Source organism: Acanthaster planci, linkage group LG14 (assembly GCF_054643075.1).
Source record: "Acanthaster planci isolate LZ-2023a linkage group LG14, COTS_SCS, whole genome shotgun sequence".
In the NCBI taxonomy this organism is placed as follows: Eukaryota; Metazoa; Echinodermata; class Asteroidea; order Valvatida; family Acanthasteridae; genus Acanthaster; species Acanthaster planci.
The window spans coordinates 3,631,154-3,752,711 of NC_141790.1; the positions used below are offsets into that span (position 1 = coordinate 3,631,154).

At 41.7% G+C, this 121,558-nt stretch overlaps 8 protein-coding genes across 12 annotated transcripts; 3 read left to right on the forward strand and 5 right to left on the reverse strand.

The window, feature by feature from the left end:
* Nucleotides 1-6,084: 6,084 nt before the first annotated feature.
* LOC110987001 (beta-3 adrenergic receptor-like) lies at nucleotides 6,085-7,260 on the reverse strand. Its single transcript, XM_022249375.2, has one exon. It carries the CDS (start codon nucleotides 7,258-7,260, stop codon nucleotides 6,085-6,087), a length of 1,176 nt encoding a protein of 391 aa, XP_022105067.2.
* Nucleotides 7,261-14,608: 7,348 nt separating this feature from the next.
* On the forward strand, nucleotides 14,609-47,406 carry LOC110987002 (ileal sodium/bile acid cotransporter-like). 2 transcript variants are annotated; one of them, XM_087145298.1, is made up of 3 exons: nucleotides 14,609-15,109; nucleotides 34,752-37,820; nucleotides 44,308-47,406. In XM_087145298.1, the coding sequence occupies exon 3, from the start codon at nucleotides 44,328-44,330 to the stop codon at nucleotides 45,816-45,818; it is 1,491 nt and encodes a 496-aa protein (XP_087001424.1). In that variant the 5' UTR covers nucleotides 14,609-15,109; nucleotides 34,752-37,820; nucleotides 44,308-44,327; the 3' UTR covers nucleotides 45,819-47,406. The 2 variants fall into 2 exon arrangements, with proteins under 2 accessions (XP_087001424.1, XP_022105068.2); XM_022249376.2 differs by lacking the exons at nucleotides 14,609-15,109; nucleotides 34,752-37,820 and adding an exon at nucleotides 42,761-42,981.
* Nucleotides 18,564-28,552, reverse strand: LOC110986992 (transmembrane protein 256-like). Of its 2 annotated transcripts, none has more exons than XM_022249365.2 (4): nucleotides 28,419-28,552; nucleotides 26,655-26,692; nucleotides 23,139-23,219; nucleotides 18,564-20,151 (listed from the first exon to the last, which is right to left on the reverse strand). In XM_022249365.2, the coding sequence occupies exons 1-4, from the start codon at nucleotides 28,513-28,515 to the stop codon at nucleotides 20,008-20,010; spliced, it is 360 nt and encodes a 119-aa protein (XP_022105057.2). In that variant the 5' UTR covers nucleotides 28,516-28,552; the 3' UTR covers nucleotides 18,564-20,007. The 2 variants fall into 2 exon arrangements, with proteins under 2 accessions (XP_022105057.2, XP_022105058.1); XM_022249366.2 differs by having other exon boundaries at nucleotides 28,345-28,484.
* Nucleotides 47,407-50,564: 3,158 nt separating the features above from the next.
* On the reverse strand, nucleotides 50,565-96,805 carry LOC110986987 (uncharacterized). 2 transcript variants are annotated; one of them, XM_022249359.2, is made up of 12 exons: nucleotides 96,641-96,792; nucleotides 92,842-92,933; nucleotides 90,357-90,521; nucleotides 78,549-78,659; nucleotides 77,759-77,938; nucleotides 74,212-74,409; nucleotides 72,352-72,539; nucleotides 71,706-71,886; nucleotides 70,721-70,820; nucleotides 68,827-68,939; nucleotides 67,620-67,757; nucleotides 63,194-66,558 (listed from the first exon to the last, which is right to left on the reverse strand). In XM_022249359.2, exons 2-12 carry the CDS (start codon nucleotides 92,854-92,856, stop codon nucleotides 66,451-66,453), a joined length of 1,497 nt encoding a protein of 498 aa, XP_022105051.2. In that variant the 5' UTR covers nucleotides 92,857-92,933; nucleotides 96,641-96,792; the 3' UTR covers nucleotides 63,194-66,450. The 2 variants fall into 2 exon arrangements, with proteins under 2 accessions (XP_087001423.1, XP_022105051.2); XM_087145297.1 differs by lacking the exons at nucleotides 63,194-66,558; nucleotides 67,620-67,757; nucleotides 68,827-68,939 and adding an exon at nucleotides 50,565-50,746 and having other exon boundaries at nucleotides 96,641-96,805.
* On the forward strand, nucleotides 57,313-63,063 carry LOC110986984 (ileal sodium/bile acid cotransporter-like). The gene is made up of 2 exons (XM_022249353.2): nucleotides 57,313-57,546; nucleotides 61,553-63,063. Exon 2 carries the CDS (start codon nucleotides 61,573-61,575, stop codon nucleotides 63,061-63,063), a length of 1,491 nt encoding a protein of 496 aa, XP_022105045.1. The 5' UTR covers nucleotides 57,313-57,546; nucleotides 61,553-61,572.
* Nucleotides 85,746-89,981, forward strand: LOC147796760 (monocarboxylate transporter 12-B-like). The gene is made up of 3 exons (XM_087145422.1): nucleotides 85,746-85,859; nucleotides 86,371-87,213; nucleotides 89,848-89,981. Exons 1-3 carry the CDS (start codon nucleotides 85,763-85,765, stop codon nucleotides 89,979-89,981), a joined length of 1,074 nt encoding a protein of 357 aa, XP_087001548.1. The 5' UTR covers nucleotides 85,746-85,762.
* A 4,125-nt stretch (nucleotides 96,806-100,930) lies between the features above and the next one.
* LOC110986980 (uncharacterized) lies at nucleotides 100,931-106,494 on the reverse strand. 2 transcript variants are annotated; one of them, XM_022249350.2, is made up of 4 exons: nucleotides 106,248-106,494; nucleotides 105,415-105,480; nucleotides 104,899-105,018; nucleotides 100,931-104,529 (listed from the first exon to the last, which is right to left on the reverse strand). In XM_022249350.2, exons 1-4 carry the CDS (start codon nucleotides 106,272-106,274, stop codon nucleotides 102,493-102,495), a joined length of 2,250 nt encoding a protein of 749 aa, XP_022105042.2. In that variant the 5' UTR covers nucleotides 106,275-106,494; the 3' UTR covers nucleotides 100,931-102,492. The 2 variants fall into 2 exon arrangements, with proteins under 2 accessions (XP_022105042.2, XP_022105040.2); XM_022249348.2 differs by having other exon boundaries at nucleotides 105,415-105,501; nucleotides 106,248-106,493.
* Nucleotides 106,495-107,778: 1,284 nt separating this feature from the next.
* Nucleotides 107,779-113,186, reverse strand: LOC147796761 (uncharacterized). Its single transcript, XM_087146106.1, has 4 exons — nucleotides 113,025-113,186; nucleotides 112,180-112,266; nucleotides 111,725-111,844; nucleotides 107,779-111,394 (listed from the first exon to the last, which is right to left on the reverse strand). The coding sequence occupies exons 1-4, from the start codon at nucleotides 113,049-113,051 to the stop codon at nucleotides 109,346-109,348; spliced, it is 2,283 nt and encodes a 760-aa protein (XP_087002232.1). The 5' UTR covers nucleotides 113,052-113,186; the 3' UTR covers nucleotides 107,779-109,345.
* Nucleotides 113,187-121,558: the final 8,372 nt, after the last annotated feature.

Consider the following 121,558-nt stretch of genomic DNA (forward strand, 5'->3'; position numbering starts at 1 on the left):
GTATTCTTAGAACGTGTTGAAAAAGAGGTTTATACCTTTTTTAATTTGATGTAAAATCGTGTGCCTTACATGTGCGACACTTTTGAAGACAAAAACTTTTGAAGGTATAAACGCTTTGCATCAAAATTAACAACATCATCATTAGTATTAATGTTCATCAGAATTGGAATTTGAACAAAACTAGGAATACTAAGACGTCAGTGGAATTTTTTACCCATTGGAACAAACCTACAAATCCAAATATTGTTGTCCATATTTTATTTCAAAAACCCTCAAAATAATATTCGGTGTTAAAAAAAGGAGAGCCTAGCTCACATATACCGACATGACAGCACACAAGATGTCGAGACGCAAACAGTGGCGGACGACTAACGAGCGTGACGTCACTCCATCAACATGGCGTCCGAAACTCCCAACGTTTTATTACAACATGCCTTCCTACTGGTTGTACCAGGTTTGAGAAACAAACTGGTACTCCAGTTCGATGGTCTTCGTTTTAGAGGCTGATGCTTTGATGACAATAATTGAACTGCCATGTTTTAGTCGGGACCAGGAGGAAATAAGCAAAAAAAAAAGAGGTACTGATACTAAGGGGGGAAAGAGGCATCCCAAACGTGTTTGTGTGGTCCTACTCTGGCGACTCACACAGAGAATCAGCACAGTTGAACACGATTCAGATTTTTATCGGTTTTTTATCTCGTCTGTGGTTGTGCCAGTCGCGAAAAAAAGGTCCCCGTGTGTTTGTCTACCATCGGGGACTGTTGAGCGTTACTGTGTGCGTCCATTTACGTCGATATGGAAACTATACAGGCTTTACAACTTGGTTGCTTGATTTACCGTTTGTCTCAAAACTTTACTCTGTAGTGGCCTTGACTAGACTCAGTAAGGGGGAATTGTGACTGTCAATGCCGATGACCTTGTACCCTACCATAATCAGGACATGTATGGCGTAAGTTTTCGCTGTCCGTGTGCAAGTATGACAAAGGGGTAGCCTAAAATATCAGATGTGGCATATCGATCTACGGCCTAAGAATGATCTAGGGCCAAGACTGCGTTCATAAGGACTACTAACAGACATTTCACAGAGCTTCTAAGGGGTTCAAAAGGAGAAATAGGAAGAATACACTCCTCCTGGATTGTTTGACTGGAGAATCTGCCGTAATGGGATGCACAACGCGCATTATGACGTCAAACTGTACCCACGACAGACACGAAGATGGCTTTGCGCGGTTCAGCCAAAAAAAAAACAAACAAACAAAGAAAGTTGACGTATTATGTTTGTGGCTAATATGATTTTTGAAAACAGCTGGATATTGGAAAGTTGCACATCGGACTGAAGTGTCGCCTGCTCCCCTTATTGTCCTCGGTCGCATGTCATCAGAGAATTTCAGGCCTTGTAATCAACCTGTGCTGGTGAAAATTGGAGACGTAGGAAACGATAACGCTCACACAATCGGGCCGATTTTAAGTTCATGATTGGCTACAATTGACACTTTTGTTGTAAGACAACAGCACCAACGACAGCGTCAATATTGTTGGTCACCATCATAGCCCTTTTCCGATTTCTAAAGGACAGTTTTTATCAGTCTAATTCGCCGAAAAACATGTACGCCCTGAAATATCGTTCTGTTCCTACAAGGAGTCACTGTATTTGAATGAGGAATGTGGTAGCAATCGAATCACATGAGATTTTCAGACCGTTCATGTTGTAAATCCGGTCAGGGCTCAATATCCCAATGATTGTTTGGCATATTCAGTGGACTCAGTCGATTCATGTCGTCATATAAAACCAGTGTCGCGTTACATTCCTGAATTATAGTATGATTAAACAAAAAAATATATATACGGCAACTGTAAAAATAAAAACAATTCTCTATATGTAAACAAACTGTCTGTCTATTGTGGTTCTGTCATGTGGTATCTGAGTCTATTTGTCATTTCACGTCTGTTGTATATTTAAAACGTCTTTTTATTTCAATGTTTATGCATTGGTCATTGCTTGGTCCATGGAGGAAAAAGATACACGCTGTCTAATACTGCATTACTCGTCATTTTGACATCATATCGGAAAAGTGAGATAATCTTGGCAGACGAGATATACCCAGTATATGCATGAAAGTTCGATAATTTGGGACACCTCGGAAATCTTCAACATGACGCGTTTCAACAGTTTCCCTTTTCTGGGTACACATCCAATGCTTTGGAAGAATAAGATGAGTGCCTACCGTGTACAAGCCCGAGATATTTGAACTAGAGATGGTAGATATTGTCGGATATCTCTAAGGAAGATTGACAGATCTGTTGAACTTTCAGGAGACAAGCAACACTTGCGTAAACAATTTCAGGGTTACTCCAGTAACGTTTTTAACGAGGCACATGACCTGCCTATCGAGACAAATAAGAATCATTTGTTATTTTGCATGAACTTTTGAAAGACTGGTGACTCTTTGAAGCACCTTTATTTTCTCGATCGGACAATGCAACGACAGCCATACAACCATTAGCTTCCACTCTCTTCTTCGCTACAGGACTGACTGCTGACATCAAACCTCTTTGCGGCTGTGAGAGTGTTGAGATGTATCGCAAGACTGCAGACAGTATCTCCCCTCTCAATACCTCTTCATGTCAGCTTTTTTGTTGACTTGACATTAGTCACATTTGACCTGTGACCATTAAATGTGACGTTTGCCGCCAACCTCATTTACTGTTTTCACTAGTCTTGCCGAACCTATATATGAATAATTACCATTTGACACGGCCAAAATTTGAAGTTTGACGCGGGTCTAACTCCTCAATTCCTCTCATTTCCTTGAAGATATTCTTCCCTCCTGGAATTGTGTTTCAACTAACAGGATATCAAAATCCTAGATTCCGGTTATTCAGGCCTGTGTTTCTAGGATGATAACATTATTTTCTTGTCAACCGTTATCTTGGATTGACACACCTGCTTGTTTAAATGTTTAACTACTGTGGCTGCGGTAATGTTAACGTTAATGTTTGGTTGAATGCAGCCGAATGATCGGTTGGGCGCAGCCGATTGATCGGTTGGGGTGGCCGAATGATCGGTTGGGAGCAGCCGAATAATCGGTTGGGTGCAGCCGAACGACGCATGACGCCTATGGTGAAGCTGTGCATGCATAAACGTAGAATTAAGCAAATATATTTTATTGGAGCATTTGATTACAGTATAGAGTAGTCTGTGAAATGACACATGAGATTTTGTGGACTTGGAAAATGGTAGTAAAGTGAAGCGCTTACGTGCTAGTTGACCTAAGGGAACGTTTAACCCACGGAACATACGGTTATGAAGGTACTTTGTATTATCGGTAATGAAAAAATAAAGATCTCCGTAAACAAAAGGACTAATATCTAACCAACAGTGACTGACTTTGGTCAAATTTGAGTAATATTTGACTTGTATCTTAGACAAATAAATATTAGTCATTGGAATGTCTGGCTAATTCTAATTAGTCATTGGCCGGTCTGACTAATTCAAATTGGTCATTTTAGATAATAAGCTGGACTAAATTTATCAGTCAAAATGACTTATATTTGCTTACAGTGGTTATACAAATTGCATTGTTATAAACATAACGCTGTTTTTAACATTGCTGTTTCTAATATGTTTTCGATTGTACTGGTATGATTTTTCTCTTGGGGGGGTGGCTTCTGTGCTAAGTGATCAGCACGAGGCTTAAAGAGACTATTTGGGGATATGTTGGACAACCAGGCGGGTCTTCGTTGACCGCATGCGTGCCTGCGCTGAAATGCCAAGAAGCTTTCCTCGGGCTGTTTTGGATCGTATTTTGTCCTTTCGTTGTCGTGTATGTTCCCCAACACCGATGAAACGTGAAGAGAGGATTAACCATGGAACCATCGAGCACCACTGGCGCCGTTGTGCAAGGACCACAGTAGTAGGCTACAAATAAATGTACGCCACATTAAAGGTACATCCCGCCATATGTCACTTGTGAAGTTGTTTGAGGCAACCAAGGTGTTCAAAATCCAAGGAAGGGTGCTCTACATCTAACCCTATGAAGTCTCAGCTTCCAAAGGAAAATAAAAGGAAGAGTCTAGGATCAAATCAAACGTTGCAGCGCCATGCTTTTAATTGCATCAGAATTCGGCGTCCGGGGCACACTCCAATTCAGCCAACAGCTACGCTTTGCTGCGAACTGCACGGACAAAATTTGTCCATTCAGTTCGGGGGACGTGCGCTTGTGCATCGTGACAACGCTTGCTTGCTTGCTTCGTCGACTTCGAACGAATTACTAACGGCATTTCCCGAGAAATGCTTCTTCGGACATATCATCAGAAAAGGCCTTCTCTCTTTGCTTTCTTTAAAATGGCAACTTGTCTGAAAGAATTATTCCACAGCAAGCTTAGTCATCTTTCAACAAAGCGTGCCTTTTAAATAAAAACATTCGTCAGTTTCTTCAGCCAAATGTGGGACTGTTTAAGTCACCTTCCCATGATCTTTTGTGTTTCTAGGTTAATGTCTATCTGCATCCGAATCCATGTTCCGTTTAGTAGATGTGCAGGCACGAAGCACACTTTAAACGCTCCATGACCGTGCAGACTCGTGCTGACCTACATGGGCTCGCTATGATTTTGTCCAAGCGCCTTTGGCCTACGCGTTGAACCCGTAGGTCAGCGAGGCCGTTCCCCAACGATTCTAAGACGATCGGAATAAAGTCATGCCCGAGGTATAAACGTGAGGTATAAACTCCGAAACACGCTTCAAGAGCAGTTACAGAATCCCGTATGAAACATCAAAAAAGATCCTGTCCCCCTCAATGAATATGGTTTCTAAATATTCGCATACAACTGTAAACAAAGATTGGAAATTTGAGATTTGTGAGAATTTAAAAGAAACAGTCAGGTTTTGGGGCCGTTTGGATACAATACTTGTTATGTTTTACATTTCATTTAGGTTTATTGTCAATAAATTTTGGTAAGACAAATTTTGGGTTATACCAATAATTTAGCCATTTTCATTTAATGAGGTACCTATGTAAAACACTATGGGGCCGTTTTCCCCATTCTTACCCTACACTTGGGGTAAAAAGGGGGTCAGTGATATGAAATTTTAAATATGCTTATTACTATGGCAATGACTGCTGGACGTATGCTACTGATCCACAATACATTAAATACAGTTAAGGTAACACACGTTTCATTTTGAATGTCTGTAATGTACACTTTAAATATTATTGGCTATGAGGGTTTGGGGTAACGTTATATCCCAATCTCCTAAGCTTTTAATTTATTTTTATTTTTAACCAGATAAACTCTTTTCTATCAAAACCGTGTGGCACAACTGTTATCGTTATTGCAAAAATTACTATCTCAAAATGATGTTGCCGAATGAACATCATCATTGTGATTCACGCGTAGGTGCGTCGGTGTATTCCTTGGTGTCTCACAACCTTAAGCTTATTCAAGCCAGAAATGTGTTTCTATTAGTGTATTTCGCAACTAAGACAATCCAAATAGATCCAAGTAACCTGACACATCACTCGATAGATATTATCCCATCTGTTGTACGGGTTGCTATCGAAAAACCTTCCTGCTGAAAATAACCACATTGATGCGTAAAACGTATTGCGTCACCAAGTGTGACGCTACCGATTTTGTTGATAATGTCACTACCATAATGTCATAATGCCACCTTGCAGAAATACTCGCGATAATCCCTTGGTAAGTTTCCTGGAGTTTGCCAAAATAGATCGTGAGGGGTAGATTCCATTGTTTGCAGTTTTCTGTCCCTGGGTATGTTTCCAAGTATGAAACATGTTTTACCATGTTCTATGACGCATATCCAGAATGATCGTTAAAAAAATACCCAAGCAATTCACATCATATTGATAAGTATGGAGCGCAGGCCACTGTAATGATACTTATAAGCATTACTGGATTTTAAGTTATATATTTCCTTACATCTTGATCTTTGTTCTTCTATAGTCACTGTTCTTTTGTTAGGTGAAATATACATCAAAATCGAACTCTCATCCATGATATTGTTCGACTGGAGCATAGGGTTTTAAATGGCGACAACTTTCTTTTATTTGCCTGAGTGCAAGTTCATGTCCGGAATCGCCGTCTAAAGGACGATCGGATATGCCTTGAGAGGCGTCTGAATTGTTTGCCATAGAATGTCCTGATGCGGCGCTGGGTGGCAGCATACAGTATTGGGTCCAGGCAGGAATTGAAAAGTCTAAGAAGGTGGAACGTTGTGAACAGGTTGGGACTGTTGCAGGATGGACATAAGGTTACCACAAACAAGAAGTATATGCAGTAAGGCATGTAGCAGACCGCCAGCGCCGCTACCAGACAGATGACCGTGATGATGGGCCGGACGTAGCGACTCCTCAGCAGCTGGGACGGGCTGTCGGTGTCCGGGGAGTAGACAGGCGGGATTAGCCGAGTCACGCCGTTGTCTTCCCTGTGCGCGGTACAGGTAGAAGGCTCGTTGGACTCACTGAGGGACGTAGGGGAAAGAAACTCGGTTGACGGCTGCCGGGGCGTCGTCGCTTGGGCCCACCGTACCTGGGCGCTGACTGTCCGTGGACCTACACGCCGGTGACCTTTCAGTTTTCTCCTCAGCAACACTAGGAACCGCACGCTGCAGCCCGTCACGAAGCTGAAGGGTATCAGGGCGTAAACGATGTTGGAAAACTGCTGAAACTGCAGATTGGACTTACTCGGAGATGTACATGCCCGGGTGAAGTCGGTGTCGTCGACGGGAGCGACGTCCCAAAGTATGTTTTCTGTCGTGCAAAGCACCGCAGTGAGAAGCCAACACAAGGCGATAGTTAGGCGGACCCTGCGCCGCGTCTGGATAGCCAGGTACCGCGGATAGTCGCGGGAGATGAGCAGGTAGCGGTCCAGGCAAATAGCCGCAACAAGGAGAGGCCCAAGCGGCACAATCAGATCCCCCACGCTGATGACGAAGCGACAACCCAGCTCCCCAAGGGTCCAGGAGACAAAAAAGGTGCTCAGGGTTATCGAGGTGATGATGAACCCCACGCACAGGTCTGAGCAAGACAGGGCGAGTATCAGCAGGTTGCTAGGCTTGTCCCGAAGCCCACTGTCACAGATGAACGCCACAATGGTGGCCCCGTTGCCGAACACAGCCACAAAGGCGGCAAACGACAACGACACACACTGCACCACGAACACCGCCAAGCCGCCCTCGGCGTCTTCCTGGGCTCGGTTATCTGCAAGCTCGCTTGTTGAGTTCCCATACATGCCCGTCATTTCCGTGCAAGGCAGACTTCACAGTCTTGCCTAACCACCTCAGCTTTCGTCTCTGGCGCACACCGTGCATCCAACGCGCCCGACTTACAAAGCCCAGGGCAATAACGAGGATATTATCAAAGATGCAAAGGTGAACTTTAATCACTGTACGGCTGTTTCCCGCGCAGTCTACCGCCAAGCTCGTTCAGGCGCGTTAAACATTGACATCGGGTAAGCAATTCACGTACACTGTCCAAAATCGTCTGTATCTGCATGTTGATTTTTGTCTGCACTAATCGATACAGCTGGGATGCTTGTCAAAGAATTGAACAACATGTGATGTTAAATCGAAAACTAATAACTGTAAGTTGTGATTGAAACAATGACCGAAACAACACATCCGCGATAGTTGGTAAACACCCAGGTTTCACAATTAGGCTGACAATACGGCCGTTTCGCGTTGGCCAATCACAATGCGCGAAATTTGTCCGCCTTATGCGCGTCTGCAAAGGGTCGACAAATTTCGCGCGTTATGATTGGCCAACGCCTTGCAAACCCTTGGTGGCGCACTATTGTGAATCGCCCGTATTTATTAATTTGTGCTTCATCACTAGCCTAATATGTCACGGACATGATGCATAAATCCATACAAGTTCAGATGAAACACCAGCGTCGAACTCAGATTTCAGATTCCTCTAGTTGAAAGAAATAAAATGCAGGAAATCGCCACTGTACATGAAATAACGGGTGGCATTAAGCGTATGGTCCATGCACAGATCTAGGAGCTTTTGGAAGAGGTGTGCCGCGTATTTAGTTTCACCTCGCTCATACAAAATAGGTTCCCCTTCTGTCACAATTATTAACATTGGCCTCCAGGGAATGAGCCGTCTGTTTTCACTAAACTCAATAAGGAGTAAAAACAACAACAGTCGTCGGTTTCATCTCGCTGTTCTTGAAAGTTGTGACGTCGTACGTGGGAGTCGGAATACCTCGACTCTTTGTTGCTGTAGCATATACACAATTTTGGACAGCGAGACTAGAAGTCCAACAGTCAGTATGTTTGCTGACACCGACGCTGAAGATCAAATGTAATGTGGAACTTGCGACGCGATATTCGTGAAGGAAATGCAAAGAAACTCGTAAGGGGGCTATTCTGTAAAGTCGGTGCAGCAGTCAACAACGCAGTTAATGGGCATACTGTGACTTGCTTCACCGCAAAACTTCTGCTGCCGCTGACCATAGCTGCAGCTGGACTGGGATAGACGAACGCATGGATTCCACACATTGCACGAGGCAGCAGGCCATTGCCAGCCGTATCGCGTAATGGTTGGTCTTCGTATCGTGTAGGATTACTCCAAGGACCGTGCCGAGCGGTGCGACTTTAAATAGACCTTCCTTGTGATGCTGCTATGCTTGTCTTGTTCCCTGTATAGACCAATTGGCAGGAGTAAAACAACTTTAATAACATACAGCATTTTACAGCTTTTCATAGGGATCACACTATTGTCCTTCCAGTCTTAGTCAGATTGCATTGCTTTGAATGGTACATAGAAAAGCGAAATGGATGCCCCCAAGACAGAAGCCTATACCCCGCCGGAACTACTCTCAGGTATCACGTCAGAATTTTGGCCGTTTCACATGCTGCCCTCAACGGGCTTTAAGATAAATGAATTTTATAACGGTCCAGCCTGGAAAGTAAGATTCTACCAGTCGTTTTAAATATCGGTCAAGAATCTATTTTATTTTCGGCTTATATTTTAGGTTACATATAAGCCCAATATGACACAGATGTCCTCCATCGTTGAACTACGTCTTTAAGACGATCCCGATGCGTGGCACGTCATACAAATCATGATAGTAACCATCACTTATTTTTATTGATTTTAGTGGGCGATCATTTTTGCTTTTTTCTCCCTTTTTAAAAGGTGTTTCAATCTTCCTCTAGTCCCTTTTTGGGACAATAATTCCTCGATCCTTTTTAAAACATGGTACAATGCATGAACTTGGAAGTTGGCATAAACTAAAACCTGCTTCCTAGGTGCACCTTTAAGGCCACACTTTTATAATGAAGTCATCGGATGTCAAATTAAAAACAGTAAAGACAAGATTATTTAATCTTTGAAAACCAAATGAAATCATTCGTGCTTTTTGGGCAATACAGTAAATTAAGGTCATAATTTTTGTCAGGTATGCAAACTCACCTGACCCTTTCTTCCAGTCGAGGCGAAGCGCTTTATTTGGCACTGTTAATATGAATTTGCTTTCAACGGTGTTAGTCTGCCAAGCAAGATAATATTGTTCAAAATAAGGGCCAGTGACGTTTTCAAATACTCGAGCGCCCTCTAGCAGCAGATTGGAAAATTCTGTATTCCAACAGCGCATGCCAAGCGTGAAGCGCATCAGAGGTCCTTAATTAAGACGCACGTGAGAGGTTGCTAACTTGCAAGCGTGCTTTGTTCCCGAATGACTTTGCTTTTTCGAAATATCGAACTGGCTCATTAATGCATGTTAGTAAATCCCCTCTAATAGGTTGAAACTGGTACATAAATGACCTTCATGCACAAAATACATTCCTGCTTGAGGATTCAAGCTGACGATGTCAACAGACTGGACGTTAAAACGAACAGACCTTTAAGAAATCAGTCGTGAGACTCTATAGAGATAATCTTGACTTGTCAGTCACATTATAGAATAAATACAGGTTTGCAGTTTCCTTTATTCTTGGTGACAAGACGTCAATAGCGCTGCGAAGTTTAAGCTCGGATGGTCATTGGACTGAAAGTCTTGCCTTGTACACACGTACAAGAGGTCGCCAAGAATGTCTTAGGAATCGTGCATTGACGTAGTGTACCACCTACTTGCATAACTCAAAAGGCGGGTCACAAACAATAGCACTGGCGCACTGTGGGAAAATCTTGTCAACTGGCTCAGTGATTATTACCGAAGCCACCTCATGCGACATGCAAGCCCTGGCCCAAAGGATCACTAGACTAATATCAAACTTGTTAAGTAAACCACTCGAGCGACGATCACCAAATATTCGTCCTATTAGCCTTCAAAAGCACATTATTTGGTTCAAGAAATCGAAGGCCAATAGTTCCAAATCACACTCTTGCCATATCTATCCAGAAGACCTATCGACAAATAACAGTGGCCACGTACACTATGATGAGGAAACTGATCTTTTTGGAAAATCTTTCCAAGGCTAACAACGAACAACGCTAACTCCCACTCTATGTATGCTGTATAAACAAGTGAGTTGGAAAGTGCATATAGTACACACAGGGACTAGATTTAAGGGTCAACACTCCGCCTTGAACAGAAGCACCCCCTCATCGGTTGAAAAGAGGCATGGTGGTCGGGAGTGTTAATTTTGTCGATAGCGATACCCCGTAAAGCGTGCACTTATAGTCGTTTGTGAACCAGCGAAGTGCAGTTCTGACCAGCTCGGGGCTCATATATACAGCAACGTTATGCAATTTTTCATTACGTATTCCACGTATGCAAACAAACGCACAACACGGGTGATTCACAAAAGTGCGCCTCCAAGAGTTTGCAACGCGTTGGCTAATCAAAACACGTGAAATCTATCGATCTTTCCAAACGAGAATTGGGTCGACAGATTTCGCAACGCGTTGCAAACTCTCAGAGGCGCACAACTGTGAATCGCCGGTAGTCTGGTCGGAATTTTCCCAGCGAAAACGCAAGATTCCCAGGACGTCCTTCGCCAAAAACAACTTTCTACGACCTGTGATCTGGTCACATAACCAACGTTTAAGAGGAGCTCTCAACTTCAACATTCTCCTCTACAACAGTAATACTTATTCTGATTACATAAAACAACAATTGAAGGATCTACCGTTCAATTAACTATCATTTGTTCATTGCACCGTAACGCTTCCATCTAGGTTTGCTTCCCTTTAATTCTGTGTTCATCTTGCGAAAAAATCCTTTCTTCAGAAAATAGCCGTCGAACCTTCGCCCCTTTCCTCCAAACATCTGAGAGGAAAGAGAAAGAGAGAGAAAGTGGGCGAATATAATCTGATGGAGCTGTCAGAACTGATTGCGTGTTATTGAGCGTACCGGTGCTGATAAATATCGCACAAGAGAGCAGAACACACAGAGCGTGCAGATTTCCTCGAGTCGGAGTACCGTGGTTTGAAATGGAACTCCCCTCTCCGCGCTACGTGCTCGACGCTGCCGAATCAAAGACGCGTTGCCGAGTAACTCTTCTTTTTGTTATTGGACAGCCTTCTCCAGCGTAGATGAAGAGGCAAAGATGCAATCGCAATCATATGGCGAGATAGGAGAAGATACTTGTGCATGTCCTGGTTTTTTCTAGACCCTGTAATGACGTGACTTAGACATGGTCTCACTGGAGATGTTATCCTACGTACTGTCCTTTTCGGGGGGTTCGTCGGAGCACAAAGTTCTATCGGGTCGGAGATACTGATGGCGCTAGCGGTCGTTTGGAATACCAAAATACCCGAGTTGCCCAAGATCATGCTTGGCGTCCTAATCACGAAATTTAATTAATAGGAAATCCATTTTTGTTTCTATCTGGTTAAATACTAACTTCGCCATAAACAACGTTGGCAAGATGAACACGCACTTTTCTTCAGGCAGGTATAGATAGTCATGTTACCAACTTACGACAGGCGTCTAAGTGAGCTTATCCGAGCATGTTATCAAACAAAGCTGATACTGTTTTTGTATGTGACTGTGTTTACAAAATTATACAAAGCTGCGAATTTATTGGCCATTAAACTACCCACTGTTCAAATCGATTCGTGTTCAAATCATGCGTGGGGTTTGCAAGAATCTACACTGTACATACGGCATTGAAACGGCTAAATACAAAACAAAACAATACCACCTGATAAAGGGCTAACCAAGGAAAATGAATGTTCCAGTACACTGCACTCCTTTTAACTCAAGACAGAAAATGTAACCCACACCTCTGAAACCTCTAAGTGGAATACAACTTACCAGTATATCATTTCAGCGCGTAATGCAGATTCCCACTCGAGTAACTTCCTTTTCAAACTCTCAATCTCACGATAGAAACAATTTTCTCGCAGATCACCTAGTCTTGGTTTCAGTTGGAAAGCAGTTAATAATTTGACAAAATGTGTTTACATCCTTACCCCCACAATAGCAGTTTATGTACCTAACAGCATGATCCGTGGGTTTTTTTGTCTGATATTTAACCGCTGAGTACGTCATTGCTCTTTCTCACTTAATGCGCTCGCGCCCAAATTTGCAATGAGTGAAGGAAACGTGGTACACGCAATACCTTAAGTGCTACTATCGGAGTGGGGAATCTGATAGCATGGAAGACTATAGCTTACAAATCACGTACCGGACAAAATGCCGTGTATGCCGAACGAGAAAGAATGCATGCACAGTGGTCCGGGGGAACCAAAGTCACCGAATTTCAGGGACTTAGTGCAATATGGTAAAGCAACGTCTAGTGTACGGCATTAAATGTCTGTCCTGAGGAGTTCATCACGTGACCCTGTCTCAGCTTTGAGAGGAATTGCCTCCAAATTCTGGAGTGCGCATGTCTTGACGGGCCCCCTCCGTCGCTGTTTGAGAGTTTAACGCTTCGACCGACGAGTTGACGGGCATCAAATTTTGTTCCGGCCGCTTAAACAACATGGAGCATTAGTCATAAACGTGACAATAAAATAGTTTTAGGGGTGCTTAAATACTTCCAACTGACCTGTCTGACATGTTAACGGTGAAAAATGTTCACTGTATCAATTTCAATTTTACGCTAGATTTGTATTTTTAAAAAAGATTTTATTCTCCCAAGGGTAGGAAGAGGGTCACCAAACAAACTCAGTTCTCAGGTGCCTAGTGATTAACTAAAATGGATTCACAGGCAACCACTGCAGAGTTAACACCCTGAACGAGCAGAGTTAGAAACTATCAGTTTTACACAACCATGATTAAGCTCTGCTCAGGTCAGTGAATCCCAAAGCACTTTCCTCCAAACTATAGGTTTTATTATATGCACAGTTAATTTTTATTATTTCAATCCCGAGGTCTATCTAGTCTTCATACTCGAACCCTACACGCTCAGTAATAACTTACAGTTCTGCCACTTGAGTCTTGAATCCAACGCAAACAAAACGATCACAAAGTTCATTCCAGATCTATCAGAGCGATGAACGTATTTAATAAAAGTTTCTCAAACGAGCATCTTGGTGGGGAAAATACTACAATTTGCCTTTCAGAATTGCTTGATCCAGGTAGACTTACATTCACTCAGGCTTTTGTTCAGGATTAGGTAAAAGACGGTTTCACATCGTCACATTTCATTCTTCCGTGATTTTTCGTTTGTTTAGCACGTGTAATAAGATCGCCCATTATCCTTTGCGATAGCATGCTCCGTATGCAAAACTCACTACTGAGAGCGCACGTTGTCTAAGGTCAAGGTATCTAAGGTCACATGCACATCTATCCCTAAGGTCAAACGAACGATGTAAACAAAACAAAGGTTACAATTAGCATATAAAAGTACATGTATGAGATCTTGGGAACTACAGGTTTAAAATCTGGCATTTGATTTCAAAACGTGCGAAAGCCAATATCAGGGGGGTACGGCGCACGGCTTGTCTGATAATGCACTGTTATGTCAAAGAATTGGGGCCTGAAAGTCGACCCCGACTCCGTCTCCAAAAGTAACTGAGATACAAATGCATTTTGGGACGTAAGGTAATCTATTAAGACCAATTTTACGTCAAAGGCAAATTTCTATCAGCACAGACTTACAGCTCAGTGGGCAGTCGGTGTGTATTACTCTTGCAACCGCCCGAACCCTGACACAGTTTTGACGGCAGCCCTAACGGCCACATAGAGCAAAAAGGTAGTTAATAAGTTGACGCATGTTTCAAGCTGATGTCCAAAAGTATTGAAGCGAACGTTTGTGTTGAAAAGGCCTTGGTATGTTGACCAGCCATTAAAAGGAACGTAAAGCTTAATACAACATCCCATCTGAAGAACGCAAAACCTCATGGAGCTAACTGGAGACCCCAGCCTCGTGTACAGTATTAAGCTAATCCACACAGCAACGTGTCGGAGGTCTGCAGTCATATGCTTCTGCCATTCAACGTCGCTAAAGTCCGACTTATTCTTCCACCGAGTCAAATGCATTAACTAAGACCCCCCGTTCAGAGTGTTACAACTTAAATTTCTCTTCACTTAGCTGCAACTTCACAATCCTCGTACAGTGTACCATGCATTGAATTTCTGTAGCTAAAACTGATCCGATTCTCACATTTAATAAAGGGAATCAACAGGTTGCCCTTGTCATACATAAAGCAGACCAATCGACTGCGCTCAGGCATTTTTTCTTTACCGAATTAACAAATCTCAAGCAAAGGGCACGCCAGTGGCAGACTTCATCATTTTCCCTGCAGACTATTCATGGTGAGAAAAAAAAACCTCGGTCAGAAGAGAAGTCCGCTTCGAAATGAGTTTCGCTTCACGCGCTTAAATAGATGTTCCTTTTGCCAAGCAATTAACGCCCTTTTCTCCCCATGTGGGGATCGACTGTTGCGGGGGAAAGGCTCTGGCAATCAAGGAAGCGCATTGCACCCATCGATTACGCTGAGTCAACTTTTGCACAAAACGACGAAGGCAAGGCGTTTCCGAGCAAACACATTTAATGCACTCGATGAGTGGTATCAATGATCGGTCTGACGGCCAGCCAGTGCACAGGCGGGCCGTCTCGTTTTACCGGGAGCCCGGCTAAGTGTTGACGAACTTGGACGTCGTATGATCAGGGCGACCACGGAAGATGAGGTCTTTGTGGACAGGCGTGCTTATTGCAATGGCTCTGTCAGCTCCAATTAAAACCACGGTGAGTCTTATATACAAACAGCCTTACTTTGAGCACGCTTTGAGAGATAGATTGGTGTACGAAATTCAGGGTAGGTTAGTACGATGTCCCCGAACATGGATCAAGTACATTCCGAACCGTCCCTGTAACTTTGACGTTAAGGGTGCTTCATTATACTCTACGCGAAAACCAGCGTAAACGCCAACTTTTGGATGTCAGATCAAAGATTCGGGAAGAAGTTCACCTGACAGAAGCGAAGTCTGCTGCAACTGTTTAGTGAAGTCAAATTTGCTTCGCTTTCTTGTTCGCCTGAAGGATGAACCGGCCTCTTCTCTCGCTTATCCGCCTCCTAGTCCCGCAGCCAAATGCCACTTTTCACCTGAACCTTGTTTTGGAGGATATAGCAAATATTTTTTGATAGATTTCTTTTTTGTAGACCACAGACAACGAGAATCTGCCCGATGACCTTTGATAACGTTTGGGCATTTTGAGATATAATTGGAAATCCCCTTCAACTATTTTGCTCACAAATCCATATGATGCGAAACCTTCTATAACTATTGGTGGCGCTTTAAAAAAATCTATGTTACAAAATTGAAATTTTAGTAATTTTGTTATATAAAACAATTAGTTACACAAATAAATATAAAAATCTCATCAGTTCTACATGATTTCTATATTATTATTGAAAAAATGAAACAAAGTGAAGAAAATACAGGTATTTCTATATATAGGCCTATTTGCCATTTTGAAATAGAGACCAAGTTATTGAGTGTGGTACCGTCTGGAACAGTATGTGCTACCGAATATTAAGTGGGTCAGGGTACACAGACATGTAAACAATGTAACGTGCATGCTGAGAATAATTTCTTCACAGATGGTGTTTGATGCCAGTAAATCTAGTGGCCTAAATGTGACAAAAGTGACTTGATAAGTACAACATAATTATCATCAGCAGGTGTGAGGTTGTAAATTTGGGAGCTGTATTTGGAAACAGAGTTGAAGTGATACCACCTTTTCTTGCCTTCTCACGACTGACTAAAGCAAGCAGTAAGGTTAAACGTTGCAGCTTTAATACATACAATGACTTTAGTGTTGGTGTAGTGAGAGTTGTTTTCAAGGTTATTTTTGATTAAAGGACCCAGGAAATGAATTTTCTTGGAACCACTTTTTGTGTATCTCCGTACTCTTCTTCCATGTATGAAGACTGTTTGACATCTTCGTTGCGTTATGTGAACTGAACGGTGCACTTTTTCAAACATTAAAAATTGACCAAGTATTTCTTGACAAGTGAGGGCGCTTTTGCTTTGATGTAAACTTAGGAAGACATGGTTCAGGTTGCATGTTTTCATATTCAAATTGTGAACCCAAATTTGCTACCTGGGAACATTTCTGTGAAAAGGAATGTTGATGAACTTTTGCCATATACTTACACAACAATAAATTACCAAAGAAAATAAAAGATTGAGACGTTGAGATTCAGTGCCTTTTATGACATCATAGTTCTGCTTATGAATATGCAAATATAAGCATAATGCATAAGCATAAAACCAAAAAAATATCAAAATATGGGGAAAATTGCAAAACAAAAATTTAAAATCAGGTTAATTGAAACCCAAAAATGCAATTTCAAGGGTTTTAGTAAAATGAAAAAAAAAATCTATTTCCTGGTTCCTTACAGTTGTTCAGAACAGCATGCAGAACGTACGTGTATTTGTTTGACTAGTTTATAAGTGTAACTTAAGGAATATTTCGGCCTTACTTTGTACGCTTTGCTATACCTTGTACGTTGTTTTCTGAGTGGCTGGGTATCTAGGCATGTTTGGTCATCGTGTTGCTTGTTTGGACTGGTGATTGTGATAGTGGTACTTTATTTCATCGTGCAGTACAGAAAATAATGCTATGTCCTGCCTCCAGTGTTTTTCAAATTAGTCATATTATTCTATAGGGCGATGTAGAAGGGTGTCCCTTTTCCAAATGCACTCATTTAAAGAGACTGCCCAAATTTAATGCGTGCAATACCACGAGAGAATATAGTCAAACATCGAAAGCAAAAGGGTAATTCTGTAAATTATGGATCCATTTTTGTGTGTGTGTCCCCGTCACATCTGACATATGGTTTTGCAATTGTCTAATTTCCAAGAGTGATGAATTAATGCCAAGTACCTGCCGAATAAATAGTAATAGTTTAATATCGATTCCGGTGAAATTTCCATGTCAAATAACGAAGGTCAGGTGTGAAAGCGACATACAAATGTCACACTTTAGGACCCCAAACTTATACAATTACCCAAAAGCTTCCTTTCTGCCATTTCTGGGTATGACACCATATCAGATCCTGAGAGAGAGGGGACAGCTTTGAGCGAAGGTCAATGGTTGACAGCTCAAGCGGGACAGGATTTCACGATGTTCAAGTGATCAGCAGTTGTACATAGATTGCCATAAAGTCATTCTGGCATATCCAGTAAGGCAAATAGTAGTCAGACTTTCTTTACTCTTTAGCTTTTGAAGGGGCATTTCTGTGATACAGTAAACCTTGGAATGTTGAAAAACTTCGGGATAGTGAAGTAATCAGAGCAACCTTGCAAGTCGAACAGTTTTCATTTTAAATAGCAGTTTGTTGCTGCACCAATAAACCTTGCTTCTTTTACTCAGAGAAATAGTTCAATAAACATTTTACTTTTAGTGAATATTCGATACATTTAGTTTAACTTTGAAAAAATAATTGCCCTGCCCCCCCCAAAAAGGCTCCAGTAACTCCATACCTCAAGAACCTACATGTACTTTTAGTCCAATTAATGTTGTGCTCTTTACAAACTTAAGGTTAATGTCAAAACACTGTGGCACTAAAGTTAAGGGTTAAATACATTTGTCCAAATATTAAGACACTCTTACATCAAATTTGACCGATTTGTATGTAAAAGTCGTATTCCACTGATAATATTTTTTCAAGCAAGGCCACTTTATAGTCGTCATGTTTTTCTGGGAAATTTAGGCTTATTGCTACTTATTATGGGACTGAAAATGACAACATAGGGAAACTCACTTCATATTTGTGATTTAATGTTTAAATTGGTTTGACCTTGTTCAAGCACCAAAAACTGCCCAGGCACGCCTCACCTCAGTTCTACATTTTAAATTTTTTATTCTGTATCCATTTTAACATGTAAATGGGGGCCATTAGGTTTTATTGACATTTTGTTAGTCTTTTTTTTTTTGCTTTTAACCGTGCTAACATAGCATGTATTGATAAACTATCCACGAAAACAGAAATAATTAGTGTCTGAAATTGTCCAAGGTTTCATCGTAAATTCTTCAAAAGTGCGACCTCCTTGCTCAGAATATACGAAAAAGCATAATGTATCCAACGAAGCAGGGTTCACCCTTCTGGCTGCCGGACTATCCCCCACCTAAGAAACATTTCGTTCTCTTTATTTACTTTTAGTCATCCAGAAAAATCATGCTGGCGAAAACGTTTTAGTTATAAAACTAAACTCATTTTATTTCATTATATGCATTGATACAACGGCAACAGACACGTAAGATAACGACTTGGAACAACCATCAGTTCTGTAAAAACAAAGGCAGATCGACTTATTACCCTTCTGCCAGATGATTTAGACTAATATTAAGCCATACACCGAAGGGAGTTGAAAGAAAAAAATGACTCTGGCAGAATTTCGAATACTAAGTTATTCGACAGACAACACTTGGCCCTACCTGCTTGCTTCTGATAGTTGTCTCAACTCCAGAAATTCAAAATGTACAATAAACAATTCGTGTTTAGATTATACATGTACTTAAAAAAAACTGACAAATCAGATCTGGGCGGAACTTAAGAATATAATCAGAAGCTCCGCGACAAATATGCACGGAATGATCTACATGTACGTCGCTTGGTGCGAGATACATCTTACCTAGATCTACCTTTACAATTTTGCCAAACACTCTGATGTTTACGGTTTAAGAATAAATTATCATTTTTATCTCTCAATTCGGACTGTACCGTAAAAAAGACAATCTCGGGCCGACTCCATAAAACATTGCACCATACATCACAATTACCTATTCAATGAAATGAACGCTACTCTTAATGACAGGTACTCGACACTGAATTATGAAATATGAATTTCATATATTTACGACTTGTTCAAACTGAACAAGTCGGGGAAGTGTTCCAGATGTTTGTAAAATAGCTAAGTCTTTGAAATACTCCATTTGATTTTGCCCTATAAATTAACAATGATAATTCCAAAAATAGTGTGCAGAAGCTTTGTGAAACTGATTCATAGGAATAGGCATATGCCAACACTGGTCGACAGTGATGTTGGTTTCTAAAGTAAGAATCTTTATTTTGTTTAGTTTTACGCTTATCTTTGTTGCATTTTGCTATGATGTAGTTCAAACTAAACTCTCTAGTTTTTAAATTCTGACACTGTTTTGTTCTGGTTTGTCTTTTCAGGAAGTCCCGCTACGTAAGGCAAGTCAAAAGAAAATGTTCCTTACAATAATTCATCCTGATTTTTGTTCCAAAACGGATAGCTGAGGTGTTGAAATCCTAATTATTAAAGAAGGTCATTGAAGTATTTAAAACAACCCATACAAAGATTAAGAGCAGAAACCAGTGAATTGCCATAACGCAAAACGCACTGACTTGTTTTACGGGAGGATAATTGGGGACGGTTTTCCATTTTATTACGTTAACCCTGAAAGTCCTCAATTTTCAGGTTCAATTTGATTTTTTTTACATACACCCCGGGGAGTTAATAAATCAATTAATTAAATTTTAAAAAATAAATAATTACCATTGGATAGACAGAGGGGGTTACAAAACAACCCCGAGTACTGGGGTGCCCTGTGTGATTTGTTCAGTATGGGTCAGGTGCTTCGTAGAGGCGGTCCATATTCTTCCATTTGAATCACAGAACCATGGCAGCCCAGGCAACAATGAGTAGGGTCCCTCCGTATGGCGCCACTTTCACCAGAGAGGGGTCACTAGTCATTGCATAGTAATAGCATGGGCCGCAGAACATGGTCATCCCGGTGACCATCAAGGAGCCAACCTATTTTTTAAATCATGGAAAACAGGGCATCGAGTCAAATTTCTGTGTCTCATCGTGCGGATGTAGAGGTAGACGTTATGAACAAACAAGCACTTAGTCCATTAACTGTGCTTTCAGATAAAGCCACTTCCTAACAATTTATATTGGTGTTTACGACTCACGATCCTGCAGAACACTATTTGAAAAAGCAGAACCGGAAGGAAAGTGGGGAATGTTGAAATCCCTGGTCGTGGAGGTTCCACCTAAATGTGATGCTGTAAAAAGAGGCAACCTTGTCGCCTTGTGTAACTTTATATTATACAAAAATTCATTCCTAAAAACTACCTATGCATTCTGCAAAGGGCGTAAATCCATGCATTATTAATACGGGCGTTTCACAACAGTGCGCCTTCAAGAGTTTGCAACGCCCTGGCAAATCACAGTCACAATCAACAAGGCTGTTTTCCAATATTCAATTCGTCTCCGTCTCAAGATTTGTTTCCGGTTGTGGGCATGAAGCGTTTAAATTAAATTGAAGTACTGTATAATGTTTGGCTCTTTTGCATCTTACTTGATGTTTTTGGCACTGTCATACTTCCTATTGCGCTTTCAACTTCAAAGTCAGATAGTAAAAACAAACAACTGAAGCCCACGACGGAGCCTAAGTCGGGTATTGGAAAACGGCCCAGATTCTGCGCATTGTGATTGGCCAACACGTTGCAAACTCTTGGAGGCGCACTATTATGAATCCCCCACGTTGTTCCACAGATTGTTAGTTTCTACGATCCATGTAAATTCTGGTTAAATTACCAACGGAAAACACTTTTGGCCAAGTAACAATTCATAAAAAAACGTGGCCAACTTTTCCCACGTTTTCGTTGGGAAAGGTAATCGGAGTACACAATTCTGAAATGTGAAACTGCTGCAAACACGCCAAACAGGGACCTGAAATTTATCAAACCTTCTACACAACTTTACGCGCGAATCTATAATTTACCTGCAGCGCACGGGATATTACCTCAGCACTGCTCGGTATCTTATTGAATGCTGATGGGTAGTATTACATATAAAACACGTCCAGCATCACAACAAACCGCGGCGACCTTCGATAAGCCTTCCAAATAGAACAGCCTTCGTGATCTTACATTCAATCTGACCAATTAAATAACCAACTACACTTGGCGCATGAATTGGCACGCTAATACAGGCCGTTTTCATATTACCTAGGCAATTCGTGTATGGGAGGCCCAAGGTTACAGAAACGTTATCAGGTGTCAGATTTTGCCTCAATATTGTGACAACTTTTAAAGGGGGTCGTGTTTCCACCTATTATTTTGAAGAAGTTTCTATAACTTGGTATTTGATAGCTGCGTGAGATATTCTAAAAATCCGTGATTTATCCCTTTATTGTTTTACTGACGGTCTGCCATAGTTTTAACAACCACTGGTGAGCGAAAATACTACCGTGAAGTAAACAGAGAGGACCCAATGACAATGCGGAATGGTGCCATACGGAGTGAAATTTACAATAAACCATATGTCAACCGAATGACTTGCTTTGACTCTGGATCTAAGCAATTTGACTCATTATAGCATTTCCGGCATCTGTTGTAGCATGGGGTTTAACATTTTCTTCAATGTAACAAAGAAGAAAGAATTACATAGAATTCTTTGAATGTAAAAATATGTAAGTTTGAATGCCAACTGCTCATAAACCAAACACACGCCAAGTATGATATTATTTCAGCTCCGGTCAGTACGCGCGCTCCTTTGAAGTGCAACAGAGGGTGCATTCAGGTAGCTTCCAGAGGGCAACACATATGGACGTGCTGTGTTTCAAACAAGCGAGACTGTCGAGAAGGGGTTGAACCCCAGGCAACTCCTGGAAACTACTTGAACCAATCCAATGTGTCTCAGTATGCCCAGCTACTTAGAGAGTAGGAAGTCCCAAGCATTACTATATCAGGGATTTCTCTAAAATATTAGGATGTGCATGAGAATCCAGCCAATCATCCTATACATATGTACGAATCAAGCCATTCGCACTGCAGGTGGCGAATGCAAAGTTCCATATTGTACCTCCTTCAACAATGCCACGTTTATTTTTTAGAAAGGCCAGGCAAACTCTGGATGAGAATAAGTATAATTTATATTATCCAAAAACAACTCTGCCAAAATTTTGAAAAAAGAGTCAAGTCAGCAAATAAGGAGAGGCCTCAAACTTATTACAAATTAAATATTGGAACGAGAAGAAAATATACACGAGGGAAAAAACCTCAGCCGACTATTAAAACGTTTGTTTTTTTTTACAGTTATTATTTCGAAAATGCAATAAGCGCCATTTTGGTAACTTATTGAATCCCTTCTCTTCGCTTACCAAAGTCAGTTAAAAGGCCGGGTTTTATGACGTAAAACCAAACATCGACAAAGCGAAAAATTACGAGCGGACGCATCAGGAATGCTATTTGTTTTCTTTATTACTTCATAATACCGGAAAACATGTTTTCCAAGTAGATATGTCCCGGTTTATTTTTCATAGTTTCTTTTCTTCCCCCCTTTTCCCGTTTCAAGTAAAGGCTGGCCAATTGCACGGGCGAAATTGATCATGAAGCGAACTTTGTTAACAGATTAATATTAACATGTTGAAACTGCATCGCTTTCACGTCTACACGGTGTATTGATCGACACAACCGACCAATTTGGTGGGTTTTTTTCCCATCAGAGGCATTTTCAACCTGCCGAACAATGAGCGATCACTCGGCTAGGGGAAAGAAAAGAAAAGGGGCCTCGTATACACCGTTGATTAATTAAACGCGTTAATGGTTACTAAAAATCCACTCTGCCATGTATCAATAATTAATGTAAAGGACGACGGCGACCTGGCTGAGAACCGTAAACACGAGGACGATACGTAAGCCAGAGTCAGGCGCTTGGCGCTCGATTATATCATCTCCTGTCTACATTAAAAGAGAAAAGCAAGGCAAGATAGCGCTACTTTCGTAACTTACCAACATAGGCCGTCTCGTTAGTGGGACTGCAAGAAGGGCCAAAGTATGCAGGAAATGGTACTTGTTGGCCGAATCGAACACCTGTCAAAAGATACAAAAAGCCAGAAAAGGCACTGGAAATACAAGGGTGTGGTACTGCTTTCAGTTAGAACAGACAATGGCCTTAGGAAAATGTGAACTTAACAAAGGGATCTTCCAAATTACGTAATCAGTAAACCCAAAATCTGCACCCCTGTCGACCTGCACCATCTAAGAATCCTGAAACAACATGCTGCCTTCGCATCTCTGACCTATAGTAATTTTCCGATCGTTCCCAGTTAATCCCCGATAGGATCTGACGGATGATAAGCCAAAGGTCGCACGGCGAGCTTCCAGAACCCTCGTGGTGCCCCATGGGTATTTTATATTGGACCACCCTATCGCGTTCTATTATACATGTATTTGGAAGAACGATTCCTTATTAAATGAAGCCACCCCGGGAAACCATTCATGTCGGAATTTTATTTTGGGTTCAAGTGATTTTGTGGAAAGGTCACATATAGAGATGGGTAAAAAGTGACCTTTCACCTCCGGCATAATTGCGACAGGTCTCCTTATCCATTTACGTTTACTTTCACTTCAAGCGCTTATGTGAGAACTGAAACGAAAAACATTGCGTACATTTACCTATACATGTACATGTACACGCAGTATAATGTGGGTTGTAGATTCAGTCGAGCTGACCTGACGTATTCTTGACAATAGAGGTTAGACATTCACTTGTCATGTAGTTTTAGATTTTCGGAAGTGCGCGCCAATGTTTGGAACTAGATTTCCCTTTCGGGTTAAGCAATTTTTCAGATTCTGTGAATTAACACCGGTATGCTAGTAAACATTTTACAAAGGTCTGGGGGTAATTTTTTAAAGTAGTAAATGGGGGGGGCAAATTATGAAATGTTCGAACATTACTTTTACCATCCAAAAGTTCCAGGAATCGCGCCATCAGGGGTAAACTTTCAGGCTCTATGGCTGTGTGATTTTTAACGGCTTTGTCAAACGTGTCGCTTTGACGGGGGCTGCAACGCGTCCATGACTCTAAGTAGTTATTTGTTAGTTCACCCACAGAAAAGATCGATATGGATAGCAGCACAGCCACCTTTGAGGGGAAAATAACGCCTACGTTACGTTGTCAGTTCGGCTCGACAACGGCAGATAAAATCCGACACAATTGTAATTTATCACATCATGGCGCGAGCCAACAAGTGGCCTAACATACACGGAACACTGAAAGGGAAGGAAATGAAATATAAACGAAACAGTATTACACAAGTCCACAAAACTTGACTTCAGCGCATTTTCAGTAATTGGTTTTTCACAGGCCTCATGAAGAGCACAGTTTATTCTCCAATAGGATAAAGCATCAAGTGCATTTTATATACACATTACGTGAACAGGATGGCGGTTGTTGTTGACTGTGCAAGATTGGTTAGGGGGGTTATATAATTAAAATCTCCTTCTGGCGAATCTCGACTTTCAAACTGTCAGACTGAGTTGTGTGTGAAAGAGGCAATGGATGAAAGTCACAATCTCTGCGCAGAACTTGTTTGGAAAATGATGCTACATGCTCCAAACTACACTCGATGTGGGGGCTGTTTACCTTTCTGGCATCAGAAAGCAAACTGATGGCCGATGCCTGTACTGAGTGAATTCACCGATCTCAACTCATTTGTCGATTGTCGCCTCACGTTCCCCGTGATTTATCGCGCAGCCTCGGATCATAAATCCAGGCCCAGGTGAAGTATGGGCATGGTCACGTTGCCTTGGTTTCAACACGACGGGTCTTTTGTTGGACCTGACGCGGCAGTCCGGCAAGCTTTCCAACCTCTTTTCGCGTCGTCAATCATGTCAACCCTGATCCATTTTCTCCAAATGGGCTAAATGCAGCTCATTACGTCAGCGTGGCACATGTGAAACGCATAAACCATGTACGTGTACGATATGTCTGAATTCATGTTTATTTCACTCAACCTTACTGGATCCCCGCGGATGCGTGAAAAGAACAATGCTACGTCAAATTTGAGGATTGGAGACCGTAAGGGCTGTTAATCATTCCACATACATGACATACATTACAAAATACGTTGAGCTGCATAACGCAGTGAGGCACCAATTTTTCATGTTTTTAAGACTAGTAGTTTTGTATATTTACCAAACGTTGGGAATTTAGTCCTACTTTTTTAATAATCAGCTCACAAGCAGACAAGTTTCTTCTTGTGCAATTATATAAAAAATGCATATTATTTCAATAGCCGGTGGTAACAGTTAACCAAAAAAATTCACCTACGATATTCTTGAAAAAGTAGTGAAAGCTGCAGGTTACATTGTACACACATTTTCACGCTATTTGTGCTGTTTAACCTAGCCATTTACTGTTCTTTCAGATAACGTCAAGGCACTTCAACTTCCTGCTTGTGAAAAGAAGTGACAACCAGAGAGTGAATTCAGCAGAATCCTCTCCGACTGGAGAGCAATGGCTGACACACACACAAATAAACTAAAAGCTCCATACCCCTGAAACAGTAATTGGTGTTGGTGGCAAATTGAAGTTATTTGATCAGAGAGGTGTTGCTCCTTTAAAGTGAGAAACATAATCAGTCCGCGTTGTTCCTCCGTCCCCACCCCATTTCGTGTAGTTATCAGCTACAGTTGCTTTTCAGAACAGCTTTGAGCCTCGAGCTAGACCAAGAGAGGACGCTGTTTCTCAGCAAGGGAAGCTCCTTTGGGTTGCAGGCCTGTAAATAGGTCCAAAATTGCCTGCGCGGACAAAATCTTGATTTGTAAGCTGTCAACTTCTCTGCTATTAGAGCCTTTCATGGCACGTGGACTGGGTGGTTTGTTAAAAAGGTTGATGAAAGTGCAGGGGCAGGACTAACAGCTTGTATTTCTGAAAGTATTGTACCAAGATCAAGGCCCTCGAAATTTTTCTATTTTGCCATCGAGTGCAGGCATCAATTTCCAAAATGGCGATGGGCCTCATGACTGTTTTGAGGGAGGATTTTCTCTGGAGAGAAATACACGTATCTTCAAAAGTCATCGGTTAAAGCCACTGAAAATTGAAAGGAAAATGAAAGATGAGGAAGTGAGCTTTCATTTGATATGTGTCATGTGAAACTTGTATTTTTCCTTATTTTTTGAAGTGGGGCTATTTATCACTTTTGTCTATGGTAACTTGGTTACTGGTCCGGACCCTATAGGTGGAAACTGAACTTTGCTGGTTCACGAAAGACTAGGAAATGCACGCGTTACGGTCGCAACTCTACCAACAAATGAGACACTCCCGACCGATGGGGCTCTTTTCAACCAATGAGGGATTGCTTCTGCTCGAGGGGGATAGTGCTGAAAAATGTCTTCTTTTGTTAGACTCCAAAGGGGACTTTAGCGACAAGTTATTTTAAGGAAACTCTTCATGAGGCCTTTGAGCTGTTAGAGAGAGGGTATACTGTGAAGGATGAGTAAAAATAAAATCTCAGTACACACCTGTTGCTCATGTTCAAGGTCAGCCTTAGGCTTCAACACTGAAAGAAATAAGGGGAAAAAATGCACAATTGAAATTTAAAAAAAAGTGAGGCCCTAACGACATCATTATTAGGGGTCAGGAATGATAATTTCACCACAAAAGAAATATAAAAAAAAACTTTCCCTCCAGATCCTCAAAAGTAAAATGACAATGGTACACCAAATACTTAAAACAGAGAATATGGCAGGAAGTAAAAGGAGTACAAAATTTGAAACAAATAAATGAGGAAAACAATATCATGATTAATAATGGAGTCAGAAATATTTATGAAACAAGTCGATAAAAAGAACTTAATTACAAACAGGCAGGCGGCGGGGGGATAATCATCCTTACTCGCAACCTAGAAGCTAAACTGCAAAGTTGGAAAACTCCAAATTCGCTCAGTAAAGTACTGGTGCAATAACCTTCATAACACATGCTAAAAGCAGTGAGCCTCAGTAAACAATATCAGCTTCGTGAAATTTTGTCTGGAATTTAAAAACATTGGCATCCAGAAATCGGGTAGAAATTCAGCAGAGTGTTTTCTGAGTTGAACAAATTTCAGAAAACCCAACATTACAATTTAAAAACTGCAGTGATAATTTCTGATGAATCAATATTACCTACCCTCACATGCCTACCCCGCTAAAACTTACATGTTAAGTTAAAAAAAAATTGGGGGAGGGGGTACATTTTAAAAGAGTTCATTGAAAAAAATCAGAAAAACAGGCTAAATCAGACAAATTTTCACTGGAACTTATGCAGCAGGTGTGTGAACTCAAGATTTATGAATTCAAATTCATTCATTCTTTATTTTCCACATAACTGTAGGTTTTTAATGAAGATACAACAAGAGGGATGGATGTGGATGGGGTCCCTGGAAATAGTGCTTACAGTCGACTTGAAGTGGGACCCCCGATTAGGAATAATACCCATTATTACAAGAAAACATGAATTACAACATTAAACAAGACAATTAAACAACAGACTTGTAACCCTGTAAGACGGGCAAACTAAATAAAATTAAGTAGAATTTATATACCCAGTTAATACTTCAGCCTTATAGTTTTGTTTGAATGTTTGTAGATTCCATATATTTACAGTTATAGAGACGTCTATAATGAATCTCAATAGAATGTTAAAAAATTGATGATCAAATATCCCTCTTTATGAAATTTAAGTTAAGGATATTGCTCTAACAAGTCACTAGAGGTGAACAATCAGTGCGCAGCCTTGCTACGGGCCTCAGAAAGTCAGCATACATGTACATATACAAGTGTATAAAACATTAACATGATACATGCATGGGTTTTTAAGCTCCTCCTGACTGATGACAAGGACTAACGCTATTTGCTGACACTCAGGGATTTGGAGTCGAACCCCCCCCCACCCAACTCATGCAAAGAACTTTAAAATGGTACATGTACCGGGGGGGGGGACATGTCCATTGTACATCATCATGTACATGTGTGCATCAGTATCATAATCAAAACAATATTTTGATGGATTTGTAAACACCTAAATGCTGTAGAAATAAATGAGAAAATAATGTAGCCTCCTGCCTCCACCTCCTTCATCGTATATCATCTCAATAAAGGCTGAAAAGATATGGACATGATGATAAACCAGTCTGAGCATGCGACTAAGAAAAATTTGGAAAGGTTTCTTGACCTCCATTGACTTTGTATACAACCGCTGATGACGTGGAGTCAGGACGCAACATTATTTCTTTGAGACTTCTTTACCGTGTGCTCCATAGGCTCCCAAGCCTACAGCGGATGCACCTGACAATCCAGCTAACCGTACAAACAATGAACCAACTCGACCACTAGACGCCGCCATGTTTTTTGCATAGCGCCCTCAAGCGACAATTTTCCGTTGACATGCTCAGTGCATGTGAGGGGTCCAGTCCACTAATTCAAGCCCCATTGAAAACAGTGTAAAATCAGCACCGTTCAGGGCCCAATAGCATGCACGCCAACATCCCTGAGATTTCTGAAACACAAATGAAATTCTTGTCTGGTCACTTATCTTTCAATTTCTTTTCAATTTTTTGTGGGTTAACCAATTACATTTTTAATTATTCCCACAAAACAAAATCACCCCCCAAAAAGTGATTTTTCCGAAGTCTGATTGCAGCCATTTTTCAAGTGGCAACCCTCAACTTTCTCGGGCACTTAGGACCATTTTTCAACCGTAGTTTTCAGCCCTTCTGCCCTCATATGAAAGCTCAAAGACCCAGGGAGTTGATCCTGGCGACGATTTACACAATCTCACCATTTTGGGGGCCAAACAATCTCTTTTTTCAAAAGATACTGTGGGTGGGGGCACTTTTAATGCTAATGAGCTGGTCAGAAATTCTCACTTGAATTAGTGGTCTGCACCCTTTATATACACCCATTTTTCAGTTTTTCACACCAAACAACACTGAATGGTTGAGAATGCATCAAAAACCTCAATTCCAGAGAAAAAATGAAAAAAAATTGTCTAATGGCTGTATATGGAGAGAAAATGCTCAAGGTCAGCCTATAGCAAATGTGCACAAACTACTGCAGACTGCCTATATACACTAACTAGTGCAAATACAATGTGCAGTAAGCAGCTGAAAATTACACTTTTCACATGAGCAGCTTCAACTACCTGTTGCTACAAATAATGGGGAGGGTTACCCAGGCTAGACACTGCCAACTGTAGCGGCCAAGTGCACGAAAGACGTAAAACTTTGGCCATGCTTTGACATGAAAGCTCACCCTAGATATTACTCCAGTTGACAGGCTCCAGCCCAAGAGTTGAAAACCTGAGCCCAAAATAGGGCACTTCCAACACAAGAGTAGAACAAATCACCATGCGGAGTGTCTCGATAAATTTGAGTCACCTGTGCATATCCACGGCTTGGCCAGTCGGTGCCCAGGCTGTGCTTGACCATCTAAAATTGAACCGGACCCCCCCCCCCCCCCACAGTTGGCCTCTGTTAGGGTTAGCCTTCATTAGGGTTGGCATCCGCTAGGGTTACGCTCTGTTAGGGTTGAAATCCAGCTTTTCTAGGTTTCATTCAGCCCATCCTAATCAAAGAATTTCTTGAATCCGACAAACAAACAATTACAAAGTGACATGTTCCACATGTACATATATAATTCTCATGTGATTACCTGGATATTTATTGTGTCCGACAATCCAGTATTTCTGATGTCTCATAACCCATAAAACTGTTATTCATGGCTTGTTGTGGTCTCTCCACCACTGCCAGGACCAACGTAAACAAGAGGGATAAATTTTAAACCCAGCCGCCACTACTGCATGGACGCCGCCATTTTGAAATATAGGGTCCAGTCCACTAATTCAAGCCCCATTGAAAACAGTGTAAAATCAGCACCGTTCAGGGCCCAATAGCATGCACGCCAACATCCCTGAGATTTCTGAAACACAAATGAAATTCTTGTCTGGTCACTTATCTTTCAATTTCTTTTCAATTTTTTGTGGGTTAACCAATTACATTTTTAATTATTCCCACAAAACAAAATCACCCCCCAAAAAGTGATTTTTCCGAAGTCTGATTGCAGCCATTTTTCAAGTGGCAACCCTCAACTTTCTCGGGCACTTAGGACCATTTTTCAACCGTAGTTTTCAGCCCTTCTGCCCTCATATGAAAGCTCAAAGACCCAGGGAGTTGATCCTGGCGACGATTTACACAATCTCACCATTTTGGGGGCCAAACAATCTCTTTTTTCAAAAGATACTGTGGGTGGGGGCACTTTTAATGCTAATGAGCTGGTCAGAAATTCTCACTTGAATTAGTGGTCTGCACCCTGAGACCACAGAGTGTCTCGCGCTAGGTCGGATTGAATTGAAACTTTACACACACTCACTGGTGGGTGTTTCGACAGGCATGGCAAGTCTCAAAAAGATCACGCATGGAACAGCCAAGTTCTTTACCGGGGATGAAATCCGCTTCCATCCCTGGCTTTGAGGATGGTCTGAAAACCCGACTCTTTTAGGATATAAAAAATGGTTACCGGTATGTGTCTTGAGCACCTGACAAAGAAATTGTTTGTTTTTAATATTGGGGGGGCGTATCATTGTTGTCTATGACAGGTTATTTGAGTCTGCAATCATACAAAGCCAACTTGTACCTTGAACAGCGCTACCCATTTTCACATGTTATGCCTTGAAATCCTATTCACATTTCAGTCCCACTCCAAGACTGACTACGTTTCTGGACAATCTTATGGGTCAGAGGGACCAGTGCCATGTTATCAATTGCGGAAAAATATTGACCAGCTGTGAAAATCTTCAAGAAGTTCTGAAAGAGCCCAAGTTCAGGGGAGGATCCAACAATTATTTCGGGGGGCAGTCCCGTCAGATTTTTGTTTGCGACCTGCAGACACAGGCAATGAAGTACATAACTGTTAATGGTTCATTAAAAATTCTAACACAAGAATTATAAATGTTATTTTACTTTTTATTATCATCATCATTGTTTGGTTTCAGAGTAGATCCACGCCTGAAGTTTCCGAAGACGTTTTTGAAAATGTTGTTATATTCGTGATGACCGTCCAGCATATAGCCTATTTTACACAAATCGTCCTTGTCTTCTTGATTTCCCCACGTCACACAATTCTGTCAAGTTTCAAGAACTCTTCTTTACAGTTGTACAGAGAGCCTAGAATCATTGCCGGAACCAGGCAAAGAATAATAAGAAAGTGCTTATGTAAGCGTTGGTATGTGTTAAACTGTCACGATGATAACTTTATTACGCATCAGGATATCTTTTGGGGGTATTTCGTAATGATTTATCGTTGTTTTATCCTCCCTCCATCCTCGAGTCAAAGGGTCGATATCTTTACACCCATCGTAAATCCAGTCAACACACACCCTTCGATACGAGCCATACGAGCTAGGGCATCCCTTGCAGTAAATATCGGAAAACAAATATCGTTTGTTGGTGTATCCTGCCACCTGTGACGCCATAGACTTAAATAAACAGCCTTGGAAAGAACAATACTTTTCAGGCTGTTCACTTTTAGCTGAAGATGAATTACTTGCGTAACCAGGATGAGATTGAGTGGGCACCGTCGACGAACAGATTGTTTTTTCAAGGGGCCCAGAAAACATATGCCAGGAAAGATATAGGACGAAGGGGTACCCCCCCCACCTGTCCAATCCCTATACACACTGTAGACTATTGTTAACTAACACATCCCCCAGAAGTCTGTAAAGAATTCCTGAGATTCCGATCAAACGATGACCAACACAAAGGCGGGGGGGGGGTTTCCGTCCCATATCTCGCTTCAAAATGAGAAAACAAGTGAACTGCGATTTCGGGGAGGGGGGGACAGCTGGGGTACCGGCTCCATTTAGGTCACGTGCTCCCCTTCTGGTTGCTAGCTGCTCAAGAAGAATAAGTAAAACTTGTTAGTGATAAGTGAACACAATAATGGCATGCCTGGTATGTCCATAGCCACAGGGCAAGGAAGATATCTTGCCACGCACCATCTGTTTCACGACCACGAAACCCCTTGCACCCTATTATCACCGCTCCAATTTGTCGATGGTAATCTGCACCCTAAAACTTTGTGTACTGAGGTATAGTAGGAAATTGAATATTCATGCCTTTGTTGGTGGTTGGTATGATCTCATAACAACATCAAATTTAATGCTTGTGCAGTTGCTTGCATTACGCTGTGTGCCCTAAATCTATATGTGCAGTTGTCGTCCTTTATGAACTCTTTCTTCTGGAATTATTTTGGGAATAAGAAGCCCAGTTGTTTACAAGATTTTGTGTTTTGTTTGAATCGTTTTCATTAGGCCTATGACGTTTGTACAAAAGCGTATTTTAGGAGATTTCACGATCCCTCCCTGTGATGAAACAGCGCATTTTGTTCCTACTAAATTAAGCGTTCCAGTAGTAGTGAACATTTTGTTGGCAAGTCTTAGCTAAATTCGTACCAAGTCTTTGAACACTGATGTATTGGACGGAGGGGAATAAAATTACAAACTTTGTATGGATAATGAAACAGTGTATCAAAATTCAAAAGTTTATTTACGATGGCAAAAGTAGGTCTGATATCAGGAGTTTTTCTCCCTCTATTTCTTGGTCACATCGATAATTTGTATTTAATTGCCAGCCAAAAAAATACCAGTATTGCTAGGATATTACAGGTCCTGCTTGTCCGGCTAAGATGCAGGCAGTATTCGGGCATTTTTGAAATGTTTTCTATTATTCGTCAGACTCGGCGGCGACCATCATTGAACACTTTGAAGTGCCTGAGTTACAACTCCTTCCTCTATGCTTACACTCACTAGTATTAACAAACTTCAAACCAGCATTTTTATGTTCAAATACACAAACAATTTTCTCCCAAATGCCTTTTCTTTTTTCTTCACCCCTGTCTACAGTGTCCATGACTATCGCACACGGTCTCGCAACAATTTATGTTCCATACACTCGCACATCCTATTCGATTAAATATTTAACGATTTCAGGGGCCACAACTTTGGAATAAATCTCCACAATTTATGATGGGCGAGCCTAAGCCCTACATTCTTCCGTCAACCATGAAATGTTACCCTCTCTGACTTGGATGACTACATGTTTAATTGGAATCTCGATTCGATCATAGTGGAAGGAACACAAACTGCGAGTTCATACAGGCATTGTATTTATTCAGCAGCACTGACAAAACACTCCTACAATTTCAATCCACTATCGTGGATGGATGTAAAAGGGGTCCCCCTTTATACTAGTTCCCTTAGAAATATGATTTTTTTTCTTTCTTCTGTATGGCACACCCTAACGACTTTCGTTTTTGCTGTTTGAGTTTCAACTTGGTATAGCCTGCACCATTAACACCTGTGCTTACTGTAGACAGTGAGATCCCCTTCTTGAAAGTGGAGTGACCCTGGATGGGGTGGTGCCGGGTAGTGTGGTCCAGCATGCTTCATTGCTGTACCATCGACTACCTATTCCAACCACCTCGTCTGTGTTCTCTCCCTTTCAGGTAAGGAATTTCCCTCTATGTTTGATGTCATAATTGAGCAGTTTCATGAATTCCAATGATAGTTTTGATTGTGAAAAATCTCTTGTTTAAAGTTTGGATTTGTTGGGTTTTGTGAGTTGAGTTTTTGTTGTTTTATTTGTCAGTTGTTACACCTGCTCTGCTCAACAATTTTGTTTATGCTTGTATGTAACACACGGGTCACTCTCAGCCAAAATTGACCATATTCTGGTCCAGAAAGTGCATTTACTTTAAATTTCTCATTGAAATTATATGGATATTTTGCCTTGGTAGCCCCAGTTGTTGGCATCTGGCCTGAGGAACAGGAACGCGCACAGCTCCACTTTATGTCACCACATTTACAACCATGTTGGGGACTTCTCTACTAGTTTTCTTGATTGTTATTTGAGTATCATCATGGTATCATTTCAGAAAGTTTTGCTCCTCAGTTTTGTGAGTTGTACGGCTTTATGGTGAAACACTGTGTCTGACTAAGCCACATGGTCCAGTCCCTAGGTGGACTTTCAAGTCAAATTAGCTTATAGCCTTGGGGCTTGTGTGGGGTAGCTGGTAGTGTCATTGATTATGGTTATTGCTACCCGCCTTTTTGTCTGACTGAACAAGAGGCAAGTGCCAAGTTAGCCAGAATCTGGACTGTTAATATTAGGAAGTTGGAGTCCCACCAGTGTTTAGAGCCTAGAGGGTCTCATGTTTTTATCTATCAGGTTTTTGTTTGGACTCGTGAACAGATATCGAGTTGGTGCCACTTACAGGGCACAGTCCAGAAGGCTTTTTTATCATTCTGGCTTGTGGCGTAGGCTCCATCTTTAATTGGACTCGCCAGGTCTTTGCTAGACTCTAGTGACAGTTGAAATTCACTTTTTTTGTTTATAAGAACTTATACATATACTTTTGTTTTACTTTTAAATTATTTTTTTCGCTTTATGCTTTTTTAATTTTGTAGTAATGATTCTTAGTTTAATTTTTTTTATTGATGAGGATTCGTCACTTGTTGAACATGCTTCAGTGCTGTACCATCCACTTCCTATTCCAACCACCTCGTCTTTGTTCTCTCCTTTTCAGCCTGCCAGCAATTACGGGTCTCAGACCCCCACCCCATTACACGTGTCTGAAGTGGGACTGTTGGCACCTATCATGGAAGGAGACAATGTGGTTGATGATGGAGCTACACCGGCACCTGCAATTCACCACATCAGCTTCGAGCTAATTGATCTTAACGTGAACGTCTGCGCTGGGTTGAAGCAGATCGTCAATAATCCTACCGTTGAGGAATGGGTTAGAGATATGCGGTCGCTGTTAAAGACCTTGAACAGACCAATTGACCAGTAGTCCCAAGTGTTGATCACGTATTTTGGTGGGGAGACGAAATGAGAGGTGTTGGTCATGCCGGAGGAGGAGCAACGCCGGGCAGACAACATATTTGCTCGACTTCGAGACACCTATGGAGACAAGGTGCCCGCTGACACGCTCCTGCAGATGTTTCACAGCAGGAGGCAGAAGCCTCCGGAGATCCTAAGGGACTTCTCGCTGGCATTGCAGGAAATCCTAGGGAGGCTGAGACAATGGGATCGAGAAGCTGTCAACTGGTCCAATCAACTCCTGAGGGACCGATTTGTTACCGGTTTAGACAATGCCGAGGTCCAACGCTTTCTGAAGATGGAGCTCCGCATGAGACCAGACATGTCCTTCAGGGACGTCCAAGGCCCTTCATCTGGCTGCTGACAGAGGAGAAGGTGCCGGTGTGAATATTTCCAGTGTCCCCTCAGTCCCCCAGGCCCCTTCTCCAACACAGATCCTCCAGTCCACCCTTGAGAGGACCGTCCACCAACAGCGGCAGATGGCAGCCATAAGGTTAGGTTAAACCAGCTTCGTCCCAACTCCTCATTTGCCAACGTCAGGAGACCCCCGGAGACACCAACCCAGATGGGACGACCAAGGAAACCTGATCTGTTTGAGATGCTACCAGCCGGGGCACATGGCAAAGGAATGTGACACAAAGCAACGACTGGCTCTGTTAAACTAGAATGTTCCAGTGTCGAGGGCCAGATACTGGAAAATTCTAATAAGGCCGCCGGGGATTGCGTCTACATCGATGTTGTTCTGGGAGGTCAGGAGGTCACCTCTCTTCTAGACACTGGGCCCAGGTTTCTACACTACCATAAGAGGTCTTCAGGGAATACTTCCAGATTAACATTGATGAGAGTAGCCTCGCAAACACTTACATCCATTTAGTAGCCGCCAATGGCCTGCAGATCCCATACATGTACCAAGGCGTGGTAGAGCTAGATGTGCACTTGATGGACGAACTGAGACGCCAAACAGACCCATTCTTGATATGAACGTGCTGCGGAACTGTCAAGATTTGCTTTTCAAGGAGTCAGCGTCTTTCTTCTCAAGGACGGTGCAGACAGAGCCTGGGTCCCGGAGCTCCAGGCAACCATCCGATGTACCCTGCAAATTCGTACAGAGTATGGGGCCATATCAAGGCAGGGGCCCTTCAAATTAATTACTGATTTCACTTTTGCAAAGCCATCGATTTGCTTTTCAAGACACAGAGGCAGAGGGCGACACTCTGAGCAAGAGGCATATGAATCTGAGGGGGATATAATCTCAACTTATTATGGTTCAAAAGTGGCATTCCTGTACCAACCACGGAATATGCAGATCATAATGTTGCTTTACAGCCTGCACTGGAAAAGTTAACAAGGTCTACTACAAAACCAGCTATACATCCATTACAGAATGGGCGAGTTGTCCCCCTCCTCCCGACATGTTGCCATTGATTGTTTTCTACTTTGATTTTAGGAATCGAAAAGAGCCGCATTTCGAAAACGGTACTTCCACCAGAAGGGGATCCTTAAATTACGGATGAAAGTAAATGGGCGGTATTTTTTTGAAAAAATCATTTTGCCCCCCCCCCATGATCTAAAAACACCGCTGGAAACCAGGGAGCGATAAATTACCTTTTATTCAATAAACATGCGAAAAGGCATTTGTAACCAACACACTAGGCATGCTAAGGGATGATGCCGTCAATCTCTTCTCGATGACCAATAGACACCCACAATAGAGAAATGTAATAACAAGGATGAACTCTGGATAACAACTAATACGGCAAATGTAACCACCACCCACCATATGCTACCTCAGTTCATGCTAAACAGTTTAGTCACTTTATAGTCGGGGCTTCCCCTAGCCAGAATTGTTTTTTTAAATCCAGCCAGCCTCTAGCCAAGTCCCATAGGACTGTGCGTAAGTAGACCCATATGTTTATACAAGAGATCATTACACAGGCGGTGCCTTGGCCAGGCAAGGAATGTTTTTTTATCAGAGACAACTTTTCTGTCGCGTGTGGCGGCTGTCTGTGAAGTGTATTTTGATGGGGGGGTGTTGTGGCTTGGCCGCGCATGGCAAGGCCGTTGTGCCCCCCCCCCAAAAAAAAAACAGACAGCCTGGGAAAAAAGGTATTCAGACTTGTATACTCGTTTATTATAATGCAGGTATGAACGACGTGATTGTCTGCTACCACTTTTGGTAGATTAACCCATTCGCAGTGTTCAACCGGTTGGCAGATTTGTCAAGTTGCGATTTCTCAACTGAACTCATAATGATAATTGGACACAAGAGGGCGCAAAGCAAGTAACGGCGGTCTCGATTAGATGTGTATCTAAAGCAGAAACGAAGACGTCACAGAGATTCCGACTTGAGTCAAGTTTATACTGTGACCTACTTTCTGCGGGTTTTGCTAGCCGTAAAGGCTAGAGGACACCCAGTGAAGTATTTAAATGTCCTTACAAAGACATATCGGCTCTGAAACCGCAAGAAAAGTTGCGGCCCCACCAATCGAGCAGTCTGCGAGATCAGAGTTACAAAAATTAAACGCATGGCATGGTTAGTTAATTAATCGTACAACGGTTAACCCCCGGAGGTCGAAAAAATCGTGTAGCTGTAAACTAAAAAGAGTTGGACAGCTCTCTACAGCAGAATATCTGCTCTTGGAAACGCTGTGCTGAGCAGCGCATTCTTGCTTTCAACCACACAGACCACCTGAGTCACCCACCCAACCGATGCTGCTGTAGAACCTCAGACGTCAATACAGGACAGGTGTAAGGCATTTCGCTCTACAAAAAGGTAATCCACGTTTTTGTTTCTGTAACTTTAATAAATAAAATAGAACATCAGTCAAAGTTTCTCCCTCTCATTAGGGACTCCAAGTGATTCGACAAAGTGCCAGGCATTTCAACGTGATGGATTTAAGAACTTTAAGTAATTTGGGTTTTTGAGGGTAAAACTTTCAATAAAAACCATTATCCATTTTTCCAACATCATGCCGCTCCACGAGCAAGAAAGTCACTTGAACGTTAGTTGTTATTTACACGTAATTCAATTGAAAAATCGCCATAAGACTAATAGACTAATCCGATTAGACGCCATAACTGCGGTGGCACACTACTCACACGCACATTCTTTAGCTTGACGCACGCGTGCATTTGGCAAATCACGACAGCCTATCGGTCGAAAAGGCATGTAACGCGCGCGTACCACCTGTCCACGAGCGTTGTACCACCAGCTTCTAATTCTGGTGGTCGAATTACACTATAAACACACAAACGCGTATAGGCCTAGTCATCGGGACAAACAGGTATTTCGAATGGCCAAGGCAAAAAATCTGTACACAACAATCCAAAAATGTGGCTGAGCAAGTGCAGGTACGAATGGCATGAAGTTTATGGATGGGACTAATTTTTGAAAAACGATACCTCGAAAACCGAGTGTTAGACAGTGACAACTCCCTTGAATGCGCACGTTTGTTGAGGGATGAGGGTTGGTGTTTAAATTATTGATCGTTGAGCGTGTCCATCTTTCTTGCATTTTCCTGAAAGATATGTGCCGATCCTATTACCTCATGGAATACTTCCGTGTTTGATCATAAAATTTACAACCCTTCTTCTAGCAACAACACCAGCATCTCACCGAAGCTGTCCTTTAAAAGCCTGAAATGTTTTAGAAATGTTAACTTTTTAAGTTGTTGATGGAATATAGAGTATGATGTGTTATAGCTCAATTTGTAATGTAATAAATTTTGGACTCGATCTTTCCATTGAAGTAGTAGTCTGGTAGACACAGCAAAAGAAATTGCAAAATAAATACTTTAAAACCCGCTCAAAGTGGGATGACGTCGAACATGTGGAATGTCCTGATAGTTTTGTGGAAGAAGAGTTGCTGTATTTTAACCCTACCTCCTCACACTAACGTTTTATACTCCCTTTAACACAAAGGGACTGCATGCTGTAGAGTGCCACCCTTGCTTGTCGAAACTACCACACGTAGTGCAACCTTTTATTTCATTTATTTTATTTTCCACTATAAACAAAAATAAAACAAGACAAAAACTAAAACCAAAGCGATATCCCCAAATAAGCGTGGTTACAGGAAAAGTCGGGCTTTTTTTATTGTTTTGTTGATTTGGTTTGGTTTGGTTTGGTTTGGTTTGGTTTGGTTTGGTTTGGAATGGTTTGGTTTGGTTTGGTTTCCATCTTGATGACGTAGTGCACGGTAGCCGATCGTTTGCCTTAGCTTATTTATTGACGTGTTTACCGGGGGAGGGAGCACTTGGAAATCAACCAGATGTAGGCGGGTTGTAACTCGTCACGTCGGACAAGGGATGGCGGTGATGGAGTGTCGTAAAAACATTAATTGGGCCAACTGAACTTTGTGCGCAGTCACGGAAAGAATCGTTTACTACCCCTCCGTTGGTAAGTGGCAGTGGCAAAATGTTATTTACGACGTTTGTTTGGGAGTCAGGGACGCACTCCGTTGCGGCAGCGCACCTGCAAACGAAGCATGTATGGAACGCCAAATGTACAAAATATTACGTTAATCGGTGAACGTAGTTTGATCATGTCCTCAATCTGTGATGTGATGTTGTCACAAAATTATGTGATGTTGTCAATTCATTATGTGAAGTTGTCAAGTCATTATGTGATGTTGTCAAACCAATATATGAAGTTGTCAAACCACTATATGATGTTCACAATCTATTATGTGAAGTTCCCAATCCATTATGTCACGCTGTCAAAGCATGCGATGTTGTCAAACCATTACGTGATATTTTCAAGCAATTATGTGATGTTGTCAATCCACTTTGTGATGTTGTCAAATCGTTATTTGATGTTGTCAATCCATAATGTAATGTTAATTGTCAATCCATTGCGTGAAGTTCTCGATCCACTGCATGAAGTTCTCCATCCATAATGTCACCTAGTCGAGGCATTATGCAATGTTGTCAAACCATTGTGCGATGTTGTCAATCCATTATGTGAAGTTCTCAATCCGTTGTGTCACGTTGTCAAAGCATTATGCTATGTTCTTAATCCATTACGTTATGTAGTCGAGGCGTCATACTTCGCGTAGTCAGTGCATTACGTGGTGAGCTATTCCTTTACATAGCCCGTGTCGAATTATGTGATGTTGTGATCATTATGTGAAGTCGTCAGCGAATTACGTGGGTGTAATCACAGCATTATGCTGCCTCTCCGCTTGTGGAGCTATCGCTGTGTACGGGCTGTGGCACTTTTCTGTGGGTAGGCCACGGCCAAAATGAGGCCATGCAGTACACTAGACAGGATTGAGCCCATTTTAAAGAATTTGAAATCGGAATATCTTTTGTCAGTATATTTTCAGGGAAAACTTAAGTAGACATTTTGCGCCTGCATAAGCTCAATATTAATACATTGTTACTTTATGCACATGCAAAGCCTCTGGTAGGGAGCTTGTGGTATCAAATAAATCTGTGCATGTCCCGTGTTAATAGCCGCCCCTGGAGATTATTTCAAAGAGGAATTTCAAAGATCCATTATGGGGGGGGGGCTGCAGACATTAGTGATTTTTTTCACTGTAATTGTATTCAATGACCAAATCCTCTCAATATATTATTTTGCTCAGGTCAACTGTTGCATATGCAACGTACCAATTTCATTCGCATTTCTCCCATACTGTTAGTGAGTTACAGTAACAGTTTTTATTTCAAAGTCTATTAGTATGTACATGTATCAATGTCACCACTTTGTGCAATATATTATTTCTCACCTGTTTCAGTGATGACCTCAGGTAAAAGACAAGAGACCATCAAGTAGATTTAAACCCTTGTATTTACACTGGTAGCATAACCCATGTATATGGATTATGACAGGAAGGGGCGTAATCATACATTTCGCCCCTACCTCTTCAGTTGATTTGTTTTTTCTTGCCACTCAAGTATTTAGTTTCTCTTCTATGTTGAACCATTCGCAGGTATTGAGATCGAGGAATGTGACTTGGCTGGAACGATGCTAACAATCACTTTGTTGAAATTTTTGCAGTGTTTTATAAATCATAAGTTGTAACATCCTTGAAATGGCTGCTTTATAGTGAGCGATGCATGTACTAACATTTACCCCGTAATAAGGTAAACAGTATTATGATATTTAAAATTGTCATTGTTCGTTTCACATTTAGAATGCAGATGTAAAGCCAAGGAGTGCTAAATGATGAACATGACTAACACGCTTCTGCACAGCTCTAACTTTACCGGTACCTTTTTCCTAAGGATGAATCTTGCATCATCCGACATGATGATCTCTTGTCTTTAATTTGGCTGTTCCTTACCTAATTAACAATAGTTTGCAAACATGAGGTCATCACTGAAACAGGTGAGAAAAAATATATTGCTCAAAGTGTTGACATTAATACATGTACAATTTGGCTATACATGTAGTAGATTTTGAAATGAAAACTGTTACTGTAACTCGCTTAAAACACTCTGGGAGAAACACGAATAAAATTGGCACATGCATATACAACGGTTGACCTGAGAAAATTGTATACATGTAATACATTTAGAGGATCTGGTCATAAAATACAGTTATTGTGAAAAATCACTATTCAAAATCTGTCTGCAGCCCCCCCCCCGGATCTATGAAGCACCCTTCTCTCAAATAATTTCCATGGGGCGGCTATACATAAAGGACATGCAAAGATATACCACAAGCTCCCCAGAGACTTTGCATGTGCATGAAGTAATATTAATTAATATTGAGCTTATGAAGGCGCAAAATGTTTACTTACGCTTTCCCTGAAAATACTCTGACAACAGATATTCCAATTCCAAACTCTTTAAAATGGGCTCAATCCTCTAGCTTTCTCGTGTATTGCTTGGCCACGTTTTGGCCTTACCCACAGAAAAACCACCAAGGGTCGTGCGGATAGCTCCACAAGCGGAGAGGCAGCATAATGCCGTGACTACACCCACGTAATTCGCTGACAACTTAACATAAGGGCTATGTAAAGGGATAGCTCACCATGTAATGCATTGACCACGCGAAGTGTGACACTTTGACTACATGACGTAATGGATTAAGAACACCGCATAATGATTTGACAACGTGACATAATGGATTGAGAACTTCACATAATTAATTAATTGACAACATCACATAATGGTTTGACAACATTGCATAATGCCTTGACAACGTGGCATAATGGGTGGAGAACCCCACCTAATAGATTGACAACGTGACATAATGGGTGGAGAACCTCACTTAATGGATTGACAACATCACATCATGGTTTGACAACATCATACAGTGGTTTGACAACTTCACATAATGGATTGACAACATTACATAATGGTTTGACAACATCACAAAATGGTTTGAAAACTTCACATAATGGTTTGACAACATCACAAAATGGTTTGACAACTTCATATAATGGTTTGACTACATTACACTGTGGATTGACAACATAACACAGCAATAGACAATATCACATATAGATCGACAACACCACATAAAGATTTGGCAACTTTAAATAACGGTTTGTTTGACAACGTCACATAATGGTTTCACAACATCACATAATAGATCGACAACATTACATAATTGTTTGACAACTTCACATAACAGTTTGACAACATAACAAATGGTTTGGCAACTTTACATAATGGTTTGACAACTTCACAACACACTTTTCACATTTGGCGTTCCATGGGCGGTTGCCTTCCTGCGGTAGTCGGTTTGTTTGTGGGGCGATGATGTACTCTTCCTCCCCTTGGAGTATTTGTGCGGCAGATGTGAAATCCAATTGGTTTTCTGTTTACCCTTTGAGGTTTGCAAGGTTCCAGGGTCTGCCCATGAAATGCATTGTGTTCAATAGTGAAATGTGATTCAAGCAGCTTGGAAAGACTTCGAAAAAACTTGCACCGGACTACAGTTTTATAAGAGTGGATAGACCCCCCCTGTTCGTCGTCAAGGTGGGTGGTAGGCGTGATTTTGTAGAGATGTCCTCGTGTTTCCCCGTTTATCGGCTGAGTACAAAAGAGAAATAACTGTATCAGCTAATCCTCCTTTAAAATTTGAAGTTCATCTTGGTTTGGTTGAACTTGAAATGAAACATGGAAGAGCGTGCATAGTGAATGACTCTGTAAAGAGACAATATAAACCTACTGTTCCAAACCGATCAGTTTTCCACAAAGCGGTGCTACTTAGTCGACGCTCTTCCCACACAGCTCAAAAGTAAATTTATCTGTTAATTTATTATCCATTCAAACAACGCTGGCAAAGAGAAGCACCATCATAGCATCGCTAAAAATACTGTAAACTGTACATCAGCTAAGACAGCTTTACCACGACTGTCAATGTAATCACTAACACAGGGGCGCTTTCCACCACTAATTTGGCCCGGGTTAGAGTCCCGGCTTGGCCCAGGCTTAAGTGCATTTGGTTTCCAGTCCATACTCGCTCAGGCCTTGCAGCTTTTCTCTGCAAACTCCGGTTCCCTCCTAGCTGCCTTTAAACTGGACATTCTTTCCCACTCCGTAATGCGATGCTGATTAGTAAAGGTTGTGGAATAAACACATAGTTTATTGGCGCAAATAGCCTAATTAGCTGAAAGCGCCATTAACAACAAAACAACATAATCACTACCACCGAGAGGCAAGCAATCAATTTAAACTCAATACAGTATTCTGGCCACGTCTTTTTTACAGCCTTGAGAAATATTACCCTGTGGTATTGCATGTATAGACTGTCGGGCAAATCTATGCCGGAAGGGGTTTCTTTTTCTTCTCAAATTTATTGAGGCGTGCTTGGAAACGTACTCCTTGACAACACTGCCCCACCTTTGCTGGTAAAGGAAAAACGTTTCCCTATGTTTTGCGTGAACATCGAGATAATCATTTACATTCAAGCTTATGTAAATATTCACAAACAAAAATGACGTCTTCAGACTCTTCAGCTGTCATATTTGCATATTTCTCCTTTGATTAATTTTGTGTTCAGTTTTTAATTTTCATTTCAATAAATTTTTAAGGACCCGTCCTCAATTTCGAGGAAAAACCCCGTGTAACTTTCATCGGAAAATTGATAGGAGAAATTCAGAAGCGTTAAATGCAACGTCAAGGAAAAAAAAAATTTTTTTAAATACACGAAGACAGAAAGTCGACTAAAGCAAGCCAATTATAAACTTGAGAAGACAATCTTGCAGCAATTGGGATTTAGATACAACTGTGTGCCTTTTTCTCACTGGAAAAAGCATAATCGTTAATTATGTCTTTATTCTGCACCCTTTTTATATGCAGCACACAACCTTCTCCTTGAAATGGCCTTCCCCTCGAGAATCCACGTACCTGTGTTGCTTGTTTCTGTCTGGCTCGCCTTTGCTCTGGCACAGCCTTCCGTGAATTTCACCGTAAGCCATGATGGCGACACGGACTTTCTGACCGTCAAGGAGGGTCAGGTGCTTCCCTTGAATATCACCATCAGAGACGGTGTCTATTCTGGCATTATAAGCGTCGCCAGCACGGACGAAGGCACGTTCGAGGTGGTCAACGCCACGGAATACACCATTGCAAACAGCTCAGATCTACCGCTGGCCATGACCGTCCGCGTCAAGGGCAAATTTGTTGGCATCGAAAGGTTAAGACTCCGCCTAGCCCAGACGGCGGGCGCGGCGGGAGTGGCTGTCGGTGAGTACACCATCAAGGTCATCCGGGTGCCCACCATCCTGGACATCCTGTTCACTTACGTCCTCCTGGTGTGGCTGTGCCTGTCCTACGTCACCACGGGGGCAAAGATGCAGCCCAAGGTCATCTGGAGCAAGATGAAGCCGCCATGGGGGATCCTGATCGGCATGCTGGGCCAGTTCATACTGATGCCCCTCTGGGCCTTCGCCCTGACCAAGATTTTTGCCCTGGATAACGAGACGGCCCTGGGCCTGATTTTTGTCGGCACCTGCCCCGGTGGCTGGCTCAGCAACATCTTCAGCCTGCTCTTGGACTGCGACTTCGTGCTGAGTCTCACCATGACCTTCTGCTCCACCGTCATGGCCATGGGCCTCATGCCCCTCAATCTCTTCATCTATGCCACGCCTATCGTGGCAGAGAACGCCCAACTCAAGACACCCTTCGTGGAGCTGGCCATCCAGCTGATTCTCCTCATCGTCCCCATTGGGATCGGCATGGCACTTTGCTACAAATTTGAAAAGTTCAAGAAGATCTGTGAGAGTCTTCTCAAGCCGCTGGCTGGGATCCTGATCCTGCTGGCGCTGGGGCTGGGTATATCCTCCCAGCTCTACATTTTCCAGTCCCCCTGGCAGGTGTGGGTGGTCTCAGCCCTCCTGCCCATCGGCGGGGTCATCTTGGGCGGTGTCAGCGCCAAGATTGTTTGCCTGCCTAAGAAGTCCGCCATCACCGTGGCGCTGGAGACGGGAGCGCAGAACGCGCTCCTGGCCAAGACCATGTTAGATCTGTTCTATCCCCGGCCGGAGTCCGACCTGATGGGTAGAGTGCCGCTGATGGTCGGCCTCCTCGGCCTAATAGAGGGTACTGTCACCACCTTAACTTACGTTCTGATCCTGAATACATGCTGCCGGATGGACGAAGACCAAGAGGTGCTGGTGAAGGATAACAACGATAACGAGAAGACCGAGCAAGATGCCGAGAAAGCAGACAAGCAAGCGGAAAGCAAGCAGAAAGAAGGCCAGAAAGCCGAGGAGGGTGTACAGACGACCTTCCATGTCGACAGTCCGGCAGATCAAGTTCACGTTAACCTCGTTTTTGATAGCAATGAAGAGATCGAGCACAATTTGTAAGCAAGTGTCAAGAAGACATCGTTGCTGTTCTCTTAATGGAATTCGATTTCTTTCAAATCTATACACCAATGGAGGCGACACCCACCTTTCTCTTAAGATCAAACTCCACACACATAATACATGTTCACGGTTTGTAATTGTGAAGTTTGCCTTTTAATTTCAAATCTTGATCACAAGGGAAAATGCCTATTGAATATTCATTATCAGTTTTTAAAATGGTACTCCAACAAGAGCAGTGATGGGTGAGTAAAATTTATATTTACACAATACATATGAATTAAAATACTGGAGAGTCGGGTCACGCTGAACACAGTGCACTAACCGCAGAAGGAAATTATGCCCCCTCCAAATATACATATATATGCATATACATACATAAATACAAACACAAAAACACAGTTCAAATTCCATACGAAACCATTTGTGTGAAATACAACAACAGTTCAAATTCCATTTAAAATCATTTTGTTTGAACTGCATTTAAGTTTAATGTAGTTTCCTCGATTGCTGGTTTTATGGAATGGTTATAACCGATCTCGGACTGAATGAAATTGTCACTTCTACAGCTGTCTACATTGTACTGCCATTTTTCTTTTCAAACAAAACCACCCAATTCTCTTGACTAAACTTCAGATCTGTCAAAGATACTATATGTAATAAAAATGCTCGCAATATGCTGTTTTACAGTTTTTCCTTGTTTACCTAAACATCGTCAGTCTTATGAAAAGGTGGCAGTATTACAGTCACTAATTATACTTGTGTGTTGGGTAACATCCAGACACAATATCAAGTAGAACAATAAAATGTAAATGTTAGTTGTTACTATAATTAAAAACAAAAAAAATGTTTTTCTTAGTGATGAATTAAATACATGTAGGTTTGAAATGACTTTGAGTCAGTGTAATTATATTATATACGTACAAAAAAAAGGTTAGTTTTAAACTTGCTGATTGATTATCCCCAGAACTTGGCACTGTCATCACACACACATAACACGGGCTTTTTTAGCGGTTGATTTTTGGATGTGTTCTATACACGCTGATACATGGAAGTTAAATGTTAACAGCGTGTTAATATGTAAAACATTATTTGCAAACATTGTAGTGTGATACAATAATTACAGTAATTCGGTAGAATGAAGCTAATGAAACAAGAGGGCTGAATTTAGACCTCATCTCTGACTTCAACTTCAAGAGACTCCACGCCTCCCGACTTGGACAACCCATACTCAACTGAAGTCCACATTCTACTTCCAATCCTCATATAATGCGACAAAGTGGCAAAGTGTTTCCAATCTATATAAACACTTAAGGGTTTCTGATGTGAAGATGAGTTCTAGGATGGAGACTTACTTTTGCCGCCTTTAGAGAAAAACTACCTTTAAAAAGACAAAGGGACCAGTGCCATTCGCATAAATGGGGCCTATCCATTCCATCATATCACGATACCTTTTGAAATTTCAATTCATAGATACTTGATATTATTCATTCAAGGACGAGGTCCCCTTATTTGGGTTAAAAAATGGCTTTTTGTATCCGAACTCTTATCACTTTGGTTAGTAAAATAAAACCATTTGTCCTGGCAGAGATGACTGTTTGTGTGCTCTTTTTCTCGACACCAAGCAAAGGTTAAGTAGAATAGTTTGTAACCTGTTCTGAGAGAATGAGCCATGAGTTCCATTTTTCAGTAATTCTGTTTCAGTTGGAAGTAGAAAGAGCCCACCCAATTCGACTACCCTACTGTATTGCATCATACGATAAAATATTAGCATCACAGTTACCGCATGGTCATTTGGCTGCACTGACCTCACTTGTAAGTAGCGGTGGGTAGTCAGATCGGGTGCAAGGCCAAGCAATGCTCTCTGCATTGATGACTCTCTCTCATTATTATATCCCAATGAAAATGAACATTGTTGAGTGTGAGAATGTTGAGGGTTCCTTCCAATTTCCATAGTACAAGACTCTTTAAAGGTCTGTAACTCATAAGTGGCTTTTGTAACTTCTGCCTCATTTCCACAGAGCATGTCACAATGAGCAGCTTCACAAAAAGCCTAACTATATAACAACTCAATGAAACTGTACCTTTTAACAATTTCAAAGGACTTGAAAAGTCAATTGTATATTTCCTTGATGATAAGATTTCCATCAAACTCAGCAGTGCCTCAAGGAAATGCTCCAAGTATAATTAGCATGCATACACTTGGACAGACGAGGAGGTCTGGATGCAACCGAAAATGACAATTTAATAGAAATCTCAGACAAGGAGCTCGAAGAGAATAGGGTTTAGGCCCAGTGGTTGGGAGTTTGTAGGCTCAGGGGTTCGAATCCAGCTGCTGATCGTATGTTGATGAGGCCTTGGGCGAGCCACTTTACCCTTATTTGCCTCTCTTCATCCAAGTGAACAAATGGGTACTTTTATTTGCTGAGGAGTTACCTGCGACGGACTGGCATCACTTTAGGCGATGGGAGGGAGGGGGCCATACTCTCAGTCGTCAGTAACATAGTAGGCAGTGGCATGACCAGCATCAGACGGTGAAAGGTCGGAATGCGGATAATTCGTAACCACTAAACACCAGCCCGAGTCGCAGCGGCTCGAGACAGACTCATTAGTCACCCCGATGAGGGAGAAGCACCACGTGCAGAGCTGGGTGGCCTAAGGGGCGAAGACCTTTACCTGAAGGAGTATCACGACGATCAGCAGCAAGAAAAAGCTGAGCGGCCACAGCAGGGTGGAACTGATACGTATGCGATACAACCTGGCCTGCAGAGACAGCAACATAGTCACATCTGACATATTAATCTTTGTGAAATCAATGGGGCTCTTACTGCATGACCATCTGCACCTGTTTTCATAGAGCAATTTCATCAGTAGCTGTAAGGGCGGATTCTGGGGGGATCCAACGAAGGGCCGTCCCCAAATTTGTTTTGTTTTGAAGGAACACAGTTTTTTTCTTTTCCCTTCCTTCCAATGGGTCTTAGAGGAAAAACGGACCCATGAGAATGTCCAAAATTAGGGTTCCAGATCCATCCTTGTGTAGCTTCTGCAAATGTGATTCCCTCTCTGGCCAAGAATTAAAGCTCGCAAAATTCACAAATTAGTTTGAAGTGTGATTGGATTAGTTTGAAGCCTGCGATACACATCAACAGCTTTAGTTCTTGCTGTTATATCTTCGTAGCATGTACAAGTACATATACTAGTTGTGTTTTTACTATAAGTGTGGTTTATGTTACTGTCCACAAACTGTGATATTTCCAAAGAAGAACACTTGACAAAAGCTGGACACATTGTTTTTAATATTTTAAAATGAGACCCCCTGAATTTTACTTGTCACGGAAGACACTCTCCTCCAGTTATTGAGACTGCCTTGGCCAAACAATGTTTTTCTTGGGGGAAAAGTGCTCCCACCCATTCACAAAACAGTCATATCAGGCTTGTATAAGAAGGCATACGGTTGAATCAGAACAAAATTGAAATTTTCTCCTCTTTGAAGAAACCGTTCAAGTTTGCTGATTTTTTGCAGCTCAATCAGTTACTGGCCAAATTAACCAGCGGGATATCACTATCAAAAAGTAACCATAAGGACACGCTTTTCAGCTGTCTTTTGTAGTCGGAAAACCACTTTGGAGTTGTAATGTGGAAGCCATCACCATTAAGTACATCTGACAAAGTAGTTTATTGACTAGATAGAAAATTACTGCAAAACTTGCATCCCCCACACTTAAGTTGCAGTCCAGGGAATTCCTTGGTTGCTATTCCTTCACCTTGATGTTCAGTGTCGTTAGGCAAAACAGAAATGAGTCTAATGCATCCCGTGACATCTCGTGGTAGCCCAATGGTCTGGCCCTCACCTCGCGATCGTTAGACTTGAATCAAGTCGGACTTACGTTGTTCTTCTTCAGTCAGCCATCTTTCAGCCTGAACGCACTACACAGTCTTCGCACTTGGCCCAGTAGCTCGTATAACCATTATGAGGCGTCCTCATTTGATAACCTTTATTGTACAACGTGTGTAATACGTCACCAGTCAGTAAGTCTGACTTGACGGATGAGCCAATTTGAACCCCGTCAGTGATACGTAGTTATTCATAACTGCATATGAGCGACATGATTTTGCATGATGTATACGGAATTTCCACCAATCAAAGTTGCCAGACTCGGAGATTCGTTCATTATAATGAAGGTATGAACGACGTAAAACAAGTCCAGCAATGTGATTGGCGGCTACCACTTTGGGTAGATGAGCCCATTCGCTGTATCACCCTTTATGCTGGCTGGTGCTTACAAAGAGCTTCATTAAGAGTAAAATTTCTGAGAGCAGAGTATGCTTCGTGCGTACATTCGTGAAGGGTTGACCACATTAAAAGAGCAGGGTTATTTTGGACCACTCACAGCTGAGGGGGGGGGGAGATTCTGCCCCCAATACCTTGGCTGTCCAATTGCCCAATTTTAAGTTGGCATGCATATAAAGGCACTTCTTATCCTAATATTTTAAATCTAAGACTTTGCTGTTAAGATCGCTTGAAGTCCAAGGCCATATGCATGCCAAACCACTAGCATTGAGAACGGCAACGGAAAAGTTCATGTATGTACATGCCTTGGAAAAAAATGCATTTTCACAGAATTGGTGTCAAAATGACTTCAAAGGGTTCCTAAGAACACTCCTAAATGCTTGACTCATAAGGAAGGAATGCAGTAATATCGGGAAAATGTTGTCGTGGAATCCCCCCCCTGCTCTTGTAGGGTTAAATCTGTTTTTTTTTCCTAACACTGAATTTCATCAACTGTCAACTCCACACATAAGTCTGGAGTCTGTTACCTGCGTCAGACTAGTGGCTATAAAGACAACAGCAACAACTGTCCCTGTTAGGTATAATGCTGACATGACAGGTTCTAACCTGCTTAGCGTACCACTGGATACTGCAAGAGCAACTGTGTGGGAGAGGGAGGGGTGACAGAGAGAAGCTGAAATAGAAAACCTCCGTAGGAAAAGAATTCAAAAACAGCCAGGCCTGTGCTTTGGTATTCTTTGAATAGAGAGCAAAGGTGAATAAGTCACCTTCTGTCAGTCACCAAGGTAACGGGTCTGCTCAAAAGTCACTTAACCATTCCTCAAGGTCTTGGCAAAAGACATTTCGACTGACTAAATCATTGTGTGATGTAGATCAAGTCGCCTTGGCAACCAACATTCAACATGGTGCATCACACTTGGATATTCCACAGGCCCTGTACTGTGCATAAATGACGGAGGTGTGGCATAGCGTGCCAAGCCACAGCATCAACAATTCCTGTACAGAGACTGTGTGTGTATGCTACTAGGCCAACAACAAATGATTCTCATCCAGCAGCCAAGCCCATTTGCACAAATGCCACTGCACTACAAGTAAACTATTCTCCGTTGAATGTACAATCAAGGAGGAGATGTGATTTTTTTAAGAACAAACTCCCCAAGGGGGCGTTCGAGCCAGCTACTCGTGTTAACACAAGTACTCTCCCGAAACACACGAACGGTAGGAGTATGCCCCGTGGATTAGCGAGAGTATACTCTCCGTCATGCAGGAGTATAGTCCTGACCCGGGAGTGATGCGCACGCATCCTCCCTCGTGTTAACAGGAATAACCGCGCGAACGCACCCCAAATGTCACTTCAGTGGCGTAATTGGTGGGAGGGGACATGGGATCCCCCCCATGGTAATGGGTCCACCTTAAGTTAGTGCTTTAGTTGTCACTGAACCCATTTAATGCCCCAGAAACTGAGAGTCCCAAGTGCCTCCCCTCTACAAAATGTTCCCCAGTTAGACCACTGTGCCACTTTTCAACCTCACTTTTAACATCAGTGCTATGCATAATCAACCTGTCTTCACATGTTCACGTTTGATGACAAGACCTGTAAGCAAGACTTGTCCATATAGAAATCCTTCACAAAAACTTGTTTTAAAGCTTTGTGGGTAAACAATTGAAAAGGCAAACTCTTCAGTTTTTCTGACGTAGTGTACATTGAACACTGGTAATAAACGCACGTTTAAAGTGACTTCACCAAACCAACATGGTCTGTCCACATATCTTAAGTAATAGGTTTGAGAACATGAAGTCTTTACTGACTAGGTCTGAACCCAATGTACATCCTACAGGGATGTGAGATTTTCAAAAAAATGTTAGAGCTGCCTTACATGCATCTGCATTGCTCTGAATAATGAAACAGAAAAAGAAGACAGACTGTTCTGATTCATCGTGCCAAGTTGTACATGTATTAGCAGCATTACTTAACTGTAGTCCAGTACTTCTCGGGGTCCCCTCAAGTTACGTTACGGTGGCTCAGGGCTTCAACCTGACTATCAAGACAGCAGGGTCTGATTTGTTTTGAGTAAACAAGCTTTTGGAAGCAGGCAGGAAATTAAATATGTAAAAATAGCTTGCTGAAAAATGTCCACAGGACTTTGCCTGAAGTGTTAATTATTCGAGTTCAAGTCCTTTTGCCAACTTTAGTGTTCTCCTCAACTTATAAGTGTGTCAGAACTCTCATATTCCCTATTAAAGCCTGTTCCATAGGTGAATGTGAAAGTGAAACAAATTCACTGCTGTAACACATTTGCAGCGAAAGATCACTTAAGTTGGAATGTGTTCGTCTTTGGCAAATAAAAAGCACGATTGCTTGATCTGCCATCACAATTTTGCAAATGTGTTCATGTTCGCATCAAGTATAGACTTGAATCAAGCCGGACTTACGTTGCTTTCCCCAGTCAGCCATCCCTTGAGCATGTACGCACTACACAGTCGTTGCGCGGCTCGGCCAGGCAACTCGCATAAGCCTTATAAGGCGTCCTCATTGTTGTACAATGTGTGTCATACGTCACCAGTCAGTAAGTCCGATTTGACGGATAAGCCAATGGGACCCCGTCGGTAATATGTAGTCATTCATAATTGCAGATGAACAACATGATCTTGCATGATGTATACGGAATTTTCACCAATCAAAGTAGTCAGACTTGTAGACTCGTTCATTACAATGCAGGTGTGAACGACGTAAAAAAAGCCTGGCAATGTGATTGGCTGCTACCAATTTTGGTAGATGAGCCCATTCGCTGTGTGCAAATGATTCGCGGATTCGTCAAGTCGGGATTTCTGAACTAACTCATAGTAATATTGTAAGTGGACACAAGAGGGCGCGAAGCAAGTGAAGCGCGTGATCTCGATATAATTATACCCAAAGCATAAACGAAGAAGTCACAGAGATCCCGAATTGAGTCAAGTTTACATCATCGTGAAAGTATGACCCTATTTATATTCAAAGTACTCTGTCAAAGTAACAGTACACATGTAGGTACAAGTACATATACATGTATGTACATAAACTAATTCGCTTGAGTACTGCTGTACCAACTCACTGACGTTCATTGATCATTTGGGGATTCCAAAAAGTACAATCACTAATCAGTCAAAACGCAACAATGAGGGAACAGATCGTGTGCAGTGGACATAGGGCCTAATGGCAAAAAAATGCATGGAAAGCGCTACCGGTTCCTACATCATGAGCGCAACAAGCAACATATATACAGAGGAGAGCCTCCAAGCCCCAAATGACAATGAGTGTATGACCACTGACAACCTTGAGCAGTTTGGCCGCTTTATTCACCATCTGGTGGAGAGGAAGGCATAAAAATGACCGGCCACATCTAAAAAATGAATCCAGTCGGACTTACGTTGCTCTTCCCTAGTCAGCCATCCCTTCAGCCTTCACGCACAACACAGTCGTCGCCTCGGCCAGGCAGCTAGTATAAAAGGCGCCCTCGTTGGAAAGCCTCTTTTGTACAACGTGTGTCATACGTCACCAGTCAGTAAGTCCGACCCGACGATAAGCCAGTAGGACCCCCTGCAGTGATATGTGGTCATTCATAATTGGCTTTGAACGGCACGATCTTTCATCATGTATACAGAATTTCCACCAATCAAAGTAGTCAGACTTGTAGACTCGTTCATTATGTAATGCAGGTATGAACGACATAAAAACAAGCTTCCGGCAATGTGATTATCTGCTACTAATTCCCATTCGCTGTGTACAAACGGTTGACAGATTCGTCAAGTCGGGACTTATGAACTGAACTCATATATAAGTGGACAAAAGAGGGCGCGAAGCAAGCAACGGCGCCTGGTCTCGATATATAACCAAAGCAGAAAAGAAGACGTCACTGTATGGTCACAAAGATCCCGACTTAAGTCTGTAACATGCATTGAGTCAAATTTTCCGTCTGTTATATTTTCGTTTCTTGTCTGTTTGTTAGTCCTATGATTTGTTTTCTGTCTGTTCTCAAGCCATTTCAGTACAAGCCCTGGGCTTTTGATAATGCCCCGGTAGTGCAAATGTCATCTTATAGTTACTTCTGTTTGTATCATTTTCTTTATCCTTCATTAATTGTAAACACGCATACAACTTGAATGCCTTATACATGCCCTATCGGAATAAATGTCAATTGAATTGACAAAAATTGAAAATCACCACTACAGGCTGCATTACGCGTGTGTATGTTCAAGGGCCAGTAACTGATGACGTGATGGATAAACGTCGTTAACCTGGCTGTGACTTACCTGGTACTGCATGGTCATGAGATTGCTGCCTGCCAATATGGACAAGATGGGGGGATTTTGATGTGGGAATAGTGTCGTTGAGCAAGGTGCTGCAATGGATTCTCCCGGCCTACGTGCAGGTGCGTAAAGCACGTTGGAATACGAGCCACACCGAAGGTTTTCCTATAACTTCCCAGTAGCAACCGAGTGTATCCGTTGTGGTAAATATTGGAAAATAAACATCTTTGTTGGTGTATCCAACTACCTGTGACGTCGTAGACCTAAGCTAACAGCCTTGAAAAGGACAATAATACTTCTCAGGCTGTTCACTTTTTAGCTGGAGACAAATCACTTGCGTAACCAGGATAAAATTTCGTGGGCACCGTCGACAAACACATTGTTTTTTCAAGGGGCCCAGAAAACAAGTGAACAGCAAATTTCAAGGGGGGGGGCAGCCAGGGTACCGGCTCCATGTAAAGTCACGTGCTCCTCTCCCTTCTGGTGGCTAGCTAGTGGAAAGAATGAGCAATAAACCTTGTTCGTCATAATGGCTCCTGCGCAGTGCTGCTTTTCTCTTGGTCATTCGTTTGGAGTCTTCCAAAGGTCATCGTTTGTTTTTAACATGGCTGTCAACGCAGTTCTGTTCTTTAAAGGGTGTACCGTGAAACCATTTGAATTTGTCTACTTTGAGCTTTTTTTTTTTGAGATAATACACAAGAAATGAAAAACATTCTATCGGACAACATTTCCGTTTTACTGTGGAAAGTTAAACGGAATTAGAAAATAATGCCCTCAATTAAACTTCAACCATGCAGTCTAAGGCCAGGATAATGCATCAACTTTACATTGACATGAAAAGATTCCTTGTTAGAATGCGGAAAAATTTAGTGTTAGCTGCCGAATTGAGTTAAGGGCAAAGCGGATCTTGGAATTGTATTCGTTCATACATGTAGTAAAAACCACAGTCAACGTAAAGATCTCTGTCAAGCGGCTGCCATGGAAACGATTGATTTAAATAAGTTTGTACTCGGTGATCTCGAGAACGAAACGACAGACGGATTCTGTATATACCACACCGCAGGAGGACACCTTGAGTTGTTTTCGTTGGTTGATTTGGTTTGTTTTAGTTCCATTGGCCTACGAAGGCTGAAACTCACAACATGTAAGAGGCCGCCACGGCCTGAATAGGACACGACTCGGTCCACATTAAACTGCCCTCCAGTAAAATCCTATCTCCTTATGTTGATTCGAATCTGTGCAAAGCTTCAATTTAAATAAAATTGCAGAGAAAGCAAATTCATACTCATATTTGTTTTGCTTTAACATAACCCATTTAAAAGAGATTGCCGCCAGCATCATTGATCCCATGAGAATGCTACCGACGGGCCTTTTTAGTAAGCTTTTAAAAATGCAAGGAATCCATCTGACTTTAGTCATGTGATATTGCTTTTTTTTATTTTTGTTATTTGGAAATTACATCGGTCGCAATCCCTTTGCCAAATGTTGAATTAGTATGGTTAGAGTTGCTTGAAACATTTGAAATGTATATCACCCTTCATTCCTAAACCAAGCTTGAGTTCTTTAGCGTGTTCTGGATCTCTGTCGTGGTCAAGCTTGGTTTAGGACTAATTACTACATTAAAAAGAACACATTGAAAAGCAACTCAGAATTTACAAGTCTATTTTTTTTAATTTCGAGTGCACAAATGCCTGAAAGATATTACCTCATAGAATCTGGTACATTTCCCTTGAATTGGTCATCCTCTTATATTGATCCTTTATTATTTCACCGGGAGCAAACATTTTCATCGTTGAAAGTACATGTATTCCCTTTTAACTTGCTTCACGGTATTCCCCCGACTTTAACATCACAGTCACTTGTTAAAGTGAGAAAAGCCCACAAAGATGATCGCCATAACGTTTTATGGAATGTAAGACCGTTAAAGACAGAACATGTCCTGTTTGCATTATGAGTCATTCCTGTTCGAAAAATTGCACTGGGTGCTACAAAACCTTCGTCATTTCCGTAATTTATGGTGGGCAAGTTTAACTTTGCCCCTGCTAAATTCCTCCATCAACCGTGAAATGTTTCAACCCTCTGTGACTTGGATGACTACATGTAAAAAATTGGAATCTTGACTCGATCATGGAGGAAGGAACACTAACTAGTACTTAGAATTTTGATTCACGGGTGCTGGTTTATTGCATGTTCTCAATCCATTATTGTGATGGTTTGTGCTCTGCTTATTCACACGGAGTATGGGGTCAAAACAAGCCACGGGCCCTTCGAATTAATTACTGGTTTCACTTTTTCAACGCCATCGATTTGCTTTTAAAGACACAGAGGCAGAGGGCGACACTCTGAGCAAGAGGCGTATAAATCTGTGGGGGATATAATCTCAACTTATTATGGTTCAAAAGTTGCATTCCTGTACCAACCACGGAATATGCAGATCATAATGTTGCTTTACAGCCTGCACTGGAAAAGTTAACAAGGTCTACTACAAAACCAGCTATACATCCATTACAGAATGGGAGAGTAGACCCCTCCCTTCCCCGACATGTTGCTATTGGTTGTTTTGTACTTAGATTTTAGGAATCGAAAAGTACCGCATTATAAAACAGTACTTTCATCGGAAGAGGTTTCCTTTACGGATGAATGCAAATGGACGACAGTTTCTTAGAAAAAATTGCACACCCCCCCCCGATCTGAAAACGCCGCTGGAAACCAGGGGGGCGATAAATCACCGTGCGAAAAGGCCTCTGCAGCCAACACACTAAAAGGGATGATGCCGTCAGTCCCTTCTCGATGACCAATACACACCCACAATAGAGAAATGTAATAGCAAGGATGAATTAACTCTGTACAACGGTTAACCCCCGAGGTCGACCCGCCACAAAGCAATTTTTTGAAGCCGCTAGAAGGCAAAAGAATAGCGATTACGTAAGGGCCCCTGTTGTCATGTAAATATCCTGAAATTGTGCGTGTCGCTGTAAACTAAAAAGAGTTGGACAGCTCTGTGCAGCAGAATATCTGCTCTTGGAAACGCTGTGCGGGGCAGCGTATTCTTGCTTTCAACCACACAGACCACCTGAGTCACCCAACCGATGCTCCTGTAGAACCTCGGACGTCAATACAGGACAGGTGTAAGACACTCCGCTCTGCAAAAAGGTAACTCGCTTTTTTGTTTCTGTAACTTCGATCATTGAAATAGAACATCAGTCAAAGTTTTTTCCCTCTCATTAGGGACTCAAATAATTTGACGAAGCACCAGGCAGTTCAAAGTGATGGGGTTAGGAAAAATAGTTTATACTGTGAAAACCGCAGCGCTACAATTTTTCACAAGGTAAAACCGAGCGGTCTGAGAAGCAGGCTTTCGCACACACTGTTGTGTTATGTTTTTCTACGCAGTAAATTGAGTTGACGAAGTATCAAATTTAACTGAGCACCAGTGACATCATAAACGCATCCCACCGTGCGAGGGTGCACGCATGGAAGATGGTTGCAAGAAACACCTACCTAAGAAACACTGCCTTGAAAAGAAAGCGAAAATAAAAGTCATCTACACGTACCGTACTGTCTTAATGCTTAGATGAAAACAAAACTAATTACAAAGATTTCTTTCACATTCTGCATGCATGCTCTATGTTCTGCTAAGAATGGATGCATAAAGTCGCCACACTGCCTAGTTTTTGCATAATTCTTTTCATTGTTTCTTTTTTTTCGTCTGAGAGTAAGCCACAGGGCCAGTATCTCGTTCTTCGTTAATCTGTTGGCATTCTAATTTGCAGCGCGTAATGTAATGTTGTTTTAACATAATCTTTTATTATTTGTGTCCGATTTCCATTTATTTCTGACGGGAAAGTGGTAAAAACCCATTCGTTTCATGGCTTGTATCGGTTTGTGCAATTTGAACATGATTTTTCGCATAGTTCCTTGGTTCCAGATAGTGACATGCTTGGAGCTGAAAACAAGAACCAATTAAACTCCATGGATTGCCATCTTGACTTTCAGTGAATTTGGTTTTCGAGTGAAAAATTAAATAAAAAAAACATTATCCGTCTTGCCAACATGATGCCGCTCCACGAGCAAACAAGTCACTCCAATGAAATTCTCCCTGAGTGGACATTATTAGTTGACGTTATTTAAACCATGGAGGAAGGACACGAAGTTATTCAATCGACGAATTGCCACAATCCCCATCGTACAGGGGAAACTTCAAAGATTACATCCTATAAACACACAAACGCATATAATCGTCTTGACAAACAGGTATTTTGAATGGCCAAGGAATAAATCTCTACAAAACATTCCAAAAAAGTGGCTGAGCAAGTGTCTACGAATGGCATGAAGTTTGACGATGGGATTTATTTTAGAAAACGATACTTCGAACAACCGATTGTTAAACATGGCAACTGCCTTGAATGCGCCGCCGTTGCTATGGGATGTCGGTCTTGAAATTATTGATCAGCGTGTCGATCTTGCTTACGTTTTCCTGAATGGTCCGTGCATTTCATATCACTTCATGGAATACTCTCATACAACCCTTCTTAATTTCTTTTACAGGCTGACAACAACAGCGGCGTCCATATAAATTGTCCTTTTAAATAAAAGCCTGAAATATTTCAGAAACTGTTAACTTTTTTTTAAGTTGTAGATGGCGTTATGCATTATCCGTTGGAGCTCAATTAGTCTTTTATGGACATTTGTTCTAAACTTTGGACAGGTAGACTGGTAGGCACAGCCAAAAAAACTGCAAAAACCAATGCTTTAAATCTTAAAAGTGGGATGATTTAATCGGGTGGAATGTCCAGATAGGTTTGTGGAAGAAGAGTTCGCTGTATTTGAACCCTACCTCCTCACACTAACATTTTATACTCCCTTTGGAACATAAAGGGAGTGGGTGAAGTAGAGTGCCACCCCTGTTCGTCGGAACTACAACAGGTTTTGCCACATTTTATTGTCCACTGTGAATAAAACCAAAACCAGACACAACAAAAACAAAACTAAAGCGATATCCCTTCATAGGCGTGGTTACGGGAAAAGTCTGATTTTTTAAATATTTTTTATCGTTTCGTCGGTTTGGTCTGGTTTCCATTTTGATGACATAGTGCACGGTAGCCGATCGTGTGCCTTAGTTTTTTTGTTGACGTGTTTACCGAGCAACACCCGATGCGAAAATAAAACTCGAAATATCAATTGCCTGGGAAGGGCGAGCACTTGAAAATCACCCGGATGTAGGTGGGTTGTAATTCATAGCACCTCGGACACCTCGGCATGGCGGTGACGGAGTATCGTAAAAACATTAATTGGACCAATATAATTGAACTGTGTGCGAAGTCACTGAAAGAATTGTTTACTACCCCTCCGTAGATAAGTGGCGGTGGCCAACTATTATTTACGATGTTTGCTTGGCAGTCAGGGACGCACTCCGTTGCGGCAGCGCACCTGTAAACGAAGCATGGGCGGTCGCCTTCCGGCGGTAGTCGGTTTACGTGTGGGGCGATGATGTGCTATTCCTCCCCTTGGAGTATTTGTTCGGCAGATGTGAAATCCGATTGGTTTCTTGTTTACCTTTTGAGGTACAAAAGCATCCCAAGGTTCCAGGGTCTTCCCGTGAAATACGTTGTGTTCAATAGTGAAATATGGTTCAGGCATCAAGCAGCTTGGGAGGACTTCGAAAAATGCACCGGACGACAGTTTTACAAGGGAGAATAGACACCACCCCCCCCCCCCGCCGCATCGTCGTGGTGGTGGGTGGTCGGCATGATTTTGTAGAGGGATGTTGACAGTTCTGCATTTTGCAAATCACTAATAATTCCAGTTATTGTCCACGGACGTGTTTCCCCTTCTATAGGCCACGTACAAAAGGAAAGTTACTGTATCAGTTAATCCTCCTGTTTGAATTTGAAGTTCATCTCGGTTTGGTTGAACTTGAAATGAAACTTGAAAGAGCATGCGAAGTGAATGACTCTGTCGAAGCAAAATCTCAGTGGTTGTTTTCTCCAAACACGATGCTCGAATCGCGTCCGTCCAGAATAGTTAGTGCAAATTTAGGCTCTAAAAGATAAAACCCTTTTTAGCCAGAATAACATTCCCACCAGGCATTTCTTGGACGTACGGTAAGTGCACTTTGTATGGGCGAGACAATAAACCTACTGATCCAAACCGATCGGTTTTCCACAAAGCGGTGCTACTTAGTCGACGCTTTTCCCGCACAGCTCAAAATTAAATCTGCCCGTTATTGTCCCATCAATCGGCGCTGACAAAGAGAAGCACGATCATAGCATCGCTAAAAACACCGTAAAGTGTACATGCAGCAAACACAGCCTGTCGATGTAATCACTACCTCCGAGAGGCAAGCAATCAGTTTAAAACTCAACAGAGTGTTCTGGCCTCGTCTTTTAACAGCCTTGAAAAATAATACCCTGTGGCTCCTGACCGTATACACTGTCGGGTAAATCTATGCGGAAAGGGGTTTCTTTTTCTTCTCAAATTTATTTGCGGCGTGCTTGGAAACGTACTCCATGACATCACCGCCCCACCTTTGCTGGTTAAGGAAAAAAGTTTCCACGTGCTTTGCGTGAACACTTAGATTCGTTTACATTCAAGCTTACCTGTAGGCCTTAGAAAATAAATAAATCGATTCGCTGTGACTCCGGTGTTCAAACTCGGGTAGAGCATGTTTTGGTCAAGGAAAGTGCCTCTCTGAAGGCTTCAGAAGTCGGCGGTGATCGTTTTTCTTCTTTGTTGACGGACTTTTTGAACCGCCATTACATTATCTATATCTTTGTGCTGTTGTTTGAGCGCCTTTTTGCGGGTCAGTGTAAATATTCAATAACAAAAATGACGTCTTCGGACTCTTCAGCTGTCATATTTGCATATTTCTCCTTTGACTATTTTGTGTTCAGTTTTTAATTTTCCATTTCAATGACATTTTAAGGACCCGTTCTCAATTTCACCGGACAACTTTCATCGAAAAATCGATAGGCAATATGGAGAAGCGTTCAATGCAACGTCAATGGCAAAAGATGACAGAAAGTCAACTAAAGCTAGCCAATTATAAACTTGCGAAGACAATCTTGCACCAATTGGGATTTAGATACAACTGTGTGCCTTTTTCTCAGTGGAAAAAGCATAATCGTGATGTTTCTTTCTCCACCCTTTTTATATGCAGCACGAAACCTTCTCCTTGAAATGGCCTTCCCCTCGAGAATCCACGTAGCTGTGTTGCTTGTTTCTGTCTGGCTCGCCTTTGCTCTGGCACAGCCTTCTGTGAACTTCACCGTAAGCCATGATGGCGACACGGACTTTCTGACCGTCAAGGAGGGTCAGGTGCTTCCCTTAAATATCACCATCAGAGACGGTGTCTATACTGGCGTCATAAGCGTCGCCAGCACGGACGAAGGCACGTTCGAAGTGGTCAACGCCACGGAATACACCATCGTAAACAGCTCAGATCTGCCGCTGGTCATGACCGTCCGCGTCAAGGGCAAATTTGTTGGCATCGAGAGGTTAAGACTCCGCCTAGCCCAGACAGCGGGCGCGGCGGGAGTGGCTGTCGGTGAGTACACCATCAAGGTCATCCGGGTGCCCACCATCCTGGACATCCTGTTCACTTACGTCCTCCTGGTGTGGCTGTGCCTGTCCTACGTCACCACGGGAGCAAAAATGCAACCCAAGGTCATCTGGAGCAAGATGAAGCCGCCATGGGGGATCCTGATCGGCATGTTGGGCCAGTTCATACTGATGCCCCTCTGGGCCTTCGCCCTGACCAAGATTTTTGCCCTGGATAACGAGACGGCCCTGGGCCTGATTTTTGTCGGCACCTGCCCCGGCGGCTGGCTTAGCAACATCTTCAGTCTGCTTTTGGACTGCGACTTCGTGCTGAGTCTCACCATGACCTTCTGCTCAACCGTCATGGCCATGGGCCTCATGCCCCTCAATCTCTTCATCTATGCCACGCCTATCGTGGCGGAGAACGCCCAGCTCAAGACACCCTTCGTGGAGCTGGCCATCCAGCTGATTCTCCTCGTCATCCCCATCGGGATCGGCATGGCACTTTGCTACAAATTTGAGAAGTTCAAGAAAATCTGTGAGAGGCTTCTCAAGCCGCTGGCTGGCATCCTGATCCTGTTGGCGCTAGGGCTGGGCATCCCCGCCCAGCTCTACGCTTTCCAGTCTCCCTGGCAGGTGTGGGTGGTCTCAGCCCTCCTACCCATCGGCGGGGTCATCTTGGGCGGCGTCGTCGCCAAGATCATTTGTCTGCCCAAGAAGTCCGTCATCACCGTGGCGCTGGAGACTGGAGCGCAGAACGCGCTCCTGGCCAAGACCATGTTAGATCTGTTCTATCCCCGGCCGGAGTCCGACCTAGTGGGTCGGGTGCCGCTGGTGGTCAGCCTCATCAGCCTGGTGGAGGGTACCGTCGTCACCTTGGTCTACGTCCTGATCCGGTACGCGTGCTGCCGGAAGGACGAAGACCAAGAGGTCCTGGTGAAGGATAAGAACGAGAACGAGAAGACCGAGCAAGATGCCGAGAAAGCAGACAAGCAAGCGGAAAGCAAGCAGAAAGAAGGCCAGAAAGCCGAGGAGGGTGTACAGACGAACTTCCCCGACGACAGCCCGGCAGATCAAGCTCACGTTAACCCCGTCTTCGATAGCAATGAAGAGATCGAGCACAATTTGTAAGCAACAGTGTCAAGAACACATCATTGCTATTCTGTTAATGGAATTCGATTTCTTTCAAATCTATACACCAATGGAGGCGACACCAATCTTTCTCTTAAGATCAAACTCCACACATAATACATGTACGCGGTTTGCAGTAGTGAAGTTTGCCTTTTAATTTCAAATCTTGATCACATGGGAAAATGCTTATAAAATATTCAGTATTATTTTTTTAAATGGAACTCTAGAAAGAATAGTGATGTGTTAGTAAAACTTTACAAAATTTATATGAATGAAAATACCGGAGAGTCGTGTCACGCTGAACACAGTGCGCTTACTTCAAAAGGAGATTATATATACAAATAAATAAATAAATAAATACATAAATAAATGCAAAGAAACAAAAAACCAGTTCAAATTCCATTTGAAATCATTTGCAAATTTAAAAAACCAGTTCATATTCCAATTTAAAATCATTTGTTAGAACTGTATTTAAGTTTATTGTAATTTCCTCGATTTGCAAATTTTATGGAATGGTTATAGCCAATCTCAGACTCAATGAAATTGTCACTTCCACAGCTGTCTGCATTGTACTGTCATAATTTCAAACAAAACCACCCAATTCTGTTGACTACACTTCAGATCTGTCAAGATACTAATGAACATATTCGCCATATGCTGTTTTACAGTTTTCCTTGTTCTCTTTCATACTTTCCCAAAACATCGTAAGTCTTACGAAAAGGTGGCGGTATAAGCATCGAGGAACAATATCTGTTAGAATAAATGTAAATGTTAATTGTTACTACAATTGAAAACGAAAAATTGTTTTTCTTTGTGACGAATAAAATAGGGTTAAATATGACTTTGAGTTAGTATAATTATATTATACACGTACAAAAAAGAGTTTTAAACTTGCTGGTTGATTATCTCCAGAACTTTGCACTGTCATCACACACGCATAATACGGGCTTTTTATTGGTTAATCTTTGCATGCGTTTTATGCACGCCGATACATGGAAGTCAAATGTAAACAGTTTTTAAACATGTAAAAAATTCAATGTAAACATTGCACAGGGTGTCCCAGAAAAAAAACAAACCCCGAGGAAAGGGGTTCATATGCCCAAACCATGAGATATGGTTATAATGTATAAGGATCTCCGAAAAGTAGAAGCAGTATTCTTTCTAATGATACCTTGATGGTATCCCTCCTGTCATTTATGACTGAACACCATTGTCTTGAAGATGGAGCATCAGAACTCAGTTGTAACACTTTGGATAAACCAGTGAATGAGGTTGTCCTCTGTTATGCTTGTCCTGGTTGGAAGTGACAACAAAAGGTCATGTTAATGAGGGAAGATTGCTTTTTGTCACTTTCTAGTTGTGCACTAATCTGGTTTAAATGTGTTGACTTGCCCCGAGGTAGGCCAGTGCAGAGTTGAAAAGTCTTCAAAGCAGGACAGCAAGTCTGCAACATGGTGCAACTTACCAAAGAGCAAAGAGTGTTTATCACGACGAAATTTCTTGAAAACAAGAGCTTTCGAGCCACCCAAACTGCATTTAGGGAGGCCTTCCCTGATTGGGATCCACCGGCAAAGTCGACCATTTGGGAAAATGTACGCAAATACCGAGATCATGGGATAAGCCTTAATTTGAATAAGGGTCATTCGGGAAGGAGGCGCACAGTGCGAACTCATGAAAACGTTGCTGCAGTTCAACAGCAACTTGTCGAACAGCCAAGGGGAACCAGTTGCAGGAGGAATAGACTTGCACACGCGGAAGGTGTCGGTGCATAATTAACTGTGAATTACGTAATGTGTAAATAATCGGTGTGCCCCTGATATCTTATCCAGGACCAGCGTGACAGAGGACAACCTCATTCACTGGTTTATCCAAAGTGTTACAACTGAGTTCTGATGCTCCATCTTCAAGACAATGGTGTTCAGTCATAAATGACAGGAGGGATACCATCAAGGTATCATTAGAAAGAATATTGCTTCTACTTTTCGGAGATCCTTATACATTATAATAATATCGCATGGTTGGGCATATTAACCCCTTTCCTAAGGGTTTGGTTTTTCTGGTACACCCTGTAATGTGATAGAAAGTGATTCGGTGGAATGAGGCTTATGAAACCGGGGGGCTCAATATGAACCTTATCTTTGACTTCAACTTCGACTCCACACCTCCCAAGACCCATTCTCGATTGAGGTTCACATTCTCCTTCAAATCCTATAATGCGACATCAAACACTGGAGGTTTTCTGATATGAAGATGTGGTCTGGGATGGAGAGAGAAAAAAATCACCTAACTTTTGCCAACTTTTGAGAAAAACCACCCTTAAAAAGAGAAAGAGACCAGTGCCTTGTGCATAAATGGGGCATATATCATATCATGAGACCTCTTGAAATTTCAATTCAAAAATACTTCACATTATTCATTCACGAATAGGTCCCCCTATTTTGGTTAAAAAATGGCTTTTTGTATCCAAACTCTTACTGCTTTGGTTGGTGCAGTAAAAACCTTTGTGTGCCAGCTAAGTTGACTGTTTGTGTGCTCTTTTTTCTCAACACGAAGCAAAAGTTAAGTAGAATACTCATCTACATCTAGTTCTGAGAAAAATGAGTCATGAGGCCCTTTCATCAGTAATTCTCTTTCAGTTTGAAGTAGGAACAAACAATGCGCTCTGTTTTGATGAGTATCACTCATTATGATTTCCTGATGGCATTTTGCGACATTGTTAAGGATGACAATGTTGAAGGGTCCTTCCAATTTCCATAGTACAAGACTATTAAAGGTCTGTAACTCAAGAGGCTTTTGTAACTTCTGCCTCATTTTCACAGAGCATGTCACAATTAAGAGGGCAACTGAAAGACAACTCATTGCAACTGTACCTCAAACTCGGCAGGGACCGTAGAAAATACTCAAAGCATAATGAGCATGCATACACATGGACAGACAAGGAGGTCTGGATGCAACCAGAAAATGACAATTCAATAGAGATCTTAGACAAGGAGCTTGAAGGGAATAGGGTTTAGTGGTTGGGTAATTTGTAGGCTCAGGGGCTCGAATCCAGCTGCTGGTCGTATGTTGATGAGGCCTTGGGCGAGCCACTTGACCCTTACTTGCCTCTCTTCATCCAGGAGAACAAATGGGTATTGGCATTAGCTGAGGAGTGATCCGAGATGGACTGGCATCGATCACATCGGCCGAGGCGAGGGAGGGGGCCATACTCTCAGTTGTCTGAAGGCAAGTAAAACTGCAGGCAGTGGCATGACCAGAAGACAACGGTGGAATGTTGGCGTGTGGATTATTTATTACCTCTGAACACCAGCCAGAGTCGCAGCAGCTTGAGACAGACACATTACTCGTTCCGATGAGGGAAAAGCACCACGTGCAGGGCTGGGTGGCCTAAGGGGCGAAGACCTTTACCTGAAGGAGTATCACAACGACGAGCAGCAAGACAAAGCTGAGGGGCCAGAGCAGGGAGGAACTGATGGGTATGCGACACAGCCTGGCCTGCAAGGACAATGAGACAGCAACATATAGTCATATCCGACATTTAAGGACTCTTATGTAAATGAAAGGGCTTTTACTTCACCTGTCTTCATACAGCAATCTCAGCAGTAGCTATAAGGACCCTGTGGGATCCAAGGGGGGGCCATGTCCCCCTCCAAAAAAAGGAGCCCCCGTATTTTTGTGTTAGACATTTTTTTTTCCATTTCCCTTCCTTTCAAAAGCGTCTAAAAAGGTCCAATAATGCAGCCTTATCCCTCATAAAGGCAAAACAAGGTAAAATCAGAATGTCCAAAATTATGGTTCTAGATCCACCCTTGTGTAGCTTCTGTAAATGTGATCCCTCTCTGGCCAAAGTTAAAGCTCGCAAAATGCACGAAAAAACTTTCAAGTGTGAATGTGAAGCCTACTATGCATTACTAGCTTTTGTTCTGGCTGTCAGATCTTCATAGCATGTACTCTTTGTGTTTCTTAGTGCAAGTGTGGTCTATGTTACTGTCCACCAACTGTGATATCTTCAGAGAACACTTGACAAAAGAACTTTTTTTTTAATGTTTCAGATGTTTTAATGTAAAAGCAAAAAGACTCCCCTGAATTCGACTAGTGACAGAGGACGCTCTTCTCCAATTATTGAGACTGCCTTAGCCTAACAATGTTTTCTTTTCTCGGAACAAAACTGTTCCCACCCATTCACAAAACTGTCATCTCAAGCTTGAATAAGAAGGCATACGGTTGAATCGTGAAAAAAAAATTGAAATTTTCTCCACTTTGAAGAAACACTTCAGGTTTGCTAATCTTTTCCAGCTCAGTTACAGGCTCAATTAACCAGGGGGATAGCACTATCAAAGAGTAACCATAATGACACACTCTTCAGATATCTTTTGTAGTCAGCAAACCACTTTGAAGTTGCAGTCTGGAGTTTACTTCAATTGCATTTGACGAAGTGGCTTATTGACGAGAAAGAAAGCTACCGCAAAACTTGCATTTTGCCTAGTCTAAATTTGTACGCAGTTGGTAATTTCATTGTTACAGGTCAGGGAATTCCTAGATTGCCATTTCTTCACCTTGATGTTTAGTGTCGTAAGGTACAGCAGAAATGAGTCCAATGCATCCCGTGACATCTCGTGATAGCCCAACGGTCTGGCCCTCACCTCGTGACCCAGACGTTTCAGCTGGTTACAGGCAGCAGTCACCCTCCCGGCCTGTAGGGTGGAAGATGACAGTCCAAAAAAGAAAAAAAACTAGTGTGCACTATGTCTCTGGAACATTCATAAGAACAATGACTCTTTTCACTGATGTGACAACACAGCAGGTGTGTGCCAACACACACAAGTCTGCTTGGACAACAAAATGACCAGCACAGAACAAAAATAATGCCATTTGGCCGACAGTTTTTTCTTGTCGTATGATTTTTTTAAGGGTTGATTTTATTTTGCTCACATCCCATTGACAAATACATGTACATGCACGGGTATGCCCGGATCCATCCAGGCAAATATCAGGAAATACTATCGGACAATGCCCTACCTGCATCTGCTCCTAAAGTTTAAAAGGAACAAGGTCCAATGCATACCAGACTGGATGATACCATGGTATTCATGACAATCCCATTATGTCCAGCACATTGCAACATGATCAAGTGAGCACTCCCACATGTTCACAAGAGGTTACAATACCTGCATAAACCCTCTTTCTGGCTTATTCATTACAAAGTAGCACCCTTCATGCTGGCCGTGCTTACTGAGACCTTTATTAAGAGTAAACTTTCTGAAAGCACCAAGTATGCTTCCTGATTGACATTAGTGAAGAACGGCTGACCAAATGTTTATCATTAAAAGAGCGGGGTTATTTTAGACCTCTCACAGCTGGGGGGGGCAGATTCTGTCCACCAATAACTTGGCTGTCCAATTGCCCAATTTTAACTTGGCATGCATATAAAGGCACTTCTTACCCAAACATTGTAAATCTAACGCTTTGCTGTTAAGATCGCTTGAAGTCCAAGGCCAATGGAAAAGTACATGTGAGTACACGTCTTGGAAAATGTTGCATTTTCACGTAATTGGTGTCATAATTACTGCAAAGAGTTACTAAGAAAACTCCTAAATACTCGACTCATGGAACAAAAAGTACTGCAGCAATAAAGGAAAAAATGTTAAGGGGGTGGAATCTGCCCCTTGCCCCCCCCCGACTCTTTTGGAGTGAAATCTATTTTTTCTTAAACACTGAATTTCATCAACTGTCAACTCCACACATGAGTCTGGAATCTGTTACCTGCGTGAGGCTGATGGCTATGAAGACGACAGCAACAACTGCTCCTGTTAGGTATGATGCTGACATGACAGGTTCTAACCTGCTTAGCGTACCACTGGATACTGCAAGAACAACTGTGTGGGAGAGGGAGGGGTCACAGAGAGAAGCTGAATAAATAGAAAACCTCCGTAGGAAAATAAATCTCCTTTTAAACAGCCAGGCCTGTGTTTTGGTGCAAAAGGTGAACAAGTCACCTACTGTCAGTTACCAAGGTAACGGGTCTGCTCCAAAAGCAATGAACCGTTCCCAAAGGTTTTGGCCGGTAGGGCATTTTGGCTGACTACTCATTGTGTGATGTACATGTAGATCCATCGCCATGGCAAACTGATGTTCAACATGGTACATTACATTTGGATATTCCATGGGCCCTGTACTGTGCATAAATGACGGAGGTATGGCATAGCGTGCCAAGCCACGGCATCAACAATTCCTGTACAGAGACTGTGTGTGTATGCTACTAGACCAACAACAAATGATTCTCATCCAACAGCCAAGCCCATGTGCACAAATGCCACTGCACTAGAAGTAATCCATTCTCCATTGAGTGTATAATCAATGAGATGTGATTTTTTTCAAGAACAGGCTCCCCAAATGTCACCTCAGTGGCGTAATGGGGGGGCATGGCAGCACAAGTCCTCCCCCTAAAAACAAATTGGAGATGGGTCGACCACCAAACCCATTCAATGCCCAGAAACTGAGAGTCCCTAGTGCCTCCCCCTCTACAAAATGTTCCCCAGTTAGACTACTGTGCCACTTTTCAACTTCACTTTTAACATCTTGCACACTGTGCTGTACATAATCAACCTGTCTTCAAATGTTCACGTTTGCTGACAAGACCTTTAAGCAAGATTTGTCCATATAGAAATCCTTTCACAAAAATGTGTTTTAAAGCTTTGTGTGTGAACAGCTGACAAGGAAAACTCTTCAGTTTTTCTCAAGTAATGTACAATGAACACTGGTAATGAACGCACATTTAAAGTTACTTCACCTAAGCAACATGGTCTTCCCACATACATGCACATGTATCTCAAGCAATAGGTTTTGGAACATGAAGTCTTTACAGGCCAGGTCTGAACCCAGTGTACATCTATTTTCAAGAAAATGTTAGAGCTGCCTTACATGCATCTGCATTGCTCTGAATAATGAAACAGAAAAAGAAGACAGACTGTTCTGATTCATCGTGCCAAGTTGTACATGTATTAGCAGCATTACTTAACTGTAGTCCAGTACTTCTTGGGGTCCCCTCAAGTTACATTACAGTGGCTCAGGGCTTCAACTTGACTATCAAGACAGCAGGGTCTGATTTGTTTTGAGTAAACAGGCTTTGGGAAGCAGGCAGGAAATTAAATATGTAAAAAACTTGCTGAAAAATGTCCAGAGGACTTTGCCTTAAAGTCTTATTCTAAGTTCAAGTCCTTTTGCCAACTTTACTTTTCTCATCAACTTATAAATGCGTTGGAATTCTCATATTCCTTCCTTAAGCCTGTTCATACTTGAAATGAATGTGTAGCTTTGTGTCCATCTTTTGTAAACTCGAAGAACAAATGTTTGATCTGCCACCACAATTTTGCATTTGTGTTCACGTTTGCATCAATTATGAACCGGCCTCACGTACATTCAAAGTGTTCAGCCAAAATAAACACAGCCTTAGTGCATGTACACAGGTACAACTGAACCAACTCACATTAATGTTCACTTGGGGACTCCAGAGAGTGCTGCACTACACGGTCAAAAATAACATCATGGGAACCAATCTTGTGCAGTGGACATGATTGCAAAAATAACGGAAACAAAAGTACAGTGTGCATGGAAAGCGCTACTGGTTCCTACACAATGAGCACAAGAAAAAACATACAGAGGACAGCATCCAAGCCCAAGATGACAATGAGGAGCGACATGCAGGAAGCAGTGTGACCATTGACAACCTTGAGCAGTTTGGCCGCTTCATTCACCATCTGGCAGAGTGGAAGGCATAAAAATGACCGGTCACATCAAGTAAAATTACCACTACGCGTGTATATGTAGAAGGGCCAGTAACTGACGTGATGGATAAATGTTGTCAAACCTGGGCATGACGTACATGGTACTGCTTGGTCATAAGATTGCTGACTACCAATATCGACAAGATGAGGGATTTTAATTGGGGATTTTAGTACAGTGTCCTTGAGTCAGGTGCTGCAATGCATTCTCCGTGCCCATGAGCATGTGCGTAAAGCACGTTGCCCATGTCTATTTGTACCATGCGTGCACTTACACATCACTGATTTCTGGAATTTAATCTTGAAATGGACAAGGCCCTGTGGATAGTTTACTACAGAAATTAAACATTCACGAGGACATCTATGAGTAATCATCAAACACAGGAGTTTTCCTGACGAGCGAAAAAATGAAAAAAAAAAACTGTGCGCAGGTTCACACCATTTAAAAGCAAATAAATTGTGACAGGCAGACAGGCACAATACAACTTTATAATAATTTTTTTTTCCATGTCTACAATTACAACAATTTGCTACACATACACACGACCATGCAACAGTCCTTCAATTGAAGAATGCCAAGCCATGCTCTACCCCACTTGCCCTGCTTGCTGATACAGTAACCATGCACTGAACATTTCCTACTTTTCAATTTGCTTCAATAAACTTTCAAATACTCTTGAGGCAATCTTGATTTTTATCCCAAAACCTGTACATTTCATCTCCATTTGGAAAGAGGCACACTGTCTCTGAACTTTCTGAATGTCATAGTTTCCAACTCTAGTCAAATTTGAAAGTTTCAACTGGCAAAAATGCTGGCTAAAGCAGAGCCCCGGCTGAGGAGATTGAGTGCAAGGAGCTCACCGATATTGCCGTGTCCGGCAAGCGGATGCTGGCATCCTCTATCCTCTCAGACAGGCCCAGCAGTAGGTAGATCATGAGCTGGCTCTGGGTGGTGTAGTTGGTCAGCATGGCTGTGTAGGACAGGTACAATATGACAAAGCCTGCTGTCATCAACACTGTCAACACGATGTTTCCTACATGGCTGCGGAAGAGAATTATCAATGTCCGAGTACTCATACTTGTACTGGAGTACAACTAAAGAACTAATTGGTACTTGGATTACAACTAAAGTACTACTAGTCAGTACTTGGCCTAGTACTCCATTTTCAGTGCAAAAGAGACAAAGTATTCCATCTCATATCATACTTGGATTTGGCCCCAAACTTGGTATTTTACACTAAGTACTTGAATCCTGAAGTCATAAAAACAATCGTCAAATATTTTCTGTTTTTGATGCTAAAACTTCAGAGGTAAAATTTCTTGTGCACTGCATGCCACATGTATCATTTATCGATTCTCTGAGGGCCTTCCTTCATCTGGACTTCCTCATCTGGGGTTAGAAACTGTAGCCAAAAGGTGTGGCTGAAAATCAAGATCACAGCAGTCATAATATTGGAACCAAATTTTTATCATCCAAACTGGGGCACTTGGAACTTGTCTGGCTCACCACATCTGCAGAAAGGTAAAGTAGATGCCATCCAGGGTCATGTACTCAGAAACTGTGAATAGGACTGGTAACCCGCAGGCCAGGAACATCCACAGTATGCCGAGGTAGTAGAACCTAGCCAACGACTTCACCAGCCCACTATGTGACCGGTACCCGACGAAATATCTGGATGAGCACTGCAGGGACACCTAAATGGGGGAAAAGAAAGAAGTAGCTCAAAGAAAGGTCATGGAAAGACAGAACAAAAAAACCAGAGGCAAAAGAATAAAAAACACGATCATATACATGTAGTTTTTAACCCCTTCACGTCAGGATTATTTTGACATCGACTGCTTGGCTGTGGCATGCCATGAATGGAGGGCTTTGTCCATCAGCAGGCCCCATTGAACCAGCAGCTGCATGGTGACTAGACCGTATGTGTGGTATACACTAATCCTCACAAAATGTTGCAGTAGTAGCAGTCCTCCGTAGCGAAGGGGTTAAACACACACCAGTAACAGCCTATGTGAGACATAAAAACGCATTAATCAAACGGGGAAAGTCTGTGACCAGTATTTCCTCCTTGGTTAGAAATCTATGCAAGCAACCCAAAAAAGTTATATTGTACGTGTACTTGTCAACAAGCATGCATAGCTGTAGTTTGAATGACAGACCCGAGACTTTCATATTGTAATAAAGATGTTATTCAGTTTTGCCATCAAAATGGAGGGAACAAACTCTACCTGTTGGCTGATTCTTAATTTTTATTTTAAAACAAATCATTTTCCAATTAAAGCCACCACAATAACACAGAGGAAGAATGGACTGCAGAGAACTCAACGCATGGCAAAAATATCAAGCCGTCAGGGGAATGCTGCTGGAATGACAGTAACTTACTGACGCCTTTTGTGCTATGCAATAAAAAATTATCACAGTGCATATGTTTTAGGTCTCAGATGAGACGAGGGAAGGTCTTTTCAAAATTCATTCCCTTTGGAAACACGGACTTGTCAAATTACATCAAACCCCACACTCATTCATTGGACAATTTATCATTTTCATGATAAACCATGATCAAGCAAAAGAATAACCTGCTGAGCACATTTTGCAAGTAAGAAAGCTGTCAAATGCATTGGAAATCATAGAGAACATGCACAAAGACATAAACAGGCTTCAGCAATGTGAGAGGGCTCTGACCTATAATTTGATGGAAATATCAAATATGAAGGAAATATTCCCATATGAGTGTTCTATTCTCATCCATATTTTTATCATTATCATGATCCCTGCACATTGTAATTTTTGTCCTCAGACCTCTAGAGTCTGTACATGTAAGACTGGTTCCCCGACCAAATTATTCAAACTTTTTGAAACAGTGCCAACACAATGGCAAGAATTCCTCCTTTTTCCAATAATTTGGAACTGGTTGAAGTATCTCAAAGCTATTGTATTGATTTCTTGTGCTGTTGTCGATAGCTGTGAATGCTGAGCATGTCGAAATTGCTAAGTCGCACAAATCCCAACATGTACAGTATCATAATTTGAAGAAAGTTCATTTTTTCTTGGCATTTCGGGCATTCTGATCTCTGATTTCACATATCTTTCATGATGCTCACAGTTTACACACTAAAGAATGAGTGCATCTCACAACAGAGAGAACATCCTCAACATTACATCACACTCTATTTTTGGGAACGATGGCTACCTGCCATTATGTTACTTATACAGCACAGAACAAGCCTAGTCTTTAGCCAGATGTTTTTTGTGGCATTCAGCACACAATCTTCAACAAGACACAACTCTCATAACATTTGAAACAGTTCATGCAGGAATTTCAGTGGAGGCAGCCCCGTCAACGGACACGCCTTGGTCCCTCATCACCTTCTCTATCATTGCTGGCAGTTGCTCGCCCTCCATGAATCGGTTGAGAACAAGCGTGTACAGGTAGAAGACCAGGTTCAGCATGCCTGGCAGGATGTAGACACCCACCACCGACTTCTGACACCTCAGAGGAAGGATGGATGGTGGCTGGATTTCCTGTGATAAGCAGTACCTTCGCATAGAGTCACTGAAGTTTTTCTATCAAAGGAAAAGGAAGTGTTGAAATAAAAGAGAACATAAATTGGAAAATGCTGTTGAAAGGAACTGTGCAAATGACAACAGTTCCACACCTCGAGAAGTTAAAATTGCTTAATCACACTTTATCCCCTTAAAGGGACCATACAAACATATGCTTCCTTCCTCAGCTTAGTTTGCTTATCGTTGATCGCCAGCAAGTTTTTGTGATGGAAACAAGACGTCTGATGAAATTGTTTTGTTATTCAATGATCTTACAATGTATGTTATCAAATATGCAGTAGCCTTTTTCAAGTAGTGAAACTTCCTCTCCTCCTGTAGAAAAATTCTAGTGTCATTTTTGCAACCGGGGTTTTTAAAAGAATGTGAAATCCTGCTGAACTAATGGCCACCGTGATATCGATGGTCATTAGCTTGCAAAAGTGTTTTAAAGCCAGATTCACAAACTTAAACGCTGTGATTTTATTCTGTCACAGCAATTCATCACAGCAATTCATCACCTAACCAAAAGTTCAGTTGATATTTGAATAGTGTAGAATTCAGTATAGTTTAATGGTGTCAATACAAATCAGTTTATGATATTAGGGATTGGTACTGGCTTCTGGGGACATTAAATGACGATGTTTGCCAATACATACATAGGTGGAGTGCATGTTAATCTTCAGGAAAACCCTACAAGAAATATTTTCAACGGTTTACGTTGCACTCTATGTTGGCAACATGCGGTGCGGTGTCTCCACGTGAGACAACGGCATTCACAAGTATCGAACACTGGCTGCGGCTCTTCACCGCTGCCTCTTTTGATCAAAATTCAAAGCCATAGTCGTAAGAGACAGGACCGGATTGTGGCTAACCCTGTCATGCACCACTCCATACAATCCCATGCTTTAACTTAATTGACACACTGGCAGCGCAGGGTGAACATATATGTACATGGAAAGTCTTCCACTCACAAAACTAAGCCTTATGAGTTAAATTTGGATACAATCTGGTACAATGAGTTCTATACATGTAAATTCATGTGACCAATTTGAATTCTCCATGCTAAAGACACTGTTGTTATACAATGTACCTCGTGATTCAGGGCAATCTTTTGCTTAGTTACATGTACAGTACATAAGAGATGTTTTGCACCATTACACTGTTTTCAATGGATAAGAAGGGCACAAAGGAACCAGTCCATTCCAGAGCTGGTGGTTGCCATGCAAAAGCTTACCCCAGTTATTAGATCCCAGTACATGTATAGCAACAGTGTCTGTAGTAGGGAGAATTCAAATTGTTATGTTTATGTGCATTAAACTCAGTGTACCAGATTTTATTCAAATTTAACTCACAAAAGGCTTATTGCACTTTGTGTTCATAAACCTCATTTTCAATTTTTATTTGACTATTTTTATCTGCATTTTGGAGACTTTCTGGGTTTTTTTATGCTACTGTGAATTTCCACATTCAGGAGCAAAACACTGATGTAATCTGAGGCATGAAACCCCAATGTTCCATTTGATTTGTGCACAAATAATTGCTCGTTGGTTTTTTCATTTCACTATAGAAGATTTTCAGTTACTTTGGCAATTCAATGCTGTTGCAATTAGCTGGTGAGCAAACTTTTCTCAGGAATGTTTTCAAAGAGCAAATCTGGGGTACAAAATTTGAACATGAAAACATGCAGACTGAACAGTGTCTTCCTGGATTTATATCACACTGACAGTTCTAGGAAGAGACTGGTCAATTTTGAATGTTCCAAAAAAGTGCACTTAACAGTTCACTTTCCCCCAAAAGATTTTGAACAATTTTCATACACTGAAGAAGAGTTTAAACATGCACAACGAGCAATTCTAAGAAAAATTCAATACACATTCCATAAACAGGTGATGAACAGACGAATATAAACCAGCCCTAGACACTATTAAGCCCCAGCCAGACACTTAGCCAGCACCACAGTAATAGACCAACTGTCAATCAAACCTTTCCACATTTACCCTCCCAATTTGGAGTACATCTACATGTATGTCCACAAAGAGTCCTATTTTGCAAGAGAACCATCACACTTCCACCCAAGCATAAACATACTTTTACATTTCGTTTGAGCATTATGGACCTGCAGGTAGTGTCAGTATCCGGTATACATGTATATGGGAAGTGCTTGTGTATAAAAGCCTGACGAGATAAAAACAAATCTGGAGCCCAAGGACGATGACATTGTAACCCCTTCATGTCAGAAAAGGTGTAAACATGCACAGATATTTCTATGCAGTAACTTGGAGGGTGTTCAAGCACAATGTGGAGAATTCTGCATGCATTACCAGGTGTTACTCCTACCCACACTGGAGTGATTCCCTTTGAGCTTATACAAACCACAGAGGCTAAAATAAGTCAGTGGAGACTTATATATAACAGGTTTTGCCCTTACCCAACGTATATCAATAAGCACTGTATGCTCAGTGCTTGTCTGAGAGCTTGCGAAAAAACCTCACAAGCTTACTCAGGTGGGACTCGAACCCACGACCTCCTGCCTACTAGTGCAGATGTCTTGACCACTCGACCACCGAGCTTGCCGGGGTCGGCTGGCCGGTCCGAGTCAAATGAAGCAGCGGGTACCGCGAACTATTTACAAGATGTAATTTTGGGTTGGGGGAGATGTTAATTATATATAACAGGTTTTGCCCTTACCCAACGTATATCAATAAGCACTGTATGGAGGTCGTGGGTTCGAGTCCCACCCGAGTAAGCTTGTGAGGTTTTTTCGCAAGCTCTCTGACAAGCACTGAGCATACAGTGCTCATTGATATACGTTGGGTAAGGGCAAAACCTGTTATATATAATTAACATCTCCCCAACCCAAAAATACATCTTGTAAATCAGTGGAGACTTATTGTCACGCAAATTTAGACTTCCTGTGGCCATCATCCAGTGCCAGGTACCGGAACTGTACATAGCAAATATTCACTAGCAATAGGGGGGGGAGAGATGGAGCTAGAAGGGCCACTGCCTTCCTGGCCTCCCCCCTTCCTTTTTGACTTGGGGGTAATCCCCCATTTCAGAAGGTCTACCAAAGGCTGATGCCTGATGGGCTCACAAATGGCCCCCACCCCACTTTGAAAATACATGTAATTCCGCTGCCATTGCAAATATTGCTCTGTGATTCTGTCCTGAGTTTTAAAATACATGTAAGCAATGATGTATAAAGGTTACTTGTAGTACATGTATCCTGCCAGTTTAAAAAGTCAGGGATTTTTTACTGAAATTACATGTATACTAAGGGCAAGTTTGTGACAAGGCGAGCACATTTCTGGCCTCAATTTTAATGCCCTTTTCAGACACAGAATGTCCGAGAAACTTATTTCGATTTTACCTTTTGGGAGGATTCAGTATTGATCATGTAACACGAGGCATACTGCAAGAAGAATGCTGTCAGCAGTAAAGCCACTATCAGGGCAGGGTAGAGGAAATTGACAACCTTCCACAGCATCTTCAGCTGCAAGGTACTGCCGTCTTGGTAAGGCATCAACTGGACAACAGGCTGCCAACCAATCTGGAGAGCATAAACGGTGGAAAAAGAACTTTGTTTCTCAATGAAGTAAGTCCAGAGGCAGACATCCCCCCCCGCCACTGCAATTTTTGTTTAGGGAGAGGGGCAAGAGTGAGAGATCGGTAACTTTTCTTTTGCTCTGCTTTTTAAAAAATTGTATACACACATGTAGTCAATATAATCAGTTTAACTTTAAAGGTAGAAATTATTAAAAAGCCCAACTTGCAAGGGTGGATCTTAAACCAAATTTTCAGAGGGGTTTTACAGGCTTTTCAGGAAGAGAAATGAAAAAGACCAAATCAAATAGGCCTCTCATCTTACCGTACTTTTACCATCCCCTCTTGCCTGTTTGTATTTAACCACCATTTGGGGTGCACCCCCCTTTTGTAAATAATGGGTGGCGACCACCAGCCTGGACTGATGCATGATGAATGGATTGGTTTTTCATTATCTGCATGATTGCGCTGCATTTCTGTACACTATGATATTAATAGAGGGTTCAACTATTTTCTGAACTTTTTTGTTAAATTTATCTGTTGCGGTCACAGTTCCTTTCATGTAAAACACCCTCACATACTGTAGATGTACACCGCGTTACGTACAGTGTGCTTACCAAAATTTGCAACCATTGATGGGGCTTGGAGAGGCCAGCTCGCTTAGCTGACAGCTCAGCTCTTTTCGCTGGGTCGGAAATGCAGGACTCTGAAAAGCCACGACTTCCTTCCTGGAAGTTCCAAGAAATCATAATACAAGTTTCCAGTGCAAATGGGAAATCTACATGTAAAATGTGCATTGATAAATGTTCACCGATGAGGCGTCCATAAGGCTTTCACACCCGGCCGCTCTTTAATTGGCTCCAGGCATCAGGAAAATGGATGCTGACAATTGAATGTACGTGTATTTTGAGTATTCAAAGAAAGTCAAAACAATTTAATGAAGATAAAAAAAATCTCATGATTTTGTTCTTAACGCTTTTACTTCATGTTCATTCCCCCCCAATGTTTTGCAGGTCTATAAATGGGGTAAGGCTTAATGGATGAGCCTGTCAATTAATGGCTGATGCCTGATGGTCTCGCAACTTGCCTCCTCCCTCTCCCACTTTGAAAATGGTTCCGCCGCCAGTGTTATGCTGTGTACCTCTCACAGGTGGTCATAAAGTGGTACTGAGTGAGGTCCCAAAGAACACAATAAGCCCATATAAGGAAAAGTTGGGACTCTCAAAATGTTGAATTATTCACAGTGCTGTGCAAACACAAGTGAAGACTGTAGCCATTCAACCAACATAATTAGGGGATGGAGTCTCAATTCCATGAGACACTGGAAATGTGTTTCAGCCAGCCTGTGCTTTATCAAAGCACGCAAGCCACTGGATGCTCACTGAAACGATCGCAATGGCTAATCTGTCTTGGCTATTTCTCAATAAATGCTTCAACATTGAAAACAAAGCCAATTTGTACATTCAGCCTTAGTGGGATAGCACACTGCAACACACTAAATGTAACGAACTTTATCAAATATATGGGCAAGAATACAAATTTCTGGTCACTGAAATAGGTAATCGGAACAAACTTCCTGAGAAGTGATCAGATAGTGTGCTAATGATTCTCAATTGAAAACTGTTGCTGCTTTGTGTAAAATATACATTTTGCAGGGAAGATGGCATATAATGCAAAGTCCAAATGTCTCGGGGAAAGAAACAGTTCTGCTTTGGATTACATGCATCTAAAAAATACATGTACATGTGGGGTCAGTAGGTTGCAATTTTTTTCTGGTCAATTTTCTTTGTGCTGATTGCATGGGGATCAATGCTACATGTACATGTAAATGTACCAAAAACTGCTATAAAACTTGCCTTAATCAATGAAACAATATCTACAGTCAGCTACTTGTATTCTTAAGAATTATGGACAGTTCACAACACTGTGCACACTGTTAGTCAAGTAATCACGTCTGGGAAGCTGGCAAACAGTGTCTATATATCGCAGTGCGTGATCAGGGTTGGATTTACCCGGTGCCCGCATGCACCAGTGCATGTAGAGTTTTGCTTGTGTAGCGGTCTCCAGCGACGGAGCCTCGGGCGTGCCTTTGGTCGACCCGACGAGCGGCTGTAGAGGCGACCAGGGGGGCAGGTCCGTTTGGAGGCAGTCTACCGCCAGGCGCCGAAGCCTAACAAGTTGCACCCACGGGTCTGGTCTTGGGGGCTGGCAGAAAGGGGGCCGGTACCGTGGGTTACTGGTACTGGGGGATTTCCTGGACGAACTCAATAAAGACTCTGGTTGGCTTCAAATTTGATTGGTTGATTATTTTAATATTGGCACTCTCTTAAACAGGAGACTCCTAAATAGGCAACTCCTAATTAGGCGGCTTGTGGATTTGCAAATTGTTTACACCACCTACGTCTTGACTTGCACTGTTTACTGCTGAATTACAAAAAAGATGACCATAAAAGAGATGTGAGTGCTCATCAGGACTAATTACAATAACTGAATGAAGTCGCACTAACCTAGTGCCCAGTAATCACTCTCCAGCACAGCGTTCTGCTCTGACAGCCAAACCAAGCAGCAGTACGAACTCGTCACGCACAAATATGACCGAACAACAGAAAGACAGGAAAGACCGCGAGTAGCTCGCGCGCATTCCTTATATACCCATGCGCGGGTTATGATTATGGGATATAAATGCTTAACTGCAAATAATTAAAGAGGGCGCTCTAACCACCCCACTATTTCGCTACACTTGTGTACGTAGCTTTTTTACTGAGCATGCACAACCTGCATGTAACTTTCTAGCCACCAAAATACTCATTTCCTGCATACATTTACCGGTACCAATAAGTGAGAATAAGAATAAAGTTGGTTGAATTCTTGACCAGATAATGTCTGAACGTGTTATTTCTTTCTCCCATTCCTTGCAGCAGATTCATAATACATGTAGGCCTACACATCTAACCTTATCTTTGGCTTACAATCCTTAAATTGCTACATGTATATACAGTCCTTTGCGCAACCGATATTCGCAAAATGATGGTGCATGTACATGTAGGTTTTTCCTGGTGAATGTAGGTTTTTGGTCTACATGTACATGTACATGCACCAGTGCATGCCACTTTTTTTTCGTAAATCGTGTGGTGCATCTAGACGGGCGGGCGATAACCCTCTTACTGCGGCAGGAAATTTTGTGGAGCCATGCTCACTTCAAGTACGAGCAAAACAACTTCAAATTAAATTCACAGTCAAAATAATTGAAGCTGATGGTAAAGACTATGAATAAAAGTGCAACGGCATGTCCAACTATGGTTACTGTGCTGCAAAGTTTCGTATGCAATGCATACATGTGCTAAAGAGAAAAGTTACAACCTCCTTCAATCAACCAATGTCTTAGAATGATTCATTCCAAGATGTGGTACATCTACCTTGCGTCGGAGACATGTGAATTTGTTTAGTAATCGGTTTTGCCCTTTACACTGATGTATATTCATACTGGTAACACTGTATGCTCAGTGTTTCAATTTGTCCGGGAGCTTGTGAAAATATTCACAGGGCTTTCTCGGGTGGGACTCAAACCTATGACCTCCAGCCTACTATAAGTGCAAACGTCTTAACCACTCAACCATTGAGCTTGCTGGGCTTGGCTAGCTGGTCAGAGTCAGATGTGGCAATGGGTACTGCAACCTACCGTACATGTATTCCAAGATGTGCTTTGCATTGGGGAGTTACTGATACATGTACATGTATAGTTACATGTACGATGTACATGTACAGTATAACACTGTATGCTTGAGAGCTTGCAGAAAAGATGTCTGCACTAGTTTCAGATGTCTGCTATAGTGTTTAAGCAGGAGATCCTGGGTTCAAGTCCCACCAAAGTAAACTCTAGGACCAAAACATTGAGCATACGCTGTTATGAATATACATGCTATGTTGGTGTAATGGCAAAAACCACTCTTAAAAAAATGACCGATTCATTGAAACAGCAGTCCACTTGTTACATGTATCTCTTACTTTAATACTGAACATGTCAAAATGATTTCCCAAACACATGTGAAAAGTACACTTAAAAAATTCTTTCTTCTAAAACAGGTGCATGCAGACTGTCACATGTACATGTACCCTGCTCCGTGGAGGAAGGACGCAGAAGGAGTTACAATTCTGGCATATCAACTGCTCCATGATCATCGCCACCCAGTCAGACACACAATACCAATTTTTTAAACATTCCAAATATGCCTGATTACTGCCTGCAGCTTTGTCGGGCAAGTGGGGCCAGTAAATATCCTAGCAATACCGGAATATGTCGTCGTTTCTTTATTCGTCATTAACTACATGTACGGTACAACTTACAAGTATCTTAACAGGAAAGAGAAGAAAAACATCTGACATTAGATTTACTTTTGCTGTTGTAAAAATTTTGTTTTTAGATTTTGAACTTTTCCATGTACGCAATGTTTCCTTGATGTATACTGCAGTACACAAAGTTTTAAGAATGCAAATTGCCAGCGAAAAATTGAGGCGATGATCATGGGGTACAAAGGGGGCTTATCATTGTGAAACAGGTGGTGCGTAGCATGCATTTGCTGCGCTCTGGCTATGGACATACTGAGCATGCCAAAAAGCAGTAATTGCTCAGATACATGTATCTTATATATGTACCGGTAGCCGGGCAGTTGAAACTCCTTCTGTGTCCTTCCTCCATGCCTGGCCCATGGACTGCCATGTCATGCTGTACTACGTACATGTACATACAAGTACATGCCAGTTCAGGCACTAAGTTATAAACCTGTAGAAAGTCCTCCTTTTATTAGCCACAAAGTGCTCATAAAATTTTCTAATTCAATCCATTATTGAGCAGCGCTTGAGTCCAGCTCTAATAGTTACATATGTACACGTATGTAATTGGTGAGAGAGGAAATGAGGGTAATCCCATAAAATAGGCAATTGACATATAACTTTATGTGAAAAAACACAGGGTATAGCCAACAGTAGTGCTTCCGTACTGTGCACATTCCACTACCATGTCCATGCAATACACTTTATGTACAATGTAGGCCTACACTGTACATGTATCAACAGATCAATGTACCAGCAAGATCTGTGGATTCATCATGTAACAGTTGACCATATGCACTACATCAAAAGATCTCCACCAAATTTTAGAAGTGCACTGTAGGTGTGCATCTGTGTACGTCTTCTTCCCTACGTGCTTAGTCAGTGATGAAGACATTCTCAATGCTGCGATAATGAGAGCACGTCCATGTGTTGTACTGCACCTCCCGTAAACAAACATACATCGTACATACATGCACTTCAAGAAAGAGGAAACTGGGGCATGTACCACCGGGTAGCATGACTTACGCTTCCAGCAATGCTTTTGCCAGAGAGCAAGAAGACAGACACGAGGAACTCTGACAATATGGTGCACAAGCATGACAAGAAGACTCAGAAGAAGGGGGTGGCTCGGCGCGCATCCATCGACGAGTACAGCGGTGTGTACCGCTGGTTTGCTGTGCTGGCCGCCTGGATGTGCTGGTTTTCTTGGGACGGCATGCTGCAGACTTTATCCATCCTCCTGCCGAGTCTGCGGACGCAGCTCTGCACGCAAACCTGGATTCTGGGGTGGATAGCGACCATAGTGGATGCAGCGTGCGATATTACCGGTAAGAATCGACTCCCCTCCCCCCAAAAAATTGGCATTATTTATTCCTGCAGTCTTTTGAGACTTTTGTGTATTAGTTGATCTTCTCTTGACAAGTGTCAAAGTCTGCTCCATGAATAAGTACGGTTTGTGTACATGTACAACCTACATGTAATGTGACTGCTAGTGAACTGACTGCCTATGACCAGAGTAAATTCAAAGATCACCCATTCAAATTCAAAGTCTTTCATGCTACCTACATGTACCGTACATTACATGTGTACATGTACATGTACATACATGTACATGTCATGCACATTTATAAATCAAACATTCTCATGGAAATTCATACTGATAGTTCAAAATAGACTAACACCTCTGGTGAAACCAAAGCCCTCCCCTTCCTTTTGTAACACATACATGTAAATTTATACATGTACATTCAGGTACATATTACATGTACATGTACGGTGTACATTGTACCTGTGTACCGGTAGTTTACTCATTTTGAATAACATGTACAGTACATGTACCTTTAATACTGCATACATGTACATGTATCTGTTTCAAACTGTCCCAAACCATCTGCCCTTCAAGTTTTACTCCTACTGGATAAAATGTCTGCAATTATAGTGCAATACTTTCAGTGAATAAGAGCACACCGGTACATTTGTAGTACTACATGTAGTTTCAACAATCTTATGCAAGTCATCCTTCACATTTCTTCAGCATTACTAAGGTTTAAATAAGTGCCATACAGAACCCTCACTTGATTGGAGCAGCATGCATCACATGGCATTCATTAGTCATGCCATTCATGCTGCGTCAGGTACCATTCGCCCATGAGCGGATGGTAAAAAATAGACAACGGTAGGGATCATCCTTCTTTCCACAACATACAGTACTTGTACATGACCTCGTTCCTCAAAATGCAGAGTGAGCGCAACACGCAGCGCGAGAACAACACGGTTAACATGCAGCGCTGATCGAAACCTGGGGAGAATAACAACTGTTGGAAATTTATTTAAAGATAAATCAAAAATGACAAGCATCCATAGACAGTCGATATAAAACAAATAATGAACGTTTTTTCACTCGTGCAATGGTTAGAAAATTTTCAGGAGTTGAAAGATGGAATGTTCCATTCAACATGTTCAACAAGGCGAAGCCGAGTTGAATGGAACATTATATCTTTCAACTCATGAAAATTTTCTTACCACTGCACTTATAAACATTATTTGTACATGTTACAGCTACATGTAGGACATTTATTTCATGCCATTATCTGGATGAGTCATCCTCCTCGGTTCTTTGCTTTCCCCACAATCCTGGCTGCCTCATTATTTGTCTTTTGACCCAGTTTCAATAATCTTTCTAGCACTAGCCTCCTCCCATCTTCAAAAGCCATGGTTCAGGTTGTACAACAGTTTTGGATACATGTACGTTCACAGCGTATCTACTCTGTCCAGAAACAAGGGACGGCGTGTTGTACATGTACATGTACATACGTATCCTATTGGAGAGAACTCACAATGTGCGTGCCAAGGCCCAGGCCTTTCCTGTGTTAGGGGGACAATTTTTGGTTAGGAAAGTGCAGACTGAGTTGTGGGGACACAAGTCCGTCTCCATAATGTTTTGACCCCAAACCATACATGTAAAGTGTACGTATTTCAATACTTTGTGTAGTCCCTACAGCCCGGTGAGTACTGCTGTTCATGCAGTGTTTGGTATGGGATGCCCAAGCTGCACAATTAATCAATATCTGTCGGAAACGCATGCGTCGTCTTTGCATGTGTGATGGGCACAATGTTGAAAGTTTGTCACCAACATTTTCTCTCTCTCTTATAAAAGTCTTATAAATGTATTTATTGGGAGTGGAGCTGAATGCCCCTTGAAGAGTGTAAAGTCAAAGAAAGAACTGAAGTGTGAGGAAATCGTGACTGTTTTCCTGGAAGATTTATGGAAGTTCCTACCATACATGTACGTACAAACATATACCAGCACATGTACCGTAGGCAAAGTCAAGGGATAATGTACATGTACATGCTGTAAGTGAACAGTATTAATGACAATAACCTCACTCTGGCATTGTTGGTACCCGGTATGTGTCTTTCATTTTGTTAATCTTTTTGATCTACATGTGCAGGGCCACTAGCAGCTCCCCTTCGGAAACGTTTTGGCTCTCGCAAAATCATTATGATATGTGGTTTCATGACGGGGGCCGGGTTCATGCTGGGTTCAGCGGTTGAAGACAATGTCTACCTTATAGGTCTCGTTCTGGTCATATTTGTTGGTAAGTGAAACCCGTCTCGTATGCAATACATAGCGAGACAAGCTGTGTTTATAAATGCTCTATGTGTATGTAGCTTGAGCCCTATTTCATGGTGCTGCTAAGCACACAATTTTACCTTAAACTGAGAGGCTCCACCTATTTCATGGAGACTGTTAGCAGCAAGCACAGAAAAACGCATGCTAACCTTGTAGGAAAACTTTGCTAAACTTAGTGACATACCGGTTACAATGGAAATCTTTGAGTGTACCCATGTAATTTTTTGTGCTAGGCACAGCAACCGGGAAATGTTGCCAAACTTCAACTGAAAGTTCCTTTAACTGAAAGTGTGTAACTTTTATCTGAAACACCTGTAACAGATGCACTGTAGCAATTGCATGATGCCTCTGTATGGCAAAATATACATGTACATGTATGTACAGTACCTTCCAAGGCAAGTGTATGGCACAGTCGTACACGTACATGTGCATGTAGGTATTTCATTCATATCACCTGTCTGTCACCATCCCCCCAGGGCTTGGCATTGGAGTATCCAGCGTTCTAACCCGTAACCTTGTGGGCCTCTGCTTCAGCAAGAGGTATGTGCTCGCTAATGGGATCGCGCAGACAGGCACCAACTTTGCCCACATCATCCTACCGCCCTTGGTCCACCTGCTGCTGACCTGCTTCGGCTGGCGAGGCGCCATGCTGCTGATCGGCTCGGGCTTCATGCACATCGCGGCATGTGGCGCCCTCCTCCGGGGCAACCCGCAGCCCCTTTCGGACGAGGCACCAGCAAGACTTCCAGATGAGGCCTCCCTACTGCTGACCTCTAAAGACTTCATCGACAATGCAGAAAACTGCCAGTCCAAAACGGACTGCTCATCACTGTGCCAAGAAGTCATCGCCGACTTCAACACGGACATCTTATTCAACATTTACTACTGGGTTATCCTCCTGTTGAGCTGCAGCCTGCAGAACACGTTCGTCTTGTGGCGCATATATTACATCCCCCACTTAACAGATAAGGGCGTGGCCCCGCAAGATGCGGCGCTGTTCCTGACCATTGCCGGCACCGTGGCACTGATTGCCAAGGTCGTCCATGGCCCGTTTGTGGACAAGGGCTACATCGATTGTCGGACACTGCTGGCAACCACCGTGTCCATCTCAACCGTGGGCTTGCTCATCGATCAGTGGATGGACCTGAACTGGCAGATCCTGACCTGCGGGATACTGGTGCTGCCTTCCATCTGCATCAGTTACAATCTCAGGGATGTTCTTGTCAAGGAGATCATGGGCAAGGAGCAGCTGGCCAGTGCCTTTGGCTGGCTGGGAATGAGCTGTGGCATTGTGCAAGTGGCGATAGGATTCCTGCCAGGTGAGACCACGGACATCATTTGAAAAAGTCTGGACTTGCAGTGCTTTGGTTAACAAAGTTGAGCAAGCCTTTATATACATAGATGTAATCAGCACAGTAGCTTGGCCGCTTGTAGCTTCAATGACCGACCAGTACATGTATGTGGGCTAAATAAGGGCATTGCAAGTCCAGATTTTTGTACATGTGTGACACCTATCCCTAAGACTACACGTACATGTATATCCAGCAAGAAATGAGACCAAGGGGTACCCTAACATTTCCAATCGCTACATACACTCTAGACTATTATGACCTAGCACATCCCCCAAGATGTCTGAAAAGAATTCCTCAGATTCCAGTGAAACAATGACCAACAAAAAGCGAGGGGTTCTCTCCGTCTCATATCTTGCTTCAGATGGGTGAAACAGTATAAGATCATATTCTTGGAACCTGGGTTTCAGAATCTTTTATTAGGGGCAGCTACTGTGATAACCAAGAATTATGATACATTTTATACGTACATGTACATGTGCATGTGAACAGCACATTAGCGACAAATACTTAGATGTAAAGTTTGCTTCTTAAAGGGAGTGGACACCATTGTTTTTTGGTCATTATTTCACAAGACTGGCTGGCTCACTGTAACTTACGGGACATTCCACAAGATTACTAGTTTCATGTTTGAGTCACCTGCTTTGTGAAAAATCAAGAAAAACAGAGTGGCAATTTCAACAATTAAATGGCAGATCTTGTAATTTATCTAGCATAAAATCTATGAATTCCAGGGAGTTCGTAGTAAGCGAAAACATCCGCAGGGTCCGGGCAGGGTGGGAAACAGGCATGCGAGGTTCTCTTTCCCTTAAAAAGGAGCAGTTTTCAATGGACTGGAGTAATCGGTGCATTTACCTTGCCCCTCCGTGACAATGAATCCTCGATTCATGAAAAAACTTCATCCAGGAATGCAATCGACTTGCGTCTGCAACACTGAAACAAATAAGCCTAGGCCTAATAAACGTGTGCGAGTGATCGTGCTTAATAATGACCACATTTTCATGTCAGATTAAACGTCAATGAAAGTCTGAATAAACATGGAGGTTTAACGTGTGGAAATCATACTCTTTGTTGAAGAAAATCCTTTCACCAGGAGCCACCACATTTGGACCATATCATTATGCTCCAGGAATGATTTTGAATTCGCTAAGTTTTCGCATTAAGAAAATCCTTTCCTTAAATAAAATTTAACTTCACGCTGATCCAATTTATTTTCCACTTTACACCTTACACTCAGCTTCCTATAATTTCAGCTTACGATGCCTTTGGGGGATTTCCGTCACTATCATACTTTTAAGCTGCTTTTGGGTTTACCCATTCATTAATGCACACTCCCACACACAACACACAAGAAAATTGGCTCCTGTTAAAGAATGTGCAGTGCAAAGTGAAATCAACTCCTAAATGATGGTCAGATGACCATCGTAAAAAGAGAGAACAAAATGTCTGTTTTCTCGAATGCTCCAGAGAACAAAATGTCTGTTTTCTCGAATGCTCCAGCATTCTGGGCGGAAATATTTTACAGACTGATTGAGGCAGTTGTATACTTTCTTTCAAGTGAGATGTTTCAGGTGTCTGATTTGGGGGATTTTATCAATGGTGTTCACTACCTTTAAACACTGACTGGGGTAACAGTTCGTTACGCTTTCCCCATCGCAGAGTAGGCGAATAGTGTTGGGCTTTACTGGAATATTCTTCTCAAAATTTTATGCAACTTTTGTACTCTGCATATGCTTCAAATTGTTTACCTTATGGCAGACAGTAATTTTAGAGGCAATTTCATTTTTCATTTTGAACAGGGTTCATATACGACTGCACTGGAAGTTATGATCTAGCGTTCATCATGTTGGGATGCATGCAATCCTTGGGTCTGGTCAGCCTGGTTTGGCTGAGATATGTTGAAAGAAAACACTGTTCGGAACAGTGACGAGAGAAAAACTAACCAGCCAAAGAATGAGAGTGCAGAATTGCCATTGGAGGTTTCGTATCCCACCAAAGTGCTTGGAATGTGCTGTCATCAGCTTTGGCCATTGGAGGTTCTGTATCACACCTCGGTGCTTGGAATGTGCTGTCATCAGCTTTGGCCGATCTGTTGTGCGTACATGTAGATGTACAAGAGAGATGTCACGACTTCCCTAGGTACCAAACAAGCTGCCTGCGACTATCCAGGTGCCTTCTAGAAATTGACGTTCAGGTCTCTTTAGACCATAACTTTGGCTGTTGCTTCTCCGGCTACTTCTTACAGTTACCGTTGGAGTTTGCTACTTCTGTTGATATCAAAGAAACCTCGGCATTTCCTGCTGTCAAGGTAAATCATTTTAATGGCTTACAAAGTTCTTCAGCTTGCCAAAGAGCCCAAGACAGCCTGAGAGAAACCTACATGTACATGTATACACCACTTTCACTGACTGAGGAAATTAAACGTGCCCTGAAAATCCAAGGAAAAACCTCTACCTTCACTGACTCTGCGGAAATTATAAGTGCCCTGAAAATCCAAGGAAAAACCTCCACACAGCTGATGCTTTCTGGCCCGTCGAAGACCAAAAACATGGTGTTCAAAGACACACACCTGGGGGTTGCCTGCAATTCATGGGCTATCCACAGTCTTCAAGCTGCCTATTGCTGCTAAGGTGCTCCAGGTTTTCACAAACGTTCAGGAATTGTACTTCAGTACCAGTGCAATCATGCAGAACAAGGACATCAAGGCTTTCAAGGACATGTCCAAGATGACTTCCTGATTACCCAGGTCAATGTCTTGAAATTCTGGGCGTCTCAAAAGAAATTGACTCGGATAATGTCCCCTAAAACAAAATACTGACAAAGACATCTACACGACCCGCAGTCACAGTGTCCACAAACACTAAGTACTGCTTTACACAAAATTGACAGCCATGCCCATGTTTGCCAATGATGAAAACAAGTGGAAGTCCACAATGCAAGAACTGTTTGTTCTATGGAGTAACTTGAAAACAGGTGGCAAAACAAGGTCCCTTTTACATCAAGTACCATATTTATGAAGTAATTGCAGGTTGTTTTAGCGTCCTGGTGTTATCAGGTTAAGTCCTGTAATAACAGCATCAAATCAAAATGAGGAATACTGTACACACACATACCTCGTCTGATCTCGGAGTACTTTTATCCCCAATGGTCAGGTAAATGACATCGGAGCTTTGCTCGAGGTCACTTTCCCCATAGCATCGCAGGGTGCCGTAGTTCGTCTGCTCTTCCCTTGGCCTCCCGTCGTTGCTTGCGTTACCATTCGGAGTGGATGGGACCAGCTACGGTACATGCGAAAGCATTTGCCATATTGAGAAGTTGGATATTAATACGGGTGATTCACAATAGTGCGCTTCCACGACTTTGCAATGCGTTGGCCAATCACAATCTGTCGACTCTTTCCAAGGCCAAGCGTGCATTGGGTCGACAGATTTCGCACATCGTGATTGGCCAACGCATTGCAAACTCTTGTCGGCGCACTATCATGACTATCATGAACCGCCCATATTCCCTACTGCTGCTGAGGTCTGAGAGAAGGTTTGCGGGTACACCATGTGGAATCAATCTCTTCCATACCAGAGATGCAAGTACATAATTCCAGAAATTAGGGGTGCAAAAGTGTGACATTTTCGTGTCCCTGTTACATCTGACCTTTGTTGTTTGACATGGCACGTTGGCAATATCAACGGAATTGTTTTCAAATTATTACAAGTTGTGTGGCAGGTAATTTGCATTAATTCCTCTCTCTTGGAAATTCGAAAATGTGTTCTGAGCTTACAAAATCATATGTCAGATGTGACAGGGATACGAGAAAAATGGACCCCTAATTACTGGAATTACCACACATGTACCGGTAGTTCGGAGAAGAACAGGAGAGTATGACCTCAGTGTTTGCACCAGGATGCTCTGGGCATCTCCTTTCACCAGTTCTTCTCAGAGCCACCACTCTTATCTGCACCGAGTGGAACAAAAGAGGGCATTTTTTTTGGTACTCACGGCATAGGCCCTCCGTGAGGCGCGCAAGTACTGTATATACATGTACATGTATGCACATTTGACGAGGAGCATGCTGAGTACGCTTAACCAATTTATTGTAGCATGTATGGTCTTTGCAAACATGCAGAATGCATGCAAGAACCCACTTGTTACCACCCGTCTTTCTTTCGCCGATTGATGGTGCATTTCACTGGGTGGATAGAAGAGACTTAATCCACATGATGTACCCATAAACCTTCGCTTAGTCTAGCCTCTACCATGCAAACTTTCAAATCTTACACTGCTGAGCCGACAGCCGTAAATTTGCGTTTGGTGTGGCAGTATTAAGCTTTATACTTCCAAAACAGCTGAGATGGTTTTGAGACATGATTAGAGGCCTGGTGAGCAGGGGTAATAATGATGTAGTGCCTTGCGCACCAGTAACAATGGATGCATACATGTACCCTTTAGACCCATTATTATTATTATTAATTTTTGTCTGGGTAGTACTTAAGACACCTTTGGTTTGCTACATGTGTATATTTAAAATGGCTAATTTCATGTATATTTCTCAGGTGACTAAGTACTGTAAGCCTATAACTTCTTGTATAAGTTGTGCATTGTGTAAAAGGTGTAAAAGGTGAAGTATTCTGATTTTCGTTGATTCCAAAGGATGCCAAATTGATTGGTTGGCCCACCGTACCTACCAGTACATTGTACTTCTGCTTCCTTATCGTTCATTCTGTTTTAATAGCCCTCCACAATATGACAAATACATTGTACATGATAGACAACACTTCACGCAGTATGCATCGAGGAAGTTTCATAAAGACAAGCACATGCTCACAAACATGTATGTACAATAAGTGTGTCATGACCTTGCAGTTTACAAAAAGAATGCAAGGTTTCCAAGGAGCTAGCTGTTGGAAAGTGTTGGGTGAGTCCACAATTTTGCACATTGTCCTAACTGTCACAGAAGTTCAACCCATGAAGACATTAATGGATTGCAGTGGGTTTTTATTACACCGTTGGGCATCCTGATGGAGATACCCACAACAGGTTTTACTATGGTTTTACTATATACAGGCCTCTGTCATGTCTGTGGTCCTTGTGTAATTTGCAGTTACATACAAAGAGACTATTTCATGATGGACTTGCCCTATAGAAGGAAAATTTGACATACAGGTACACGTAGGTCACAACGACGCCTACACAGAAACAAATCAAAACCTATAAACTGCATTATCTATACATGTACCTGTACCTGAAAGTGAAGATTACCGTAGTTCAAAGCATCATGCAGCTGTTCTAAATCAAGGCGGCTGTCCATAAAGTACTGAAAACATGTAAGTGCATCGCTTTGTATGTTATGCATACTAGGGGAAAGGGGTCTATAAGAAACCATGTTTGTGCCTGCAAGCACTTCATGGACAGCCCCCATTTGTGTGTAAGTAACTTGAGCTTACTTTGAATTCTTTCTATTTGTCAATAATAATTCCTTCATCTGTGTAAACCCTTTCCTAAGATCTTTATGAAACACTGGTGTATATTTTGGTGAATGTTTGTGATATATAGAGAAAAAATCTACTGAAAAGGAAATGACACTGAAGAGGAAAGAGATCCAACCTTTTGCGATTCCATACTTTTTGACCGTCTGTGCCTACATGTAGCTTGTCAGCCTGTTGTGTCGGTGTTGGCCCCCCGCATAGAATCACCACCTAGTTTCAGAAAACGAAAAGTAACCTAGCAATATCAGGAAGGCATGCAACATGAAGACTTGTAAAGGGCCGTTCCACACAAACTCCGCGAGTGCAGTCAATCTACATGTACGTACATCAATTTGACTTTTTTGAATGACTTCCAAATCTACACAATAACTGTTTGCAAAACCAGGGCCGGGCCGACCTCAATTTGCCAGAAGATCAGGACTGATACACAAACATGTCTGTCACTTGCTGGCTTGGGAACCAGCAAAACTTGTACAGTACCTCATTATGTACATTTACTATTGCTGGAAAAACCCCATACTGGGGCTTTCCACAGAGAAACCAACAGAAACAAAAATTGTGCCAACCGTCTACTCATTTTTTTGAGTCAACAATCAGTTGTCAGCATTCACTCAATAAGTTCAAAGAATAAAAAGGGGACTCTTTTTCAATATTTGGTATCGGTACCTCAGTCAGGGAAAATACAAGAGATTTCCAAATTTCCAATGCCTGTGAGTACCAAAAAAACATACATTTTGCAAGTGAAGTTGCCATGGTGATACCATAGCAAAGGCATGCATTACGGTGCAGGTCTGAGCTGGTCCATGATCAGATTTCCACAGATTCAAAAATGAAAATTTGGAAAGATTTCCACACCAAACAATTACAGCTTTTCAAGTTTAAGTATCACAAATGCCAAGAAATTTGAAAAAGGATCTCTCTTAATTTGTATTTTTTTGGGGAGGCGATAAAGTGCAGAAAGGACGTAAGGTACAAAGGGGGGCAAGAGGTTGGAGATAGCATTAACCGGTAAACTTCATCTACTACACTGTAGTGCCTGGATTATTTGCGATACCCATGTACTATTGATACTCCCAGAACTGTGGGGTTTGTTGTCCACCGTGCTCCACTGGTTCTGGGGGTACATGTACATTGTATGTTCTGCATATAAATATAGAGTAAATCAACACAATATCAAGTCTTTACTTTAGAAGAACCATACTGAACAGTGCTGAACATAAAACCATGTACATTGTACTTGTATCATATGTGCATGCATATTTACATGTACATGCTGACATGTACATGTAGCTGGTGACATGGGTGAGGGCTAAATCTACATGTACATTGTAGTTTACACAAGGCTAAATCTACTTTAAAATAAGATAGCTTGCCCGATAAGAGCAAAAACATGTTTGGTGACTCTTTACCATGTTTACTGTGACAAATCTTAATCAGGTTCTGCAATAGCAACTGTCACTTTGACTTTGAATTCTTGAGACGGGTTCAGACCATTTTACAATTCTGAACTTTTTTTCCTCCAGAGCCATCAAAAAATTGAAATGTAATAATCTGTAATTACATGTACATGTTGAAGTCTATGTACATGTACAATAATAGTCATGATAGTACATGAAATCGTATTCTTCACTAGGGAGAGGGTGAAACAGAATTATGCTGGCTTGAGTTTGAACCCAGTTTGGGAAATGTCGCCCTCACGCTAAAAAGATATGTCACGTACATGTACATGTACATCTGCAAGTGTACACATACAGGTGCTCATTATCCGCTGCCCTCATGGTCACAGGTCTCTTACATTGGTGGTAATTACCGTTTTTCATGTAGCAGTAGGCCCACTTGCACATGTATCAAATTAAGACAGAGGGCACTGTCTACATATGCATGTATGTACAGGTACAGTACATGTACATGTACATACATACATGAACATGCAGCTTGCGAAATAAAGTTTACTTCAATTTAGCCAGTACTTGCATTTCAAGATACACTCTCCGTAAATTAATGAGGAACTGCAACATATTGTAATCAATTGGCATCTAGGCCTAATTTGAGCTGGTTTTTTTTAATCTACCAATAGTATGACCTACATGGCACAGCCTGTATATATCAAAGCCTTGCATAACAAGGGTGTCATGTACATGTACATACACGGTACAAGTACATGCATGGGGGAAGGGTTCTAACATGTCCCATACATTTTACATCTACATGTACATGTAGGAACATCAGTTATTTTTCTCTAGTACAGTGCTACACGTACATGTACATACATGTACATGTACATCAATTCTCAGCCATCAGTAAGCAATCACATGTCCTAATAAAGGGTCAAATTTAGCAGGGCAAATAAATGTACATGTATGTGTATATTCAAAGCATTTGCCATGTTTACATACATGTGCATGTATGTAGGCTCCAATAAACAGTACAAATTACTTAACATACATGCATTAACATTAGAGTTTTCAGACCAAAGTCTCATAGATACGGTACATGTGTAGGGACGTTCATGCCATTTGCTTCAGCTGGTTTGTGCACAGGAGGTCAAGCATGTCACTCAAGGGATGTCTGAGTAAAGCGTTATCGTTAATAAACCTGTTCAACGTTCACAATGCATACATGGGTTTGGATGACAAGCAAATGCACAACCATGGGTTGGACATCTGGGACTCTCACAAAATGGTGGATAGTAACCAATGAAAACAGCAAATATGGCGACATGGCCAGTCAGAGGATCGGTTTGATTTCTTTGATCAGTACGTATGCACGCATTCCTTTCAGGTGTTTGCATCGGTTGCTACCTGCCATTTTGCAAAACTCTTGTAAGTCTGCGCCGCCTTGCAAGAGAAGTGTACCTGCAAAACATTAATCTATTTCCATTTTATCGGCAGTTCAAGCCATCCTCTTTCGACACAGTATTGCAGTAACACAATCTACTAAGTTTAAAGCATGGCAGAAAAGAAAAATTTGGTGAATCCCTTCCAACAACACAGGTTTATGCCATGTACTGTACTTTGACTAAGATCATGAATATCAATACCCTTGTATAAAAAGTATTGGCCAATCAAAATCACAACTTGTAGCTCATTCATCCCTCATAAACCAATCACATTATTTCAGCCTAGAATGACTGGTGCCCTTAAAATATGATGAATAATTAAGGGTGATTTTTCTTCTTACAAACATTTGAAAAATTGTTATTTTGAAAACCTTCCTTGTATTCTCCTATCTGTCAGGTGATGAGCACTGATGAGCAGATAATTTTAAAATATTCTAAAGAAATCTGTAAAATAAATTTCCTACTGGTTCACTTCCCCCATAGGTTTATGCATGAAATGCATGGCTTGTTTGTCATCCAAGCTCCACAATAATGCATTGCTTACAATGAAAAAGGTTCATTTACCCATGGAAATTTTGTGGAAAGGTAAACTACTGTACAGCCCTACATGAAGACAGGCTCTGGTGTGAAGGAAAAATGGGTACCGTTTGCCTGATTTTTTCTTCCCACATCTATCTAACATTTTGTGCAAAATCATCACCCATGCAACTAGTATTAACAATTAGGCCCATCAAAGGAACTCTTTCCTACGCGTGCGTGTTGCCCTAGGGACATACGTAGGCCTACAAACATACATGTACTTCCCTTCAAGAACATGAATATCAATCAAGTTACACAACAGCCACATGACACTCGGCATGATGCCTAACGTTAATTAAAAATATTAGGCATACATGTAGGCCTTCCCTAAAATAATGATCTGCCCGACCCACGAGCTCCCAATGCAAATGTTTCGAATAAATCCTCAATTGTTCTTACTTCCTAGTGACAAAGTTAAACTTCCTAAAGTTTCATTGTGCAGATTATTACTCGAAAATTGCCCACCAAACATTGCGGAATTCGGAGATCTTTCACTCACCTCCGTACCGTACCTCACGATCTTTGCCTTTGGTCTCAAGTCTGTTTTAGTAGTACATAAAGGGACAACGATAGAGGGCGCAATGTGCCAAGGAGAACTGCAGGTTGCTGTACAGGTCGAGTTAAGTTCGGGCGGCCTGTTGTTGTTGACACATGTTTCTTGTTCTCGCGCTCGAACGGCCGGAACACGACTCAAGAACATTGCTCTCGAAACAGGATTACACACCACCTCCTCGTCAGGGTTTTACAGGAACACACGGAAAAACTCGTGAGATTTTGATTTTTGAACAGCTGCAAAAAGTAGAGAGATGGCTTCCAAAGCCATAGACAATGGGAAGTTTTGCAAAATTAACATTAATTATTTTCCGTAACACAGAAATAAATGTTCCTGTTTAAATAGAAAAGAATTCAGCCCATCCAAACATTAACCCTCGAATAACGTAGCCTACATGGACGCCGCCATGTTGCATGTTGCTTGTCACTAACTACCAGCGATAACCGGTTGTTTGTTCCCGGCGTTCAAGCGGCCGACCCGGCCACGAACAACAAATCGAGCTGTTCGTGAACATACAGGAACAAGCCGCCCGAACTCGGCCTGTACAGACATACTACTCGTTGTTAGCGCCCTTAGAAAACAGTGCAAAATAGGACTGAAATAGCGCCGCCTGTTGACTCTCGTGAAGAGATCTCCGTTTTTACTGGAAATTCAAGATTATCACTTTTCGTTTCAATTTCATTGGGGTTAGCCACGAAACTCTTTCTTTATTTCTCTTTCAAGGAAGATACCCCCAAAACAGCAGTAAAACTAAGCGCACATTTCTGAATGAAGCCGCCCGCCAGTATCCAAAATAGGCCCGCAATTTGGGGCTCTTTGTGAACTTATACCCGAACTGGAAACTATCAGTCCCAAATTTGGAATTTATAGAAATATTTCTACGATGCCTCCTGATTATGGCATGTTTTATTGTAAAAACTCCGTGGGATCACAAAATATTAATGAGCTGGAGCGCAGAAATACAACCATTTGGTGAAATACACCCTTTAGTACACGAAGCAAAAGCGTAACGATGAACTCAGCCACGGCACTGATTGATTGAATCAGAAGAGGGCGCTATGTACATTTCGTGATTGTGATGAGTGTAAACGAATGAGAGGTGAAACACGCAGTTATCAGGCAACCCCACATCTGAACGATTCAATTTCCTTGAATTCAATAGAGACTGAAAGTAAAAGGTCACGAAGCGAGCTTCCAGAACCCTCGCTTGTCCTCCTATGGGGATTTTACGTTGGGCCGCCCTATTACGTTCAATAATTTTTGGAAGACCAATTCCTAACTGAAACCACCCCACGAAACACTAATGTTGGAATTTTACCTTTGTCTTCTTCAAATAATATTTGGGAAAAGTCACATGTAGATAGCTAAAAAACGAGTTCTCTTTTAACGACCTTTCACTTCCGGCGACATCATACCTAGGTCTCCATGTTCATGTACATGCGTTTGTTTTCACTGCCAGTGCTTACGTGAAAACGAGATTGTGCAACGTTGCAAAGATTTACCTACTTGCAGTCGATGGGTTCTATTCCGTTGAGTTGACATCACACAAATCACAGTTGTTGTCAGCAAAGGTTAAATAAAAGATTAAAATCTTTCGTACTTGAAGGAGAATGTTGCTTTCAGTTTATTGCTTATAAACTATAAGACTGTGTAAATTATTTAGATCTGTATTTTATTTCGGCTTTTACCGACCATAAACGTTAATCTGCGTACGAGACTGCCTCATTGCACTGTTCTTCATGTATTTTAGATTTTGAAAGTGATGGGTCAATTTATGGCAGGATATTTCTCTTTTAGGTCAGATGATATTTAAGTTTCTATACATTGATATACCAGCAAATATTTTCCAAAGCCCCTTTTCCGAGTTGGATTTTTTAATTAAGAAGTAACTGAACGAAAATATATTACAAATTCTAAAATCTTTGCACGTTATTTTTCCTATCCAACGGTTCTATCAAGGGTCAACTTTCAGGCTTTTAAGTCTGTAGAAATCAACCAGCGGGAATCCTTCCTCGAAACCTAAAAAAGGGTTCAGGTTGAAAGACTGATTCATAGGAACCTCGAATCGTTACATTTTGGGCGGCAGCGGTGGGACGGATTTTAAAAGCAGAGTGGTCTTCATATAAAGAAAGATGAAACGCCAAGTTTCTGAAATCCGTGACCAATCAAGGAAAGAGGTTTTTGAGGGACAATGATAAGGTTAGCGACACTTCAATCACAAATTCTGAGGAAATCCAACTGAGGGAAGACGGAGATGCAAGTTTGATCATTTTGTCAATGGTCCTTCCAAATAAAACCTGATTAAATAATAGAACGGCAAGAGGTTTTCGACGGGATGAAAGATTAATTCATGGTTCTACAGAGGGAATTAGAGAAAACGAAAGCGAAAGCAGTAAAGTAGTAACATGCGACCCCAGAAATAGAGGACAAGAGTTTAAGAAATGCAGAGTCTGAAAGCCAAAGTGAGAATCAAACCGACCGTGTATGAGTACGGAACAAGCTCACGGAACCATTATGCCTTACTATTTGAAATGGTAGCAGAAATGAATGAATGGGGTGACAATTAGGCTCAGGCCATGCATTGGGCGGCAACCCTGCGAGAAGCAGTGCAAGCCGTTTTACGCGACTTGGACAAAGACACGTGTAGAAATTACAGAGCGTTGGTCAACGCGTTATCTGTGGATTCTAAACTGTTCTGAGTTAAGTTAAAGAATCGGCAGCGAAAGAGAGAGGAAACTTTTCCAGGCTACCGGCCGTGTAGCAGCTTGTCCGTTTTGCGTATCACTCTGCTTCATAAGACTTGCAAGAGACATTAAGTATAAATGAACATTTCATCGACGCCCTTTGTGACAACGAGGCAAGATGGCGAGGGTTTCAGTCAAAGCCAACAAACCTGGACGACGCTGTTCGAATTGCTGTTGAATTAGAGGCATTCAAAGCAGCCGACAGACAAAGATAATACACCTCATAACAGAAAGATGGTAATGGCAGTTTCGTCAGAGCAAGAGGAAAAGACTGAAAAAAAAGAGACAGATGTACTCAAGAGTAAAATTTTAGCAATGTCTGCTGAAATTAGCAAGATGACTCAGTCAAGCAAGATGTTGAGAACTGTGTGGAGAAGGATAGCCAGAAGTAGATGCAACAATCGAGTTGAAAGAATGATTCATACGACCGGCAGAATGGGGACTGATGGAGACAGAATAGACAACCTACAGTGTGCTGGAATTGCAATGAGCTACGGGCATTTCGCACGTGAGTTTCCCAAACAAAGAGAAAAGAGAAGTAACCCAGAAATTGCAAGCAAAGATACGTCGGCCCCGATGCACAAGGTAATGACATGGATGAGGCTTATTAAAGTAGGCCTACCGTCAGACCCACGCGTACAAGTAGGAGTGTTGACTTGCATTCCAAGAAAATGTGAACAAAATTCTGGATGCTGTTCGGCAGGGTCTTTTGTCAGTTCCAATTGCGTGGCATACACAACAAGAGGAAATCACGCTATTTCAGGAAATAATGTGCTGTGGACATTCAGTTTTCAGTGCTCCATGCCTCCCGTGAAAAAGTAACATCCGCGCTGAATTGCTGCACGAAAGAGCAGGTCGTGCTGTATTATGGATCATCGCGGTCTTTGCCAACATTCGGAGGGAAAAGACGTTTAGTCAAATCCAAGGAGCCCCCTGAGATCTTAAGGTGGCCCTGGTGACCAACGGTGTTTGGCTTCCCATACGGGCCTGCAACCACCGTTGGGGCCAGGGGGGGGCTTTTACAGATGAAAACATATTGTCAGTCTTTTTCTAGAAAAAAATGCCTCCCTGCACCTCATACCACCGTGAAAGTCCTACGCAACTACCATGATCTACAATGTAGGTTTTTTTTTACAAAAATGGACTCGCGAATGATATCGCCGGCGATAGGCGGGTTTAGAGAAACTAATTCCTAAGTGGGTCATCCCCGGCCAGTGTTAGATTCAAATCTGCGCTTTACGCTGGCTTCTAAGTTCGTCGGGGTTGCGATGCCCCAAGTTCCTTGCCTTTAATACAACAAGGGACGTTTTAACCTTTTCAAGTTCGCTTGTGCACGGCACGGTCTCCACTCTACAGGTGAAGATAAATGCTTTGATTCTAATTAAGCCCTTCCTATTGCGTTTCTGACAAAGAGGTTCTACACTTCGAAATACTCATGTAGTCCAGTTCAAAATCGTCCAACAATCGCAAAATAAAAGGCTCTTGACCATAATTTACCATTGGACTTCAATCTGCCATTTGCAGAATCTATTTGCGTTCAGTAGCGAAATTGAGTGCCCAAAAGTAATTCAGACTAATTAATCAAATCCAGATTCTGCATGTATAATTCCTGTTTTGTTGTATCGTAGCATTTGTCTCGACATCCCAATTAACGGATATTATGTAAAAACAAAAAAAGTTTCTTTAATCAGTAAAAACATTTCTTCACTCAGACTTAGTGTATAAAGCGAAGAATTGACTAGCCCATACCAACTGAGAGTGAAAATGAAACACTCATCTCTCCAAAATGCTACATTTCAAAATCTAGTTAAGAGGTATGAATACAGATTTTGATTAGCGGTAGTTGGGTGAACATTTTCTGTTTTTTTTTTATCATAACCAAGTTCCAAAGCTGCGTATTCACCAGAGCGTGGCAAGTTTGAACAAACTCACTGAATATTAAAAGGGTTTGCGATTCACCGCCAAATAAACACATTATTTTTGTGTCCAGGATCTCAACACAAGAATTTTCTATGGCAACACTTTAAGTACAGTAAAACCCTCTTATATCAAAATTTCTTCGAGCAAAAGCATTCGTGTTTCCAGTTTGATTGCTTTATATATAAACGTTCAAAATAACTGTGCCGAATAGTATTCACAGGTGCCTTCGAATACTTTAAAACAACACCCAGGAACAATGGGTTAATTTTAATGGTTCGTCCCGGTTTTAAAAGGGCTAAATTCTTTTAACGGTTTTCTTTCTTTTTTTATTCACATTCTTTATCCTGATGAAGATAAAATCTTCTGAATTTTGTGTAGGATACAATGATTTTCATATTTTTTTAGGCCTAATGCTCGGAGGAGTTTCCACTTTATACATATTTCTGTTCAGGCCAAAATGACTTTCCATGTCTTGCTACTTTCCACGAATTTCTTTCAAAGAAAAAATACACTTTTAATATCAACTTCCAAATTACTAGCATCTTAATTACGAATGGCAGCGACAAGTTAAGGTACGGTGTTTCTTTCAATGTTTCTGCCGGTGTCTCTCCACTCCCGGCTTGAGAAGAGTCCACAACCTTTTGTCAACAAGCCCAAAACTACCCCTCATCATCCGGGGGCTTAAACTATGCAACTTGCAGCGTGCAACTGTATTAGAGCACTACCAAGATTACACAATATATTTGTACATCATACGATTAGTAGATCATTCAATGGAACTCTACAAAATGCACTTTCCAATAACACTGGATACTATTTCATTCCTTTCCTGTTGTAGCTTTAGTAAGATCGATCCCATCTCGTTCCATTCTCATACCTAAATATTTGGCTGAAAGGAATGCAGGAAAATAAGGAAACCAAAATGACATGTCACTACTAGTGATAATTTAACCACCGTCCATTTGAAATATGACTTAACACTCAACATCTTCATCAAGATTTATCCTTTAAGCTTTCTCTATATACATCAATCTGCAGTCTGTAGGTCAACTCCTATTCCATCTCTTCAAATGCTTCCGCTTCACTTTCACGTTCATCCTCATCTTGTTTCTGTGCAGCCTTCCAATGCGTTGATCAATTTTTAACTCCCAGTTCCTCCACGAGGAGAACATCTGGACAATCGTCCTCTGCTGTGTCATGCTCTCTGGCGTCATCTTCATGAAGATAGACATCCTCCATTCCTTTGCATGCCGGTAAATCACTTTCCAACTCTTCCTCCTCTTCTTCATATTCATTCAGTTGGAAAATTTTGTCTTCGTAAATGGTCGGCATGACATTGAATAGACTCGTGGATTTCACCCTGGGGTATTCCATGTATCTGTCCACCAGGTCTTGGTCAATCTCTCTCTGTTGTAGCCGACTGGATGTTAGCCTCGGCGTGGCGGTTGAACTCAGGGAACTTGACCGAGATCGTTCTTCTTCTGCATCCTTCTCTCTCAGATCCCTTTGTAGGGATTCTTCCACTCGATCCTGTCTCTCCCTCAAGAGGTCCAACTCCTCCAAGATTTGGTAGGACTCTGAGAAGACGTTGGAGATATCTTCACAGATCCTCCTGGTCTGTTTCTGGACTATTCTGGAGAGTGAAGCGATGGCTTCGGCTTTAGTTTGCCCCGACTTTGATAGTGGCACGGGACCGCGACAGATCCGGGCAAACTGCCGCAGAGCTCTTTCGCTCTGGTTGATGGTGCTCTTACATAACGTCTCTATATTTTGTAGGTCCTGGATAACACCAACAGTACGATACTGCTCGACGATAGCCTTCCAGTCCATCATGATGGCTGTTTCTTTCTGGAACTCATCCATTCTTAGGTAACACTCTGACTCATAATCGTCTTCATCATGGTCTTGACACAAAGTGGACCATTCACCAATTGCAGCTAGTTGCCACTGCTCATGCTGTTGGCGTTCGTACTCCATTTCCTGTTCGGCTGTTATCATCATATCATCTGCATCCATTGAATTTTTAGAAGACTTTGGAGTTATCGGTTGATTCTGTTTCGCACAATTTGGTGGTGAGACTTGATCTAACGTGGGAGCCATTTCATCTCCCTTCGCTGCCTTTGTGTTATGTTCATCAACTCTTCCCGACGCGTGAGTTGGGTTTCTTTCGTCATCATCTACCTCATCCAAATTTTCCCCAGGGTTCAACACCTTACCAGAGCCTCGTGAATCCTTCAAGGAGAAGTGTCTCTTCTCATTTGTAAGTTCCAAAGACTCGGCTGTGTCAAGGACTAACACGTCTCTGACAGCTTGTTCCAATCCAGCTTCCACTACTCTCACTGCACTGGAGACTGATAATGAATCCCCTCCTCCGTTTTCTCGTCTGGTGCCTCTTGAAGTCTTCGGTCTTGGGGGAAGGGGTTCTACTTTTGATGTCTTCGTTGATCTTCCTGCATATTCGCGCTGGGTGTCGTTGTTTGCGAGGATTTGTTTATGTCCTGTGACAACTAATTCCTTCTGTTCGAAAGTGTCACAAACTCCCCTTGACTTGACACTGACTCTCTTTTCCTCATCAAGATTGTCATTGGAGCTTCCTGGCTCGTTGATTGTTTTTGATCCAAGGGTCTGAGGATTCAGCACTTCAGCGCATTCTCTGATCCACATATTGACCTCATGACCTGACAGCTCCAGTGTCTTCACAGCAGAGGGTCTATCTTTCCGTTCACTTTCACTTCTGAGTCCCCTCGATGTCTTTGGTCTCGGTGGAAAGGCGATAACTTCTCTTGAGATACCTTGAATCTCATCTTGTTCAAGTCCAATATGTGTGACTCTTCTCTCTCTCCGACGCCATTCATCAAAGTCTTGTTTTATCATCTGCCTAGATGGAAGACCTAGGCTTGGGCTCTCTTGGTCGTTTTCGTCCTCCAGATCGAACACAGAGAGCTCTGTTGCCTTGGGTTGAGCAGGAGCCTCGTGACCAGCCGTTGGCGATGTCACGGTAGGTTTTATTGGGGGTGATAGTGGTATGAAGGGTGCCACTTTAGCTTGTCTACGGCGTCTCCATCTACTAAACGGAAGGCCTGGTAGGTAGAGGCAGCAAATCGGTTGGTCATTCTCATCGGCCTCTCTGTGTTTGCTTCGGGCATTGGAGTTTCCACAAATCCCGTCAACCTTTTAAATGATGATAACCAAAACAACAGACTCAATTGGATCGAACGAAATAATTGTTTTATATGATCTAGGATTGAACCCAGTATTTAATTTAAAATGTTTTCTCCTCGTAAGCCTGCAAAGTTATTGTTTGAGATATAGAGCTACAGGTTTCAACAGTCCTTTCATGAAATCATGAGTCCACAAGTGCACATTTATTTTTAACTTGTTGACCTATTTCACCGTAAGTATTTTCAACAATTCATTTGAAAGTCTTCTAATCATCATTATTTATTTTGGTACGCAGAAATATAAATCTCAAATAAATTCATTAAAACAGTTTTCGTACATTAATATTTCAAAGTTCCAAGGTAAAGTAGCGTGGCTTACTAATTTGTCGGGATAATACTCAGGTTTAGGATAAGATCTTCGCCTAGCCCAAGTCTCACTCAGTCTTGTGGAGGACGGGCAGTGGATATCAGATGGAATGCAGGAGGTTGTAGAAAGAACCTGTTGAAGTTACAATATCAGCAAGGCTTAAAAATAAGACAATTCAACCACAAATACCGTTAATACAATGGTGAGCATTATCTTAGAACAATCAGTTTGAAATTAGTTTTCTTGGACTTCTGTATCCTGGAGGGTTCAAATAATTATCTACTTTTACAACACAACGCTTAATAAACACGTATCTCCTCTTGTTAGCTTTAAACGTTAACGTTAACTCTTGTTAACTTTAAAGTTTTCTGTTACCTATAGTAAACAAAACTTGCATGTATTTTTTGTGGAGGATAACCCAACGGTTCGAGTATGATGAGTGTTTGAAGCTAGTTTGCCTTTGAGCACTTGGATATTACATGTATTTTTGTGTTTTGTACCACGTTAAATTTTTTTTAAAAGATTTACCTGTACTGCGGTCCGAGAGATCCCTGACTGATTGGGACGGACATGCCTACAAATCCAGCTAGTCATCTGCTGGTAGTAAGCAGACATCTGTGAAATTCAGTAATAGATTTGTTGGATTTTGGAAACAAATTTTGTCTCAATCAAACCATTCTTTTTGTATGGAGCGACAGGTATTAAATTTGTTTATAGTCTTCGTGGAAATCGTGGAGGCTTATGATCATCGATGAAATCTTGACCTCGCTTCCGTGTTCAGCTTCATATTCCAGCTTCTTTATCTTTAGTCCCAGAGTTTAAAGATTTTGGCTCTTCATCGGCAATTTTTTGACAAGAACATGAAGCTTTAACATGACACCAGTGGTTGTAGTATTTTTTTCTAATACTAAAAAGGGCATTGACAAGAGCCATAATCAGGACCGCACATACAAGACTGATGCCTGAGACGAAGCTAAACTTTGATGCATGGTCAATATTATGCACATTTTGCTTGAGATCGGATGAATTCGTTGAGGGAAGCAGCAATGGTTGACATCAGGTTTTTTTGGAAACGACTGCGTTTCTTTTTTTCTTTGTGATGGGGTAGTACTTTGTATAATGCATGGGGCAGGCATATTCTGCACAGGCCTAGAATTTTCTCGTTTCCTTGAATTAACAGTATTTTAACCCAGACACTTCAGTATTCCGTTTGCAAATTTAGTTTAGCTTTTGCGTGTGAAAAATGTGGTATTTCGATTGTGTCCATTATTTCCCCATAAACATCTCAGCATAAGTTATTACAACAAAACCTTCTCAAACAGTTTGCCGAAAAATTCTTACTTTTTGTTAAAGAAACTTACCGATGATGTACATGTATTCTCCATCATGATCCTAATATTTGTTTCTCGAAACGTCAACAACTATCGATAAATTCGCAAAAATCGCTGAGGTAATCACAGTAGGATGTTCAAAGAACGGCAGTAAAACAAAATCTGTCGGTTTGTTGTTTTCAGTGCACTGCGGAAATGGTGCGCGTACAAAGAACAGCAGATTTCATGGGGTCAAGTTGCTATGAGACAAAACGCGCACGCTAATATTGCCTTTATGACGCCACACATATCGTAACGCTACCCAACAATGGGTGCGTTCGATTAGCTTTCACGTGTAAGTCAAACTTACACGAGAGCGTTCGTTTAGCCATCACGTGATTCTCGTGCCTGCCCTGGTGTCAGCCATTACTACCCTGGCTGGCGAGCGGGTCTCTGGAGGCTGCCCGAGTGTAATGACGTCACGGATGGACTGTTCGTGATGGAATGATGATGGAACGTCGCGGGGACTTCACCTTTTTCCCAGAATGCCTTGGCGAGTACACTGCAGCGTTCGATTACCCTCATCTCGAGGCTTCCCTTGGTGTAACACCGGTGTCTTCAGGGAAGCTAATCGAACGCACCCTATAAGAAGCAGAGACAGTCCGGTTCGTGACTTCGTCACAAAGGCGGACGCACCACGATTTACAGGCTCCCATTGGACGATCGCTGAAGTTGCACGTTAACTTCCGGTTCCATGGTTCCATGTAAACGGCGATGAATGCATGTAAATCTATGTGCAGAGCATCATCCACTCAGAGACGGATCCACAACCAATTCCAATTGCGTGACATACACAACAAGAGGAAATTACACTATTTAAGGAAATAATGTGGTGTGTGGAAAAAGTAACATCCTCGCTGAATTGTTGCACAAAAGAGCAGGTCGTGCTGTATTATGGATCATCGCGGTCTTTGCCAACATTCGGAGGGACAAGACGTTTAGTCAAATCCAAGGAGCCCTCTGAGATCTTAAGATGGCCCGGGTGACCAACGGTGTTTGGCTTCCCATACGGGCCTGCAACCACCGTTGGGGCCGGGGGGGGGGCTTTTACAGATGAAAACATATTGTCAGTCTTTTTCTAGAAAAAAATGCCTCCCTGCACCTCATACCACCGTGAAAGTCCTACGCAACTACCATGATCTACAATGTAGGTTGTTTTTTTACAAAAATGGACTCGTGAATGATATCGCCGGCGATAGGCGGGTTTAGAGAAACTTATTCCTAATTGGGTCATCCCCGGGCAGTTTTAGGTTCAAATCTGCGCTTTATGCTGGCTTCTAAGTTCGTCGGGGTTGCGATGCCCCAAGTTCCTTGCCTTTAATACAACAAGGGACGTTTTAACCTTTTCAAGTTCGCTTGTGCACGGCACGGTCTCCACTCTACAGGTGAAGATAAATGCTTTGATTCTAATTAAGCCCTTCATATTGTTTTTCTGACAAAGAAGTTCTACACTTCGAAATACTCATGTAGTCCAGTTCAAAATCGTCCCAACAATCACAAAATAAAAGGCTCTTGACCATAATTTACCATTGGACTTCAATCTGCCATTTGCAGAATCTGTTTGCGTTCAGTAGCGACATTGAGTGCCCAAAAGTAATTCAGACTAATTAATCAAATCCAGATTCTGTATGTATAATTCCTTGCTTTGTTGTACCATAGCAACTTTCTCGACATCCCAATTAACGGATATTATGTAAAAACAAAAAAAAGTTTCTTTAATCAGTAAAAACATTTCTTCACTCAGACTTAGTGTACAAAGCGAAGCATTGACTAGCCCATAACAACTGAGAGTGAAAATGAAACACCCATCTCTCCAAAATGCTACATTTTAAAAATCTAGTTACGGGCTATGAATACAGATTTTCATTTTCGGTACTTGGGTGAAAATGTTCTGTTTTTATACAATCATAACCGAGTTCCAAAGCTGCGTATTCACCATAGCGTGGCAAGTTTGAACAAACTCACTGAATATTAAAAGGGTTTGCGATTCACCCTCAAATAAACACAGTATTTTTGTGTCCAGGATCTCAAAGCAAAAATTTTCTATGGTAATACTTTAAGTGCGGTAAAAACCTCTCATATTAAAATTTATTCGAGCAAAAGCATTCATGTTTCCAGTTTGATTGCTTTATATATAAACGTTCAAAATACCTGTGGCGAATTGTATTCACAGGTGACTTCGAATACTTTCAAACAGCACCTGGGAACAATGGGTTAATTTTAATAGTTCGTCCCGTTTTTAAAAAGGTTAAATTCTTTTAAAGGTTTTCTTTCTTTTTTTATTTACTTATTCTTTATCCTGCTTAAGATAAAATCTTCTGAATTTTTGTCAAGAATACAATGATTTTGGTATTTTCTTTTAGGTCTAATGCTAGGAGTTTCCACTTTATACATATTTCTGTTCAGGCCAAAATGACTTTCCATGTCTTGCTACTTTCCACGAATTTCTTTCAAAGAAAAAATACACTTTAAATACCAACTTCCAAATTACTAGCATCTTAATTACGAATGGCAGCGACAAGTTAAGGTACGGTGTTTCTTTCAATGTTTCTGCCGGTGTCTCTCCACTCCCGGCTTGAGAAGAGTCCACAACCTTTTGTCAACAAGTCCAAAACTACCCCTCATCATCCGGGGGCTTAAACTATGCAACTTGCAGCGTGCAACTGTATTAGAGCACTACCAAGATTGCACAATATATTTGTACATCATACGATTAGTAGATCATTCAATGGAACTCTACAAAATGCACTTTCCAATAACACTGGATACTATTTCATTCCTTTCCTGTTGTAGCTTTAGTAAGATCGATCCCATCTCGTTCCGTTCTCATACCTAAATATTTGGCTGAAAGGAATGAAGGAAAATAAGGAAACCAAAATGACATGTCGCTACTAGTGATAATTTAACCACCGTCCATTTGAAATATGACTTAACACTCAACATCTCCATCAAGATTTATCCTTTAAGCTTTCTCTATATACATCAATCTGCAGTCTGTAGGTCAACTCCTATTCCATCTCTTCAAATGCTTCCGCTTCACTTTCACGTTCATCCTCATCTTGTTTCTGTGCTGCGTTCCAATGCGTTGATCAATGTTTAACTCCCAGTTCCTCCACGAGGAGAACATCTGGACAATCGTCCTCTGCTGTGTCATGCTCTCTGGCGTCATCTTCATGAAGATAGACATCCTCCATTCCTTTGCATTCCGGTAAATCACTTTCCAACTCTTCCTCCTCTTCTTCATATTCATTCAGTTGGAAAATTTTGTCTTCGTAAATGGTCGGCATGACATTGAATAGACTCGTGGATTTCACCCTGGGGTATTCCATGTATCTGTCCACCAGGTCTTGGTCAATCTCTCTCTGTTGTAGCCGACTGGATGTTAGCCTCGGCGTGGCGGTTGAACTCAGGGAACTTGACCGAGATCGTTCTTCTTCTGCATCCTTCTCTCTCAGATCCCTTTGTAGGGATTCTTCCACTCGATCCTGTCTCTCCCTCAAGAGGTCCAACTCCTCCAAGATTTGGTAGGACTCTGAGAAGACGTTGGAGATATCTTCACAGATCCTCCTGGTCTGTTTCTGGACTATTCTGGAGAGTGAAGCGATGGCTTCGGCTTTAGTTTGCCCCGACTTTGATAGTGGCACGGGACCGCGACAGATCCGGGCAAACTGCCGCAGAGCTCTTTCGCTCTGGTTGATGGTGCTCTTACATAACGTCTCTATATTTTGTAGGTCCTGGATAACACCAACAGTACGATACTGCTCGACAATAGCCTTCCAGTCCATCATGATGGCTGTTTCTTTCTGGAACTCATCCATTCTTAGGTAACACTCTGACTCATAATCGTCTTCATCATGGTCTTGACACAAAGTGGACCATTCACCAATTGCAGCTAGTTGCCACTGCTCATGCTGTTGGCGTTCGTACTCCATTTCCTGTTCGGCTGTTATCATCATATCATCTGCATCCATTGAATTTCTAGAAGACTTTGGAGTTATCGGTTGATTCTGTTTCGCACAATTTGGTGGTGAGACTTGATCTAACGTGGGAGCCATTTCATCTCCCTTCGTTGCCTTTGTGTTATGTTCATCAACTCTTCCCGACGCGTGAGTTGGGTTTCTTTCGTCATCATCTACCTCATCCAAATTTTCCCCAGGGTTTAACACCTTACCAGAGCCTCGTGAATCCTTCGAGGAGAAGTGCCTCTTCTCATTTGTAAGTTCCAAAGAGTCGTCTGTGTCAGGGACTAACACTTCTGTGACAGCTTGTTCCAATCCAGCTTCGACTACTCTAACCGCACTAGAGACAGATAGTGAATCCCCTCCTCCGTTTTCTCGTCTGGTGCCTCTTGAAGTCTTCGGTCTTGGGGTAAGGGGTTCTACTTTTGGTGTCCTTGTTGATCTTCCTGCATATTCGCGCTGGGTGTCATTGTTTGCGAGGATTTGTTTATGTCCTGTGACAACTAATTCCTTCTGTTCGAAAGTGTCACAAGCTCCCCTTGACTTGACACTGACTCTCTTTTCCGCATCAGGATTGTCATTGGAGCTTCCTAGCTCGTTGATTGTTTTTGAGCCAAGGAGCTTTGGATTCGGCACTACCTGCGTTACTTCACCGCATTCTCTGGTCCATATATTGACCTCATGACCTGACAGCCCCTGTGTCTTCACAACAGCGGGTCTATCCTTCTGTTCACTTTCACTTCTGAGTCCCCTCGATGTCTTTGGTCTCGGTGGAAGGGAAACGACTTCTCTTGAGATACCTTGAATCTCATCTTTTTCAAGTCCAACGTGTGTGACTCCTCTCTCTCTCCGACGCCACTCATCGATGTCTTCTCTCATCATCTGCCTCGATGGAAGACCTAGGCTTGGGCTTTCTTGGTTGTCTTCGTCCTCCAGATCAAACACAGACAGCTCCATTGCCTTGAGTTGAGCAGGAACCTCGTTACCAGCCTTTGGTGATGTCACGGTAGGCTTTCTTGGGGGTGCTAGTGGTATAAATGGTGCCACTTTAGCCCGGCTACGGCGTCTCCATCTGCTAAACGGACAGCCTGGCAGGTAGAGGCAGCAAGTCGGTGGGTCACTCTCATCGGCCTTGCTGTGTTTGCTTCGGGCACCGGAGTTTCCACCAATCCCGTCAACCTTTTAAATAACGATAACCAAAACAGTACACTCAATTGGATCGGACAACATGATCTAGGAATGAATTCAGCATTTCATTTGAAATGCCTTCTCTGCCTAAGCCAGCAAAGTTATTGCTTCAGAAATAGAGCTACAAGTTTTACAATCTTTTAATAAAAGTCCACAAGTGCATTTTTTAACCTGATGACATATTTCACCTCAAGTATTTTCAACAATTCATTTGAAAGTCTTCTAATCATCATTGGGTATTTTGGTGCGCAGAAATATAAACCTCAATAAATTCATTAAAACGATTTTCAAAGTGTCAAGGTAAAATATAGCGTGGCTTACTAATTTGTCAGGATAATACTCAGGTTCAGGATAGGATCTTTGCCACGCCCAAGTCTCGCTCAGACTTTTGGAGCACGGGCAGTGGATATCAGGTGGAATGTAGGGGGTCGTAGAAAGAACCTGTTGAAGTTAAAATATCAGCCAGGCTTAAAAATAAGACATAATTCTACTATACCGTTAATGCAATGGTGACCATTATCAAATCAATCAAATTAGTTTCCTGAGACTTCTGTATCCTGAATGGTTCAAATGTTTATTTACTTTTACAACACAACGCTTAATAAACATGTATCTCCTCTTGTTAGCTTAAACAAAAAGTTTTCTGTTACCTGTAGTAAACAAAACTTGCTCGTATTTTTGTGTGTGTAAGGAATAACCAACCGGTTGAAGTACAATGAGTGTTGGAACTAGTAGTTTTGTGTTTTGTACCCCGTGGAATTTTTTTAAAGATTTACCTGTACTTTAGTGCGAGAGATCCCTGACTGATTGGGACGGATATGCCTACAAATCCAGGCAGTCATCTGCCGGTAGTAAGCAGACATCTGTGAAAGTCAGTAACAGAGTTGTTGGATTTTGAAAACAATTAAGTTTTTGTTTCAGGCAGACTATCCCTTTTCATATGGAGGGACAGACATTACATTGTTCATAGTCATAGTGGAAATTGTGGGGGTTATGTGGTCATCGTTAAAATCTTTCCCTCGCTTCTGTGTTCAGCTTCGGATTCCAGGTTCACTGGGCTCTCTGAAGTCCCGGAGTTTAAAGATTTTTGCTCTTCATCGTCAAATGTTTTGACAAGAACATGAAACTTTGTTAATATGAAACCAGTGATTGAAGTATTTTTAATTTTTTTCCAATGCTAAAAAGGGCATTGACAAGAGCCAAATCAGGACCGTACATACAAAACTGATGCCTGAGACAAAGCCAGATGAACTTTGATGCATATCCATTACACATATTTTGCTTGAGATCGGATGAATTTGTTGAGGGAAGCAGCAATGGTGGATATCATCAGGCTTTTCCAGAAGCCAGTGCGTTTCCTTTTCCGTGATGGAGGTAGTATTTTGTATGATGCGTGGGGCAGGCATATTCTGCACAGGCCTTCTCCACGTTTCCTCGATTAACAGTATTTTTAAACTACACAATTCAGCATTCCGTGTGCAAATTTAGTTAAGCTTTGCGTGTGAAAAAGTGGCATTTCCATTTTTTTCGTTATTTCCCTATAAACATCTCAGCATAAGCTATCGCAAAAGCTTCTCAACCAGTTTCCGATAAATCCTTACTTTATGTCTAGGAAACTTACCAATGTTGTACTTATATTCTCCATCATGATCCTGATATCTGTGTCTCAAAATGTAGATAACTATCGATAAAATCGCAAAAATCGCTGAAGTAATCGCAGCAGGATGCTCAAGGAACAGCAGTAAAGCAAAATCTGTCAGTTTGTTGTTCTGAGTGCACTGCGGAAAAGGCGCGCGCACAAGAACAATGGACTTAACGGTGTCGAGTTGCTGTGAGACAAAAATGCGCATGCTGGTGTTGCGTTTATGACGACACACATATCGTAACGCTACGCAACTATGACCTCACTTGAAGCAACGGGCGTTGCTTATAAACGCGTAGTTGAGACAATAAAAGCACTCAGTGTATCACCCATTCCGAGGCGGGTCCTTGACGTTCTGGGGACCAAATTTGTTTCTGTTGTTGCCGGGGTTTTGTGTGTGTGGGGGTTTTTTTTTTCGTTATTGTTTTAAAATTTTAAGTTAGTGTTTTTTTTTTAACGCTCATAATTTGATAATCATGACACCTGCTTACATTATTTATTTGTTTACTAATTTACGCCATTTTATTGTCAGCCAACCAGTGGAGATTAGTGCGTTTCCGGTTAAGATAGCGAAAAGTTTTCGCACGAAGACACAAATATTCTCACTCTAAAGGATACATATATTTAAAAATAACATTTAAAAATAATATTATCCAAATGTCTTCGATGTCTCCCAAGTACAAAAAAATGCTGAAGTGAATCGCGCTTAATACATGTAGGTCAATATATCTTCTGCTACCTTATTTGCAAGCATGAACATTTATGCCTGTTACTTGAAATCAAATTGAAAATTTAAACAGAGAGAAACATCACAACATGGAGAGTGTCAAGATAAATTACGGTAAATAAAAGTGACTTTTTAAAATTTGTTTGTAAATATCAAAGTACATCACTAGACCCAAGATATAAACACCGGAGCCTGTCCCCAATCAAGGGGCAGTGGTTTGCGAAATTTAAGTGGGACACACCAGAGAGACCCTGTACAATTATACAGCATAAGTGAGAATTATTTGTGACTTGACCCTACGTTTTACTCTACAGCTGAACCGACTCATCTATCGACAACACCGTTAATTACTGTGGCTTCGGTAACGATCGGTGTTCTTTCAATTAATATTTTAAGTCCCACTGAAAAAAAAAACTTTTCAAAGTGAAGCCATAACAAGTTTTGTTCGTTTGATAAAAATCGGTCAAAGTACGAAGTTCTCCAATTTGGAGAGGAAGGACATAAACACCAAGTTTATGGTTGCAAAGAGATACATATAATATATAGATGCTATATAATATAAAATCTAGTAAACAGACCAAATTTAGTACCTTTATAAACATTTACAACCACAGCCAATGCCATTCCGTGTAAAATTACCGCTGAGCTATTATGTGAAAATTGAAGTGTACAAAACCATTAATGTTATCAAACCCTAGAAAATGCTAGATGAAGGGCTACGGTATCTCGATTTTCAAATTAGTTAGTGCATAATAACAAAAGTGCCAGTCACTAGAAAGTCTGTTGCTAAACTATTTTTTAGTTTTCTTCATGTCTCTTTACAATTATTCTGCCAAGTTTTGGTTTTATTCCCCCGAGTGTATGGATCTTGACCAGCCTTTTCTACTTTTTGATCCTTGGAAAATCCAGGAATCATGATACAGTAGCAAATACGAATGACAGCATGTTGGAACTGTTTACCAGTTGATCAAATGACTTCTTAATCAACCTCTTTCCAAGACGTGCAATAAATTTGAATGAACACGGAAATTTGTTTGAATTGTAATGATTTTTTCTTAGACAACGACTCAAATAAGATTCCTCAACAATACAAAATTCTAAAACGAAAAAACAGAAACATTTATTTGATTCGGAAGAATAAATGATTTTAAGGGTACAGAGGTTTATCTCAGGGACATCAATTTTATGGGCAAAAAAGCCGAAAAATGGGTCACATTCTGAGTAAGATTAGATAACTTAAGGCTATAAAAGGCTAATTCAGTCTATTTAGGAGTAAATATTTGACAATCGTAAGAGTCTAACAGCACTGTTATGTTGGTAATAAAACTTGAGTAAATAAGACTTTCTTGATGAAATAGCTGAGCAACATTTTTTCCAAGCATATAATTGCAGAGGAAAACGTTTTTATATGCAAATTTAATGCATGTTGTCACCTAAATATTTTTTGTGTCCGTAAAAGTCAAACACATGAACACATCGCATACGCAACGCACCCAAAAACATACATATGCAACGGCGCCTTGTATAACTCGGAGTCACAAATGATTTGTTTCCGAGATTTCAGAAGTCCATGGGCAACAAAACCGTGAGAAATATATTGCATATTTATTCCTTTCCATGGAGAGGGCCAAAAGTAGCTCGTGCTACATAACAGACTCATTTATTTTACATATAGGTATGTCTATATTTGATCAGTGCCAGTTTCTTTCATATCTTGCGTTAATTTACAAGATATTTTAATGAGACGCTTAAAGACAGAGTATACATAGCTTTTTGGGGGGGTAAAATAAACTGATACTTTTTTGGTAAATCATCTATTTAGAATAATGTAAATACCCTCTTGAATAAATGAGACTGTGGTTGTTGGTAACTAACGTTCAACTGACCAATCAAACTGCCCCTAAAATTATTCATATTCCGGATTATTAGTCAATCAGAGTGCTCTATCTAATTTTGGTAGCAAGATCGTTCAAGTCTGTAATTGCACACCGCCGAACACGCATAATGGGAGCGACGTTCCAATGACTGTTTCCGCCTGTTATTAAACAGCTAGACTTGACTTCAGTGGGGATCTTATTTCGTCCACTTACTACTATCAGTTCAGTTCAGAAATCCCGACTTGACGAATCTGCCAACCGTTTGTACACAGCGAATGGGCTCATCTACCAAAAGTGGTAGTAGCCAATCACATTGCTGGACTTGTTTTACGTCGTTCATACCTGCACTATAATGCGCAAGTTTACAAGTCTTACTACTTTGATTGGTTGAAATTCCGTATACGTTAGGCAAGATAATGTCGGTCATTTGTAATTATGAATAACTACATATCACCGACGGGGGGTCCGATTGGCTTATTCCGTCAACTTAAGTCCGACTTGATTCAAACCTGTTAAACTGCACGCCAAACCACACGGCACACGAATCGTGAAGGAGGTGGACCACACCCGGCCAATAGAGCCTAAAAGTTGAACCTTAAATGGCACACTTTCAGAACCCTTGCATAGAAAAAAAATGTGAACAATTTAGAATTTGTAATATATTTTTGTTCAGTAAAGTCTCAAAAATTCCAACATCGGAAAAAGGTTTGGAAAATATTGGCTAGTATATCAAGTTATAGAAACTGAAAAACTGCCTGACCTAAAAGAGAAACACCCAGCCAAAAATGGACCCATCACTTCCGAAAATCTAAAATCTAATAGTCCAGTGCAGTGGTCTTTCCGTAAACTTTCAGTAAACATCGAAATAAAAACAGATCAAAACACTCTACAAAACTCTACTCTTACGAAAGATTCTAATAGTTTATTTAAACTTTGATGACAACAACTACGTTATGTCAAATCAACGAAACATGGAACCCATCGACAACAGGCAGGTAAATCTTTGCTCCGTTTTACAATCTCATTTTCACGTAAGTACAGGGAGTGTGAGCAAACGTGCACGAACAAGGAGACCTAGGTATGATATCGCATAGACCCGTAAACAGGGCCCAACGAATACTCCTCCTTCATATACTTGGCCCTGTCCCGATTAATTGGGATTTCTTTCGAAAACTTTATCCGGGACATCCGGGGGCATAACTGAACATCTGCTTAATTTTATGAGCTGAAATTGCACCGGTTTGTTCACAACGTACGCTGAAAAAAATCCACTGGGTTGCTAATAGTAAAAAACTCGCCTTCTCCTAGTTTGGAGGAAAAAAATGTTGCCTTTTTTGCCGTTTTCCCACTCCGTACGAATTTTCGCCTGACTTGTACATTACACAGACTCCTTTGTGTATGGTTAAGTAATGGTACCCTGTACGAGAGCCCGTCTAGTTTGCACCCCGACTTCAGCACCTACGGATCTTGTTCAGATCTGCAAGAGTACCTGTCGATCTAAGTACTCGTAGAAAATTACGGCTGCTTTGTGTCGCAGCTATTACGCAACGACCTTGGCTGGTTCCCTGTCCAGTCACACGGTGTTTGCAGAAAATTATTGGTAGCGCAGGTCACCTTCTGTAACGTGACGCGAAAGTGACCAAACAGCCGTCGCTTTTGTGCAAGTAGGGCAAACGTCCGGAGTGGGAAAACGGCAAAAGAAGGCAACATTTTTTTCCTTTAAACTAGGAGAAGAATGGTACGTTCTTTTATTTGCATTTACACGAGCCCCTCACCAAAGCAACCAACACCCCCATGAAAAAATGGAATATTCTCGTTTCTCATTTTGTGTTAGTGAGGGTCACGTGGAGGTAAATCCGGCACTCTGATCGGTCGAGAGACCGTCAGAAAGGGTATGAATAACCTAGTCAGACCTAGTGCACTACTTTCATGTTGAACCGTTCAAGTGAATCGTGAAAGTTTGTACAGGTTTATCTCAAAATTAGAATTATATGCGGTCAAGTAATAAAAAGACAAGAGCAAAATGAACAAAACAGCAAAAGAGGACAAAGGAGCAAAAGAAAAGGCTAAATGAGACGGAAACGTGTCACAACTCTCCATCCAAAATATTAGCGCAGTATGAATTTTACATGTCTGCGTTTGCTCCCCAAAATTTCGTGCAAACTCTGAAAATGATTGTACTAGAAATCTTCTTTTAGATTTTAAGAAAATTTATTACAAATAAGTAACCAATTAAAATGTTCAAATACAAAAAAATACCAAGTTAATTTTTTATCAGTTTTTTCAAATATATACAAAAGATCGAAGGTTAATAACCCTAGTGTCAACCATAGGTGATGAAATTCTCCACATATTACCAAATATGGTTATAACCAACCCCCTCACCCCAAGCACACACCACAAGCCTGTAGACTCCCATAGGCCAGATCCCAACCATGCAATGCAGAATAAGGGCTGTTAAAAGATGATTATCCCCAAGATGTCCATAATTATGACCGGGAAATGACCTGGTATTAAAAAACATCCACCTAGCTGCTTGGAGTTATTTTGGGAGCTGGCTACTTCACATGTACAGCAGCATAATGAAATGTAGTTAGACAGGGGATCTGAGGGACGTATTAGTTGCCATAAGTACAGGTTCAGGCATAACCGTGAACTGACCTGGAGACAAAATCACCGCATGGAGAATAAAATCAGCCACATGGAGTAACAACGTTATTTTGTGGGCGTAGCTGCTTAATGCTTCTGTTCTAGCTTCTTCGTAATCCTATGCTATTTAGACACTTAAAACTCTACTAAGGAATGCTAATGTGGGGGACTGGAGATCCCCCGGTGAGGTAATTACTTTTGATGTGAATATGAACTCTGACCTACCAGTCTGTAACACAAGATCAATACATAAGTATGAGCGACCTTGCGGTGTGAAGACTTAACACGCTCGAAGCCCCGCCCTTTTGGCCAGAAGTCGCTTACATTGTATTACATTTTGGCAACTTAAGAAGTGACAGTTCCCATGCTCGAACCCTTCACCTTGGTGAACTGGCAGTCACAGCAAGATGGCTCCTGGTTGGATAACTTAAGCCCTTTTCCCGTTAGCTTTAGTGTTCATACATATCTGGGCAATCTTTTAGACGTCAGAGTAAGAAAATTATGATTATGCAGAGACATTTCTAAGGGTGAATTTACGGCGGACATACCGAATGTAACGTTTATTGTGATGTACATGTAAGCCATCATTCCAAAGAATGTCTTCTGTCTTTCTTGAAGTTTTCTCTTTTTTTTCATTTTGGTTATACAATTTCATTGCTGATTGACACCTGGCAAAATATCGAAGGGAATCAAGCCACAGTCGAACTGAGTCCAGCTTTTTTCTGGTTAAGCACCTCCTGTCCTCCTTAACTGGCGGACGGATCTCCACCCTCCTGACGAAGGACCGAACCGCAACACTCTAGTGTTTTATTTGCATGTCGAGTTCAACCGTAATCCATCCTACCCGGCTTTGAGATAGGCCAAAATAACACGGCCTAGTTTGAGGGTTAAAATCCGAGATTCCTCCCCCCCCACGCATACTAGTGAAGTCCCCTGCCGTGCACTTTAATGTTCCCTCACTGTGTATTTTTGCCTAACCACATTGAGGACAAAACCTGTGAATTCATTGTTAAATACTGGTACGCCTATACGTGCTAACAATCTCATAACATGTGATGTTGAACCCCTCAAACGACAAATCAGAACATAGTAGGCCTACGTAGAATTTCATCAAAACTTTCCAACATGTACGTAAACTTCAGATTTATGAATAGACAATGAGAGCTTCGTAAAATTACAAATACTGTGAAATGCAAAGCAAAGTATTGCTTTAGTTAGGCGCTAGGATGGAGGAAGGCACGCTAGGGCTGCATCACTTTTCCAGGCAGTTTATGTGCAAACCACAACACATCTGACATAAAAAATCCACCAAAAACACTCAAAAAACTGATTTAACATCTAATGAGGCAATTTGTACCGTTGATATAAAATTCAAGCGATATCTTTATGAAAATAAGCAAGGAATAACTTGGCTACTGCATTCAAATTCTTTTTCAGGCAATTTTCAATGGTAATTGTAGCAACTGACAAGTTATTTGTGTGTTTTTGTTGCCTATCTTAGAATGTCCCCGAATTGTGATAATCAACTACTTTGATTAAGCACTATTTCAACTTGGGCAGGATCGACTGGGCCCTATGCAATTTTGGTTGAAATATATCAGAATAGTTGGAATACATAGTTGGAATATAGAGGCTCAGAAAATGTCTATTCATTCGGTTGAGCGCCGAGGTGAAATAGAATGAATTGAATTTATCCTTGTTAGATACATGTAAGAGTAACGGCGAAGTGGTCAAGAGGGGCTATATAAAGATTGGGTCTGGCATGGTTGAGGCCTTCACGCTTGCACGCCGCTGTGACCTCCATTAAAAATTTTGCCATACTACATCGTGTTCTCTAGTATTTCAATCTTTAGATTACACGATGAGCTCAGCCGCTACGAAGGAAGACATTCAACAACTACTCGGTCAGTTCTCTTCTAAGCAAGCCAAGTTGTTCAAAGACAGACTGGCTGAAGTTTTAGCTAGTTTCGAAGCTAAGATAAAATCAGCTATTAATATTCAGTTAACATGGAAAAGAGAAGGGCCCAAGAGACATTATATGTCAACCAGTCTGTCTTGGACCAGTTGACAGAGGCAGACCATAAGAACGGTTGGGTTGCTTAATGCTTCGGCACGATATCATGCCACATTTGTCAAGGAAGCCGCTTCAGAGCTACAACGTTTAGACTGTGACACTGAATGTTCTGAACAACCGTACAAAGTAAATCCTTCGTCCGTCTTAATACAGAGTTCAGGTTTGGGACCAGTAAACAAATACCTCTGGAAACACGCGGTCGAATGCGGAGACGTCCGTACTGCTTTGATTTTCCTGTGAAAAGGCGGGTTTCTGTTCAAATTTGACTTAAAATCAGGATACCATCACGTTAGTATTTTACCAGACTATCAGAAGTATCTTGGTTTGGTATGGTATGAGAATGGGCTCCCATATTATGCAAATTTAAAGTATTGCCCTACGGCCCCCTTCGTCTTCACAAAGGTGGTTAGACCACAAATGTAGAAATGGGGAAGTGAAGGAAAATCAATCGTAGTATATTTAGTTGACGGGTTGGGATACGCAGCTAGCATACAAGAGGCTAATCGGTACAATGCCGAGGTCAAGAAAGATCTGGTTGACTCAGGTTTTGTTCTGAACACCAACAAAGGTGTGTGGAATCTCATATCCGAGATTGAATGGCTTGGCTTGCAGATTGATTTGCAACAGGGTTAATAAAATTACCAGAAAAAAGAGTCTCCAGTATTAGGGGTGACATTATCGCTCTGATAAAACCAAAGGGCTTGTTTTTAACCAAGGATTGTCAAGTTAGCGTTCACAAACTTGCCAGCCTATCTGGGAAAATTGTATTGGCGTACCTTGTGATCGGATCCATAAGTAAGATCATGACAAAGGTAATGTATTGTTGCATAGGATTCCTGGAATTCCAACACAATTCTTTTACACGTATGTTTCTCTGCCATAGGCCGTGTGGAAAAATAGTTTCTGCGGTTGCGCATGTGCAGCAGCCTGCAGTGTGCCGGCAGCTCGCAAAGTATACTAGCAGACGACGAAAGCGTTATTTTTTGGTGTTGGAGGTCCTATAATAAATTGTTTTCCACTTAATAACAAAGCGAGCGGAAGGGGTAAAATTTGGCAAGTGTGTGAAACAATTATGACAGATCTCTTCTGTCTAAAAATAAAATATTTGAAATGAGCAAATTAAAAGGAAAGGGAATTTTCACGAAAGAAAACTAATCGAAATCACGTTCAAATTTTGCTGAATAAT

What these genes read in the sequence shown, in the direction of transcription:
- LOC110987001 (XM_022249375.2), bottom strand. Translation starts at nt 7,260, where the DNA reads ATGACGGGCATGTATGGGAACTCAACAAGCGAGCTTGCAGATAACCGA.
- LOC110986992 (XM_022249365.2), bottom strand. Translation starts at nt 28,515, where the DNA reads ATGGCGGCGTCTAGTGGTCGAGTTGGTTCATTGTTTGTACGGTTAGCT. An exon ending in GGGAGCCTATGGAGCACACG is followed by an intron (nt 26,693 to 28,418) that starts GTAAAGAAGTCT and finishes TATTTCTTTCAG; the next exon opens with TGTTGAAGCCTAAGGCTGAC. An exon ending in ACCTTGAACATGAGCAACAG is followed by an intron (nt 23,220 to 26,654) that starts GTGTGTACTGAG and finishes ATCTTTTGACAG; the next exon opens with GTGTTCGATTCGGCCAACAA.
- LOC110987002 (XM_087145298.1), top strand. Translation starts at nt 44,328, where the DNA reads ATGGCCTTCCCCTCGAGAATCCACGTACCTGTGTTGCTTGTTTCTGTC.
- LOC110986984 (XM_022249353.2), top strand. Translation starts at nt 61,573, where the DNA reads ATGGCCTTCCCCTCGAGAATCCACGTAGCTGTGTTGCTTGTTTCTGTC.
- LOC147796760 (XM_087145422.1), top strand. Translation starts at nt 85,763, where the DNA reads ATGATATGTGGTTTCATGACGGGGGCCGGGTTCATGCTGGGTTCAGCG. An exon ending in CGTTCTGGTCATATTTGTTG is followed by an intron (nt 85,860 to 86,370) that starts GTAAGTGAAACC and finishes CCATCCCCCCAG; the next exon opens with GGCTTGGCATTGGAGTATCC. An exon ending in GGCGATAGGATTCCTGCCAG is followed by an intron (nt 87,214 to 89,847) that starts GTGAGACCACGG and finishes GGCTATCCACAG; the next exon opens with TCTTCAAGCTGCCTATTGCT.
- LOC110986987 (XM_022249359.2), bottom strand. An exon ending in TGCCAGCAATGATAGAGAAG is followed by an intron (nt 72,540 to 74,211) that starts GTGATGAGGGAC and finishes TCCCCCATTTAG; the next exon opens with GTGTCCCTGCAGTGCTCATC. An exon ending in TGCCGGACACGGCAATATCG is followed by an intron (nt 70,821 to 71,705) that starts GTGAGCTCCTTG and finishes CCACTCTGCCAG; the next exon opens with ATGGTGAATGAAGCGGCCAA.
- LOC110986980 (XM_022249348.2), bottom strand. Translation starts at nt 106,274, where the DNA reads ATGATGGAGAATACATGTACATCATCG. An exon ending in AGAATACATGTACATCATCG is followed by an intron (nt 105,502 to 106,247) that starts GTAAGTTTCTTT and finishes TGAATTTCACAG; the next exon opens with ATGTCTGCTTACTACCAGCA. An exon ending in AGTATTATCCCGACAAATTA is followed by an intron (nt 104,530 to 104,898) that starts GTAAGCCACGCT and finishes ATCATTTAAAAG; the next exon opens with GTTGACGGGATTTGTGGAAA.
- LOC147796761 (XM_087146106.1), bottom strand. Translation starts at nt 113,051, where the DNA reads ATGATGGAGAATATAAGTACAACATTG. An exon ending in AGAATATAAGTACAACATTG is followed by an intron (nt 112,267 to 113,024) that starts GTAAGTTTCCTA and finishes TGACTTTCACAG; the next exon opens with ATGTCTGCTTACTACCGGCA. An exon ending in TCTCTCGCACTAAAGTACAG is followed by an intron (nt 111,845 to 112,179) that starts GTAAATCTTTAA and finishes TAACTTCAACAG; the next exon opens with GTTCTTTCTACGACCCCCTA.